This window comes from Primulina eburnea, chromosome 11 (genome assembly GCF_022965805.1).
Source record: "Primulina eburnea isolate SZY01 chromosome 11, ASM2296580v1, whole genome shotgun sequence".
In the NCBI taxonomy this organism is placed as follows: domain Eukaryota; kingdom Viridiplantae; phylum Streptophyta; class Magnoliopsida; order Lamiales; family Gesneriaceae; genus Primulina; species Primulina eburnea.
The window spans coordinates 2106355-2225431 of NC_133111.1; the positions used below are offsets into that span (position 1 = coordinate 2106355).

Here is a 119077-nt window from a genome sequence, read left to right on the forward strand (position 1 = left end):
TTGTGCATCCCAAAATTATATATATGTTTTCTGAATATTGTCGTATGAAGTGCATTTGTGAAGAGATCTGATAAGTTTTCACTTGATTAAATCTAACGAATATCAATATCTTTATTCTTCTCAAGCTCTTGGGCGAATATATTTTGTCGTCGCTTTTTATGTATCTTTCTTTCATTTGAGCAACAAATGCAACATTATCTTCATATAGTGTCACATGTTTCTTGTCGAATGATAATCTACATGAAATTTAGATATGTTGGGTCATTGATTTTAGCCACACACATTCATGACTTGCTTCATGTAGTATAATAATATTGGCGTGATTTGATGAAGTTGTTATGAGTGTTTGTTTCTGTGAACGCCAAGAAATTGCAGTTTCTCCACGAGTAAATACATATCCGGTTTGAGAACGTGCCTCGTGTGAATCAGATAAGTACTCAGCATCAGCATAACCAATTATACTGCGATTGGTATCTTTTGAATAAAAAGTCACAAGTTTGTCGTTCCTCATAGATTACAGAATATATGTTTAATTCCGTTCCAATGTCTCTTTGCTGGATATGAGCTCAATCTTGTCAATAAATTTACAGCAAAAGATATGACATGTCTTGTTGCAAGATACATAAGGACACCAATATCACTTAGATATGGTACTTCTAGGTTAAGAATAACTTTACCATCTTCACATGGACAGAATGGATCTTTTTCTATGTTTAATTATCTAACAACTATTTGAGTATTTAAAAATTTTGATTTATCCATATTAAAACGCTTAATAACCTTTTTATATAATTTGACCGATGAACAAGTATTACACATTTTTTTTGTTCAATTTGCAAATTTAACAATACTTTATTTTTCCAAGGTCCTTCATTTCAAATTTTTCCTTCGAGTACGACATAACTTCTTGAATTTCCTTATTTGTTCCAATGATGTTTAAATCATTAACATATACAACAATAATTACGCAACCGGATGTTGTTTTCTTAATGAAAACGCAATGACATATTGAATTGTTAAAATATCCATTTTTCATTAAATGTTCACTTAGCCGATTATACCACATTCGGCTGAATTGCTTTAACTCATATAATGATTTTTGCAATTCCACAGAATAAAATATCTAAACGTTCCACATGGTTGATGAATTGGCCCACAAATATCACACTGAATACATTCAAGAAACATGAATGATTCAGTTTGGATTTTAGCTGGTGATGGTCTTATAATAATTTTTCCAAGAGAACATGCTTTGTATTGAAACTTATTATTTTGAAAGATCTTCTGGTCTCTCAACGGATTACCATGTGTATTTTCTATAACTCTTCGCATCATTGTTGAACCAGGATGTCTTAATCGATCATGTCAATTAATTAATATTGAAAAATTATCAAATATCATGTTTGATTCAATAAGATTTATATGTGTATAATGCAATCCAGTATTGAGCATTGGTAGTTTTTCAACTACATATTTATTTTCCTGATTTATATGTGGTAAAACATATATATATTTCTCATTTCTTTCATTTATTGTCCGAGTATCATACCCATGAGAATATATGTCATTAAAACTCAACAAATTGTACCATTAAGTAACAAAAAAATGTGCTTTACCACAACATTTAAGCAAGTCTACATGACCTGATATTGTATTTATCATTGTTTTTGTTGGTTTTAGTTCCAAGAAATATCTTTTAACTCGGATAATAGTGTGTGTTGTACCACTATCAGGTATGCACACTTCTATGAGATTAGTGCATTGTTTAGCTTTGTTCATAGTATTTTCCATATTTGAACTCAAAAAAAAAAAAGCAATGAAAAAAATTACGGACAATACATATGTAATCTATTGAAAAATATAACACATATCATAATTATATAATAAAATATTAGCATATGAGCACATGAAAAAATATATATATTTTACATTTCTATTCCACCGATATATTCGAGAAATCATTCAGAAGTTTTGCAACATCAAAATAAGTTGAATCACTCAAACGGTCACTGTATTCAGTGAAGCCGATCTTTTTTTCTTTTCCTTTTATTGATTCTGTATAGAGCTTACAAAGGTGATAGAGGGCTCAACAAATACGAGACCAATGTCGTGGAGTGCAACATCTAAAACAAGAACTTTCAAGTCATTTTGAGTGATTTTCATTAACACTTATGTTCTCGTGATGTCTTTTTAGTAGGTGGTTCGTGACGCTATTTTGAAATGAGTTATAAAAGTAACTGTCTCGGTTGTTTTCAAAACCACGACCGCGACACGATCACGACCACGAACACGACCACTTCCACGTCCGCGTCCACGTCCACGACCACGACCTCGATTTTAACCTCGACCAAAACCTTGTCTTTGACTTTGATTTTGGTTTCTAGGTTTAAATTCATTTTTACTTACAACAAGTAAATGTTGTTGATCCAATGGGTCGGGACTGATGATTTCTCATTAGCAGCTCGTTGTTCTTTTCCGTCACAAGAAGACATGTGATAAGTTCAGAATATTTCGCAAATCCACACGCTCTATATTGTTGTTGTAGAGTTATATTTGATGCGTGAAAAGTAGAAAATGTTTTTTTAAGCATTTTAGATTCCATAACCTCACGTCCACAAAATTTTAATGGCGGGATTATTCGATACATTGTCGAGTTGTAATCACTGACTTTCTTAATTTTTTTGAATCTTAACGTATTATATTCATCATGGGTGGTCGGAAGTATAACTTCCCTTATATGTTCAAATCTTTCCTTTAATCTTTTTAATAAAGCCACAAAATGTTTTTCAATGAGATATTCACATTTTAATCATTCATCAAGATGTAGACGCAAAAATATCATAGTTTTTGCTTTTTCTTGTAATGATGAGATACTATTTTCTTTAATGGTCTCATTTAGATCCAATGACTCAAGATGCATTTCTACATCGAGAGTCCATGTCATATAATTTTTCCCGTAATATCGAGCGAAAAAAATTCGAACTTTGCCAAATTTGACATTGTGGTACTATAAAAATAACAATGTACTCATTAGTTAAGTTCTAAATCTATTAATATAACAATACAAAGTAACAGATAAATTATAAGTACAATGCATTCTTAAAAATAAAGAAAATACAATGCGAATATTCTCCGATAAATATAAGACTGATGAGTATAATTAACAAAATAATTATACAAAATAATCTTGAAAGAACCATCTTCTTCTTTTTCTAAAATTTTGATGAAGAAAATTTTAGGGAGGAATAGTAAGTTTGGAGTGAATGAACGTGTTTGTAAAGTCAAATTTATAGGGTAAAAACTAGCTGTTTATAAGTCTATGACAGTTTATGACCGTTACAAAATCTTATAAAAATAAATGTATGTATATGAAAATTTTATGGTAATAATATGATGTCTATAATGTTAATCATGTTTAAATAATTTGTTTCAAAAAAAAAATCATGTTTAAATAATTATGTACATCATATCACATTATTATAATGAGGTGTCAGATACTCCTTCTATATAATACTGTGATATTATATATAAATATATATATATATGATTACTATATATCACAATAAAAATATATAAACAATGAAATAATCACATCACATTATTCTAATAAGGTGTCAAATACTCTTTTTACATAGTAACATGATATTATTCAAAAATATATATACAATAAAAATATATAAGCAATATAATAATATAATCACATCACGTTATTATAATGAGATGTCATATACTCTTTTTATATAATAACTTGATATTATATATTAAATATATACATAATAAAAATAAATAAACAGTAAATAAATACTATTACTTTTGAACATTGTTATCTTTTTCTTGTGTTTTGGAGTTTTGATAAAATATGGAGATAAAAATAAAAATGTATGGTAAAAAATAAAAATATCAAAATCACAAATATATTAAACTAGTATTTCACCCGTACGTTGCACAAAGTATTATTTTATGCAATTAATAATTAAAATTAATAAGTATTTGCGTTTGAATAATTATTTAAAACTAGTGATATAATATAATGAATATATTTAAAGTTTAAATATTATTATAGAAAGTTATTATATCAAAAAATTTATGTTGAGATAACACTCAAATTAATTTTTGAAAATGTTATAAATATTTATATTAAATTTTTATTATGATACATATATGAAAGTTATATTAAGATACAAAATAATAATAAAAGTTTACAGACAATTAATATACCAAAAATTCATGGTAATGGAATACATTAATAGTTATAAAATTTTATTTTATACCATATTATTTTTTGCGTAAACTTTTCAAATATAATAAAAACTATGTTTATATATAAATAGATATAGATATATGACATTATTTGAGAATGTGATTCACTTTTTCCATGAACGGACGATTGATTATTCCGTATACGTGTTAACCCTATAGAGAAAAAAATATAAATAATATTCGAAAATAAAAAAAATATTATTACTTTTGAACATTGTTATCTTTTTCTTGTGTTTTGGAGTTTTGGTAAAATATGGAGATAAAAATAAAAATGTATGGTAAAAAATAAAAATATCAAAATTACAAATATATTAAACTAGTATTTCACCCGTACGTTGCACAAAGTGTTATTTTATACAATTAATAATTAAAATTAGTAAGTATTTGCGTTTGAATAATTATTTAAAACTTGTGATATAATATAATGAATATATTTAAAGTTTAAATATTATTATAGAAAGTTATTATATCAAAAAATTTATGTTGAGATAACACTCAAATTATTTTTTGAAAATGTTATAAATATTTATATTAAATTTTTATTATGATACATATATGAAAGTTATATTAAGATACAAAATAATAATAAAAGTTTACAGACAATTAATATACCAAAAAAGATATAGATATATGACATTATTTGAGAATGTGATTCACTTTTTCCATGAACGGGCGATTGATTATTCCGTATACGTGTTAACCCTATAGAGAAAAAAATATAAATAATATTCGAAAATAAAAAAAATAACCTCTTGATAAATAAATATGCATTTTAAACTAAAATTTCTGTTGTTTCCATATACAGGTAGATCATATCAGCGAACTAATCAAAATTTAAGAGCCAATATATTTTGAATGATTTATCTCACGAGTAATACTGAACATTGCACACATGTTTTATTTTTATCATGATTGAAAAGTGGTTGTCTAAATGTGATACAAAAAACAGTCTGAATTATTTATATAGTTTATAATAACAAATAAATATATCATAGCAACACAAAATCATATCAAAATTAAATGAATTGGTATAATATATGAAAAAATTTAATGGTAGTTTATGTTTTCAATTTGAAGAAAGAAAAAAAAAATTCATAAATTATATTTGAATAGATATAACTATGAATTAAATTCAAATTTGAATTAATAAAAGAATTGATAAAATCAATGCAAACAATTGAAGTTATCATTTATTTCAGTGCATATATTTCGAGATTCATTATATATATAATATATATATATATATATATATATATATATATATATATATATATATTATACACACTTCATAAATTTTTCTCCACTCAATTATGTTTTTCTTCACAAATTGAGAGACTTATTTACAGAATTTCTTTTGAAATAATTCAAAAATAAATATATTATCATATACTAATTTTTAATAATTACAAATCATATTTTCAACATAACTTGCATTTAATTAACAAATTTGAAGCCAATACTTGATATGAATAAGCATTTTCCAATTTTTGTCATTGAATTACAACTTACCATTTTCACGAGATTTTGATTTGATTGACAACAATTTGTGGAGTATTTTCTCTCATTAACTCGGAGTTTATAATATTCGACAAACCTGAAAATTCACTTCCATTCAAAAACAAAAATAAAAAAGGGTAGTCCCTAAACTAGCCACTGTACATGCTCTTGAGCTTTTCGAGTTTCAATATTTTTAAAAATATAAAATTTATTAGTGATTTTATAAACTCAAATTATAAATGTATATATGGATTAAATTTACTTAGGTTGCGCTTACGTGAAGTGATTAACACGATATATGTTACTAATATTAATTAATATAGTATTTACTTATAAAAATATTAAAGTTATAAAACTCAAAACATGTTAATAATTGGATTTGAACATAATTTTTACTCCTTATCTTCAGTAAAAATAAATAATCTATGGTCGATATAAATAAAAAGGAAAAAAAAAAACTCGAATATACATTTCATTCTCTTCCTTTCTATGCACATAGTCGTTAAAAAGACAATAAAATTTTGTTGAAGCACTATAGTATTTCTAAAATATTAACATTCATCATTGATACTTCATAAGAATCTGGGTCATGGATGACATATGACATTATATGGATAGTCCAAATCAGAGTCAATATGCATGATATTTTCTTCAGCAGTCGAGTAGGTCAACGCACTGGATATTTTGTTCTCGGGCAATCAAGAGCCCCGGCCCTCGTAGAAAGTCCTCGAGAAACTATTCTACCCGGGCCACCTTGGAAACAGTGCCACACTCGAGTGTGTAAGCATGTGATATCTTATCTGTCAGAACTGCTGAGATTTGACGTGTTATATAAGTCATTAGAAAGTATGGACAACCATACTTAGCAGGTGGGCACTGAAAACAAGGAAATGAGATATCTACTTCTATAAATAGCAGATATATTTCTCATTTACAGGATCTGGAATTTTGAATTCTCAAACACTCATATATATTTTCACATATATCGCTTGTGTTCTTCGTCTTCAACCTACAGACTTAATAATCGGAGTGGCCACACCGGACACCGTTCCGACGCTCATGTATGGGTTCTTTCCCTTGTTTGCGGGTTTTAGCTGAAGCCATTGTTCTTACTCATATTTCATAAACACATAATTATCTACACTATCTGATGGATTGTCTACATATCTTATACTCAGTTCACCCAGATAGCATCAATCATGAAATTAAAATAATAATAATAATAATTACAAAATGTCGTGGAGAAAAATAAAGAAAATCGTCGAGATAATTGTTTTTTGTATTAAATTTTGTGACGATATTTGTTAGCAAGTATACTAATTACCAACCAAAAAGTTAAAATGGACTTGAACTACCCATCCAATGGGACGAAAAGATAAATACCTGGCCGGCCGTGTGTTCTTTCGAGTAGTTGCTAATTAGTGGTTTTCTTTGATGTCAGTAATTAGGGAAGTAGATTTTTTGTGAAATCATGTTATGAATCTTTATCTATGAAACAAGTCAATTTTATCGATATTTAAAATAAAAAGTAATACTCTCAGCATAAAAAATAATATTTTTTCATGGATTACCCAAATAAGAGATCCGTCTCACAAAATACGACTCGTGAGACCGTCTCACACAAGTTTTTGCCTAATTTAGTTACCGATGCAGTTAATTTATATATATATATATACACACACACACTGGCCACTATAAAATATTTATGGAAATAAATAGGTAAACTGAAATATAATTTAGAAAACGAGACGTTAATAGTATACGTAATTAAATTGAATCTATGTTCTTCACATACGAACTACTTAAATTTGAGATTCACTTTAACACAATGCAAAAAATAAAAATAAAAAATCAAATAGTGAAACTCGAGTTTTAACTAAACTATAACAACATTTAAAAAAAAAAAACTAAACTATAACAAATATGGAATTTACAAAATATTGATTGAAACATTCATTCACTATTTGTATAACTATTGTAAAAAGTATAATATGTACGAATAACCAAAATAAATTATATCAAAAAAATATAAGAATATATCACAATTTAACTTTTCAAAATATCGAAGCTGAAACTCAACCGATCAAAAATGCAACTAGAATGAACAAAAGCAAAAATGACATTTATTAACTAACTAATCGAATGCAAAATGGATGACGCTGCATTGATAACAAAAAATGTTTTTTATGAGATGATCTTACAGATCTATTTATGTAAGACGAGTAAACCCGATTTATACTTAAAGTAAAAAACGAATCAATCTATATGACAAAATTGATATGTTTTTGTGATTATTTATTAATAACAATTAGTATAATTTTTTTATAAAGTATTTCCAAAATAATTGATTTTTATTTTGCTTTTTTTTTTTTTGATACATCCCACTCCGAGTGTATAAAATAGGGGGTTAATATAGTAAAAAAGTAGAGCAAAATAACGAGGGAATAATCAAGTCTCACAAACAACACTTTACAGTTTCGTGAATTTTCAATTTTGCTCAAGAGCCGCACTTCACCTCTCTTCACTGCTCTGTATAATACATGTATATTTACGCCTCCATCGGCTTCTCAGCTGCGGCGGCCGCCGCCGATACTCGCTCTGCCGCAGTTTAGGGTCAGACAGAGCTGGATTGTCTATTCTTCCCTCTTCCCATGTCCTTACGCCACTCTTTTACAGGCTTCGTCGATTAATCGTCTCCACTTCTCAAATATCCGCCTTTCTGTAGCTATCTCTTTATTTTCATTCCTCCCTCATAATTGGAACCGAAGGTGTCCAAAGTTCTTGGTTTCTCTGATCAATTGGGGCGATTAGGGTTTTTTCATGAGCCGCCCGGCAAAATCAGTTCGACTAGGGCAGGGCTGAAAAAACGTGGGAAATTGGTTGAAATTTTATGGCATTGGGGGATTTGATGGCTGCATCTCGATTTTCTCAATCTTCAGCGGCGGTCTCTAACCACTTGGAGGAGTTCTCCTCAAATGATAACCACGTGGACGAGGATGGCGAGAGAAGTGTTTATAGTAGCATTAGCGTTGATAATAATAGCAATAATGCTGGGGATTTCAGCGAGACAGCCAGTAGTAGCTACGTAGCTATGACCACCACCACCAGCATGGCGTACTTGCCACAGACTTTGGTGTTGTGTGAGTTCAGGCACGATGGCTTCGAGGAGTGCGTGCCTTCGGATAGTGGACTTGTCTCGAAATGGCGGCCCAAGGATCGAGTAAGCTCCCAGATTTTCTCTCTTTGTTTTTGTTTGCTGATTTATGAATATATTGTTCTTTCCTGTTTACACTATTGCACTGATAGTGTGAATCCACGCTGCATGTCTAAATACATGCATTAGATTTTTTTCTTGTGTTTAGATTTTTTTCTTGTGTGGCGGTGCTATAATATGTGCACTCACTGAGTTGAAATGACGACGATAGCTTGTCAAGCTATGGTGGTGTCTGTCTCCGCGCCATGCTTAGTGTGTGTAAGTACTATGTTAACAAGGTGATCGTTAGCCAATAGTGTTGGTTGCTTTGATAATACCCAAAAGTTTAAATATGATACTTTCTGGTGCTCACATGACAAATGATTTTGATTTGCATAGCATAGATAAGTCAATCAATGTGGCATTGATTTATGTTGCTCACGAGGGCAATAGTGCTTCAATTTGTAGCTGTTGATGGGAATGTTCATGTAACACCCTAGATACGTCGATTGTCTCCACTGTATCAAGACGAGTTTTGTTAACGTGTTTATGTTTTCACTTACACGTATCCTAGTAAACTTTCCATGTGTCACCCATCCAGAATTACTTTTAGTTAAGCACGCTTAAGTTTGTAGTTTTTATGTGATGATCCCTTGAAAAGAAGACGCACCTTCTTAGTACCTATCAAATCTTTAGCACTCCTCAACTGCACAGTTCTATACCTGAACAATTTTGGAATCTCTCTTATTCTGGTGTGAGATCGTATCATTCATGTTTTCTTCGCCTAGAAGCCTGCTAGGAAACCTTCATTGTCCTAGCAACCTCTTGGCATCGGTGATCACCCCGCCCTCTTCGGCCCCGTGCGTCACAGTTTCCCCCCCATAATTGCTTTTGTAAATGTAACTATTCTTTCAAGCAACTATACAGAGTTCTTAGAGCTTCTTTTAAGGCTTTAGGAATCAGAGTGTAGGCATTGTTTGTAATTTTGTGGGACAAATATGGAATTAGCTAGCTTAATGGTATTAAGCTATGCTTGGAAGTTTGGTATTCATTTTGTCGTCGAGCCCTTAAAACGTTTCTTCTCATCACCGAGTTTCGGTTTTTTCGATACATGCTGTAATTTACTGTGGAGATGGAATCGACAGGAGTTAAGGGGTTGAATATAACCAGTGTGCATTTTTTTTAAAACGCGGGACATTGACTCTCACTTTAATGTGGGTGTGCCATAGAAGTTGACGGCTCAATATACCTACAAAATGTGACGGTTTTGATGGAATTGAAAATTTTATCCCTCTTTGTTGCCACCTCCTCTTGCATACATCCGTTTATATGGAATATGTATACTTGACCCCTGCCTCTCTTCCAATCCTTTCCATCTTTGGCTTTTCTGAAGCCTTTCTACTATGTTCACCCTAGCTCTGTTTTTTTTATTCCTCTCGGGATCGGCACTGAACTTTAACATTTTCTTTTGTTGGAATCGGATGAAATGAATGTTTTCTGGTGCTAGAATTCGATTGTCGCAGTATCATAAGTGGTATTTCTGTCACCAGCTGATTGACGTGGGTTTGAGGTGTACTGCATGTGTTCAGATTATCTGTGTGTATTTTCTTTGTGTGTAGAATTTCAGATCGCATGTGGTATTTTCGTTGAACGGGTCTGTTGATCCTGGATCTTTTCCAATATAATGTCTTCTTGGAATATCTATATAACTGTATTTCCTTAGTTGATTTGAATATGGTTTAGTTTTCAAAAATCATATCCTGTCTCTAAAATCATCATTGCAGATGAAGACTGGTTGTGTTGCTCTAGTTCTGTGTTTAAACATTAGTGTTGATCCACCCGATGTAATAAAGATATCTCCTTGTGCGCGTATGGAATGCTGGATCGGTACATTCATCTTCCTTAACTAGTTTTGTTATCACTTTACTTTATGAATTTGACATGCTTGACTGTACTATTAATTTATTCCGTCGTGTCTGGAACTGTCTTAACTTTTGTACGAAGTTAGTGGTGGCATGGTAGTTTTTCAGAGAGGTTATTCACAGACTATTCCTTTTCTTCCCGCTCTAGATTTTTAACAGCCTCACCACCTTCCAAGTCATGTGCATGCCTTGGCGCTAGCTTTGTGACTTAGAAATGGTCGATTTAGTGTTTCTTTTATGAACTTCATGGGTGTCCTTGAAGGAAACTGCTTTGCTCTTAAATTTTAAAGCAGGAGTTGCTGTATAGATATATTGCTTTAGGCTATTCTGAAGGGTGTCAATTATTTTGACTTGTGGCCTGTTCCATTTTGGGAAGTTGTAGTTGGGAGGGAAAAACATAAATGATTGTTGGAGTGGGAGGGAAAAGGATGAATGATTAATTAAGGAAACCTAGATCATTTTGTGGTATGATAGTGGAAGTTTTTACGAAGGTGGCATGATTCTTATGGCCATATTTTATTTCCATGTGGAAAGGTTGTTATGCTTTTTTTGGTTAACATGCATTTGATTTAAATCACAATTTGTTCATAAGTTATAACTGATTATATGAGTTAACATCTGTTGTCACCATTTATTTGTAGACCCTTTCACAATGGCCCCTCAGAAAGCACTTGAAACAATAGGCAGAACCTTAAACCAACAATATGAGCGTTGGCAACCGAAGGTATGAAACTATTTCTCTTTTCTTAATTTGGTGATTTATCATTTATTATGCTGTTATTCTGATATAGTATTGTAGTATTATTAGTTTATAAAAATGAACGAAAAGGGAGAGAGAGATCATGTATTTGATACTCATGCTATAGTGATTGAATTTATGTTAATTTGTCGATGCTTGGGCAGGCTCGTTACAAAATTTCATTGGATCCCACTGTTGATGAAATCAAGAAACTATGCACTACATGTCGCAAATATGCAAAATCTGAGAGAGTTCTTTTTCACTATAATGGTCATGGTGTACCGAAGCCTACTCCTAATGGTGAAATTTGGCTGTTTAATAAGGTCCATTTGCTGAGACTACATCTTTTATGCCCTCAGTGCATTAATCCTGTGCTTGGAAAATGTTATGTGAACTGGTCTGACTGTTTTTGCTCGACCATGTAGTGTAAGTTAAGACACATCACCGAAATATATTGGGATTTTTCATCAAAGAGGTGATGTTGCTAATTACATGGTCTAGCAAAAACTGATACACCCAGTTTGACTGAAAAATTTCCTCTCCCCTGTTCTTATTTTCCATTCCTGCAGAGTTATACTCAGTACATCCCTTTGCCAATCAGTGACCTGGATTCCTGGTTGAAGACACCCTCAATTTATGTTTTTGATTGTTCAGCTGCTGGGATGATTGTTAGTTCCTTCATTGAGGTACTCGACAATATATATGACCTAATAAAACAGCGATTTGTGTTTATTTTGCTTTACAACTTATCTTTAAAATTATCTTCTTTTATTACAGCTCCAGGAATGCGGCACTTCAAGTTCAGGACCTTCCACGAGGGATTGTATTTTGCTTGCCGCATGTGAAGCTCATGAGACACTTCCTCAGAGTGTTGAATTTCCTGCTGACATATTTACTGCTTGCCTCACAACCCCAATAAAAATGGCATTAAGATGGTGACTCATGGCTCATTATTGTCTGTCCCATTATTGTTATTTGATTGTTTGAGTGCTGCTATCAACTGCTTGTAATTTGATGGAGGGGATGAATATCAACAAACTTCTTCCTATGATTCTCAGCATCCTTTTCTTAAGTAGTCCATACGTTCAATTCACATCATAGCTGCACCAAAATTTGTTTAACTTTAAATGCTATGTATATTTTTCTTTTCTAAAGTTCAACCCTAAAAAGTGAACACTCCTTGTAAAAGTACAGACTGTTAACTGTCAGTTTTAAATTATTGTGCACATTTATCTGCATGTAGCCAATAACATATTGCTGCTCACAAGCTCTGAGTCTGAATCTCTAGGTGTTTGTCTTGTGTCTTGGATAACTGTCATCATCCTTCTTTAAAATTTCAAGTTTGCTTAGTCTTCTGGTCAACATCGCGGGTTCGCTTCTCAGTTAGCCGCAGAATTTCTGTCTTTCTGCTCATTTGCTATATGATTTCTCCTTATTTTTGGTTGCTTTCAATAAAAGTTTTTCTGAACATGTTTGACTGTTTGGTGCTGATGATTTGGCAACTTTTGCATGTTGACAATTATATGTCGTTTTCTGTTATTTCTTCTTCATGTTTCTTAAATTCATCCCAAGATTTGAACTCTATGCATCATATGTGCTCTGGCAATTTCACTTTATTTTGGTGACGTGACATTTATAATGTGGACTTTTCTTTTTGTTTTTTGTTGGGGGTGGGGGGTTTATTGTTCTTCTCACTCTGGTCTCTTTCTGATTTTATCTATTGTTTAATAATTGTTGATTCTTGATTTCAGGTTTTGCACCCGCTCGTTGCTTCACGAGTCATTTGATTATTCTTTAATTGATAAAATTCCTGGTCGCCAAACTGACCGGAAGACCCTACTTGGTGAGTTGAACTGGATATTCACAGCTGTGACTGACACTATAGCCTGGAATGTACTTCCGCGTGGTAATGATAGATATATAATTTCATGGAGTCTATCTTAACCCTAGTTTGTGTTCTTTAGCACGCATTTGGTAAATACTAAATGAAAGTGGATACTGGATTCTGCAGAATTGTTCCAAAAATTGTTCAGACAGGATCTTTTAGTTGCCAGCATGTTCCGGAATTTTTTACTTGCAGAAAGGATTATGCGCTCTGCTAATTGTTCTCCAATTTCGTACCCAGTTTTGCCACCAACTCATCAACATCATATGTGGTAATTGCAACAGTCTTCATTGTACATTTAGCTACTACTTTCTTGGATCAAGAATCAAGTTCATCTGTTTCTTATTTTTTTTACTTCTGCATGTTTAGGGATGCTTGGGACATGGCTGCTGAAATATGCCTTTCTCAGCTTCCAGCTTTAGTTGAGGACCCTAATGCAGAGTTTCAGGTCTTAACAGTTGATTTGTTTTCTGTATGCATTGTATGTTATGTTTATGCCAGGTGGTAATTGAAAATTTGAGCACGTCTGCTTGGAAGTTTTTGTTTAATGACTAAAGAATATGCCACCCTTACACAATGTTTTGATTGCTGTTCTCTCCAGCCCAGTCCTTTTTTTACAGAGCAGTTGACTGCTTTTGAGGTCTGGCTTGATCATGGATCAGAATATAAAAAGCCACCTGAACAGTTACCAATTGTTCTTCAGGTGGGGATTACTCTATGTTCCTAGTCAATTATTTCTCAACCTCTGATGAATTTCTGGATGTAACTCATGTCAAGAGTTTCATTTATTTTTTTGATGTTAGTCTTAGAGATTGTTGGTACTGGATGAGTTTATGCTGTATTAAACAAGTTCACTGACTAATACATTTGAACAATTTTGATAATATTATTAGTATTGGTGGTGCATTTTAATGGAAGAAGATTAGTCTTCAAGGAAATGGTTGAAAATAACTACTCGTGACATTTGAGGGCCAAGTTGATGAGATAGTCTCTGTGGAATATGCCTTCTGAAGAACCAAAAGTAACCACATTTTGTGGTCTTTCTTGGCTTACAGTTAAACTCCGCTGTTTAATAATTTTTTGCCAACGAAATTCACCGATTCTTTTCTGTTGCTTCTTTCAATCATTGCCATTCTTATTTGATACTTTATTTTGTTAAGTTTTGAAAACCTGTTGACTTTTATTTTATTTGTTTATTTATGATTCCTCAGGTTTTACTTAGCCAATGTCATAGATTTCGGGCATTGGTTCTTCTTGGTAGATTTTTGGACATGGGGCCTTGGGCTGTGGATCTGGTATTTCTTACTGGCTTTGTGGTTGATTATTATGTTAACTAGTAACTGGTATGCCTACCTTGGAACAATTACATCTTTGCCTACCTTGGAATAATTACATCTTTGCCTACCTACCTCTTTCAGGCATTATCTGTGGGGATATTTCCTTATGTGTTAAAGCTTCTGGCGACAACCACCCCGGAACTGCGTCAAATTCTTGTGTTCATTTGGACAAAGATTCTTGCACTCGATAAGGTGCCATATGCCCGTATCTCTTTTCCTTTTTCTTCTATCTCTCTCTCTCTCTCCCTCTCTTTTGAGATATTTGATTCAAAACTTTTGTAAACTATCGGGATTCATCCCTCATACTTACGACAACACTGACAAAAAGTAAATTTAGATGATGAGTCCTTTTGTAATTGCAGACTCCAGCAATGACCATAATAGTTTCAACTGAACTACTTTTGGAATTGGGCTGACAAATCAAACACAATTCTTAGACTTGCCATTTCTATTTGATTTGTCCATGTTTAGTGTAACATTATGTTGAAAGAACACTCACAATACGTAGTTCACTTTTGGATATCCAGGCTTACTATCTTTTTGTTTATGTACTTCACTTTTATTGGAATTCAAGGATGCTGAACTATTGCGGTAACTTCCTGTCTCTATAGTCTTGTCAGGTTGATCTCGTGAAGGATGGTGGGCATACATATTTCATTAAGTTTCTTGACAGCGTGGAAGCTTATCCAGAGCAACGAGCGATGGCTGCATTTGTTTTGGCTGTCATTGTAGATGGTCACAGGCGGGGTCAGGAAGTATGCATTGAAGCTGGTCTCATACATGTCTGTCTAAAAAATCTTCAAAGCTCCTCACCAAATGAGGCACAAACTGAACCTCTATTTCTTCAATGGATATGTTTGTGCCTTGGTAAGTTGTGGGAAGATTTTTTGGAGGCTCAAATAATAGGTTTGCAGGCTGATGCTCTTGCTGTTGTTGAACCTCTACTTTCAGAGCCGCAACCTGAGGTTTGTCACTTTCTTAACTGCATGGTTTATTTGCACGCATGTCATTAAATTTCTGATGCGTCAAGCCATAAAAAAAAAGTGCACTTTCCAATGCCTAGTTTGATGAGCATATTTTAAATGTGAAAGTACATTTATTTAGGTTCGGGCGGCAGCAGTTTTTTCTCTGGGAACTTTACTTGATTTTGGATTTGATGCATCAAGAGATGGTCTTGAAGATGAAAATTGTGATGATGATGAAAAAATTAAGGCCGAAGCCGGTATTGTTAAGAGCCTGTTGAGCGTTGTTTCTGATGGAAGCCCACTGGTGCGAGCTGAAGTTGCTGTGGGTATGTACATTTTTAATGCTTGTGCTAACCTGTGAATTTCCCCATTAAAAATTTCTTCAAATTCCTGGTCATTAAATCCTTTTCAGTAACTTTTATCTAAATCATCAGAAAATTTCATTAGATTATTGTTTTGAACTGCGGTGAATTTTTTTTCCCTGTAAACAGCTCTGGCTCGTTTCTCCTTTGGTCACAACAAACATATTAAGTCAGTTGCTGCTGCTTATTGGAAGCCCCAATCCAACTCTGTGCTCACAACTCTACCTTCTTTCGCAATCAATGGTTCTGGTAGTGGATACACATCTCTGGTTCATTACATGGCACATGGAAGCAGAGTTCCAACGCCAGTTGGTCCTTTATTGCGTGTTGGAAATGATAGTCAGGCGGTTACTCGTGATGGGAGAGTGTCCTCCGGTAGTCCTCTCGCTACCTCTGGAATAATGCATGGATCTCCACTTTCCGATGATTCTTCACAGCATTCTGATTCTGGTGCCTTAAATGACTTTGTTAGCAATGGAGTTGTTAACCATTCAAGGCGAAGGCCACTAGATAATTCATTATATTCTCAATGTGTATTAGCTATGTGTACTCTAGCGAAAGATCCATCACCGCGTGTTGCCAGTCTTGGGAGAAGAGTATTATCCATTATTGGCATTGAACAAGTGGTGACAAAATCGGTTAAAACTACTGGTGGAAGTGCTCATCCCAATGAATTATCTACAACTGCAAGCACTAGTCTTTCTGGACTGGCTCGTTCCTCATCTTGGTTCGAACTGAACGGTGGTAAGATGATTATTCTTGGTGGTTTGTGGCGTGATTGTTGGAATTTGGTTCGTTACATCTTTAAATCTTGCTGTTTAAACCCTAGTATATTGCTGCCTTTATGTGTGCTGGAATTGTCTTTTTTTTTTCTGTTTCCTCTGCAATCGAGCCCTTGTCCTCTCATTGGAGCAATTTATTTTTTTAACTATTTTACTAATTTCGCGTAGGAGGCCGTCTGCCATTGACATTTAGAACCCCTCCAGTTAGTCCTCCCAGACCAAGCTACATGACAGGAATACGGAGAGTCAGCTCCTTGGATTTTAGGCCACATCTAATGAATCCTCCAGACTCAGGACTTGCTGATTCACTATTAGGTTCTTCTGGACTATCTGGAGCTTCTGAACGTAGTTTTCTTCCACAATCGACGATTTATAATTGGAGCTGTGGTCACTTTTCAAAGCCACTTCTTACTCCAGTGGATGATAGCGAAGATATAGTTGCTAGAAGAGAAAAAAACGAGAAGCAAGCGCTAGACCACATTGTGAAATGTCAACACTCTGGTTGGTATATTCAACTGATGGGTGTTGTCCCTTATCTTTTCTCTCATGCTTCTCATTTTGACAAACAACTTCATGATTTGAACCATACCATGTTTTTCAGCTGTGAGTAAACTGCATAATCAAATTGCTGGTTGGGATACCAAATTTATGACTGGCACCAAGACTGCGCTGTTACAGCCCTTCTCACCTGTTGTAATTGCTTCAGATGAAAATGAAAAGATTAGGTGGGTAAAATTGTTGCAAGCTGGCACTATATGTTTCACTAATTGATTGGATGTGTGATTGAATTATGGTCAACGTTTCAGTTTTGTGGTGCAAATGCTTTTGTTGTCTAGAATATGTTTTTGGAAAGGCTGATCATATAGGAATTTTGTAACTGTACTTTTGTAATGGAGGGGTTTTCTTTTGGTAGCTGTTTGTTAGGTTTGGAGTTCATGTATCCTCTTAGCTGACTTTTTAACTGTACATCATTGTTTCATTATTGGGCCGTCTCTTCTAATTAGTGTGAGGTCAACATGGGGTCAAAAGTATTTTATATAAACTATTGTTATTATCTTGGTGAAATAGTGTTGATTAAACATAAAGATGAAGCTAAGTTTGACTTTCTTCATCAGGAAAATACAGCATATTAAGAAGCATGTGCATGAACCTAAGTTGAAGTACAACAGAGGTTTTTTATGTTTTCTTGAGCACTACATTACTTATCAATTTTAGGGGATGTAGATTGAAATGAAGTATGGATGGCAATGTGAGTTATTTGTCGAGATGTTCAAGATAATTTTTTCTTTGCATATGTTGGTTTATGGGCAATGTGATCGTAAAAGTGCTCGTCCTACGAGGAATCACGCAGACTATATCGGTGCTTAACCTGCCTCATGATCAATCAACTTTTGATGGACTTGCCTTCTATCTTTCGTGATTTTTTAACTTAATGTGAACACATCGTACAGATACACAGAGGCAATTCTGGCATGATTCCTTTTTCAGAAATATTTTTGTTCCTTTGTCTCTGGTGATTGGTCAGTTATTGAGTTTGCTCTGTTATGTTGTCAGTGTGATTCATTTGTTTGCTTGACATTTGACACTGCTTTCTTGGTATGTAATCTGCTAGGGTATGGAATTATGAGGAAGCTACTCTACTTAACAGTTTCAATAACCATGATTATCCTGATAAAGGCGTTTCGAAGCTCTGTCTTGTAAATGAGCTTGATGAGAACTTGCTCCTTGTAGCATCAAGTAAATTTGTTTCCCGCGTTTGGTTAACACATTACTTGTATCTGTTAATAACTGTTAAAATTGATCTGTACCCTGCTTAATTGAATTAGATGATGGAAACGTCCGGATTTGGAAAAATTTCACTTCGAAAGGGGAGCAGAAATTAGTTACTGCATTTGCTTCAATTCACGGTCACAAACCTGGTGTACGTGCTGTGAATGCTGTTGTGGATTGGCAACAGCAGTCAGGATATCTTGTAGGTTCTACAGCTTACTTTGGTTTATGCGAGCTTTTGTATGCATTTAATATAATACCCAAGACACACTTGGAAAAATGTGCTACTTGGTGTTTTGATAATTTTTTCTCACACATACCTTATTTTGCTGCCGTACTAGTTCGCGTCAGGTGAAATTTCATCTATCGCAGCGTGGGATCTTGATAAAGAGCAGCTCGTCAGCACTATTCCCTTGACATCTGATTCGAGCATCTCAGCATTGGTGGGTTTTAATTTGAAATTATTCAGATGGGAAAATGGCTAAAATGAGGGATTATATCTTCCAACTTTTTCATCATGTTGCTTTTGAATTTGTCTCCGTTTTTTTAATCTGTCTAAGAAACCCTAATGATTTTCAATGGCCATTGTAGTCTTAATGCATTGTACGATCTCGTATTTGTACTCTATAAGTAAAATTTGTGCTGGTTGGTGGTTTTATCATTATTTTTGTTGGAGTTGAAATCTGATCTGTTAAGATGCAAAGCACACACATAAGCTCACGATGCCAGTTTAGTGTGTAGAGGACTTCTCTTCTTCCTCTTGCACAGACAAGTGTCCTCGTAGCTGATTATTAACTTATCTTAATTTGCTTAATGTGTTTAATAACACTCCTTGCCTTCATGGTTGTTAATTTTGTGTTCTAACCTCTTTTTTCTCTACCTTCTTATCCACCGATTTGTTTGTGCGTCATGTAGGCTGTTTCTCAAGTTCACGGTGGTCAATTTGCTGCTGGTTTTGTGGATGGTTATGTCCGCTTATACGACATCCGTACTCCTGAAATGTAAGAATTTTTTTATTAGTTTACTTTATCGCCCCAAAGGTCATTTTAAGCTCCATGATGCTTTGTTTCCACTTTTATGTACTTTGATGGGCATCTGACTATAGTTTCAGAAAATGTGCCCTTGTATCCTCTCATGATGAGGTGATTCTTGCACGTTTCAGCAAGAAGCTTTTCTGGTCCATGCTTGCAAACCTTTTTAAATGGTGACTGCAACTGCTTAGATTATACTTGGCAGTCTAGCTATGATTGTGCCATAGTCAACTGTCAGCCACTCGTCATAAAGTTGGTTATTATTTAATAAATGGACAGAGTGACTCCTGATCTATGTTTATTATTCTTGTTTTGGCTGTTTATCCTGCGTAAAACTATTCTGTCAGTGTATGTTTAACTATCTGCATTTCTCTGTATTTTTGCATGTTTGATTTAGGCTTGTTAGTGAAACCCGACCTCACACCCAACGTGTTGAAAGAGTTGTAGGGATGGGCTTCCAACCTGGACTTGAACCTGCAAAGGTGACTCTTTTTCTCTAATGTGATGGATGGCTTCATAATGTGCTCTGGTCTTACTGTTGTTTCTGCAATGTTCGTGCCCTAGTAGCAGCTTTGGAACACACCTAATATGAAATGAGGTCGAGTCTATATAGATGTTTACTACAGCTTTGTCACCATCTTTTTTCTTTTCTTAAACAGCTCGTCAGTGCATCCCAGGCTGGTAATATTCAATTTCTTGACATGAGAGCTGCCAAAAAGACATACCTTACCATTGAAGCTCATCGGGGTTCACTTACAGCATTGGCCGTTCATCGGCATGCACCCCTTATTGCTAGTGGCTCTGCCAAGCAATTTATCAAAATATTCAACTTGAGGGGTAATCAGTTAGGTACCATTAGGTATCACCCCACTTTCATGGCACAGAAGATTGGATCTGTTAACTGCCTTACCTTCCATCCGTATCAAGTTCTACTGGCTGCGGGTGCGGCCGATTCTTGTGTTTCAATATATGCCGATGAGATCTCTCCACCAAGATGAGCACACAACTATTATGATATCTGAAAGCCTTTTGGAGAGTGATGGAGGTTGACAGAATATGATCCTGGAATGAAGGATTTGCAAATCAACCCATCCGTACACAGTTCACGTTTTCTAACAAGTAGGTTGCATCAAGTGTGGTGATATGAATCGGTTCGTATTTGAAAGTGAATAATATATTATTTGGCCTCCTCTTTCGGGTTCTCAAAAGTTGGGAAGAATCAACTTGTTCCGTGGAGGCTATGGCAAATAATCTGTTTATAGGTGAAGAAGAAAGCTGTAAATATGTCACTTTTTCTTCGGTTCTTTTTAGTGTGTTTTTTCTTTTGTGCTGCTTTCTTTCATCCTTCCTTTTCTTACTTCTTTGAACAGATACAAACCTTGTCCAATCTGTACAGTTCTATTAGTATTTATTTTACATTATTAACTCTGTTGGCACTAAATTTTTGCAGCAAACTAGTGGACGTTGCTTGCACCACATTGAAGATAAAATGTTGGTTGTCATAAAATGATTTAGAATTATCGCCTGAACGTATAAACAGTACCCCAATTTCTTGCATCCTCCGGCCCTGAAATAAATCACTGTTCTTGGTCGAGAGGGGTTTATGAAAAGAACACCAACTTAAAAGTTTGTCTTTCATAACGACTCACAACTTAGTAACTATATACTATTTATTCGTGACATTAAGGAGACAGATTCCAGTACCTTGTTTCTTCCCAAGTACAGCATAAACTCGATCGGAGACATGTCGATCAATTATTTGTAACAAAGTTGTTCAACTTGGTGATTAATCGGCTTTATCCTCGTTGATTTCATGAAGGATAACCACCAAAGCAGCTATGAAGGCAGAGTCAACATTTGGATACACAATCACACTTAGAGTGTCCTTTCCAATCACAATTCCCCCAAACGCGTGCTGCTTCTGCATCCGCATTTTCATGTTGATAATGATCGTGAAAACTTCTTTAGACAAATGATTCTAAAGGGAAGACGATAGCTCTACCACTCAGCTAATTGTTGACCACAAACGTATTTGATGAATAATACCATACATTATTACCAATGCAATGAGTGTTGAATTGATATCATATATAGCACACGACCTCTCTAACCAGCTACCCACAACTTTAAAATCCCATGAATTTTCTTCGTTGTTGCTGCCTAAGATCACGTCCAGTTCGGTCTTATATTGGACCAGTGAAGATTTCACAACACTAAATAGTTGATTATCAGGTTATGAGCTGTCTCCTTCGAAACTTGCCATCTTCTGTGTGCACTCAACATCTGAAGAATACCATCAATAAACAAATCCTGATTTACAAAATCTTGAAATATCACAACAAAGTAAAACTATCAAAATGCAACTGAAAGTGATGATGATATGTCCTTGAGAATCGACGAGGACATGGCGTCCATGAAGACTCAGCAGCTTCTCTTTCACAGTAAACATATCATTTCCTTTAATCATCAATGACCACAAAATTGCCTCCAGTGACGGCTACAACCTTCCTCACGACCGTGGGATGGATTTCATCTGGAGAACAGAACTGCTGGCCCACTACCGCGCTGAGCCTATCCATTTCCTATCCTATTTGATGGAGTTGACGACAACATGACTGCTGATTTCAATTTATACAATTCAACTCATCATTATGAGATGTTTATTCTGTATTCCAGTTGTATAAATAGAAGGTTCTGCTTTAGCCTCAAGGAGCGTAGCCCTCTCTTTTATGCATCATCTCATGCATCTACTACTTTAATCTCGTCCGTCACCATTCACAATAAAATGAACCACAAGAACTTAGACCAAACATGTAGATAACTTTTCATCCATTCCATACTACTTTCTCAGTAAGGAATTGATTCATTCTTTGTTTTGTAACGTACGGATAGCATGTGTTTCAATTTTACTTTACCAATGTTTCTTACTTGTAAAGAAAAGGAGGATGGTAAGAGCTAGGTGTTTTGTGAGAACAGACGCTTGAGATCATTAATTTTTGTTTTCTTGGGACACCTTTGTTGCGATTGATTTCATGTTAGCGTAAAGGTAATATTCTAATGCAAAATCGAAAGGTTCAAAATTTATTTGGACATGTTTTCATAAAATTATATAAAACCCCACATTAAAATTTGGAGTATTAGATGTAACGTGAGAATGCTTGTGAATTTGGCTGTTTTCAAGTTTTTCATAAAAGAACATCTAGGGAAAATGTTTACTAAAAACGATTTGGAAATTCACCATTAAAAGTTTCATTGTATTTAAGGTTTGTGAGATTACATAAGTTTAGTACATGTGTACGATGAAATTTTGTGTGTAGAATACGAACAACTTATTCACAATCCTTTTTCTTTCGTTTGATAAGATTTCAAATTTATTGTTTTTATTATTTTTCCTCTATGCAATCTATGTCCATTATGCTGCCTATGAAGCTGCAATCATGGGTTTCATTTGTTTATTTCTATATTGAAGGCATTTAGGTTCAATTATTTTAATAAGTTCTCTGCAAGAAATTTCATCGCAAATTGATGGCCGAGTTCTTTTCTTTGATGCTAACCTGTGCAATGTCATTTTTCGCTTTATTCGTCAACTTCTTTAATTCATGCTTATATTATTTGTAATGATAACAGTAATATGTTGTGAGATAATGGAACTATTATCTGCTGCAACATTATTTCACTTCGACGTGTCTCTGTCATTGCATGTTAGTATTTTTTTCGCAAGATTGCTTTGTGAGAATATCATCTATGTTTCGCAGACTAATGACAGTATTCGATGTTTTTCATATATTTGAAATTCAATGCCTTGATGTTGATAATGTTTGTTACAGGCACCTTCCACCGTATTAATTCAACAGGTGATTACTTTACACTCGATGATGTTCTTCATTCAACATGGGAGAGGCCAGGTGATTCACTAGATAAGTGTAAAATTTTTGATAGCAGTGTTGACCAGTTAAGAGTTAATTATCATGTGTACCACATACTCCAGCAATGCCAAACGAAAGATTAGAAATCTTCCTCAATCCCAAAATCTACCTCTACCAAAATAAATTTGCAAAAAAAAAACTCTCACGAAAACCCTCTACACGGTCCATAAAGCTGCAAGTTTCCATACTTTCCTAGCTTTTGAACAATGCCAAAACACATGGGGAAGGGAAGACAATGTGGTCATTTAGTGTACCAGCAATGCCTCTACTCACAAAATTAACTTGCACCGGTAGTGCATTGAACATGGCCCTTCACATATGAATCTTGAGTGTGTTTTTTTCGAGTTTCCACAATCTGCGAAGACCAGGCCAGAATCCACAACACAAGCCATTACTTCCTTCCTTACTTTCAAGAAAGTTGAGAGAGTTTGATAGACATCGTGTCTGTGATCTTATATATCATGATCAGTCTTCTATGCCGGGTTCTTACCATAATAAAGCGTCGACTAAACAACACTCACCAATAACTGTGAACTGCCCAATACAAGAAAACAAAACTAAATCATTGTCTCCCTTAAAATTGCAACTTCTCCTGTTCATAGTCTACAACTGTGATTTAATAGTAATGAGTCTGTATATAATCTCTAGGGAGTAGGTCTCTTGTTAGATGGTTTATGAATCTTTATCTGTGATACATGTCATATCTACCGATATTCACAATAAAAAGCATTATTCTTAGCATGAAAAATAATATTTTCATGGATGATCCAAATAGGAGATTCGTCTAACAAAATACGACTCGCGAGATCGTCTCACACACTTTTTTTGCCATCAGTACGATATTGTTAAATAAAATATTGCTAAAATATATCATGTTTCTGAATATCTAGCGAATTGTGACAAACACGATATTTACGTTCAGTAAAAAAATTAAAGGATGAAACAAAGTTATTGATTTTTAAAATTGAAATGGTACTGGTGGGGGAAAGTAAGATGTAAAGAAAAATCTGATCTAAAGAATTCGTGTCCAAAGGAAAGACAGCTCTGAACTACTCCTCCCTCCATATTTCTCAACCGATTTTCAAAATCCATGGAAACGGTTCCGTCCTCTGCTTTAATCCCACTTCTCCAAACACGCAATCGCAAGTCCTCGCGCACCATCTTCTCTGTAAAATCAACGGAAACCACGGAGCAGAAGAGCGCGAGAAGAAGGGAAAGAACAATACCCATGTCGCCTTTCGAAGCCCGGCTCTCTCTCGTCGCCGCTCTTGCGTCCCAGACTGCGTCTCTCTCCCAGCGTCGTAAGAATGAGTTCTTGTAACTTGTTTGTGTTTTCTTTGTTGCTTCATCGATTCCCACTTGGAACGCCTGATTGGATTCGATGGCCTGTTTAGGTCTTTATTTTCTACCGAAAAGGAAAATTATTGGTTAACGGTTTATGTTTGGAAAATTCTCGGTTTAATTTTTTTTTTTTTAACTTGTTTCTTGATTTATCAGTTTTGACGGATTTGGCTAGTGAGACGGCTAAATATGTGTTTCCGAGTAAAAGGTTCGAAACCCGGAATCTAGAGGAAGCGTTAATGTCAGGTGATTCTTAGGACACTTGTGCGTTTTGCTAGCTCTGTTGTTGCTTAAGAAATTTATTTGTTCCTTAATTGTTGTGTTGCCATTTGGATTCGGTTATGTGTTGAAGTTCCGGATCTAGAGACGGTGGAATTCAAGGTTCTGAACCGGACTGACCAGTATGAGATTAGAGAAGTCGAGGTATTCTTTTGTATCCATTATTTAACCTTACCAATCTGCCCATCAAAACAAAGAGAAGCAAAACACATGATGAAGGTGTAGATGACTTGATCTCGTTGAATTTTAGAAGCTCGTGGGAATTAAGAGCTCAGTTCGCAAGTTGTCTCACAAGTTTTAAGTTTGCAACATTTTTCTTGAACAGTTTTGCGAGCTCCGGTGATGAGCTTGGATTGAGAGCTTGAGCTCAAGTTTAAGAGCCTTAAAAAGCTTGAGCTAGTACAATAACTTCTGAACTCTGTTGAGCTCAAACTGTTCCAGCTTGTGTGCTTGACTCACATGATGCTCTTACGACATCCAAATAAATCTGAATGGAAAATACAAACATGATGTACTCCTAATTTTCAGTTCGAAATTCATGATTAATTTAAGGAGAATATATGAAAAACCAGAGCAAGGATGCTTGATATTTTACTTTATTTTAGTTGCCTTGTGATGGATACCGGATCCATTGCATTGCACAGCTAATTGTAACAATAAAGCCTTTGGTTTGGTCTAGACTTGACTCATTAAGTCTTAATATTCTCATGTATCAGGCAATCCGTTATGATTTTATTACTTTATCTACAAGTATCAAGCATACTACACTTCACCTAACGCAAGCTTTTGTCCCCTAACTTCTTTCTTGAACCCAGTGTTTCTCGTCCCTACAAAAAATCATGCATGTAATTACAAATGTTATTTGTTATGTGAGTAACCCTGCTTTTTTTCTCCATGGGGAAAAACAGTCTTTCTTTATTGCTCAGACTACAATGCCAGGGAAGTTTGGATTTGATTTTGCTGGAGCATCTCAATCTTTTAATGTGCTGGCTGAATACTTGTTTGGTAAGGTAGTTGAAAACTTTTTGGAGATGTAAGCGCAATTTGCATCAAACCTTTTATCATGGCTTATCATTAATGGTAAAGTTTCATTTATTGTCCAAAAAACTAGTGATATTAATGTTTCTTAATTTTGTTGTCCTGTTACTGGATTCAGAATACCGATGGAAAGCAAATGGAAATGACTACACCTGTTTTTACTCGAAGAGTAAAATCTGAAGGAACAAAAATGGAAATGACAACCCCTGTGATAACTAAAAGGGTAACTTTTGGATGCCTTGGATTCTTCATTCATAAATGGATAGTTTATCTCTTTGTTGATAACTTTATTCTAGTAAGGTTTGTGTGATTGGAAGAAGTGAATATGTCGTAGTTTTTGGATACATGTTGTGCACTCATTCTAACATGCATGGTTTGCTGTGATTGAAACAAATAAAAGCAACATTTCAAGCAATATCAACATCTCCGGGAGTTATTATATATTTACTTATTTTTAATTCATGGCTCTTATTTTATTTGTTGGAAATTATGTTTTTGTTAGTGTGTTTGATTCCCCATACATTCGTTAATGTTTGAACTGCTACTTTGAAGTTTGAATCATGCAACCATAATCTGGTAGATATTGAATCCTGAAGATTTCTAGCCGGTTCATATTTACTATTCGAGAATATACAAAAGTGAAATGTCCTTATTAAGTCATAGGTGCTTTTATCTTCTTTTGGCTTGTTTTTTTCGTGAAATATATTTTAGTTATCCTTTGAATATTGCCCTGTATATTTGTAAACTACACTGGCATGTTTGAGTACGTCAAATGGATTCATTGAGGCAAGAAATTAAAACTTGTTCAATCAATTCTTTGTTTGCTTAATCATTGATATGATTAAGTGAAGTTCATTTAGGACGACAATCAAGATAAGTGGACAATGTCCTTTGTCATGCCTTCAAAGTATGGCGCGGACCTTCCATTGCCCAAGGATTCTTCGGTGACCATCAAGGAGGTGCCAAAAAAAATAATTGCAGTTGTTGCATTTTCAGGTTTGTTTCGCAATTAGATCTGATATGAACTTCATAGTAAGTAATGAGCTTCTTTTTGTTACCATGCGATGAAAGGGGTTAAGAGATTCAATGCTCCCTGTAGAATTTGGCCAAAAATCTTAATAAACTCGATTTTTTTTCGACTTTATCGTAGTGGTTGAAATCTGTTCTGAGTTAAGCCATTGGTCTTGAAACTTGGCTTTTCTCATTTTATTTCTACTTGAATAGTTTTCATATTATTGTTTGAACAATGATTTGAGCCAGGCTTTGTCACGGACGAAGAAGTTAAACGCCGGGAATCAACACTCAGGGCCTCTCTGAAAAATGACTCTCGATTTCGCATAAAAGAAGGTGCATCTGTTGAAGTTGCCCAGGTAGATATTTTACCAGAATATGAACAATAATAAGAAACGGAAGTTTTAACTACCTCTCTCGTTTTTATCATGCAGTACAATCCGCCATTTACCTTTCCATTTTCTCGCCGTAACGAAATATCACTTGAAGTTGAAAGAAAACAGCCTTAACTTCAAACTGCTGCCTCTTCTCATTCACAAGTGAATAACTCCGGCAGCAAGTTCATCGCTGATGAGTACTCGCATTCTGCAGTCCGATGTTACATTCAGCATTGTATTTGCAATCCATGGCAATAATATTTACAATATTGATATATTTTTGTTAACATAATAATAGATGTAAGATAATTTATGTATGATATTTTTAGACACACATTTTGTTAAAAAATCAATATATGTTTCTAAAAAAATCAATAAATCTAATTTTGGATGATTATTATATAATTTGAGAACTTAATTAGAGTTGCCTGTTTGGTGGCCCATGTAATTGACTATTTAAGTGTTCTTTCTTAATCCACTACTGTTCTCAAGTACCGTATTATGATTTACATATGTGTATATTTAAATTGTATGATCGAGCGTTTGTCGTTTCACCAAAAATTATAGTTGGTGATAATGGTGCAATTCAAATCTTGTAAATCTCAAGCACCACGGTTCGATCGTTTTTTCAACAAGGATAATTATTGCACCCAACAACGATAAAGTGATCGGTCTTCTCACAATTGAAACATGTCATATCACCGGATGGTGATTCATTCTTGATGTTCTCATTGAGAATTTGATAGGTTCTATGGCTTTTCTTCGTGAATTTGAAAATTTCTTTGACAAATAATAATATAACATCATTGTTGATATGTTCGGAAGTCCCATCAGACACAATTTAAATAGTGGTAGTGCCAGAAGCATTTGTTACGATAGCAGTAACAATGAGAGCTTTAGTTTTTTTTTTTCTTTTTAACGTAATTACTTCCAGTTTGTTCAAGTCTTTTGATTCTATCTTTGTTGATAATGCTACTGAATTTTTCATCAAAATCATTTAAAGGTTATCCAACTTTCATTTTAACATTCTCAAATTTTGCATTGCTATAAAAAATGTATTTTCCTTTGTCTGGTTATTTTCTTCACATATCTGAATTAACTACTCCAAAATTTCTCTTGCAGAACAATACTTGTTGATTTTGCTAAATATGTTATTATCAAATGTTTTATACAAAATATCATTGGCTATATTATCAAGGTTTGCTTTCTTCTTATCTTTGTTGGTCCATTCACTAGTGTGTTTTCCAGCATTTGTTGATTACCTTATGTTTTAGACATTGATAGATTAGTTTTTTTAATCTTAATGGGACCATCAGTAATACTATGCCATATATCATCGTCTTGAATCATCTAAGTATTTTTTTGAGAATACGGGAATTTTGCTAAAGGATGTCATAACTTTTGCAGTAAATAATTCAAAACGGGATAAACCCTCTCCGATACCACTTGTTAAGATCAATGATATGTTTAGAAAATGGAGGTTGAATAAACATTTCCAACTTTCTCTTGCTTTTGAAAATGTGCTTCACACTTTTTGAGTAGCCAGAAGCTGATCACGTTTTTTTTTAGGAAGTGCAGCGGATTACTAAAAGTGCGGAAACAATCCTCAACAATTGATGAAAATAAAAGTGTTAGAAGGTAATGTGACACAAAGCTTGTTTCTGGAAGTTTGAAAGACATAAACTCTTCTACGTCTCTCTTTTTTCTGTTTTCAGAAGGTATCACTAGAAGACTTCGATCAGTACATACTTATAAAAACTCAATTCAGCAGGACTTACTCTTACCTACTGAAACTCCTAGTATTACAACTCAACACTTTATGAAATTTGATTCTGTGAAAGACTCTTCTATCAATCTTTAACGTTCGAATAAGAACAAGTCTTTTAACGTTAAGAGTATCCGAATGTAAGAATAGACTTATTATTTTTATACTCAAAATGATAGCGAGCAATAAATGATATGTACAATTCATTTAATAACATTTAATAAAATTTATTATTGTACAAAATAACATTTTAAATAGAGACATCTTCTAATATACAATACAAACAAAACAAATAACATAAGTCTCTTTCAAAGATTATGCGATTGACAGGTTATCATTAAAGACAAATGTAATGATTATTGTTTCTGGTTTTGAACTTTGAATTCTAAGTGCGCTGAAGTCTGATATTAAATGTCTACCTGTATTTCTTCTTAAGGTGTCTTCCATTTTCCTTTAAGCAACACATAACTAAAACAGCAGCACACCACTAAAATAAGGTTATGATTTTCCTAAGCAGCTCATTACCACAATTAAGATATCTTTAATATATATGTAGCATTCTCTCCCTCCCAAATATAAATGTTATATTTACTTTTTCATATGTGCCAAATGTATAGTTAAATTTCCATATTTAAAATTATTTTCTCAGTTCTTTTACAAACCTATCATTATCATTAAATACATCAGCTAATTTCAAAAATATTTTTTTTATTTTTATTCAAACAATCATTAAATTAGGGTAAAATGAAAAAAATTATCGTAAATTTTAGTTTTCCAATAACTTTCTTAATATGTGTGAAATCACACACAAATCTAAATATATGAGACTGAGAAACTATTGTTTTATCTACTCTTTTATTGATCTATTCTTATTTATTAAAGATATTATTTATTTCCAACATGTTTTTTTATATAATATTAAAGTGTAAGTCTCTTGTGAGATCGTCTCACGAATCTTTATATGTGAGAAGGGTCAATCGGACCGATATTTACAATAAAATGTAATACTCTTAGCATAAAAAGTTATACTTTTTCATGGATAATCCAAATAAGAGACATATCTCACAAAATACGACACGTGAGACCGTCTCACACAAATTTTTGCAAATATTAAAACACTTATTAAATAAGGATAAAACTAAGATTTACTAACTTAATTCAGAGTATAATATATATATATACACACACATAAGCGTATTTTAATTTAGTTAGTATAATATATATAACATAAGCGATTCACATTTATTGTGTTTGCAATCATTTATCATGCTTGACCCATCATATGAATCTCATGAGTTGAGTGGATGGTACAAATTGTTCCATCTTAATTAGCTTATTAAATAACGAATCTAATTATTATTAATATCCAATTAATAGAGAAGATTATGTGCTGCTAATTAATTAATTAATCATTGGAATTAAGATTTCAACCTAGCTATTAAATTTGTTTACTTTTGTCAAATTTAACTTCAATTCTATTTAGCTCCACGAATATGACATTAATTTCAGTACTTAAAATTAATATTAATTAAACTTTCATTTTTTTCTTACTAATAATTACAAGAGATTAATCTAATTCATTCTGGAAAACGTAACACACAATATAATTCCACTCGCACGGTGCTGCCACAGCCACCATCAAATCGCGAGCATAAGCCCCGGCAACGAGCGTTTCGCGAGGTCTCGGGGGTGGCTCTGCCACAACGTGGTGGCACTCAGGCAGGCGAGCGGCCTCCGCAGATCCTTGACAGTCAGCCAAGTGTTGAAGTATTCTCTGAACTGAATGATGACTCCATCTTTCAGAGTCCACACATGCACCCAATACACTTGAGCTCCCTCCCACCCCTCCACGATCACCCGTTCATCAATGGCGTCGATGCTTCGTGGCTCGAACTTGAAGTCCGATGGAGAGGATTTCCCGGTGAGCATTTTCATCATGTGGTGGCAATTTTGTGGGCCATGGAACCACCACTCTAAGTCACTAGCAATGAGCCCGGAAATTTTCTTGGCCGCATCACCGCTGGATAACGCCTTGTAGACGTTTTCGACGGTGGTGGTGATCAAATTTTCCGGTGCCTCAGTGTTTGAATTCACGTTTTTTGACTCCATTTTGTTGATGAGTAACAGAAGGAATAAGAATTGTCACTTTCTTTACAAGTAAAGTGGCTTAATGGTCGAGTTGCATGTTTTGCTGAGGAGGAAGGCTTATTTATAGGGAACTTTATAGAAAAATGGGGGGTCAATTAAATTAAAAATAAATAAAAATGTGTATAGAACTATACTATCAAAAGATTATAAATTCATATATATTTGTAGTACTGTATAATATACTCCATATATATCATATATTTAAGTTTATTTGTGTTCTCATAAAATTAGAAAAATTATTGTAACAGAAAATTTTGCCCAAAAAAATTTCATTTTATCGTTATTTAACGAATGTTTTAATATTATATAAAACTTGTTGGAAATAACCAGTAGGGAGCCAAAAATACGTCTGGGCTAAAAATTTTAACTCTAAAATATTTTAATATTTTAAATTGATCTACCCGGACTAATTTCATATTATTTTAAAATTATACAAAATTTACATAAAATTTTTTTAAAAAAAATTGAATCACCCAAGCTAAAGCTCGGGTACATGAGCATGTGGCTCCGCCCCTGGAAATAACTAATGTAATTAATTAATAAAAGTAAATAGGTAAGATCATAGAAAAAATAATAATATAAAGTAGCTTTTAATTAATTAGTCTGCATCAGAAATTACAATTTAATTTCTTATCAATTAAAGATGAGATATTTGATTTTAAAAGTTTTGTTTGTATTGCATTATATTATTGGGTTATTCTAGCATTCGGCTAAACGTGGTATGATTTTATTGTTTATTTCATTACAATGATTGATTTGAGAAAGATTCCAACTTATTTTTTTTCTTGCTTTGTAAATGGTAACTTTAATTTTAAAATTCGACATTTTTTCCATCTATTCGAAGCATTTTTATTTTAAAAATATTTTTGATTGTCGGTTCGTGGATGATTATATATATATATATTTAAACTTATATATATTTAAAATCTCGCTGGATGTATGATCCTGCATATCATGTTTTTGTTTTGGATCAATTCATATTTATTAATTATTACACACAAACCCAACACACACACACACAAAATCACCCAGCTTCTCCGAATTAATTTTGAAATGAATTCTCCTCAAATAATGAATGAATGGTAGGGCCGAAGCAATTAAGGATTGGAGCTGGATCCAACCAGGTGCCGCTCGTGTACACGATTAAGACATTCCCCAAAATCATCCCCACAACAATCAAATCAATTCAGAGCTGACCGAATTTAATGACTCGAGCCTAATGGATGGGAACTAGGCATCCACCAGGTCGTCGTCATCGGTTGTGGTAGAGCCAAGGATGATCGGTAGGGCCGAGCTAGAGTTGGACTCGAAAATATTGCAAATTCTTATTTCATGTGGCTAACATTCCATGTTTGTGTTATTTACTTTTAAACTATTGGAATAATGTAAGTTGGATCATGTACTTTTTTTAGGATTTTGATTATTTATATTTATCAAATTTCAATCTTAGTCCACTAATTGTGTTTTTTTTATCGTTTTTTGATATGAAGTTTATTTTGTGCCGACGTAGGGTTCATATGTGCAGTTTCATATCAACACTCAAACAAAAAATTACTAAAATTGTCGAAAAAAATTAAGCATACAGTTTTTCCTATTTTCATGTATGATATGTACTAAAAATACTATTTTGTCCCTTTAGTAAATTGGTTGCCCTAAGTTAAGCTTCCACCATAATATAAATTTTTCGAAAGATATAAGATGTTTGATTCTTTGAATATGTAAAATAATAATAATAATTATTATTATTTTATATATATATATATATATATATATATAATTAATTAATTAATTGATATGGTGGAACCCTAGCTAGCTAGCAAGCATACTTTATATATCAGCCAATTTATCTTTCGTTCGTGCATGCATGCATGCATGCATTGCATTTACGATGCTTATCTATCCTCGATTTGTCAAGTCTCTACCATGGAAACACGTTTTCAATTAATAGTTGGGTCATACTCCTGTTCTCTGCAATCGTTTCATATAATGTAGGTTGTGGCGGAGCCAGGAATATGGCTATGTACAGTCTAGAATTTTAAATTCTAGAATCTTTTAATATTTTAAATTGATCTACTCGGATTAATATCATGTTAATCCAAAATTATACAGAATTTACATATAATTTTTTTTAAAAAAAAATTGGGCTACCTGAGCTAAAGCCCGTGTATTTGACAAGTAGGCATAAAAATATATTATCAAATTTCAATTTTAATATTTTTTTTTAATATATTTAGTCATTTTTTTTACTTGATAGCGATATGACACCGATGTGGTGCTTGAATTATGCTGGCGTATGCAGTGTCATATCAATACTCCCAATAAAAAAAGATTATACTTGTCAAAAATATGAAAAATATAGAATCAAAATTGAAATTTAACTATATAGACGAACAAAATAAAAAAAGGTAAATATATAGGGTTAAAAATGCTGTTTTTTTCTATATAAATATATTGTTGGAATAATTAGTTCAATAAATTTTATCTATATTATCTATTAAGGAAAACACTTAACTAACTTTAGGGCCGGAAAAATCCACCAAAAATCCCTATTTCTGCTTCGAAAATATCACAACCCGCCTTTTTCCGACTTGAATTTTCGGGATTTTTCACCCGATGAGATTCACATCCCAATCCGAAATAAAACTATTAAAATTTTATTGGGCAGAAGCAGTTTGGTTGAAGTATGTTATCAAAAACAGTTTGGTTGAAGTATTTTATCAAACACTTTGTCTATAATAGTTTGGTATTGAAATACACATTAAATGCTTCAATAATTACATCTAAAAATAGTAAAAATAATTAAATACAATAAGTAAATAAACACAAATTTGTTTATTGATCTTCGAATATTAACAATCCATATTTCACCTCTTTTTCAACCTAGGAAAATATTATTAAAAAAGTTTTATTTATACAACTCTTTGTACAAATCTATTTCAACTTAAGACTTACTCATTGCCTAATTGAAAATCCTATCACACTCGATTGTTGCGTATTTTCCGCTCGCAAGTTCGCGGTTGTCAATTTTTAATATATGTGAGTAAAGTATCGTTCTCACGAGGAGTGTGTATATAAAAATAGTCACGACTTTATTTATAAGAAGCAATAAAAGGTTTTGTTGACTGTAAATGAATTAATTGCAAATAAATATTAATCTAATCATCGAATCGAGAAAATATCTAGATGAGTGATTTCACTAATTTTCAACGATAATTATTCCCGTTGAGTTTATATTCATGAATTTAAGTTATACAATGGCCAAAAAACACATAATTATTTTATTTTCTCTTTCCCAAGTGATGAATAAATCGTATCATTCAAACTTCGATCCAAACATTCCTAATAAGAATCTAAGTTTAAATGAGAAATGAAGATGATGTTCTTACTTAGACCTCGCTAAATTTATACGGCTTCCGAACGATATAAATATTTAACGATGTGTCTCTAATGATCTATAATCATAGTCCCTCTCCCGAGTTATAGAATTAATCAGATAGCAAACAATTTATGGTCAGTAAATTGAAATCGAATAAAAACAAAAAAACACAATTAAACTAAAAGAAATTCGATCATATAACTAGAATGGAAAATTACTTCATAACGAAATCGAAACAAAAACAAGACATGTTCGAAGGTTTAGACATCACAACACAATAAATAAAAGGGGCGAAATATTAGACGACAAATCAAAAGTGGTGTCTCTGTCCCTAGGGCCGTCGTTCTTCGTCTTCTTGATCAATCTTTGCGCTCCAGATCGTCTCCCACGTGTGCGGCTGCATCTCTCGCAGAATTCTCCTCTCAAAAACGGCTATCCCCTTTCTGAAACCTATTTTTCCTTTTTATGTTGCGTCTGGGCTGTAAACAAAAGCCAAATTCTATTTTCGCCACCATTAGCATCGCGGCATTGCTTGTGCGGAGCTGCACAGGAGCCCGTTTCTCGATGGTGTGGCGTCGCGGCGCTGGTGTTCTAGCACCTTGGCTCTTGATGCTCGGTGGTCTAGCGCTGCGAGGCTGATGGTCAGAACCTAGGCACTTGTCTTTCGGCCATTGCCGCGCTGCTGTATGGCGCCTAGATGCTTGGTCTAATTCTTGAAGCCTTAGAGCTGCAACGCTTGATCCTTGGCGCTGCGGCCCTTGTCAACCAACATTTCACACTCAAAAACACCTCTAGTTGCCATCATTTATCCAATAGTGGTTTATCTCCTGCACGACACAAAAATAACAGGTACCAAATGTAATTCTATCTGAAACTAACATAATTCAAATGAATTCCCATATAAATTAAGTGCTATTCTTGCACTTATCAATTGTATGTCGCAACCTCTATTAATCATCATAATTTTTAATGTCTTTTATGTCAAGAATACAAATATAATATTTAATGTATTTGTGTGAAGATTTTCACTCGTATAAAATGTCAAGCTCATATTTCTTTTGTGTGATTGATTTGTGTGTTTGATAATTTTATCCATTTCAGTGTTTTTATTTATTAAATGTATCTTCACACAAAAGTGAAAGCTCTAAATAAGCTAATATATCTATTAAGACTTTTTTATTCTTGAGTTTGCTCTCATTCTAGTTTATTTTTCTTGTATAATTTTCCCATGCCTTTAATATTCGTCAAATCTTTTTGTTTGATCTTTAAATTATTGTAATAATAGCCTCTAAGAAGGATTTATATATTAGATAAAAAAAGATCGTTTGGAAATGTTATATACGATTCCCGACGTTTAAACAATTGTATTTGAGTTGCTGGCCATTTTATAAGATCTGACTAATTTTACAGTTCATCGATCCGATCTGACTTTGCTGGTTGATCAGCTGATCTAATGGTCTAAGATGATCCAATCTGTTCAGCTTGGCTTGTTCAGTTCAGCTGATTATAATTCTTGATTTTCAGTTTTCGAGCAAATGATGAACATGGAAGTTGTAGGCCTTTCTTTTAACTTTCCATAGAATCAAGAATCACTTAATCCGAGTTTCTATGAGAGATATAAATTTGAAATACCATATTATATATAAGTTGTAACTTGTTATTGATTTAGTGCATAATCAGAAATTTCATCACAGTTTATTACCATCTTAATATACTATCCGGTCTTCGACTTTGAAATATGATTTGTATATCATTGTCTTAAATTCATAACGCGCACTGAATCGTTCCATTTCGATAACTGAGCTAGGAAATGACCTAAATTAATTAACCTTGATGTCATGATTAATTTTTAAATAATACAAAAAATATACCCTTATCGATTAATTAAAAGTTCTCTTTTTTTAATTAAACAATATTATAAAAACCTATTTTAATCAAAAAATTAAATTATATATAACTAACATATAAGATCGAATTTATCAAAGTAATTTTAATTATTAAAAGTATTTATTTATATATCTTTATCTATATTTTTAAATTTTAGATGATTATATATCACTTCTAATTGAAAATTATGGAAAAACTGTTAGTTTCAAAATAACAAAATTATAACATTTAGATAGTTATTCTAATTTCAGCCAATTGTTATATTTATATTATCTCTATTAGTTTATTAAGCAATATCCCCATGATTTCTACAAAAATATACCTATTAATAAATTCAAATATTCCCATATTATCTCTAATATCAACTTTCTTTAATTCAAATAATCGCACATTATTTCCAACAAATTACATATTTAATATACTTGTACCACTATGATCCAAATAACAACTAAATATAACAATCACAAATCCCCAAAAAACAAATCGATTGTATGCACAAAGACATGCACTAGTATATATATAGACACGGAGAGCAAGCAATTTTAGCGATTAGTTCCTGACGACTCATTCAAACCAGAAGTTCATTCCATACGGTTTTGTTCTTATCAAGTGAACTTGAATATTACGTCTTTTAATTAATATATACGAAAAACGAATAAATAAGGCAAATACTTGTTTGAGACGGTCTTATGGGTCGTATTTTGTGAGACAGATATCTTATTTGGGTGATCCATGAATAAATATTACTTTTTATGCTAAGAGTATTACTTTTTATTGTGAATATCGGTATGATTGACCCGTCTCACAGATAAAAATTCGTGACACGGTCTCACAACATACTCACGAAATAAATGAATTATAACTATTTTTCATATTAATCAATAAATTTTAGTTTCTGCATGCGTGGATGGATGGTGATCATGAAATACAAACTATTTTGGTGTTTTGATGTTGTGTTCCAGTCTGCGCTGCACTGAATTTGGTGTAGTTGATGAGCCCTTTGCTTCGTTGAACAATTTGACTCAAAATTTGGCACTCTTTACCTAACATTTATGTCCATATACATGGTCCCCTAATTTTAATATAATATATAGAGACACACACAAGTCATATATATACACACACACACACACTAAGTAATGCATAGATTGATAGAGACTTGACCAAACGCATTAAATTGGTTCTTTAAGCACAAATGTGGTTTTCATTGATAATTAAGACCCACCACGATCCACTGCAAGACCATGCTATGCTTACACTTAATTCAATTTATTTACATACATGCATGACTATATTTGTCTGGATAGATTAAGTGAGTTGTATAGATAATCTATCGAGCAGAGATGGTGTTCTTTCCTTGTGAAGATTTTTCACTGATAGGATCAGTATGACCTGTCCAGACCGGCCTGATGTGACGAGCCTAGCCTGACCTGATGGGATGAGCTCAGATATTCTGGTATGATGGGATGAGCTCGAGTGGTCTAGTCCGAAGAGATGAGCCTGGATAGCCTGACCTGATGGGATAAGCTCGGATAGCCTGATCCGATGGGATGAGCCTGGCTGGACCGACCTTCCCTGGCCTCGTGGAATGAGCCCGGGTGGCCTGGCCTGCCTTGCCAAGATGAGCCCTTGTGGTCACTCCGACGCTTAAGTCGGTACAAAGTTCACTACGTGGAGAGATAATTTATTGAATACAGTAGAATGTATTATATTATTCCAAAATGAGCAAAAATGGGTGTTTATAGGAGAAAAAATGACCTCGATTATAGTGTTTGTACACTATTCCTGATTAGAAATATGCCCAAGCCTGGCTGTCCATGACTTGTCCTTTGGCAACTGCCTATGCCATTTCCTCTCTCAGCAAGCATGGTGGCCCATAAGTTCTGGTCTTGTCATGGACATTGATTGTCATGTTAATTATGCATGGTGACCCATATTGGTCGCGTGTCCTGAACCCTGGTCGGGCTAGATGAATCCTAATTGGGCTAGATGAACCTTGCTAGGCTAGACGGACCTTGACCGGGCGAAAGAACCATGGTCGGGTGAGAAGACCTTGGCCGGGCCAGATGAATCGTGGCCGGGTGAATTGAACACTGGCTAACTGATGATATCCCAACTCTACTCAGTTTCACAAGATCAACCTGGAATCTCGTCCTGCCTTTGGTCATCTCTTCCTGTCCGAGTCCAAGAATGAAACATTTTGGAATACAATGAATGACATGTGTCAATTGTAGTTAGTTATAGAGTACCGAGCATTTTCCATTTTTACAAAAGACATGAGTAGCTAGTAAGAATGATGAAAGTTAAATTTTTATAACATAGAAAGTTTCAAGTTAAATTAGTTCTCCTGTGAGAAGGTCTCACGAATTTTTATATATGAGACATGTCAACCCTACCGATATTCACAATAAAAAGTAATATTCTTAGCATAAAAAATAATATTTTTTCATAGATGACCCAAATAAGATATCTGTCTCACAAAATACGACCCGTGAGACCGTCTCACACAAATTTTTACCTTCAATCTATTGTCATATTTTGAATTGTCTGCAATTAAATATATCATACAACTGCATATATTTTTCTCAATATAATTTTTTTTAAAAAATTCATATCTGATCCTAATTTAGGGTTAGAAATCAATCATGCATGGAATCGAAATAAGGTATCCATCCAATTATTTGTGGGGTCGGAAATTAAATTTGGCTGCAAATGCAAAGAATTCTATGGTTCAAGATTTTCTTTCTACATGTCCACACAAGATGTTTATTATATATGAATTGGCCACCTATCTTTTCTATATATATAAAATAAATAAATATAATTTTTTTCCTACTTTTTTAGAAGCATTGTGAATTCTTGAAATTTTTATTTTATACTTAGAATCAATTTAGTCCCTTTTTAGCTTTACATCGGCCTACATTTAAAATGATTCTTATTAATCATCGATATCAGGAACTACTCTATCAAAAGACTCTTAAGAGATTTTTTTTATATCTACTGTGGAGTGATTAAATCAAAACAATAATAATTTTAGAAAAGTTTGATTCATATACAAATAACAATAATAATTAAAAAAATTATTTGAGCTCGAATTAATTATCTAATGTTGATATTATTAAATATGTTCAGCATTAAAATATGAATGAAGAGAGTTAGGTTGGACAAAATCCAGAGAATTGAGAGAAAAAAATGATTAAAAAAAGAGTGAGTTTCATGTGAGATCGTCTCACGGATCTTGATATGTGAGACGGGTCAACTCTACCGATATTCACAATAAAAAATAATATTTTTAGCATAAAAAATAATATTTTTTCATGGATGACCCAATAAGAGATTCGTACGACCCGTGAGACCGTCTCAAACAAATTTTTGCCTAAAAAAATATTAGAGAATTCTAAGTTGAAAATCTTCCAAATGAAAATGATCTGCTATGTTTGGAAAACTTTTTTTTAAAATGAAAATGGTAAGCTATTATTTAAAGAGCCCGATTTTTTAAATTGGGCAAATGCCTCAAAATCTCACGTTGTATCAAAATGGGCAAGATGGTCACTGAGAAATTATTATAAAACTCGATTTCATAGATGGGCTCGATTTCATAACTGGGCTATCCTTGTAATGTTATGGGCCAGACCTAACATACGGCCCAAAGTGTAAAACCCCGCGTAAAACCTCAAAACCGGAGTTTCTCTCGGCGTGTCCGGGTCAATCGGTTCCCACACATGCCCCGTCTCCCTCCGCGATACCTTTCCCTCTGCATGCAATTTTACTAGATATATGAGTTGAAATTTCGCTTAGTCGAGTGATTTCCGCGTAAAAGTTGTCCAAATATGCCATGTGTTTACCTTTTTACGTTATAATATGGTAATACGATGAAATAATTAAATACGTATAATGTCAGGCAGTATCTGATATCTTAGTAGGATAATACGATTTCATCAATTGAATTCTATAAAGAATATTTAGCTGAAGAATGGGTCTCATGTAACCGTCTCACGGATCTTAATCTGTGAGACGGGTCAACCCTACCCATATTCACAATAAAAAGTAATACCCAAATAATAGACCTGTCTCACAATATGACCCCGTGAAATTGTCTCACACAAGTTTTTGCCTTAGCTGAAAATTACAACGATGACTATTGCAATTTACAAATACTCGCGATCTTTCGGAGTTTAAAAAGTTACAAATTTCTCTCTTTTTTTTTTTGAAATTAAAATTTCTCTCTTAAATCAATTAAATTCATTATTCCATTTAAAATATATTAACGCCAATTAAAAATACAAAACGAATTTGGTTTTACAAAATCGCCCCAACCTCATGGTTTTGTTCACGCTACCGATATGAGTAGTACATTTACTCACTCAACACATGATAAGTGTGTTCAGTAGATAAATCATGGTCACTCATTTAAACATGATATATTGATGACTGACTATAATTCATCGTTCAACACACATGTTATTTATCGAGTGGACGATGACACTATCTGTATAGGTACCATCTACTAAGCCAAGCTCATATTTAAAACACACATTATAAAGTACAATTCAAACAATGTTAGTAAACACAAAAAACGTCCAAATTGTCGGCAGGAACATGACATTAAATGCATGTCGGGGTGGGCTTCCTTTTGCTGAAGAAACGAAATTGCATACGAAATTAATAAATGCACGCGGTTTCACACTCAAAATTTTGATTATAAATAGAGGCACAATTCGATCATTTCATTCATCCCGTTCTGAGTTTCTCTCTCAGTATACACATATTTGAGTGTGTTCTATAATATTTGATAGGTGTTTGTTCTCCTGTATTAAGAGAGTTTGTGTTCTCTTTGGAAACACAGTGAGTGAGTTGTACACCATAAAATATTATAGTGGAAATCTTTTCATCTTGCCCGTGGTTTTTACCCTAATAATTTTTAGGGGTTTTCCACGTAAATCTCGGTGTCCAGTTTATTCTTTATTTTCGGGTTTTACTATCTCAAATTCCGCACGTGGGACCAACAAGTGGTATCAGAGCCTTGGTTTCAAATTTCTTAAAATTCTGAGTATGCTCTGTGGTTGCAGCCTAGACTGATCTTCCACATCAGAAAAGATTTTTTCGAGATTTTTTATTTAAGGCGAGATTATTTTGTCCAGTCTATAAAATTGTTGTAGACATAATGGCGGGAAGGTACGAGATAACAAAGTTCAATGGAAGCAATTTTATGCTGTGGAAAATAAAGATACAAGCAATTTTAAGAAAGGAGAGTTGCTTGGCGGCTATTGGAGATAGACCGGTGGAGATTGCGGATGATGGAAAATGGAATGAGATGAATGACAATGTTGTTGCCAATTTACACTTGGCTATAGCTGACGAAGTTTTGTCAAGTATCTCTGAGATAAAAACAGCCAAAGTTATCTGGGATACTCTGACAAAGATGTACGAGGTCAAGTCGCTACACAATATGATTTTCCTAAAGAGAAGGCTTTATACTCTTCGGATGGCGGAATCCTCATCGATGACCGACCATATCAATACACTAAATACTCTATTTGCCAACTCACTTCCATGGGGCATAAAATAGGGGAAAATGAACGTGCAGAGCTTCTACTTCAAAGTCTACCAGATTCATACGATCAACTTATCATCAACATTACCAACAATATTCTGATGGGCTTTCTAAGATTCGACGATGTCTTAACTGCGGTTCTCGGAGAAGAAAGCCGGCGCAAGAATAAGGAAGATAGGTTGGTATCCTCAAAGCAGGCAGAGGCGTTACCGATGATAAGAGGAAGATTTATGGACCGTGACTCCAGTGGGAGCCAAAGACGAGGTAGATCAAAGTCCAGAAGTAAGAAGAAAAATATTTACTGCTTTAAATATGGCGGTAAAGGGCACTTCAAGAGAGAGTGTACGAGTATCGATAAAAGTTCTCAAGGAAATGTGGCCAGTACTTCAGGCGGTGGTGAAATATTATTCAGCGAAGCGGCAACTGTTGCAGAAGGCAGACACAAATTTTGTGACACATGGATTATGGATTCAGGAGCGACGTGGCACATGACGTCTCGGAGAGAATGGTTTGATCATTATGAACCAGTCTCAGGAGGATCTGTATTCATGGGAAATGATCATGCCTTGGAAATCGCTGGGGTCGGTACTATCAAAATTAAAATGTTTGATGGCACCATTCGCACCATACATGAGGTACGACATGTGAAAGGACTGACGAAAAATCTTTTGTCCTTGGGGCAATTGGATGACATCGGGTGCAAAACTCGGATCGAGAACGGGATCATGAAAATAGTGAAAGGCGCGCTTGTGGTTATGAAGGCGGAAAAGGTTGCTGCCAATCTGTATGTACTTTTGGGAGAAACACACAATGAGGCGGAGCTAGCTGTTGCATCAAATGGTTCAGTAGAAGATTTAACAGTGTTATGGCATAGAAAGCTCGGGCATATGTCAGAACGAGGGTTGAAAATTCTCTCAGAACGGAAGCTGCTGCCGGGACTTACAAAAGTGTCACTACCCTTTTGTGAGCACTGTGTTACCAGTAAACAACACAGATTAAAGTTTGGCACTTCTACTGCCAGGAGCAAAAGCATAATAGAGCTGATTCATTCGGATGTTTTGCAAGCACCGGTTGTATCCCTAGGAGGAGCGAGATACTTTGTCTCGTTCATTGATGATTTCTCTAGGAGATGTTGGGTGTATCCGATCAAGAAGAAATCAGATGTTTTCCAGATCTTCAAAGATTTCAAAGCGCGAGTTGAACTTGATTCTGAAAAGAAAATCAAGTGTCTGAGGACTGACAATGGAGGAGAATATATCAGTGACGAGTTTGATGCATTTTGTCAACATGAGGGCATCAAGAGACAGTTCACGACGGCTTACACACCTCAACAGAACGGAGTGGCGGAGAGGATGAACAGGACCTTGTTGGACAGAACAAGAGCTATGTTGAGGACTGCGGGTCTAGAAAAGTCATTTTGGGCGGAAGCAGTCAAAACCGCTTGTTATATTATCAATCGTTCTCCTTCAGTGGCGATTGATCTGAAGACTCCGATGGAGATGTGGACCGGGAAGCCGACAGATTATTTCCATTTGCATACATTTGGAAGTCCGGTGTACGTTCTGTACAATGAGCAAGAAAGATCAAAGTTGGATTCAAAATCCAGAAAATGTATCTTCTTGGGATATGCTGATGGAGTAAAGGGGTTTCGCTTGTGGGATCCTACTGTTCACAAGCTTGTCATCAGCAGGGATGTTATCTTCGAGGAAGATAAAGTAAAGGGAGACAAAGGCACACATAATTCAGAAACTACTACATTTCAGGTGGAGAATAAGACAGACGAAGGTCAAGTTTCTTGTGAAGCAGTACCAGAGCACGAAGAACAAGAACATGTTGAGTCTGAGGTTTCCAATGTGAGGCAGTCAACTCGAGACAGAAGACCTCCAGGTTGGCTTTCAGATTATGTCACTGAAAGCAACATTGCATATTGTCTATTATCAGAGGATGGTGAGCCATCGAGTTTCCACGAGGCTACTCAAAGCTCGGATGTATCTTTGTGGATGATAGCAATGCAAGAAGAGTTGGAGGCATTAGACAGGAATAAAACTTGGGATCTTGTTACACTACCACGAGGGAGGAAAGCTATCGGCAACAGATGGGTCTATAAGATCAAGCGAGATGGCAATAACCAAGTGGAGCGGTATCGTGCTAGATTGGTGGTAAAAGGGTATGCTCAGAAAGAAGGTATTGACTTCAATGAGATATTTTCTCCTGTGGTTCGGCTTACAACAGTCAGAGTAGTGTTGGCATTGTGTGCGGTGTTTGACCTACATCTAGAACAGCTAGATGTAAAAACGGCGTTTCTTCATGGAGATCTTGAAGAAGAAATCTATATGCTCCAGCCAGAAGGTTTTGCGGAAAAAGGCAAAGAGAACTTGGTTTGCAGGTTGAAGAAATCTCTGTACGGTCTCAAACAGGCGCCGAGGTGTTGGTACAAGAGATTTGATTCCTATATCATGAGCCTTGGATACAACAGACTGAGTGCAGACCCTTGTATGTATTTCAAGAGGTCTGGTGATGATTATATTATTTTGCTGTTGTATGTGGACGACATGTTGGTAGCAGGCCCCAACAAAGATCAGGTCCAAGGATTGAAGGCACAGTTGGCTAGGGAATTTGATATTAAGGACTTGGGACCAGCAAACAAGATTCTAGGGATGCAAGTTCACCGAGACAGAAGTAACAGAAAGATTTGGCTTTCCCAGAAAAATTATTTGAAGAAAGTCTTGCAACGCTTCAACATGCAAGATAGTAAGCCAATCTCGACCCCTCTTCCTGTTAACTTCAAGTTATCCTCCAAGATGTGTCCTAGCAGTGAAGCAGAGAGGATGGAGATGTCTCGAGTACCGTATGCATCAGCAGTGGGAAGTTTGATGTTCGCCATGATCTGTACAAGACCGGACATTGCTCAAGCAGTGGGAGCAGTTAGTCGGTATATAGCGAATCCTGGACGAGAGCATTGGAGCACTGTTAAGAGGACCCTTAGATACATTAAGGGTACCTCGAATGCTGCATTATGTTATGGAGGATCGGATTTTACACTCAGGGGCTATGTCGATTCAGATTATGCAGGTGATCCTGATAAGAGAAAATCAACTACTGGTTATGTGTTTACACTTGCAGGAGGAGCAGTAAGCTGGGTTTCAAAACTGCAAACAGTTGTGGCGTTATCTACAACGGAGGCAGAATATATGGCAGCTACTCAAGCTTGCAAGGAGGCAATATGGATTAAAAGGTTATTGGAGGAGATCGGACACAAACAAGAGAATGTTCCTTTGTTTTGTGACAGTCAGAGTGCCTTGCACATCGCAAGGAATCCAGCCTTTTATTCCAGGACGAAACACATTGGAGTACAATTTCACTTTGTACGAGAAGTAGTAGAAGAAGGAAGCGTGGATATGCAGAAGATCCATACGAAGAAAAACATAGCTGATTTTCTGACCAAGCCAGTAAACACTGATAAGTTTGAGTGGTGTAGATTCTCAAGTGGTCTAGCGGAAACGTAAGCAGCAGGGAATGGCAAGATTGAAAGGATGTGTGAAGATGTGTTGGATTCTCAATCAAATCTCCAAGTGAGAGAAATGTCGGCAAGAACATGACATTAAATGCATGTCGGGGTGGGCTTCCTTTTGCTGAAGAAACGAAATTGCATACGAAATTAATAAATGCACGCGGTTTCACACTCAAAATTTTGATTATAAATAGAGGCACAATTCGATCATTTCATTCATCCCGTTCTGAGTTTCTCTCTCAGTATACACATATTTGAGTGTGTTCTATAATATTTGATAGGTGTTTGTTCTCCTGTATTAAGAGAGTTTGTGTTCTCTTTGGAAACACAGTGAGTGAGTTGTACACCATAAAATATTATAGTGGAAATCTTTTCATCTTGCCCGTGGTTTTTACCCTAATAATTTTTCGGGGTTTTCCACGTAAATCTCGGTGTCCAGTTTATTCTTTATTTTCGGGTTTTACTATCTCAAATTCCGTACGTGGGACCAACACAAATATATGTTGAAGTTTTCATCAAACAAGAACTAAAGAATACGCAGTTTCTATTGTCTTCCATTTTATTTGATAAAGACATTCTATGCTAATCACAATTTGATTTGACCAAAGTTTTAGTGGAAAAGGAGGGAATAAGACAAAAAGAAACCACAAATTATCTCATTCTCTACATGTATATATAAGAATAACATATTTAAATAAAGATTATCATACTCCAATAATGCAAACTATCCCCCTAAAATATAGGAAACCGAAAGGGTGGGAGAATGACTGTAAGGTCAAATGTGCATGGCTAAATTATTAACGTACAAAAAACACCCTCCCATTTTTTTTTTTTTTTAATATTCCCATGTCGAAATTATTTTGAGTTTGATGCGATGTTAATTTAATGATTTTTTTTTGGAATTCATTCTGATAATGTTGCAATCCATGCATATTCACACCGGCCATCCCTCTAAATGATTCTTCTTCTTGCCTAAGAAACTTGCGATAAATCTGTTTAGGATTGATCAACCTCTGGTTTGATCTGGATCGAGGGTCTGTCTTTAACCTTCAAGGATCGGACCTTTTTTTGTGGTTTTTATAGGTTTCTCAGTCGAGACGTTGAGGGCGAAATGGGTGCATGTTGTTCGTGCCAAAGGGGTGGCAATTTCGAAGGTTTTTTTGTCGAAGGTGAAGAGCATGAAAGGGATTTTGAAGACGAAAACATCGTGTTAACTCGGGATGGCGGTGCACGTGTCAGGCTGCAGGGATCGTCTAAATATGTGTCTATGTTCTCTCAGCAAGGGAAGAAAGGGATCAACCAAGACGCCATGACTGTTTGGGAGGTACACGTTTTTCTATTTTCTGAAGAAGAATTTTTCTTCATTAGTGATTGATCCATGCAGAGATTTTTGGCTTTTTCTCTTCTTCTTTTTCACGGACGATTTTCAAATGATTAATACGTGTTGTTCATTGATGTTCATGTTCCCTTTCATTTGCTTTATGATCCGAAGAATTTTGACAGAATAAACTACCAAAAATTATACACGAATTTTGACTATAAATGCCGTGGTTTTCAGAGCTTTTCTGGGGACAAAGATATGTTCTTCTGCGGCGTGTTCGATGGGCATGGCCCTTCTGGCCACAAGGTGGCACGTTACATTCGCGAATCTTTACCAACAAAGATATCATCTTTATACAGACAGCCCAGTGTTGACGGAAATGATTGTGTTCTTGATGAGGAAAATTACGATGGCTGTGAAAATCCCGATTTCAATAATCCATATTTCTTGTCATGGAAGGCCAGATTGATCAAGTGTTTCCACGAAGTAGACGAAGAACTCGAGAATGAAGTCTCGATTGAAAGCTATTGCAGTGGGACAACAACAGTGTCTGTGCTTAAGAAGGTATAAATTCCCATTTGCTTGAAAATTTCATCGTCAAAAAATAACTAATTTTGTGAGTTCTTGTTTCTGCTTCTCGTTTTCAGGGCGAACATCTTATAATTTCAAATTTAGGCGATTCTCGAGCTGTTCTTTGCACGAGAGATGAAAATGATGAGCTTATTGCCGAACAACTCACAGTTGATCTTAAACCAAATCTTCCATGTTTGTGTTTCTTCTTCTTCTTCTGTTAATTGATAACCTTTTAATATAATGCAATATTGCCCTAACAGTTTAAATATATATATCAGCTGAGGCTCAACGAATCAGAAGCTGCCAAGGCCGAGTAATGGCAATGGATGAAGAGCCAAATGTGTACAGAATATGGATGCCTCATGAAGATTGCCCTGGTCTAGCCATGGCTAGAGCTTTCGGAGACTTCTGTTTAAAAGATTTCGGCCTCATTTCCACTCCCAAAGTAACATACAGAAAACTCACTGTAAAGGATGAATTTGTGGTCTTAGCCACTGATGGGGTAAGAAAAAATAAAAGAAACCATAATTCTAACTTAATGGGTTGCTACATTGGCTCCATAAATAGTCGCTTTCTCGACTTCTAAGTTTTCTTAGTTCTGTCATCTAATGCAATTATCATTTTGGGCTTGGATTCTTTTATAACATACTCATGATCTAACATCAAACTCGTTGTCTCGTTAGATATGGGATGTGTTGTCAAACAATGAAGTGGTAAGGATCGTTGCATCATCAAGAAAGCGATCCATGGCGGCTAAATATCTTGTAGACCATGCGGTTAGAGCATGGAGATATAAGTACCCTCGAGCCAAGATTGATGACTGTGCTGTGGTATGCTTGTTTTTCAAACGACAGAGGCCGGTTCTAACAAAATCTGTGTCGGAGATGAGCGAGTTGAGCTTCAACCAAACATACAGTACTTATGGTAAAAGTATGAGAAGTGATGATGGACTTGACACGGTTTTGAATTGGGAAGGTGGTGGAAGCTCCGAAAATGGCGGAAATGGCTCGGGTTTGGGTCCAAATAGGATGAGGAAAAGAAGGCAATGGAAGAAGAAACTTGAGAATGTTGAAGAGTGATGGAGTTTGGATATAATGTGAGTGTTTTGATTAAATATTGTTGAGTGGTTTGTGTGTAAATATTGAGGTGAAAAAAGAACCTAGTGTGGGCTTGAGTGGTTAGTGGGAGGGGAGACTCGAGGATATGTGTGTTGTGTAACTTTGGTTTGTCTCATTTATTTTTTTGAAAATTTTAAAAACAAATTTTAAGGTATATTTTCAAGTGTTCTGAACTAAATTTCAAATTGGTCATATTAGTATATGTTGTATATTTTTGGATTCATCTTATATTATCATAAATAGCATCACATAAGTAGTATTTCGTTGATTAATAGTTTAGCTATAAATATGTTATCTTCTCAATTCTTTATTCATTTCGTTTATCATACGATTTTTTAGCAGAAAATTCGCGGTCGCTGTTTATTTATACGTATTGGATAAATAATCGGGCTAACTACTTTTATTCACAACATTTATGTTGGGTGTGGTTCGAACTCATTAGTTTACATAGTAATTCAATGTTTTTTATTTGAGCTAATTAATTTTTTTTAGAGAGAGCTAATTAATTGATTTGTTGAGTAGATTTAATGATATAAATTCATTAGTAATTTGTACACTTTATCATCAACTTTTCATAAATTTTCTCTATTTAATGACTTCTTTTAATTATATTTCTTTATCTAAATAAATTACCCTATGTGTTTATTGTCTATTTAAATATATAAATACGAATTTTTATTATTAAAAATACATATAAAAGTCAAATTATCACTTGGGAACTGTAGTTAATAAACGCAGTGCCTGCAATACGTTAGTCAGGCAAACTGCATTCGGCAGACCTTATGTGATATGTTTTTTCGAAATAGTATTGACACGAGGAATCAAGCCTATAATAATTTGTCAAACTCTTACCTAATTCACTTTCGAACAGTCCTTGAAAGATATTTATAAATTATTTTACATAAACACCTCGCGTGTAACGACCGTTGGAATATAATAAATTTTTCTCATTTATGGAAATTGTTATCTCTTTTTATATTTTAAAAAAACAACCATAAAAAATCATCTTTTGTAAGAAGTTCTATTTTGACCAGCACAACTAACATACATCGTGGTACTCGTTTATGAAACTATACCGTCCTTTTTCGAGGTGATCTCTCAACATTAGAGCATCGTCAAGGGGCAAGGAAACATGTCTTTTATCCAATTTTTTATCAATTTCAAAAAATTGATTAAAAAAAATCTGATTTTTTTAAGAAAATTTTAGCAATGATCATGTTTTTAAAATTCAAGCGTTTTTATTTAAATAAACTTTTTTTCCTTCACTTCACACAATCCCAAGCTCAAAATCTCATATTTTACGTTGACAATCTCCTATATTTCTCATGACGTACAACAGTTTTTGGTCATCAGATTTTGAAAATCTGCTCTTCAACCCAATGATTGACAAATTTCTCTTCCCGACAAGACATACACCAACTTAGTTTGTGTTCTTCAATCGGGGGAGGCAAGCCGTACACATGGATACCAATAGAAAGAAAAAATTATTCGGAATGGGTAGTTGCACCATAGGCTCCAAAAATTAAAGTGGATAAGTAACTATAAAAAGCTTATAAAATATATTAACCATATCTTATGATGAAAGAAGATTCCCATATGTAATTTCTTACAATATTAGAAGTATCAAAATCAGACACGACTCATCAATCGGACACGGTTTAACTCGAAAAAATCAAACTTGAGTTTAGGGTTTTCGGGTTCGGGTCAGATCGGATTAGACCCGATAGCTAACCCGAAAATGATCGGGTTGGGTTGGATTCAGGCCAAACTGAGTTGACTCGAAAATTTTAAATTTTTTTAAAAAATATAATTAATAAATATTGTTTACATTTTTATATATTATATGTTTGAAAAAATATTTATCGTATATTTATATCATAGATTTTCATAATTTAATATTTATTTTTGAAATTTTTAAACAATTGTTTATTTGATTTAATAAATATATTTTATTTTTCTACAATTAGATTTTCAAATTTAAATCATATATATTAGAGATATTATGTTATTATGTGTTTAGATTAAAATATAATTTTTTTTTGAATTTTATTTATTTTTTTTTTAAAATTTTTAAAAAAATATTCAAAATCGGGTTAATGAGATTGATGGGTTCGAGTTTGAATTGAAAGTTTTGCGGATTGCATCGAGTTCGAATTGAACCATTTTTAAATAATATCATTCATTGCTTAATCCCACCCAACTCAGGCCTGGTTATAATTTTACCATTTCGAAATAAGCAACTGATATCGGACAAACAATTACACCGACTTGCTCACCGTTTTACATTCTCTTGTTCTCTCACGCTCCTTGGTTTTCTTTCTCCGTTCATTCTCTCACGATTTATGCGTGTTTACTGTTTTTTTGTGTCGATTGATTGTCGAGTTTCTCCATTGGGGGCAGGTGCACACTTTGTTTTCTTGTACTTCTCGTTGGATTTCTGGCGATTGTGCTGTTATTATTTTCAATTTTTTTTGGCTGGCAATCATTGTTTTGAGTCAGATGTATGTGTCGGAAATATGAATCTTCCATCTGTGTGTTCTGGGTTTAAAGTAGTTTACCGAACTGGTAATGGATTTGTTCGAAGCGTTTATGTGTTCCACTGGATAATGTACATTTTGTGGCCATTTCTGGGAGACTGTGAAATGAGCGGTTCATTAGAGTTGAGATGATTTTCATGGGGGATCTCGAAAATATTGTTAAAAATATGTTTGAAGTTAAATTTAGTGGTGAATACAGGAAAGGGTTTTAAATTTTAAATTTTTGTCGATGGATACGATTTTGTAATGCTTTCAAATTGATTTGGCAACCCTTTGGGAGGATAATTTGTAAGACTTAGTGATGAATTTGGCCTTGGGGAAATTGCGGTTCGTGGACTCAAAAGGAAAAAAAATGTATGCCCCCTTTCTTTTTTTAGGATATTGGTGTGTATATAGACGATTGAATAATGTTTCACTTGAATGATTCAAGTATCATATGAAGATCATTCTTTTTTTTATTTATGCTTCTTTTCATAGAGACCCTAACACAATCATTTACTTTCCTGGATATCCATTAACATTGCTGATTGCATTTTTTGTGTATAGGTAGCAAAAAAGAAAAAATGACTGCCTACTAAGTTCTGAATCTAACGGTTCTATATTTTATTGAATTTGTTTGTGATTGTGTTCTATCTGTCCCTCTTATTGTACTGTTTTTGGGACTTAAGTTGTGGCTTCAGTTTCTCAACTAATTTTGGTAATTTCTTGATTTCTTTCATCTACTCCCCTATGCAGTATCAGGAGGAGAATTCAGATATTTAGTCTCAGTGGAACTTCTTCTGTGTGGGGATGGCTTCTATTGTGAAATATAGGAATTTGAGTAAAAACCAACTGGGAGGTGTCATATTTGGTTGCACGGATAACACCAAGAGCGAATGTATCACCAAGAAGCTTTTTGGTTAGTTTCAATAATGTTGGTATCATCTCCATAAATTTAGTACATTGTTCTGAATTGTTAGGTTGTTAAATACATTCTCTTATGATAAATTTTGGGTTGCAATTATGTTATTCCAGTGGCATTTACTCCTTTATGTTTCTTAGGACTCCCAGCTCAGCACTTCTCATACGTAAAGAACATCGAACCAGGTTTGCCACTATTCTTATTCAATTACAGCGACAGGAAACTTTATGGCATCTATGAAGCAGTTAGCTCCGGGAAAATGTATATTGATTCATATGGCTGGACCTCAGATGGTTCAGATAGAACAAGGTATCCTGCTCAGGTATTATGTGGAAACTACTTGTTTTTTTTTGGTTTTATCTGAGTTTGATAAGACTGTTGTCAGACTTCAAAGATGGACTGTAGTATCTGATCTTTTTTATTTTTGGCACAAAGGTTCAAATACGTGTACGTTGGGAATGCCAGGCGCTTTCTGAAACTCTATTCAAGCCAATAATTGTTGACAACTACTTCAGTCAAAATCATTTCTTGTTTGAGTTGGATCATGTTCAAGCAAGCAAGTTAACTTCTAAACTCACCTCTCTAGCATTTGCTCCACGCGTCTATACCCCACAAAATTCCCCGAAATTGTTATCAGCAACGCAGATGTTTCCTCTAAGCACCCAAAGAAAGGAAAGCAAAGCTCCAGAGCGACCATATTTTACAGATGATTTTGCCAACTCTGATGATCCTTTTGGAGCACTGGGTAATTCAGATGATTCTTTGTGTTTGAATGGAGACAACCTGTTGATGGAGGCAGCTTTAGCCAACAAAAATGCAGAACCTGAAGAAAAGGACCTTATTGACATGAATTTAAAAGAATTGGCCCGAGATAGTCCGTATTCAGCTGCAGCTATATCTGGAAAATCTGGAGAAGTGACTTACATGGAAGATGTGGTCCTGGAGCAGGAGACTTGTGAAAATGGCATGTCAACTTTGGGAAACAGGAATAATGAAGGGCCTTATCATTCTCTTGATTCTTACGCAACCTTATCACAGGTATTTGTTTTAGTATTCAAAGGTGATTTTGGTTGGGATAGTAAACAAGCAAATTGAATTGGTCTTGGAGGTTTTTGAGCTCAGCTGAAGTTTGATTGACATTTCGGAGTTGCTTGATGGCTTCTACGAGTAACTGAGTAAAGACATGAAGTACATTAATAATTGCCCTTCGTCTTCTTTTCGTTACTCTAGCCATTCTTTAAATCCTCCACCCTATGCTTTTTTACGGTTCAAGCCTCTCTAAAGCAAGTCAATCTCATTCCATATTCTTGTGAACCTATGTAGCGTCAATTTTTAGCTCCAAAATCCCCAAATTTATTTAATAATCCCTGATGTATTTTATAGGTATATTTCTGGAAACCAAGTATTTCGGTCAGAAAATGAAAATAGTTTGAAGCCTTATTCAGGAGACATTTAATGTTTATAATTTTATAGCATCACAAAGTCAGTCAAACACTCAACGCTGAGTCTGTGTATTCCTTTCTAACAGCACTTCCAAGTTATTAGTGCGACACCAGAAGATCAATCATTTATGAGATTTTCAATTTGTTCTCAAGTTTCAGTATTTATAACCTGAACATTTTTTTCATGCATTAATCTTCATGATATTTGGACATAATTTATTGTATTCATATCCCTTGTTTTCAATTTCAATTTGCATTAAATTTAAGTTTGGAGGTGATCCTAGTTTAATTGGCTGATAGTTGAAATTTTGAAATTTAATCCAAGTAATGTTCACATGACAAGGTTAGGTTTTGAATGCGAGTTCTATATTGAGAGGGACAGCTTTTTCATTGTAGCTTTAAATTTATACATTTGTTTATTTATACTATGAATGCAGCTGTATCGGGAAATGATGGAGCTGAAGGCTTTCAAGCAAGAACAAACATGTAAAATCGGAACTTTGGAAAAGAAACTGGTATTCCCTTTTCCTTGCAATATTACATAGGCTTACATGTCTTATCGAGTTGAGCCCCATAGGATTTTTTTGTTACCCAGATGCTCATCTACATGAAATTTCAATAAAATAGGATGGATTACTGGTCTTATTCTGATTCCAGTGATACTGATTTTTCTTTAACTTTTTGTTAGTCAACAGCTCTTGATGTTTAACTTCCACCATTCTTGCTCGAGAATAGCTATCTGATTATGATGTTTAAATGGTTTGGTCTGGTAAAAATCCCTACAACATTCTTATCTGATGCTTTATATCGTTTTAGGCTGAGGCAGAACTGGAAATTCAGAGATTGGGAAAAGTATGCATGAGATTTGAGTCCGTGCCTGAAACTTCAATGCCAGTTGGTGCTGTCACTGGCAATGAAACATCGGTTGAGTCTCCAGATCTCAATGAGTCAATATTTTTAGTAGGTGGATATGATGGTGTATCATGGTCATCGGCTTTACATTCCTTCTCGCCTGTGAATGATGTCTTAAAATCTCTTAAGCCAATGTTTTCTGTTCGGTCATATGCCTCAGTTGCAAAGTTAAATAAGGAACTTTATGTATTCGGTGGCGGAGATGGTACTTTGTTGTATGATACAGGTATAGCATGATTTTCCTTTCCTTGTTTTCTCCCCTTTTTTGCTCAATTTTTTAACATTTATATCTGTTCACGTGAAGTTGAGTCGTACAATCCTGTCAACAACCAGTGGACTTTGCGTCCATCCTTGAACAGAAAAAAAGGCCACCTAGCTAGTGCCGCTATACATGGAAATATTTTTGCTATTGGTGGTGGAAATGGGGCAGAATGCTTCTCAGATGTAGAAATGTTTGATTCAGATGTTGGACGATGGATTTCTACACGCTCAATGCTGCAAAAGGTAACCTGAGCCATTGCTTATAATAGAAGAATATCTATCAAGTGTTGACTTGTTAGAGGTATTATTACTTCACCTTTTCTGCATTTTTGGATGAATTTTTTGTTGAATTTTGATTTCTCTAAAACCACCACACCAAACCTACATTTTATTGAAATATATTAATTACCTGCAAACATAGTCGTTGGTCATTTGAAAGCCTTTCAATTCAAAGAAGGTGCTATTATTACCAATAACCTGTCTGTTGTCAGCAATGTTTTCTGCCTGGTGAATCCCCAGGAAGAGTTATTATATGCATATGCACCGTACAAAGTTGTCACTACGTCTTCTCCAATTTATTTTTCTGGAAATGAAGGAAAATCATTATTTTTCTCGGTTTTTCACATGACTGTTTCTTTACAGCGTTTCGCTCTTGCAGCTGTGGAGCTCAATGGCGCTCTCTATGCTGTTGGAGGATATGATGGAATTGATTATTTGATGTATGTTGTTTAGCCAGTTTGCCATTCTCTTATCCATATTTGCCGCTGAATATTTACTCTGGATTTTCTGCTATCTCAGGTCTGCTGAAAGATTCGACCCCCGAGAACATTCTTGGACCAGAATCAAGAGTATGAACACAAGGAGAGGCTGCCATTCATTGGTAGCTATGAACGAAAAGCTGTAAGTCCATTTTCTGTTTTTTCTTTCAAAAAGTACTGATCACGCTTTGGAATTTGGACGCGTTCGATACTTTTGACGATTATGACCTATCGATTTGCAAGGACTCTATTTGAATGGTGTTTTGCAGATATGCTGTTGGCGGTTTCGATGGAATTGATATGGTACCAAGTGTTGAGATATACGACCCTCGTGTTGGAACCTGGATGATCGGAGAGCCAATGAAGCAGAGCAGGGGATATTCCGCTGCTGCGGTTCTTAAGGAATCCATTTATGTCATTGGAGGCGTTAGAGCTAACGAGGTCGTACTGGACACGGTAAGCTTCTGGTGCTTTCTTGTTTTCTTTTATTCTTGAATTTAGACTAATGGTTATTGCAATGGCAGATTGAACGCTACAAGGAGGGTGAAGGTTGGGAAACAATACAGTCGAGGTCAGTCGGACAAAGGACCTTTGCCTCTGCCATTGTCTTTCACACAGATTGAAATTCGCTCGATTTTTGTAAGCAACTAGGATGTACCCTACACGCATATAAGGTGATCATTGGTCGGTTCGGTTATTATTTTGGTTTTTATTTCGATTTTTGGTTTTGAAAATGTATAATTCGATATCCGAACCGTTTTCTTAAGGTTAGGTTTTCCAATAAAACAGTTTGGATATTTGCTTGTATTTTTTCCATTTTGATAAATATTTAAATTAGTAATTAAAATATAATATATTATTTTTTAGTTAATTTTTTAATAAAAAGTTAAAATATAAAATAATGAACTAAATAAATAACACTGAACTAAAAATAAAAAAATATATTAATTAAATAAATATTATACAATAAAGTATAAAATATAAATAAATTTTTATTTAATAAATTTCGATTTTTTCGATCGGTTCAGTTTTAAAAAATAAAATTTTAAATCAAATCATATAAAATTTTGAGTTTTGACAAATAAAATTTTAAAACGAATCCTATAAAATTTTGAGATTGAATTGATTTGAACTAAAATTTATTCTTTCAAAATTAAAGATAAAAAAATTATAATACTATAAAATAATATTAATCTTTTTAGTTTTTATTCAAAAGAAATAAAAAAAGGTTGAATTTAATTTATCTAGGTTGTAGGACGGAATATTTACTATAACAAAAATTACAACGGATGATAATAGTATAAATCAAATATTTTGATTCTTACAATTGTTCAAGCAATATGATTAATCGTTTTCTTAATAAGACAATCATTGTAGATGAACGTTGATAAAATAGTCTAAATACATAATTTAATGTATCGATATATAATGTAACATCTTTGATTAATTTATGGTTTCGATTTCAGTTCCACAATATTACAATTCTTTTAAAACTAGAAATATGTTCTAATATGGTTATGTGTGATATAATCAATTTGACATCAACTTGAGACGAGATATCGGGTTCCATAGCGCAAATACATCAACTTCTCCCGGTCTAAAAAATAATAATTTTAGATTTGCAGTTCTAAAGCAAATTTGTAACGGAAATAGCTATCCATGTAGATAATTAGATCACTCTACATTAAATGCAACATTAAATTTCCCATTGGTCAAAGTTTCAGAGCACGTGGAGGTCCAAGTTGAAAGTTCCTTGCCTCCCAGCTGACATACCTAGCCGTTTCATAGGATTCCCGCGTTCACCCTCTCCAGAACTAGCCGTTGGGATCAAATTCTGCAACTTAGATTCCCTCGTTCAACGTACTCATAAAAAGGCAACCACATGCCACAAAAAAGCAAAGCTAGAAAACGATAAGCTTGATTCCATATAACCATTTCTCCCTCCATCTTCTTCTATTTACCATTTCATGGATGATCGAATTCATTACTCAGTATGGTTTCCGAAGTGTCGGGTGGAAAGAGAAGCTTATTTGAGGTGGGCTTCAGATAAAAGTAAAGAAAGGAGGTTGGAGCAAGCCCGCTACCTGTTTTGCCTCTTTCTGCTTCTTTTTTCCAATTTCAGGTTTGTTTCAGGCAAGAATGATGGAGGATCAATCGTCAAGCTATCAGATTATCAGGCCCTAATGGCCTTGAAGAGCGAACTTGTTGATTTTAGAGGGGTCTTGAAGAGCTGGAATGACAGTGGTTTTGGGGCTTGTTCTAGGTAGATGGGCTGGGATCCAATGTCTCAATGGGCAGGTTGTCACTATCCAGCTTCCATGGAAGGGAATAGGAGGTCGAATATCCGAAAGAATTGGGCAATTTCACGCCCTTAGACGCCTTAGCCTCCACGACAATGCCCTTGTCGGACCCATTCCCAGGTCTCTTGGGCTCCTTCAAAATCTAAGAGGGGTTTATCTTTTCAATAATCGGCCTTTCAGGAACCATCCCTCCGGGGATTGGTTACTGCCCTGTTCTTCAAACTCTTGATCTCAGCAATAATCGGCTCACAGGCAGTATACCTCCCATTCTTGCAAACTGCACCAGGTTATATAGACTTAATTTGAGCTACAATAATCTCTCTGGTTCTGTTCCTGATTCTTGGAACGGTAACTTCTCTAGTTTGAGTTCCCTTGATTTATCTAGCAATAACATCAATGGAAGCTTTCCAGAATCTATAACCAAGATCTCTTCTTTGGTTATCATAAATCTGGAAAACAACAATCTTGATAGCCAGATCCCATATTCCATCGAAAGACTACATAATCTTTCGGTGCTAATCTTGAGAAACAACAGGTTCAAAGGCCAAATCCCAGGACACAATTGGTAATATTACCAGTGTTGACCTTTCTTGATTTGTCTCAAAACTATTTAACAGGACAAATTCCAATTTCACTGGCCAATCTACCAAATCTTTCTTCCTTCGATGTCTCCTACAATAATCTATCAGGTGCCGTTGCATCCGTTCTTGCGAAGAGATTCAACTCAAGCTCCTTTATTGGTAACATGCAGCTATGTGGATACAGTGGCTCAACCTCATGCCCTTCTCCCCAACCCGATAATCTCTCTTCTCCTTCTAAGGGGTCGGCTATGAATCCCGAGGACGAATGGGGACAAAAGACACTATTCTAATTTCTGTCGGTGCCATTTTACTCGTTTTGTTACTTCTATGTTGTGTGTTTATGTGCTGCTTGATCATAAGAAAAGCTGCTTCCAAGGGCAAAAATAGTAACACCAGGGGCCTGACATCCAGAAGCAGGATTGAAGTTGAATTGGGTGGTGAAGCTGGGGGGAAGTTAGTCCATTTTGATGGCCATTTTGTGTTTACAGCCGATGACTTGTTAAGCGCAACCGCTGAAATAATGGGTAAGAGTTCTTACGGCACCACATACAAGGCTACACTAGGGGATAACAATCAAGTTGCGGTGAAGAGGCTAAGAGAGAAGATCACAAAGGCCAATAAAGAGTTTGAAATCGAGCTAGCGAAGCTCGGAACGATTCGACACCTAAATATATTGGCCCTCAGAGCTTATTATGTGGGACCTAAAGGAGAAAAGCTTCTTGTCTATGATTGTATGCCGAATGGAAGTCTTGCTTCATTTCTCCATGGTAAGCCCGTCTTAACAAAATCCCGAATCTTTCTTACTATACAATGTTATAAATAGCCCGTTGAATGTTTTTAATCTGTCGTGATGCAGCTCGAGGACCTGAAAAGATAGTGTCGTGGAAATTAAGAATGAACATAGCTATCGGTATAACTGAAGGACTGCACCACCTTCACACGGAAGAAAATATAGTGCACGGGAATCTTACATCAAGCATTGTCCTCCTTGATGAGAAGAACAAACCCAAAATTGCTGATGTCGGCCTTTCTCACCTCGTAATAAACGCAGCCAAAATCGACATGATTGCCACCGCGGGCACATTAGGATATCGAGCGCCAGAGCTTTCCAAACTAAAGAATGTGAATACCAAAACAGATATCTATAGCCTTGGGGTGATTATATTGGAGCTATTGACGGGAAAATCACCTAGTGAGGCAACAGATGGCCTCGAGCTGCCTCAATGGGTCGCGTCAATTGTGAAAGAGGAATGGACTAATGAAGTTTTCGACATCGAGTTAATGAAGGATGCGTCGAATATCGGTGATGATTTGCTTAATACATTGAAATTGGCTCTGCATTGTGTGGACCCTTTGGCAGCAGCAAGGCCCGAGGCTCTGCAAGTTCTCCAAAAACTTGAAGAGATTCAAGCAGGCTCCACGGTCGCATCTCCGGCCGCCTCGGTGGGTCAGCAGAAAAGTGAATAAAGAGATCATCTTATGGAGACATGAATATTAAAACGGATACTAACGAAAGCAGCATTGCAAATTTTCTAGGTGATAATATATACGTATACATATTCAAGCACTCAGTAACAAAATTATTCATTCATTTTGTACTTGTTATTATTATATTATTTGGTGAAGATTAGAGAAAATAAAATGGTCTTGATTCATTCATTTTGCGTACTAGTTTTGGTAAAAGGTAAATGAACCATGCTGTGAAAAGGAAAGTTTGTTTTCTCAAGGAAAAAAAGGAAAGTTCTTCCTTTTATAATGACTTTCGATTTCGGGAGTCTGAACCATTAGCCTCTTTCTTATTTCCGCTCGGTCGCTCACAAAATGGATGACCGTCCGATTGACAAAATCAACATCTCAGGCGCAACATTAGCCTCACTTCTCCATCGCTCCGCCGCTTCCCCGGCGGACCTACATGGCTTTCTCATTGGTCACGCCACCCTCTCCACTCCCAATCCCCTGTCCGATGAACCCACCTCCGCCGCCACCCAAATTATCACCGTCACTGTCACCTCCTTCCTCTCCCTCCCTTCCCATCTCCCCCTTCCTCCGCCCTCTCCCACCCCCGCCTCCTCCCTCATCGGGTGGTTCTCCTTTCGCCGCAAAACCCCCCTCCGCCCCTCTTTGAGAGATTCCACCACCACCCTTAATCTATCTTCATCTCCTTCCCTCGCTTTCACCCCCCAGAACTCCACTATTTTCCTCACCCCCTCCGTCTTTCTCCTCCTCACGACACCGTTTCAAGATCAGTTGATCCACACGCACGAGTACAAGGCTTTTCAGTATCGCATTCCGGCCAACTCATTCGAGCCCAAGAGTCTGACTATTATCAACATCGGGCCTTCTTTCCGATCCCAATTCGATTCTTTCATCCCAAATGTTCCATTCCCTTTTATGGATTTCGAACTCAGGAGTTCAGATGCGATGGCAGAAGATGAGAAAGAACAGACTTTGGCGAGTTCGAAGAGGAATTTGGTTAACCAGAAGCAATTGGACATGTGCGCTGAAGAATTTGATATTCGCAGGCTCAATAAATTGATGGGCTCGGAGGCTGCAAACTACACCAGCGAGTTGGAGGATTTGTATGGTACAATGCTGGCTAAGATGGATGGGCTATCAAGATTGGTGGAGCAGACCTCTGCGAAAGTTTTGGAGCAGGTGAGATTTGACAATAAAGATTTTATGCTTGTGAAGATTTGGAAATTGGATTAATGTCGAAACTTTGATCTAGCACAGAGTATTATTCTTTGACCAATAATGGTTTGATTCTTCTCAGGAGAGTCATAACATGACGTTGAGGTACAAAGTTGCTGGCTTGGAATAATTCCGTGGACCGTGATGGTGGCAATTCCTTTTTGTCAGCTTAGGTAGTTTTATTACTCCTTTTTTCTATTCAGCATCCAATCCTTCGTTTGGTAGTTTTATTACTCCTTTTCTATTCAATCCTTCATTTGGTAGTTTTATTGCTCCTTTGCACCAAGACACATGATGAAAGGAGTTGAATATAGTGGTATAACTTAGTTTTTGGTAAGCCCAAGGCAAGAACACAAAAAGTTTTGTGATAAATATGGAATTGATTGATCTGTCTCGATCCGTGAGACGGTCTGACAAGAAAAAATATGCTTATTGAATGTGGATTGAATTGCTAAAGGTTTTCATAGCAATGTGCCTGTAGTGGGTGGTGAGACTTGAGAGGCTTTCTAGATAAGTTAGCTTTGGATTTAAGGAGTTTTTGGGTTGCTGAAAATGGTACATTTAACATGTGAGTGTAAATTGACTTGTTATTTAGGACTTTTTCGAGCTACTTGAATTAACAAAAAATTAGGGGCTTAATTGATCCTTGTCATTTCTCTCACATATATAACGAGAGCAATGCATTTGTTGGCACTTGAGCCAATTGAGCATTCTATGATTGGAATTCAATAGTATTTTTGGAGGTTTTCTGCTGGCAGATAAAAAGATAAAATCTTTTATTAGTTTAAATTATATAGGATTTGACTTTCTCCTATTAGGTGTGCGTTTTCACAATTTTACTGAAAGTCACAACTGGTTGTAATATTGCAACTCTTAGTTTTTAAACCGCACAACAATTTTGGATTATTTTTTATATTCTTTTGGGAATTTCCCTTGATTTTTCAGCTTATTTCTCTCTTCTTCTTTCTTGTTCTACCACAATTATCTTTAGCAAATTTTAGATTTTATTTTAATTAAATATTTCGCCTTTATCCCAAAATTTATGTGTGTAGCGTGTCACAAAGCTATCTGTTTGGAATCATTTGTGCTGGATTCACTTTGCACTTCATTAATTGTGATACGTGGAATATAGTATATCGAAGGGATTTCTTAGGGATCGGATGTTATTTAAAATTAGTTGAAATTGTCCTTACTAGTTTTTATTTTGTTTGATGGTATCTGTGCTCTATAATTTATTCTGCTGTCTCCGTGTTGAACTGAGTGGGGGTTTCTATCCCATGTATGGTATCAAGGAGTTTAAACAAGTTGTATTTGTTCATAATCAACGAAGTATATCTACGCGTCTGCCTTGAAGCATGTCTGTTTGGAGAGTGTTTGAGAGAGTTTTTGCTTATTTTAAAGTGATTTTTCTAAATTTATTTTGAAGCGAGTGAAAAACAAAATTATTAAGTATTTGAAAATAAAAATATAAAGCTAATACAAGCTAAAGTTTGAGTGTGTGGAGAAAAATTGTTTTCAAATTTAATTTTTAATAAAATGCCAACAATATCCTTAACATATAACATTTATCTTTTTTAATTATCTTAATTTTTTTACACGCGTCATCGACAATATATTTATATAATTACTATCACATTTTGAATATTTTGTATCAAAATTAATTTATTTTATAATATGAATGCTTGGAAATTTTTATAAGATTATTTAAAATAAAAAAAACAAATGAAAAAAATTGTATAAATTCAAAAAATATGTAAAAAAATATTTATGGAACTGAAAATTATTAAAAATGCATTATACATTTTTTTAAATTAATTTTTAAATAAAATATGATTGGAATTTTATGGAATGTTTTGGTTTAAGAGTAACAGGATTTGAGGTGCCTTCAAGATTCAACAACTGTGATCAATGAATCAATTGTTTGGATATACCAAAATTTTGAAAAGCTTTTAGAATTTGTATAACAAACTATTATAAGGACATCACGACATTTTTCATTTTTTGGAGATTTTCTTTTGGCGGGAGTTGTCTACAATTAGCCTGAAACGTGGAGATCAATTGAATCATCTTTCTATGAACATTGAAAAAGTATTGGATCTTGCATACTTGTTATTTTATTCGATTGTCTTGAGTTATAATGCCTTTACGGGGATTTCGTCGCTTGAGTAGCTCGTCCCTACTTATTATCTAGATATTCATGACATGATGATGGCATTCGCCTCTGAGCTATTTTGCTTGTCCATTTCTTGCATCCCATTGATCTTTTTCCCGACTCTAATCCGGTTTCTTCTTTGTTAGTCCATATCAAATAGTATCGAAGGAGGAGCCAAATGTTTGGTTAATAAGATGAAAGGTTCTATTCTTGCTGTTCTCTCTGCATTTCTACTTTTAAGATTCTGCAAATTGCTTATGGAAAGAAAATCTTACCTCCAACACATCAGTTCGTATATATTTCTTCTATATCATAAAATTAAAGCATCAAACTGCTTCTCTTGAAAGGCAAAAAAAATCTTTCACCAATTTAAGCCTCAGTTCTTCATATAGACATGATGTTTCTGAATTTCATATTGCATTGATGTCACTCCTTTGATTAGAATCATGGATTGCGATCGTGCACGAACTTAAGAAGCAGCCTCCTCAACACTGTAAATTGAGACAATATTTGACTATTGCATATCGATAGCTTTTGATATGCTTGCTACATAGTCAGTAGATTTTTTTTTTTGAAGCTTTTGCTCCAAATAAATTCAGCTCCCTCTCTCCCAAATTTATAGTTATGCTCTGAACATCTGATCCTTGTCCTGAAAGGTTTACAACATTTAATCGGAATTTATTCCGTCAAGTGTGACAGAGAACTTGTCTTTTCAGGAAAAATGCAAAAACCTTGCCAGAACTTCTCAAGGAGTATGACCTGTCTATAGGAATATTTCCCCGTGATGCCACGAACTACGAGTTCAATGAGGAAACAAAGAAGCTGATTGTTTATGTTCCATCAATCTGTGAGGTTGGTTACAAGGATTCGTCTGTACTACGTTTCGCAAATACTATAACTGGGGATATCTGGAGAAAGGTAAGCTGGCTGATATAGAGGGAATCAAAACTAAAGTGATGATTTGGGTTAAAGTGACTGGCATTACATCCGAACAATCAAAGCTTCGTTTCATCGCTGGGATTAGGAAAACCGGAAACAGGGATGCATTTGAGGTACTCAGAGATGGGATAGGCGTTGGCAAATTCTAATATCTTTCTAATCTTTGGTAATCGGTTTAATCATCTAGAGTTGTAGCATTGTTTCTTGGGATGTTGGACAATTTTTAATATGACTTGTACAATCCATCAATTGACTAGTATTTTTGTGAATGCTATATTCGTAATTTGAGCTGACTTAATAACATTTAAGAACATCGATAACAATCAGAAATAAATAAACTAACATTTGGTTGTATCAGTTCCTATCATGCAATGTTACCCTAGGTTTCTTGAAAAGTATTCTTACTCTCTTGCGTGGACATTGTATCAGGTCTTCACGGATCGGTCCGCGCGGGTCGCGGGCGGGCGGGCGGGCCAGGTTGCCGGGGGGTTTTGGAATTTTTTTTTCAAAAAAAACATTTATACATATAGATTTTTTGTAGTGAACAATTATGAGATTTTTTAAGGATAAACTTCTTATTTTATAGCATTCTAATCCCTATATTTTAACTAAATTTTTTATGTAGGATAATGAAAAATAATAGGCATTGTCCCAAGTCGAAATTTTAATAAGAGACGAGATTGCAAGACTAAAAAATGAGAAAACTAACCCTTAATATTTTGTATAAGTGTGATATCGATTATTTTGAATTTTATTATTATTTATTTTTTATTTTATTATTTTAAAAAATTAGGTGTAAAACTAGGGCTTATCTTGGGTTGGGTTTATAAATTCTCAACACACCAAGAGTCAGACCTGGGTTTTTGTTAAAATTAAAACTTGAATATATTCAATCTCAAAAGCTAGTTCAAGAGGGGAGGATTTTCTAAGATCATATATACAACTCTCAGGTATTTTATACAATCGATGTGGGACAACTAGTATACCCACTCACGCCCAAGAATGAACATCTAGAGCGTGAAATTTACAAATGATCAAATTATGGGCAGAACGGGTGACCCAACTATGGGCAGTCCAACACATAACAGTAGAACCCGGGCTGTGATACCATGTTAAAATTAGAACTTGAACCTAACTCAAACCCAAAAACTAGCTCAATGAAGGATGATTGTCAAAAATTATATATACAACTTTCAAATATTTTATCCAATCAATATGGGACAACTAACCGTTTTTAGCTTAGTCAACCTGTTGGACAGCCCTCCAAAGATGATCGTTTTCCTAGAAGCTGAAATGGAGCACCGTAAGATTTAAAAAATAAAGGATAACCCATAATTTAATTGGTATATTTCCAGCTCCAGGCCATTTGATTTCTCTTCCGACAACCTATGACAACTCAACAAGATAACATCTATCCACAAAAACAGCAGTTTTCGGTGAAAAATTTTACTGATCAAATGGCTTTTCTCTATTTTTCAATTTATAATTATTCATGAACTCCACGTCGTGTGAACAGATTACATGAAGCCAAGATACCTTTTGAATTTTCAGAATGATGGGTTTCGGATATTTCGTTCAGTACCATAAGATTCTGGATTAGACCACGAGCCAACCACACGCCCTTGTCCAGATGGACCCGTTTTTGTACTCTACGTGTCACTTCTTCAATGGCCAAAGGTTCGCAATTGTGACTTTGCCATTTCTATATAATTCAGCCACCAGACTTCCAAGAATTCCACGGCCAGCCCATTCTGAATTGTGTTGATCCAACTCCCAGTTCTTCTTCTTTTTTGTAATCTGTTTGAAAGCCTTTAATCTTTTGGAGAAAAGATGATTCTTGAGGCGATTTCAGCTGTTTCCATGCCGTCATTGCGTGGTTCTTCCAATCTTGGATTCTTACAAGATTTAACCAATCCAAATGCCATTTCAACTCTACCATCTCCTTGCTTGAACCCCTTTACATCTTCGTTTTCTTCCTCAATCTTCAGTCTTTCTTTGGCTGAAAGACGCGATAAAGGTTTCGCGACCAGTGCCACGAATGAGACTGCAAGTTTGCCACTCACCGGGCTTGTGTTTCAGCCATTTGAAGAGGTTAAGAAAGATGAATTTATGGTACCAATGGCTCCTCTTGTTTCACTTGCTCGCCAGAGGTACTCCAAAGAGTGTGAGAATGCCATTAATGAGCAGATCAAGTGAGTTCTGGACAATCTCCTCCTGTTTTTATTGAAACTTTTGGTGTTTAAGTTTTATATTTCCACCTGGGTTTATTTACGTTGATTATTCACCCGGTGGGTAAATATTGTGGTCCTTTTAATCAAAAGGGGATAATTACATTTGAAAAGCTTGGTGAATTCAAGAATCTTGGGGAATCTGGGGTATCATCTTTAATGAATTCCGGGCCTCTTGAGGGATCATATCTACGTTGGTTGTTTCAAAATTTCAAACTACGACCATTGCTACTGCTTGTTTGTTGGAATACCACAAGACTTTAAATGTGGTGCAGCTTATTTAACCTGAGCAAAAACTTGGCTTGCATATGAATGTTTCTACTTGCTGTTAATATAATGTTGGATATGTTCTTATGATTTGAGGTGTATCAGCAAAGAGTTCTTATTTTGAGTCGTCGTAGTTAAACAAACAGCAGAATTTGTGATTATACTTCAAATGCTGAAGTTTATGGATATTTTCTTCTGTTTCAGTGTGGAATACTCTGTGTCCTATGTGTACCACTCCCTTTATGCCTACTTTGACAGGGATAATGTTGCTCTAAAAGGCCTAGCAAAGTAAGTGCAAAAGACACACATGTTTTCTTGCTCTTAACTTTCTCTCTCACTTTACTTTTCTTATGATTTGAATGTTTAATATAATGATTTATGGGCAGGTTCTTTAAGGAGGCCAGTGAAGAAGAAAGAGAACATGCAGAAAAACTTATGAAATATCAGGTATAACATGATATGCAGTTGTCCATTGGCTAATCCAACAGAGATATGATGAGATATTATTTAAATTTCATGTAGATTCATACCCAAAAATATATTCAATCGCCACATCTCATACCAGAAGAAAACGAGAGAATCAAACTATCTTAGTCAGACATTATTTAACTGTGATTGCCACCTTTTCTGGTTCTAACTTTGACAAATTGCAGAATAAGCGAGGAGGGAAAGTTATCCTGCATCATATCAAGCTTCCACCTACCGAGTTTGATCACATCGAGAAGGGTGATGCACTGTATGGTGAGTTTTTCGACCTATTAAATCATGTTTTCTTTAATGTAATTTTTGTCAGGATCCCATTTTTTATGAAATGCATTCTATTACATATTCCGTAAAAATCTTCTTTTGAGTTCTTACTAGAATTCTCTATGATCTCTTGATTCAGCGATGGAACTTGCCTTGTCCTTGGAGAAGTTAACTAATGAGAAACTTCTTAAAGTGCACTGTGTAAGCAGTTTTTAGACATTTTTATGCTGTTAAATTACGTCTGTCGTTTGCTGATCATAGGTTCTTGGATTCCAAACAGGTGGCTGATGAAAATAATGATCCCCAGATGGCAGATTTCATAGAGAGTGAGTTTTTAGGGGAGCAGGTAAGGATTCGACTTGATGGAATTTGTTATACCAATAACCAATCTAATTGCTCTCAAGAAATGTATTAGAAATACATAAAAGCCATCAAATCGAGTTTACGAGTTTGTTTCGCATTTTCCAGGTCGAAGCCATAAAGAAAATTGCAGAATATATAGCTCAATTGAGGAGGGTTGGGAAAGGACACGGTATGATCATATCTGTCTGTTAACCATGATGGAATTCTCAAATCTCAACTTCATAAAAAAGAAAAACCTATATCTAAAACAAAGCAAATATTTGTTTTCAAACATGCAGGTGTATGGCACTTTGATCAGGTGCTGCTTCATGAAGGCGATGGAGTACTTTAAAGAAATCGAGGCCACGCTATATTAGAATCGCTATTCCATCCCGGTTATCAGTTCTGCTATTTGGTTACTTACTGTTGAATGTTTGAAGTATGAGACAAAATCTATCCTACTGTCATTATCGTTTGGTTTTCAATAAGCAATCGTTGTGTACTAGCAGACTGTATTTAGCAGCAAGTCGTGTTATCCTTTAAGAACATGAACAACTAATTCTAAATCACAGGACGTTTGGCTCATGTTTCTGAAAAAATAATGATGCTGATAAAAGATGAAGCAAAGCTAATTCCCAAAAAAAAAATTGAATAAAAATGCCATATTATCATACTGTCTGAAAACATAATTTCCAAAATTTAAAGCCCTTGCTGCTACTTCCCCTCTCTGCATTTGGTGGATATGATGAGTGTATCATCTCCCACATCACCCGTATATCCGTGTATCCGGCACACGCCTCCATATCTTTGTAGAGAGCAATCAACCCTCTACTTTTTTCTGCATAATAAGAAAGTTAAGACTTACAGAGAAACTTAAAAATGGCAGAGAAGAAATGTCTTGGAAGAGGTATGTTTACCTTTCGCTCCATTTCTAAGAAGTGAAGCGGCACTAGCAATGGAGTTGTTGATTAAGGAGATCAGTTTTCTCTTCTCCATCTTTATGAAGGACTCTTGAAAGGCCATTCTTGATTCTTGCCTATTTATATAATTTTTCTCCATCACTTGACCACTGCTAAATAATTGCTTTTATTTTACATGAACTAGCCTACAAATGGTAGCCAACAAATCATTTTGAATTTTTTTAAAAATTAAATTTTGTAATTTTCATAACAAAATTCTTTTGAAGGATTTTTGAATCTGTTCTCTGTTTTTCCGAGGAATGTAATAAGAAGTTGGGTAGATTTATCATTAATTCATTGTTCATTTCAGGAATTTAAATTCGCATTAATCCATTGAAATAAACTAATTTGGAGTATAATTTGTAAAAGAAGAATCTCGATTCGGAGAAAATGTAATATCCATCAGAAACAAACATATGAGCAGGAAAAATAGGTGTGTAGTTGTAGGGCCCTAGGTCAAACGGTTGGTTGTTTTTTCTTTCAGTGCCTTTCTGCTTGTGTACACTCTCTTCCCCAACTAAAACAATAAACTTCATCGATGTTATGATTAAATCTAGGATTAATGCTACCTATACGATCGATTTTATATAATAATTTTTACGTGGCAAAATATCATTATGAAAAATCTCATGATAAATTCAATACAAAATACCAATATGGCTATCTTCTATATGGTTATTTGGAATTTTTTTTTCACTCAGATCTCCGGACAGACGGGGCTTGTGCTCGGCTAATCTTGGGGAAGACGGGTTTCTCCAGTAATAAAATTATTTTTTTCCTTACTTTTTTAGTAGTTGTAATAGTTAAACCCAATATAATATGGCCAACTTCATCCCAAAATTTGGTATAACCTGTTCTTCCTGATTTAACACTACAGTACAGGTAGCAGAAGTGAGTTCCTAGAAAGTATGCATGTGAATTCTAACAAATTCTGGTAATGTAGTGACCTAACTCATTCCACTTTTAAAACAAAGTCAAACTTGCCCTATCGTAAATCTTCCGCTCATGTATTCAATTGATATATACTTCAGTCAACATAAGTCATTAGTTTATAAGAAATATATTCTGATTCATCAGCGTGTAGATGAAATTAAGAAATTTTGAACCAATTTGCAGCGACAAAAGAACCATCAAACTCTAGATATTAGACAACAAAGGTCAGACAGATCAAAGATTATACATTTTTCAACATGAAGAACAAACTTGCATCAGAGTTTCAATAACAAATCATAATCTGAAGACTTTTCCACAAATTACAAGTTAGAGTAAATACAAAGCAGAATTCAGATTCATTGCAACTTCATCATTTTCCAGATACCATTACATGCATCAAAGGCAGAATGCTTGGCTCGATCAAACTCAAAATTGTCAACTACTTTCTTATCTCTCACCACGATATCTGGACTCATTGAGTTAAAGGAGAATCCTTCAACCAGGGCAGAAGATCAGAGAAAAATATAATGTAAAGTAATAAAAAGGATACAGCCTGATATTTTGGATAGATCATCCAAGTTTGGGATTATGTTTGTGACAGACGCATGCATTGAAAGCTTCATCCTACAAGATAAAAGAAAATTGCTTAGCTGCTGTTAGCAAAGAAAATTTGGGATAATGATTCACTCATTTTAAGCCATGAGAACATTGAACCACACGGAAACAGGGATAACTAAAAATTAAAATAGTACCACACAACACCACTTAAAAATACCCAGACTTTTCAAATGGGTCTTACTCAGCTCTCAGTTCATCTTGCTCGGATTTCTTAAGGGTCTGCCTTTGTTCTTCAAGATTGGCCCTTTGAAGCTCTAGATCATCAATTCCATTGACCGTTACTGTGTTTATAATAATAGAGGAAGTAAACCAATTTAATTGGAAACAAAATCAAGAATTTAAAGTTGTTGTTCTAGAATCAGAATATAATCAGCTACATGAACCCAATACTTATCTAAGCTCTTCTCTAAGCATTCGTTCTACTTTTTGTCTCTCTTCCAATTCTTTTTCGAGCAAATCTAGTTCTACATCAGCAACGCTTTCGGATTCTGCAGCTGCTTCTTCCTGCTTGCATGCTTCTATCTTCTTTTTGTAGTCTGGGACAAGTATAATTTAATTGACAGTAAGGAAAAATGATCAATCCATATTTTGAAAGAGCTTCATCTCCCAAACCAAATAAATATGTTCAAGGAGATGGATGCAGTCACATAAAATTACAAATTCCACAGACACATAACTTCGACGATGAAAACAAGTCAAAGCATTAAAGGTCCAGTTATTTATAAGCATCACCTGTAACATATCAGTTGCAGGGATCTTAAGGGATCAAAAGATCTTCTATAAACTTGACAAGAATCGACATCATAATCACGAAGAGACTCGAATGACCTTTAAAAATCTTACTGTAGTCAGTGGACTAGATTTAGTATTTGAACTCTCGTGTCTTGTGCCATAGCAGTTCTAATCGAGTTGATAGTCGAGAGAGTAGCTTTACTATAAAAAAATGCTATACCTGAGCTCGAGAGAGAAAATTCTGCACAACAAACACAGCTCAAATCATAGATCTTGTCTGTCAAACTGGTTGATAACATTTATGTGTCTTAAAAACAGCTCAACAAATCAAAAAAACAGTATGAACTCTAACCATAATTGTACTTCTTGGCTGTCGCCAGACACGAATTGAAGCATTAAAGCAGAAATTCTAGAGGATAACCGGTATGCAAGAATATAACTCTACCAAATATGTCATTGTTCGATACACGTACAGAACTGGGGCAACAAAAAAAATTAGACTAACAACCGGCAGAACTTAAACCAAATCCAATCATTTAATAACCCAGTTGAAAACGCAGTAAACATCACTGATTGGGGCGAAATTAATAACCTTCAATGGATAATTGTACTTCGTTGAGATCTTTATCGCACTGAGACTGAAGAGCTTTGGAATGGCGCAGAAAATGCTGGAGACCAACAATGTCCTTCTCGTCTTTCAAGAAATCTATCAAGTTGTTGCTGTACTTCATCAACTCTTCAATATCCATCTTCCTCGATGACTCGCCCATTCTACCCAGCAAATCTTTCTCTCTCGAATCTAAATTCAGAGTGAAAAAAGAACAAAACATATAGTTGAAGTCAATTTTTAGGGTTTTCCGATTGATGGCGATAATTTGCTAAAAGAAGTATCCTTTGATTTGGTAGTATTTTGGAGATCTGATAAAGTGAATTTTGAAATGTTTGAACGGCGAAAATAGTAATTTTATTTATTTAAGTAATACTTATTTGAATTTTAATATTTTAATTTGAAATTCAAGAATTTGTATTTTTTATTGTTTTTCTATTATTTTTGTCTGAAGCGTTAGATTCATATTACATATGATATTATTTATTTGACAAAAACAATGTTTTTTTTAGGAAGACTAACTTGAACAAAAGATAGTAGTAGTTTATCAAAAAACAAAAGATAGTTTAAGTAAATGATAAAATATTCTATGAAGAATCAGTTAGATTACTTTAGGGGGCGTTTGGTTTGGGTGATAAGGTGGGTTTATTTTTTTTAACCCACTTTATCACTCGTTTGGTACGCGTGATTATTTAATCAAGTCAATTCCTTCTATGCCGCCAGCAACTGCCAACCGCCGTCACTTCCGGCCGATCGCCGCCACTTCCGGCCGACCGCCGCCGCCGCGATTCCGGCCGACCGTCGCCGCCGCCGCCATGATTCCGTCCCCCGTCGCCGGAGCACCGTCGGCCGTCGCCGGAGTAAAGAAAAACAAAATAAAGAAAAGGGCAATTGCGTCATTTCATCAAAAAATTCAAAATTATCTCATACTTAAAAATCATACCAAACATACTACTATTTTATATCATATATTACATTTCTATCACAATCATTTTTTTTTATCATTTACATACTAATCATTAGTTTATCCTATCCTTCTAACCAAACGTAGCCTTAAAGTTATAAAGTTAAATTATTGGATAAAGTCTTTCGTACCAACCGGTCTGAAACTACCTACGATGTTGAAATTGTCAGAAAAGAAAAGCGACGTAAAAATATAGGGGAATAACATGTGTCATATTTGGGATATATATAATATTTGATTTTATTGATCATTGGATCAAATTTTATAAATAGAGGAACTTTTAAATCAGTTTGGCTATCTGAAATCAACACATAAGTTCAAATATTCAAGTTTTCAATAGACCAACTGTCTTCAATATTTCTTAGCACACAATTAATATTATATCATATAATTGATTATCAGTTTGTGCTTAATATTTTCATTTCGAAATATTTGAAAAATGACATTTATGCATTGTTCAGTGTTGTTTAAGTAAGTAAGATAAAATAAGAGTTTCAGTTAAGGAGTGATAAAGCCCTGCTGAATCGGATTATTACAAAATTATAATCTTCAAAGCCTTCTAGTGAACATTCATCCCACAAGGATGAATACTTGACATATGAGTTATTCAAATCTCATAACATTCAGAAACTTTTCGTGCTATTTAAATTTCAGTCAGCTTACCTTGACAACTTAATTGTTTTTCTTATTTAGCCATTATTTTAATGCTCAATATGTCAGTTTAGCTTTCTTCCTAACATAATTTATTTGATTAGCCAACTGATATTGACCTGAGTATAATTACTAAATCCAAATGTGTTAACCCAACCGAATTTCTGGAAAAACCGGTGTGATTGTTTATTCCACCCCTTTATAACCAATCAACTGATCCAAACATTGTAATTTGCTTATTTGGTTATTGGACTGATTTTTACTCAATATGATTATAATTATGTCTTGAATGCGTCAATATTTAAATTATAATTTATGTTTTTTTTTTACAAAAATCAATTACATTATTTTGATAATTCATATTCTGTTTGTATCATACATAAATTAATCTATGACTCGTGAAATTAGGTTTAAGGAGTTAATTCACCGAGTTCATTTTTAGTTTATAAATGTTAATTTTTATAATTCAATTAATTTACTTAACATATTAATTATTAGTGTTAATTTTTTTTGAAACTCATATTAGTGTTAATTATGTACAATTAATCATCAGCTTGTATATAATATTTGTATATTTAATAATAAAAAACTATATATAATATTCCTTGAAAATTAGCCAAATGCCTCCAATTTTCTGGAAACGGCCTTGATTGGATCATCAGTTGAAAAAAGAGCATGCATAGCTTGGACCGTAGCTTTAGCATCTGATTCAACAACCCGGTTCGAAACTTAAAAGTTGAAACCGAGTCATTAGAAAAGTGACCTTCATCGCAAATATTTCAACCCTTATTTATTGTAGTTTATTGATCCTTCTCGTTTAAATGGATGTATATAATGACAAAATTTAAAATTTGTCAATCTTTAAGTTAATAATAACAGGTTTAAGAGTATGTCTCTTCTAAGACGATCTCGCGAATCTTTATCTGTGAGACGGGTCAACTCTACCGATATTCACAATAAAAAGTAATACTCTTGACATAAAAAGTAATATTTTTTCATTGATGACACAAATAAAAATATGTCTCACAAAATACAACCCGTGAGACCATCTCACACAAGTTTTTACCTAGGTTTAAACTAATTTATCACCTAATATTGAATTCTAATTTATATATTGATGGCTTTCAAAGTTTCTAATTTGATTCGCCCTAACTTTATTATTCTGATTCTTGAATTTTTGTCTATTTTCACATTTTGCGTGTTTTTTTTTTTTAAACAAATAACTGAATTACAACAACTGAGTCTCAAACATAATACTTCATTTAAAAATTGTGACTTTATAGACCATAAGTCATCAACCACATTGTGAAAATTCAATGAAAAAGAAAGTTGGACAGTATGATAAAAGGGGCATGCCATCATCTCGTAATCACCATAAATTATAACTGTCTATTTGCTCTCATAAACTGATGTAATGATAATATTAATAATTAAATTATATAAAATTGCAGAGATGTATAAAGTAGTCGATATGTCCGAGTGGTTAAGGAGACAGACTCGAAATCTGTTGGGCTTTGCCTGCGCAGGTTCGAATCCTGCTGTCGACGTTTTTTTAACCCCTGAAAATGGGCCAGTGTATGTCCACGTATTACGAAAACCCATTTTGTCAAGTGGGCCGGTCCAGCACAGCCCACCTTTGCAGAACCCGAGCCCACTAACGTCATCACCCACCCCCTACTCCAAACCGAAATTCCAGACTCCACAGCTTCTTCAGCAGTGCCTCAAGCTCTTCCAACCCATCTCATTTACCGGACTCATTTCCCTTCTATACCCCCCAAACCCTAACCCATCGTTTCACTCCACGCAAACTCGCCCTTCCCTTTTGGTAAGCTCTCTCTCTCTCTTTTTATTCTTTCCTCGCAGGAACATATTTCTCCCATCTCATGCGCTCCTTTGTCCAAGAAACGTTCGCTGCAATTTCGTTTTTGTTTTCGTTTGAGCTCTCGATTGATTTGATTTCTTGATCGAAATATGGTGAATTCCAACAGTTCACTGGACTTTATGCTTCCGGTGAAGAGAACCACAACTGCAGCGGCGCTAGGAGTTGATTCCGAGTCCTCTTCCCTGAAGAAGCACCGCGGTCTGGCATCAGCTACGTCTGGAACGGCCGTTACATATACTATCAACATGGCTGGAGGAAGTTCCAATGGGAGTAACAGCGCAACCAACGACAAGTCACCGATGAGCGATGGTAAGCCGCTGGAGATCGACGAGGATCTGCATAGTCGTCAACTCGCTGTCTACGGACGCGAGACCATGCGCCGATTGTTTGCGTCGAACATTCTGATTTCCGGATTGCAAGGCCTGGGCGCCGAAATAGGTAGGAGCGATCTCTAATTATGTTGATGGTCGCGAATCTGTGTATAATATGTCAGTTTGTTGCATATGCGTATATTTATGAGATACGTGTATGTTTGTGCCGTTTGATTCTTTGCGCGTATATTCTTGTAATACAGAGTGACTACAGCAAACCTCCTAAGCCGTATTTACTGGAATCCGTGCCTGATCGGTATTGAACTGTCAGTTTCCTAAAATTTTACATGTCAAGTTTTCTTGCATATACGACGGTTTTAAATAAATGTCAAACACAATGACTGTTCCGCAACATTGTGGTTTTTTAATCTCTAATTGTATTTTCATTTTGCGAGCTGATGTAACTTTGAAACGTGTGTTTTGAGTTCTGATTCATGTCATTTTGTAGAAGATTTCTAATCTTTTGTTTGTTTGCAGCAAAGAACCTTATCCTTGCTGGTGTTAAATCGGTTACTCTACATGATGAGGGTTCTGTGGAGTTGTGGGATTTGTCTAGCAGTTTTATCTTCTCAGAAGAAGATTTGGGGAAGAACAGGGCTCTTGCTTCTGTCCCCAAACTACAGGAACTCAACAATTCTGTCGTCATTTCTACACTAATTACCGAGTTAACCAAAGATGATCTTTCTGACTTTCAGGTGCATTAGTAAAATTTTCCTTGTCTGGCAAGATCTTATTTGGATGTTTATTATATGCTTAATGTTTGTTTAACATTTTTTATCAGTTGATTTCTTTATTATCACTAAATTCATGAAGTAGCTTTGCTTTTTTGTCTTTGAATAGTTCATTAGTCTTGTATAGCTGTATTAATTCACATGGTTATCTGCTCGATCCTTCAGCATCTGATTGTTTTTGCAGAATCTTAAGTGATCAATTCTGCTATGAGCTTACTTTGTTTCTCTCTGTGTCCCTCCTCAGCTACCCTCTTGGAGGTGTCTATCAATCCCCCACACAGGGAGAAATTCTGATAATTTGTGTAATTCCCCCAAAATTAGAAGTAAATTTTTGGTATATCACATTTTCACCTTACAGCCCAGTCGACTGAGTTCTATACTATTGAAGGTTTTACGTGTAACATCTGGTTATGGTTTGTACAACAACATGATAATCTTATGTTTACTGCTTAGGCTATTATTGAAGATCTCAAACATGACTTGTACTTTATAGATCTGCTTGGTGATCTTACTATTCTATATATGCCGTCCAGGCTGTCGTGTTTACAAATATAAGCTTAGAGAAGGCTATTGAATTTGATGATTATTGCCACAAGCATCAGCCTCCAATTGCTTTCATCAAATCTGAAGTTCGAGGTCTCTTTGGAAGTGTATTTTGTGACTTCGGTCCTGAATTTACGGTTTTTGATGTCGATGGTGAGGACCCGCACACAGGCATTATTGCCTCCATTAGCAATGACAATCCTGCCCTCGTGGCTTGTGTCGATGATGAGAGGCTTGAATTTCAGGATGGAGATTTAGTTGTATTTTCTGAAGTGCGAGGGATGGCAGAATTGAATGATGGAAAACCAAGAAAAATTAGAAGTGCTAGGCCTTATTCTTTCACCATTGAAGAGGATACTACTAATTATTCTGCTTATCACAGAGGTGGAATTGTCACACAAGTAAAGGAACCTAAAGTGTTAAATTTCAAGCCATTGCGACAGGCACTCAAGGATCCTGGTGATTACCTTCTGAGTGACTTTTCCAAATTTGACCGGCCACCTCTTCTTCACTTGGCTTTTCAAGCTCTGGACAAGTTCATAGCTGAGTTTCGGCGTTTCCCTTTTGCTGGATCTGAGCAAGATGCCGAGAAATTAATAGCTTTAGTTACTGATATTAATAATGGTCAATCTGATGGTAGATTAGAAGAGATTGACCACAAGCTGCTAAAGAACTTTGCTTTTGGTGCCAAGGCTGTGTTAAACCCTATGGCTGCCATGTTTGGTGGTATTGTTGGTCAGGAAGTTGTGAAGGCTTGCTCGGGGAAGTTCCATCCACTTTTTCAGGTCTGTCACTAGCTGGCTTGTGAACTTGAAATACACATGCTACCTAAAGTTCTTTAAACGAGGATCATGCATAATGCATGCTACATATTTGAAGAGGAAGATAACTGATTACTTTTTTTTAGCATTTAGGGTTACTATGCATTTCAAGTAAAAATCTTGACCCTCTCTTGAATATTGATTCATCCTAATTTTTTTGGTCAACAGTTCTTCTATTTCGACTCTGTTGAATCTCTTCCATCAGAACCCTTGGATCCAGATGATTTAAAACCCTTGAATTGTCGTTACGATGCTCAAATCTCTGTATTTGGGTCTAAGCTACAGAAGAAACTGGAGGATGCCAAAGTTTTCATAGTGGGGTCTGGTGCACTGGGCTGTGAATTTTTGAAAAATGTAGCTTTGATGGGAGTCTGTTGCGGTGATGAAGGAAAATTAACTATTACTGATGATGATGTTATAGAGAAGAGCAACCTTAGCAGGCAGTTTCTTTTCCGCGATTGGAACATTGGCCAGGCAAAGTCAACAGTTGCTGCCTCAGCCGCCTCTCTGATCAACCCTCGTCTTCATGTTGAAGCTCTACAAAATCGTGCTAGCCCTGAGACTGAAAACGTATTCGATGACACATTCTGGGAGAACTTGAGTGTTGTCATCAATGCTTTAGATAATGTAAATGCCAGGCTTTACATTGATCAGAGGTGTTTGTACTTCCAGAAACCTCTTCTTGAGTCAGGAACCTTGGGTGCCAAGTGCAACACTCAGATGGTAATTCCACACCTTACTGAAAACTATGGTGCATCAAGGGACCCACCAGAAAAACAGGCGCCTATGTGCACTGTGCATTCATTTCCGCACAACATTGATCACTGTTTAACATGGGCTAGGTCAGAATTTGAGGGCTTGCTTGAGAAGACGCCAACTGAGGTTAATGCATATCTAAGTAATCCAAATGAGTATACATCCACTATGAAAAATGCTGGTGATGCTCAGGCTCGAGACACTTTGGAACGAGTTCTTGAATGCCTTGACAAGGACAGATGTGACACATTCCAGGACTGCATTACTTGGGCTCGTTTCAAGTATAACTTCTTGTTTTTTTGTTGTTTTCGCTGATAAGATTATTCCAGAAGCTCCTAATTTTATGCTGATGGTGTAATCAGGTTTGAGGATTACTTTGCAAACCGGGTGAAGCAGCTGACATATACATTCCCTGAAGATGCTGCTACTAGTAGTGGAGCTCCATTCTGGTCTGCACCAAAACGATTTCCACGAGCACTCCAGTTTTCCAAGTACGACTTGAGCCATCTTCAGTTTGTCCTGGCAGGAGCCATATTAAGAGCAGAAGTTTTTGGCATACCAATTCCGGACTTCGTGAAGTCGCCTGAGAAGTTGGGTGATGCTGTTGACAAAGTGATTGTCCCTGACTTCTTACCGAGGAAAGATGTGAAAATTGTGACAGATGAGAAAGCTACCAGTCTTTCGACGGCATCTGTGGATGATGCTGTTATCATTGATGAGTTGGTCCTGAAGCTTGAAACGTGCAGGGAAAAATTGGCCCCGGGATATAAAATGAATCCTATTCAGTTTGAAAAGGTGAGTTCTTTTGTTTTTTGTTCTTTTTGCATATGCAACTGCCCCGTAGCATGAAGGGGAGGGGTCATATTTGGTGGAATTATTTGGAAATTCACTACCTTTGTCTGAAACAATCATCTTAAATGTTTAAGAATGTCCATAATATGTTTCACTTATTGTCAATTTTGAATTAAGGCAGTCAAAACCCTCTAATATCAAAATTGTTGAGAAGTCAGTCTGTTAGAAAGTGGATGATACGTATCCTTCTCTGGATTGATATATATTGTCTTGAACATTAATCAAAACTAAACCTGCCTAAATTTACTTCTGGTCTAAATTTTTGTCTCGAGCAAGTATGCTTAATCTCATCATTGTTAGACTTCCTGGTTTACCGTGGTATTTCAACTGCTTAACGGTTGTAGTTGCAAAGCCTGGAGGTTTTCTTTTCTTAGCATCAGGAAAGCTGTTAGCTTATCCAATCTTGTATGCCTCGTTGAATTCTTCTAATCTGCAGGACGATGACACCAACTATCATATGGACCTGATAGCTGGGCTTGCCAACATGAGGGCAAGAAACTACAGCATTCCTGAAGTCGATAAACTGAAAGCCAAATTTATTGCTGGCAGAATTATTCCTGCGATTGCAACCTCCACAGCAATGGCCACAGGCCTTGTTTGCCTGGAGTTGTATAAGGTTCTTGATGGGCATCATAAACTGGAAGACTACCGCAACACATTTGCAAATCTTGCGCTTCCTTTATTTTCCATGGCTGAGCCAGTCCCTCCCAAAGTCCTTAAACATCAAGACATGAGCTGGACCGTTTGGGACAGATGGATCGTGAAAGACAACCCTACTCTGAGAGAGCTACTTCAGTGGCTCAAGAATAAAGACCTAAATGCATACAGTATATCCTTCGGAAGCTGCTTGCTCTTCAATAGTATGTTTCCAAGGCACAAGGAGCGGATGGATCGGAAGATGGTGGATCTGGTGAAGGATGTGGCCAAAGCTGAGGTGCCTTCATATCGACGTCATTTCGATGTTGTTGTAGCTTGTGAGGATGACGAAGACAATGATGTTGACATCCCTCAACTTTCGATATACTTCAAGTAGGTTTGAGTTCACTATTTGTTCTTCAGATTACAGTGGATGTGTGCCCACTATAAAACTTCATCTGGGATTTGGTCAATTTCCATGACAACAATTGATAGTGTTTGATAAACCCACATCAATTCGAAAATGCAAGCTGCATCTTGTCCATGTGTTTGGGAGTGTTTCATGCTGAATGTAAAATAGCTATATGTCAGATTTATGATATACTTGGGCCTTTGTTGACGCTCTATCTCACTAGGATTTGTGTAACGAGTCTATCGGAATTCAGAGATTCATGATGATCACATTTTTCGAGCGGAACTATGTGTGTGAAGTTAGAAAGGGCTAACCAAGGTTTCCTATAATCACACTGTTTTCTCTAATCTACGGTGACATAAATTACTCCTGCGGAAGGCTATTTCCTTCTAGTTTTCATTATGCGGCTATGTTTCTCCGAATTTCTCCAAGGCGTTGATTGATACCTCTTCTAAATTTTATCCTGAACATGAACAAAACAAGAATAAGGTATTTGTTCAGAAAGATCATAATAGTGATCGTCATTCTCTATTGCAAGTTTTTATGTTATACTGCATATACATCATCCATTAATATACAAGGGGGAAATAAAAGGAACATAACTTGTTATACAGAACGACACCTACAGCTAGACATTGATACACCACTGCCGGTTTCTTGTGTCTTCACATCCAAGTGGAAACTCTTACTAATGGCGTATCCTTCCATTCCAAAACCATCTCATGTTCTCTATAACCTTCAACTTTGACCTTAAATGCCCCCTCTCTTTCATTAACCATTTCCTCGGCTTCCGCCAAGCTTTCTTTGCTCAACTCCCGGCCTGCCAACCCAATTCCTTCTTGAACATTGTAGCTCTTCATCATCTCTTCCCAGTCTTGAAACCAATCAAGAGGGCTCATAAAAGGTGCAAGAAAAAGACTTTCTATGGTGGTTCTTGCCGCAGCCATGTAACTTGGGAGATTCTTCTCCAATGATTCAAAAAGCGCTTGATAATGCCTCAAAAGTTTGTCAAAGAATGACTGATAGCTTGAACAAGTATTCAAGCCATACCCTTCTTCACCATCACCGAGTGTCAATATTCCTGCAAATTTTGATAATAATTCCTTGGCTACTTTGAGGAATTCCAAGACTTGAGATCTTTGCCGCCTCCTTGCCATGTGGGGCAATCCCACCATGCAATTGAACACCAACCATTCTCTCCCTTCTCCTCTTTTGTTCATTCTTGTTATTTCATTCACTACATCCTCCGTACTTTTTTCTTCAATTTGAAGTTTACAGTTACATTGTTTAGCGTGACCTTGAAGCATTTTCTTTGTTTCCTCAATGTCCCAAAAAGAAGAGGCGCATTCGCCCTCTAATTTCACCGATGTGAGCTTCAGGGACTTGTTCTTCCAGCTCAAAGCTTCCATTAACGGTGCCCATTGAATCCCTTCTCCAATATCGAAGTCTATTACATGCACTTCTGCTGCATCACTCGGCATAGCTTCGATGATAGCCGAATTCGCCGTTAGATGAGCAAACCTCCCAATTGGAAGCCCTTGATAGAACACCATGAAAGCTTCAATCGAGTTCTTGATTGACTCGAGTCTCAAGTATTCAGTTCGCTTTTCCTTGAACTGGAACAAACTGAATGCGACGCGCTCCATGGTGCTCCCCATGGCACTGCTTTTCTCATCCATGGATTTGACAAGAACTTCTGCTAGATCCTTTTCTCCATTCTCTGTAGCCTCTGCGTGCGCCCTTAGCAAGTGATGCAGGCGTAATTCATCGTCCAATTCCATCTCCGTCCCAGCCAAACTCATTGACATGCCAAACACCAAGTTCTCACCAGGTTCAAAGGAAACAAAACAACTCAATTCTTGATCCCCGGATGGAGGGCGAGAATTCCCATCGTCAGTCTCGTTTATCCACTCGCCAATTTCCATGAATTCTGCACTTGAAATAGTCTCCAATCCCTCTACCGATGAGATGATCTGATACTCATCACAAAGATTTTGAAGATCAAGAAACTCATCTTGGAACATGGTTTGATCATACGAGTTCGAAGAAATGACAGAGGATTCCTCATGAGTAGCAAATGAAGAGGAGAAATCAGGGTCATCAATATCAAAAAAGTCCATTTCTTGATTGTAAGTCATGTATTGGTTTGAGCATGTTAGATTAAAGATTGGCCCAGATGGCATAAGTATTTCTGGCTGCATCATCTTTCTTGGTTTTGTTTTGCAGAGCAGAAGCTGAAGGATGAAGTACTGAGTGTGTGTGTTTTTTTTTCTTTTTTTGGAGGAATGAAGTATCGAGAGTCGACAATGGGGAACAAACATATATAAACACATGGACCTATACATTCTGTAAATATGTAATTAAATAATACAAAAAAAAACTATAATATAAAATATGAAAGGAACCTAAGAGTTCATATATGGGTTTGGACAATCCTCTTTCCTTGAGCTAGCTTTTGGGTTAAGTTAGGTCCAAGTTCCAATCTTAACATTCTATCAGAACTCAAGTTCTATCGTTAATGTTGGACTGCCCATAGTTGGGTCACTCATTCTGTCTATAATTGGATCATTTGTAGACTTAACGTTTCAGATGTTCATTTATGGGCGTGAGGGAGTGTGTTAGTTGTCCCACATTGGTTGATAAATAACCTGAGAGTTGCATATATAGGCTTGGATAATCCTCCCTCATTGAACTAGTTTTTGGGTTGAGTTAGATCCAAGTTTCAATATTAACAAAAGACCTGTAAAAAATTTGTTTGAATAATAAAATTTTATTTATTCTCAAACTAACAAATTTCGGCCTGTCAATTTGAGTTAAATTTCCGGTGGAAGTTATCTTTCTTTCTTGAAGACTTTCTGGGACAATTCCAATATGAATATTTTAACCTCATAGGAATAAAGAAATTTAATGTTTATTTATGTGTGTCATGTTAGGAAACAGATTGCGTGCCATAATGGGTTTGTTGATAGGGAAACATAATACATATAATATAATAATGCATTTTCATGAATAAGTACAAATTAGCAGTAATTTTTTGAATAAATATATAAAATTTACTGGCAATTGACAGATTTCAAAGTGCTCGTTTGATTCTTATGAATACCGGAATAATTTCTTAATTATTGTTGTTGCTTTCCAATTATTTTTTAATATATGCATTAGATTAGTTCATTTGTAGGTAAATTAGGCTTTAATTTTAGATATACTAAAAGTTTAAATAATGATAATACGGTTGAAGATGGCAAATAGAATAAATAAACTTTCAATTAATTTATATATTATTTTAGATGTAAAAAATCATAATTAACCTATCTTTTGAAATATTAAAATATAATATATAATATATTATATTATCATAGAACTATAATGAAATATACGATCGACCAACTTTTATCGAATCTGAAAAAGAATAAAAAGAAATAGTTCATGATACGTGTGTGATGATGCTAGTATTAATTAGTCATATGATCCGTGATATAAAAAAGTTACTAAAAAACATCACATATTTAAAATAGCTAAAATTATCGTATTTAAATCATTATTTTAATTTATTCTTATAAAAACTTATAAAAGAATAGATTCTGATTTTTTAAAATTCTAATATTATCTTTAGATTTTTCACAATAAATTACTTAATAATATATAAAAGTATTTTTGTATAGCACACATCAGATACGAAACAGCATTAGTTAATTATTAAACATAAGATCTTTAGAAGTTTCACCAGTATTATTTTATTTATAAGCATATGCTTACAAACAACAAAATCCCATGGCCCCTAAAAAAAAGAGCAACAACCGTTTTAAAAACACAAAAAATTAAATATAATAGTTAAAAAATAGACAGAAAAATAATTCAATTAAATCAAATTAAACAAAAAAATAAGTGTAAAAAGATACTTATTTTACATAAATCTTTATTAAATTAAAAAATATGTATTCTAAATATAAGCAAATTAAAGTATGTCTTAATTATATATAATAGTCGTAGGATTGAACGTTTGTCGCTTTATTAAAAACTAAAGTCGGTGGTAATATTGTAACTCAAATATTTTAAACTGTACAACAACTCATGCATCACGTTTCAATACAACTCGATTCTTTTAAATCATATAACAACCCGAGTACCACGTTTCGATTGCTCTAACCAACAGATACAATTATTAAACCCAACAATCTCTCTTCAATAATTACACTCCTTGTAATTCATGAGACTCGAACATTTCACCTTGTCACTGATATCAATTATAAAACCGATTGCTTGTCGTTTTACAAAAAAACTATAGTTGGTGGTAACGACGTAAAACCAAATATTTTTAATTGTATAGTAGTTCAAAGCCAACATTTTAAAATTGTTTTTTACCAACCGAGACCATTATTAATCATTTATGTTGATTACATCAAAAATCAAAATAATAATAATAATATAATAATAAAGAAGATATTTATGCGTTATTATCAAAAGAATTTTAATATTCTCATTTAATTATCATAAACAATAATGTCAGCCAGTTGTATATCATTATTTAATAGGTTCGTTCGTATCGATCGGCCAAATTATCCATCCTACTTCCATTAATTGTTGGCAACTCTTATAAAGGACAGAGCTGAAGTTAGTTGTCCTGTCCCTCTTAAAATAAATTTTAATTTATTTTTTTTAATAATTTTGTAAACAGAAGCTATAGGAAATAGCAAAAAAATATTTACAATTGCATTGGTTTTTTATTTTATGAATTTTTTATTTTTTTTAAAAAAATTCTTCATTGAGAATCATAAATTAATACTTAAATCATGCAGCATTAAACGAGATAAATAAGAAAATATAAATAAATAAATAAATATATATATATTTATAAACGTTTTAAATTGGGTCAGAAGGGAAAATAAAGAAGTCAATAATAAGAAAAAACAAAAACAAAAATATATTATTTAATCAATAATATATAGAGAGACGACATTTAAATGATCTATGAGTTGGTCTCTTGTGATACGGTCTCATGAATATTTATCTGTAATACAGGTCAACCCTACTGATATTCACAATAAAAAGTAATATTTTTAGCATAAAAATAATATTTTTTCATGGATGATCTAAATAAGAGATATGTCTCACAAATATGATCTGTGAAAATGTCTCACACAAGTTTTTATCATAATGTATTATTTTAATTTCTAAATATAATGTGGTAAAATCCTTTCGTGAAGGCCAGAAATAAGTATCTCCTAACCTTAAGGAATTGAATTTAACTGCAACATCTTTCATCTTTATCCATTTTGATGTACGCCATTGTTTTATTTGCCAACTTTTTTCCCTCTGTCTTTAGTACTTACTTAATTCTATATTTTTTGGTTCCAATTCTATGTTTTTTTTTCTAACATCTGTTGGAAAGTGCATTGATATTATTATAATTTATAATGGTTAATTTTCGAATTAATGGTAATTTTATTTTTTTACAGCTATATATCCTTTGAAGCAAATTGCAGAAAAGCCAAGAGAGGATTGAGGAGTTAACCACTCAACATGTTGGATAAATAACTTGTTAGATTAATTTGAGTGTGTAGACTCTCAAAACTATCTAAAAACTATCTAAAAACTCTTAGTTAAACATGTAGAATATAGATAAAAGCATAAGAAAATTTGAAAATTAATCAAAGAAAACATTTGGGATCTTATTATTCACGTCTAGGATTACGTCCCAGATCATTAGATAGGTTTCCAAAGGTAAAGAGAGAAACAAAAAATATCACTACGGTATAAACGAATAATTTCGGAGTAAGCATTACACAATCTCCAAATGATTTTTTCGGGCTTTTATAAAATTTTATTCGGTGCTTTAATTTTTTTATTTTTTTTGCTACTCACTTGGCGAATTAAAGTTTTTAAATTCGATTTTTATTCTATATGTACATATATTATGTTTTGTCATTCATAATTCTATGGCAAAAACTTGTGTGAGACGGTCTCACATATCATATTTTGTGAGACGAAACTCTTATTTGGGTCATCCATGAAAAATATTATTTTTTACGCAAAGAGTATTACTTTTTATTGGGAATATCGGTAGGGTTGATCCGTCTCACAGATAAAAATTCGTGAAACCGTCTCACAAGAGACTTACTCTAGTTCTAATATTTTTGAATTATTATTAATTACTGTGTGAGTGCGTGTCGGGCAATTGATGGGAAATTCTTAGTCTTGGTCATATTTTAAGTGGAATAAATGGCCATATGAAGCAGTCAATACATAAAACAAACCAAAATTCCAAAAAACTGGCTCTTCAATAGATGCGTAGGACCTTTCAAAATGACCAACAAAAGACAATTTAACATTCTAATCTCTCAATATATATATATATATATATATATATATATATATATATATATATATATATATATATATATAAAAGTTAATTTGGGTCGTTTCCATAATCTTTTGCCCTATTTGGATAAAGTCTGGAATGATCGTCAAATAATTAATTGAAGCAAAACAATTCCTCTAATTATTTTACATGAATTAAGTTTTTGTTGACGTATAAATAAATTTAGACATAAAAAGGTGTAAATTAACTCCAAATTTAGAAGGTTTACATATGATAAGAAGAAAATAATCATAGAATCTCAGACGCGACAAATGTTGTGGGAACAATAGGTACTTAAATCGCACCAGAACTGACTCGAACTCGCAAGGTCTCGACAAGAACCGATGTTTTTGCATTTGGGATTCTGCTCCTAGATCTAGTTGGCATGCGGGAGCAAGGGGGCTTGTAATTTCTGAGATGGACCGCGACGTCACATTGGTGGACTGGGTGGTGGAGTGTATGCAAATAGGCCGCATATTTGATGCAGTTGATGTTAATTTGAAGTTAAATTATATAGTTGAAGAGATGGAACACCTACTACCCAAAGGAAAAAAAAAAAAAAAGGCCTAATGAAGTATGTCAATGGAGATGAATTGCTGCCATTGTTGGATAAATTAAGCTCTCAGTTGGTTCGAGGGGAAGTGTTGAAATCACATCAAGATTCTTGGCTTTCGGGTCGAGTGATGGTATCATCACCAATGCATCACGACTCATTTTCTGTAGGGGAAATGTCTTCTATTTCATACCGGCTGATGAAGATTAACAGCCGTTTGTAACATAAAAGTTTCGGATTTAACAAGTCTTCATTCCATCAACTTTAAATTGTAACATAATTGGTATACAAACAAATATTGAAGTGCTTATAACACATTTTAGACGACCAAACTGCTAGCATGTTCTTGAGTGACCTGGTATGTCACACGAAATGCGAATTCGGATTCTCATCGTGAACGTTCAACGTAACATTATTGGTCAAGAAAACATATACGAGCGCAGGAACATGCGTGCGAAACCTTGATTCATGCGATATCTAAAACGTACGTGATAGAAGGAAAAGTTTACATGTTCTGAAAAATTGCTACTAAAATTCAATTTTTTTTTGGTTTGTTAGTTGAATGCGAAGTGCTGCCACTCTTGTTAGCTCCGGGCACGGTCCGGCCCTTGGACTTCACTATTGAGTGGTATAGACTACGAAAGCCACAGCCTTTTACGTCGCTAACACCAACTGGTCGAGAAAAACTAGCATTAGAACTCGGAGGAGGAGAAAACAGCAGTTTCTTTTGTGCTAGAGATGCAGCAGCTAGAGCTTGAGCATCTGGAAGAAACCTTTGTATCATGAAATCTGGAGACTGGTTGGCGTCGCCAGGCTCCTCGGTAGAACATGTTTTGCAGTTTTCCGCAAAGCCTTCCGTTGTTTCGGCTAATGAAAATAAGTCAATTGCTTCATTACCTCCAAAGCCATCAACACGGTTACGGAGTTGATCGGCAATTTGGATATCTTCGTGAGCTCCTAGCCCTTCTTCAACCGCTGACGGCTGCCACCGGCTGGAAGGCGGAGGAGTTGGTGGGGTCTGATAGATGTTTCCTGTATTGGCAGGGATTCGATCCCAAGAAAAGGGTGCCGCTGTGTTGATGGCGGGGGAGTTGAAATTTTCTTGCAATAGATTGACAGCGAAAGGGCAGTTCAGTTTTCTGGTCCGCTGCCTTTTCAGAATATGTTTCTTCTTGTCTTCCTCCATCTGTCGTTACTAAACATTATCGAGTTAACCAGTTCGATGATTTAAGGGTAAAGCTAGGCTGAAGTAGTTGAATGACAGTTGGAATATGGGGTTTCTCGTGTAGCCCTCTAAAAGTTTGGCTTTTAGGCTAAAAGTAAAGGCCTAATGTGGATGGATACATACGATATAGTTTTGGTCTCAATTTTTTTTAAACGGAAAAATTTTAATTTACTAATGTCAATTGTCTTTTCTCTCATTCGATGTTGTCCGCTACAAATAATATGAGAAAAATTCCATGTAAACTGTTGCTGCGTATGATCTGTTTCAACAAGCACACGCAAACCGGATGAATGTATCAAAAAGCGTGGAAGTATAAAGGGCTACGTTGCTGTTTCTGATATTCACGACTTCTCCTAAATCGTTCTCATGGAATTCCAAAGATTTTACATCACTGTTTATCGCAAACTGATGGAATTTCTCCAACGACATTTATTTGCTAGAGACAGGAAAATAGTAGGGGGTGCGAAAACGCCCATGTTCACTGGAATGGCCTTTCAATAGTTATCGTTCGAGAAATCCATATAGCAAGCTGAAGCTAGAATAATTCAATGGGTAACTCATCCACTGGCAGGTTCCACTTTTGGGTGCAAGTCTAGCGCACCGAAATTTGTAGACATTTTGAGGATTTGGTAGAAATGCAAGGCCATAATGAGAAATGTTTTATAGGCCAAAGAACACTCCTTCAAATCCAATCTCCCCATAGTTATTTGAGAATACACTAAAACACTAAGATGCCTCGGGGCCAGAGGCGCTGTCCTAAGACACGTGGCGAAACGCGCGTTATATCGAAATAAAACACATATTTATGTTACGTTATTGTATAAATTAATATATTTCACAAATATATTAAACTATATAAATAAAAAATTCATGAATAAATAATATTGCATAAATAACTAAACAAAACTTCAATCATCTCAAATTCATTAAAGTTTCGCAAGTGCATAATATTAATATACAAGGGGATTAAACTTTAAACAGGGTCCACAGCCCGCCTGATTGGAATCGGTAGAAATCGATAAATCAAACTTGCTTTTTGGCACTTAATATTTCAGATTTTTAGTGGTTGTGTAACATTATGATTAGAGTCTGAAATTTGAAAGAAACTGGAGATGATCAAGAGTCTAGATGCCAATAATTGTACGCAAATTTTCCAGTCATTAAATAGTTAAGAGCTTTACAGTGTGTTTGACAACCAGGATTTGAGAGGATTTTGTGGGATTGGAATTGTTTGGAATGGATTGGAGTATTGAAATCCTTTGTTTGTTATAAATGGTATTAAAAACATTTTCGTTTGGAGAAAAAGGATTCGAATTGCATTTTAAAATTACAAATACCCTTAAAACTTTGGTGGAAAATGATGGTTGGATAAAAAAATCCAAATCCCACCAAATCTTATCAATTTGATGGGATTTGGATTACGTGTTGAAACCCATGAAATCCTGAAATCCGAAGTCTTTTTTTTTTAACATTTGCCAAACAGTAAAATAGGATTGAAATCCAATCGAATACGCCCAATCGGATGCCAACACACTTATAGTGACGGGCATAATGGGTTTCAAATTAAGCTTGGCTTTATTGATTGTACCGGGCCTATCATAAGCGCGCTTTTCTGCACCTCACACAGCAGGCCTCGCGCCTAGGCTAATAAGACTCGCTTATCTTAAACCATGCACCTGGAAGGTTACCCAGGCACATGAGGTGTGCCTTGCTACGCCTAGGCACGTCCAGGAGCTCGCTCTTAACAACTATAATCTACAAAATCCAAAAGGGAATCTCTCCCTTAATCTGGTTGTTGGACATGTCCAAAAATTTTGATTGGTTTTTCCCGGATCAGTATAATAGTTCAGATTTCAAGAAGCTAGAGCTAAAACTTCGAGGATGGGAAATTGGGAAATTTTGAACCATTACCGATTGCATCGATGGTCAAACTGTTGAAATTGAGTAATGTTCCCATGTTCATCAATCTTTTTCCTTGGCTAGTGAGTGCCTCTGAAGTCATTAGAAAGCAGAACATAAAATTCCTTGGAAGTTGGAAGAAACATTCCAGAATTGCGAATAGGAGGCAGGCCCTTATCAGCTAGTAATGCTTAAATCTAGATCATGCAGGTTAAAGGAACAGGGGAGAATCCCTACACTTAAATTGTTCATCACTCATCCAAAATTTTTGGATGACAAAGGCCAAATAGAGCCCCGGGAACGGCGGTAGTAGGGTTTAGGGACTTCAAAACGGTTTAGGGACTTCAAGTGTATAGATCCCAAATAATTGAACACAGGATTGTTAAGGACTTCAAAACGGTTGGAAGATGGTAGGTCTGTCTATATATGCGGGCATCTGAAACCGTGGAACCGAACATGGAAAAAGGTATACAAGAAATCCAAGTAAACTACTCTGTTTTCTTGGTTGTGCTGGATGAAAGTGGCCCGGGGAACTTGATTATAAACCTTGTTTCAAATGGAACAAACCAAATTCTAGAAATCATAATCAAACTCTATAGCGTATCAAAACAGAACAAAAAAGGAAATCATGAACCTTAATCAGAAGACACTAGTCAAGCAAAATTGAGCATAACCAAAGACAAATCTTAAGCGAAGAAGTAAAAACGTTCTAGTACAGATTAAATCCCAAGAATTCGAAAATAATATCGAGAGAAAGAAATAACACAAGGGAACTACTTAGATCTCTGTCTCATCTTTCGGCGCTTCCTCTTCAACCTCCTCATACGCTTCTTCTTCCACTGTTACAAATCACCACACAACACATGAAAGAAAAAAAATTGAAAAACAGATTTTAAAAAAGTAAGTAAAATTTATGCCTGTAATCACTGAAAACGATGACTTTAGAACAATTTACCTTGGCTCTCATGGCGAAAGAGAATTGGTGGCGAAATCAGAAAGCCTCCTCCCTATGGCAATCCTAGCGATGACAATGCGCAATTCCAAAACCCTAGAGTTAAAGCGAGTATTTATATCTGGTGTCCTTTTCATGGGGCAAAAGGCCCAATTATGTTGGGCTTTTAGCAGCCCAATTCAAGTTCCTGCTCAACACAATTTTTATTATTTTTAATATGTAATATAAACGAATTTTCGAATTTCTCGTCTTTGGTATTCGGTATTCTCGCATGTTGATTTGAGTATATATTTTTATTTAGAATATACTTATTTTTATTTTTAGAAAATTAACAGCGGCGAAATGCGATTCTATCACATAATTTTTTTTATGGGGGATTTGTTTTGTATAATAAGATATACAAGATTTGTTTCAAATGATCACAATCTAAAAATTTGCATTATTCAAACAAAAAATCCACGAGTAAGTCATCACAAATCACAATCTCCCTACTTTTTAAAAGGAAAATTGTTTTAAAATCGATTTAAATTGTGATCGAATAGAAAACAATCCAATCAATTTTGCATGGACAAAAATTTATGTGAGACCGTCTCACGAATCGTATTTTGTGAGACGAATCTTTTATTTGAAACATCCATGAAAAAGCATTATTTTTTATGCTAAAAATATTACTTTTTATGCTAAAAGTATTACTTTTTATGGTGAATATCGATATGATTGATCCTTCTCATGGACAAAAATTCATAAGACCGTCTCACAAAAAACCTACTCTTTTACATGTTCTTTTGGTTTGGATAAGCTTCCGCTCAGTACCGAACCTTTTTCATAGAAATTTTTTGTAAATTGGAAATGTTTGGCAGGGAAAGGAGAAATGGAAAATAGGGATAAAGACATGTTGAAAGTTGACAAAATTGTATGAATAAAACTACAATTAGAGTGCAGGTAATTACTATATATCCTTCACAGATTCTGTGTCAAAAGAAAAAAACACAGAACAATCTCTATGATTGCAAGAAAATTGCTATTTGCATTTACTCTCAAAATCTTCAAACTCCATCTTTCTACATTGTCCCTCTTTCACCTCCCTCCTTATATACACTTAACACGGCCCGCATAAGCACGGAAAGATAGAAGGGGCGGCAACTTACATTTCTTGGCACATTCGCATGTGGAATGCGGCTGACAGAATTTACTAGCCATGTATGTGATTAGGATTTTGATTTTCATTTCAGAATAGGCTTTTGTTTTGTCTTGGTAAACCGTACATCAGCGTTTAGTATCGAAATTATAAAATTCTCTACTGCTTCTTCAGTTATGTCACCTTGAAACGTAGCAAATGTTCCTCTCTTTGGTTTGTAGGCCACCAAGAATTTGTGTGATGACTTGAAACCTGATTTCTCGAAAGCATTTAAGAATGATTGGTGCTTGGTAGCATCGAGGAGAGAGTAGGAAATTGAGGTACTCGGACCAGAGGCTGCAGTCTGTTTTCTGGAGAATGATTTTTGAGACACCTAAAAAGACCAAGCAATGAAATAAACAGTGAGATTGCTGCTTCAATCACATCGTCACAGAACATAAGTATGTTCTTTATAACATCTTCATAAGTCGATACACCCATTAGTAAAAAATTCCTACTTACAGATTGTAAAATTGTTTGAAGGTTGTCCCTTGCTTGGGATGACCTGAACGCGCCAATTAAGCAGACGGGAGATCCATCTCCACATATATCATGAACGTTTGATCCTGTGAGAAAGCGTATGCGATTTTCTCCTGATTCAGGATGGTTTGTTTTGGATGAAGCAACCTTCTTGTTTTTCTTCTCAAAATTTTCAAGTAAACCGCTGAGGTCTTGAACAGCAGATTTTAAATCTTTCACGACTACCCCAGATTTGAGAATCACTTTCTCCCCATTTGATAGCCAGCCGACGATAGCAGGAAGTGAATCGACCCCTAGCGCCCTCACAGAAGGATCAGAAACGTCGTGAACCTAAAAATAATCGAGTTGATCATTAGTTCATTTTATAAAGCAAACATCAAATATAAATCCAGGTTCGGTATATCACGACAGGAGAGAACTAATCACCCCAGAAACACACAAATACTATTTATCGTAACGTAGGAGAGGGACATGTAAAACTACCACTGCATTGTAGAATGCAAAGCGATTGTGGTACAAGCCACTAAGTGCCCGCCAGATGACAGGAGTATTTTTCTTCGTAGACAAAAGCATCACTTTGGGCAATGTTACGGCTTCAGCAGCAACTTTGAACTGACTCAAGTTGACGCCCATTGAAATTTTGGGTAAATTGTCTTGACAAAAACTTTTTAGGCCTTTCACATCTAAATCACCATTGTACTCGACCAAAGAGCCACTTTCACCTTTTGAGTACGAATAAACATAAACCTTTGGAGCTCTGCCTAAATGTACACCTAGCTCCTTGCAAAATGAGGTTTCAGATTCACAGTTTATGCTTCCAACCTGTGTGTGTCAACATTTCCATACTCCATGAGTTGATGTTATCTAAATAAGTAGTATGTGAATAGAAAATGAACTTGTACCTTCAATGCTCCCATCAGCGGAGCGGCTACCTCCTCTATAACAGATTCATAATATTGTTTTCCTTGGAGATTGGGAGAGTAAAATAACAAGAGCCAACTCATCCCTCTGTCATTTATTTCTTTCTTATAGAATTTTGAATTTACAGATAAAATGCTCTTATCAGAACCCCGACCTCCGTATTGAGACCTACTTGAACTACCAAAACCACCAAACTGACTCCCTCCTCCCTTGCCGCCTCCGAAAAGATTGGAAAATATATCATTTAAACCAAAACCAAATGAGCTTTGCCCACCATAACCAGGATCACCGCCAAAAGAAAACGAGAATGACTTTGAACCTCCCTGTCCACCAGGCCCAAAATTAAACCCACTCTCTCCGGGCCTGCCACCTAGTGAAATAGGTATATCCACCATGATCTCCAGAAGTTTCAGTATCAAATCCATGGTTTCCTTTTTCATCCCCAAAAAGATCATAGTTTTTCCTCTTCTGTTCGTCAGATAATATGTCATATGCTGAAAAACAATTATTATAAACAAAGATCAAGAGATTTTACCAAGAGAAGAATGTACCAGACCATGACCCCCAAGAGAACACGTATCAGCGAAACAAGGAAATGAAAACGAAAGGCACAACCACCAACAACTCATTAGACATTATGTGAGAATAAAGTAGGGCAGAAATGTTTACATTCTGAATAATATCAAACACGCACAAAAAAAAAACAGAATCATGCTTGGTTATAAGTACGCTCATGTTATTTACCATTGCATTCTTTAAACAAGTTTGGCCTAACACTTTAATTTTAACACCAGCTCGAATCCTTTCCAACCCCACCAAAGCACACCGACCGATTCTAATAAATACAGTATTTCTTTTTCCATATTGAACAGTGCAGCTGAATTTTTCGAATTGGCGGAGGAACTCAAAATAGATGAGAATATTGTACCGTTATTAATCTCAGCAAACTTCTCTTGGGCACCCTTATTCTTATTTTTGTCTGGATGATATTGGAGTGATAGTCTAACAAAAGACACCAACATGCAAAAAATCAGTCCAAGAATAAAACTTCCATGTGACCACAAGATTCAACCAAGAAGACCAACGAAACACAACAAAGAGCTCAAAATTGCAAAGCGGGCATGTACTTGTGAAAAGCTTTCTGAATTTCGCGTTGACTCGCACTGCGATCAACCCCAAGTACCTGATAGAACATATTAAACGTATCAAGTTAAAAAAAAATTGTAAAAAAAAGTTCTCCCTCAAATGATAAAAAGGTAAAGAAATTCTCAATGAAAGAAGTATAATGCTAAACTTTATGTCCTGTTTCAAAATCGTAATATGTACTTCAGGTTATAAGAACCTCAGATTTTTTCATTTTATTTTATAATTGATAAAGCGAGTGTCTCTTATTCCAAACGGGAAGTAGATTTAACGGCATGTCATAGAACTTCATAATCGGCAAATCTAACTATAATTTTTTCCTGCATATGCAAACTGGTACTGCTGATATTAAAAAAAATCTTCAAAGGGTGTTAAATGTCCCACATCCACATCGGTTAGATAAATAACCTTTGAGTGGCATATATTGGCTTGGACAATCCTCACCCCTTGAGCTAGCTTTTGGGGTTGAGTTAGGTCCAAGTTCCAATCTTAACATGATATCAGTTTATCAGAGCTCGGGTTTCACCGTTATGTGTTGGACTGACTGTAATTAGGCCCCCCGTTCTGTCCATAATTGGGTCATTTGTAAACTCCACGCTCCAGATGTACATTCCTGGGCGTGAGAAGAGTGTGTTAAATGTCCCACATCGGTTATATAAATAATCTTTGAGTGACATATATTGGTTTGGACTTTTTATGTAGCATAAGCATTAGACTCTTTCTAAAAGGCTAGAGTCCCACACGTAAACAAAGAAATACGGGTACGGCACCATTAATCAACGGGACACCGGCACACAGGTGTCTAACCCTTCATCAATAAATAATCATACAAAATTTGAAGAATGCAACCAAATTCTTTGAAGAACTTGTTGCATTGTCCTGATTGTGCAAAGAGCCTCAATCGCAAGGAACGACAACCAACACGGATAATTTTTCAGCACTCCACAACAAAAACAAAGATCCTAACTCCATCTTCTCCCAATCAAAAACAAAACACGCAATAAAGGATAAGATAATTCCGACAACAACAAAAAACTTGTATTAAAACCACGTGTAAGATTACCTTGTAAGGATCAAGCTTTTTTGATTCACAAGATATAATTAGCAGCAATCCAGCGGCAATAATCAGCAGTCCCAAACAAGCCTTCATGATTGAATCCTAAACAATCAACGCTGACATCTAATTTCTCACAAAAATTCCCTCGATGAAGCTTGTTTGATAAGCAACACGAAAAAGATAATGGGAGAGGCCATTTATAGATTTGGAGGGAATCGGGCCGAGGACAAATGTAGAGCAATAATGTGGGTACACGTGGCACTTTCAAAATTGTGCACGAGTTTGGCCCAATAGGATTTCAGCGTTCCCGTCAGCTTTGTACTTATCACACAGGGACTGTCGTTTCATTTCTTTTCTTCGTAGAGAAGAAATCAAATTTAAGTGATTACTAAAAATATTATTTTTAATATTAAAATAATTATTAATTATTTTATGTCTGAATCAGATAAAAATATCTAAAAAATATATAGATTCCTGAGCAGGAAGGTAGTTATAATTTTTAGTTTGGTGGGTGAAATTTTGTTTCAATTTTTGTTGTTATGCCAATATATTTTGTAAAAATTTCCCTAGATATGATAAATAATTCACACAAATTAATTGCTCAATTTGACTATAAAATACACAAATAGAAACCACTGAATTAAATAACTCCGATTTCTTTTGTGAAACTAGCAGAAAACAATGCAAATAGAGCAACTAAAAAAATCAGTAATCAAAATAAATGACATGTACGATTTTTTTAATGTGAAAATACTCTCCCGTGTAAGGAGACAAAAGTTACAACCATATCCAAATTCAAAAAATAAATAAATAAATAAATAAATAAATATATAATAAATTAGACGACCATCTAAACGGTTTTAAAAATCGTGACGCTAGACGATCGACCCACGCTTAAGCGGCTTTAGGCGATACAATTGCGATTTCAAGTGATTACACGCATAGGTAACTCTCTCATGAAACATTACTTCGGTGAACATTTATCAATACATATCGTCACTAACTAGTTTTTCATACATATCATAAAAAATAGTAACCAAATTGCTAAAAATGTACTCGGAGAACTTATAATCGTTTTCAAGAGGTATACACCTTGCTGTGTTTAGAGGAAAAGTAATCAATCCAAGCATGAATGTTAACGCAAAATTTGGTGTAAGCCCTTCGATTTTTCTCTTCAAGTTTTCATGTTGAAATCTTTATTTTTCCCATCATCTCAATGGCTGGTTGCCAAAGCTGTGACCAACAGACCAAGAACAAGAAAAGGCTGGGCACTAGCCTGCAATGAATGCGCAAAAAGATCGAATTCATTAGTAAATGCTCTCAAATGAAAGATGGCATGATTAAAGACCTCATCTGATCCCATATCTTCGTGAAAAAAAATAAAAAAAAATCAAGTTTCATGCATCCTATTAATCACATCTTATTTTCCCGGCTTGTCCCTACTTTAACTCGTGGATCCGCTCTAATACTTTCGTCGATGGTTACCAGATGGAGGATAGAATAGTACCTGATATTTGACATCATATTTAACCGGGTCTCTGAGGAAGTATTTGAACTGCAGTACACAACCAAAGATTTAAATCAACGTATTATACCAAGGTTGGAAATTTGATGTTCATTTCTTTGTTTGTTTCTTCTGCGTTGCATCGACAACATTCGGAATGCTGATCAATAATAATAATGGCAAAAAGATGTGATTTTTCTTTACCTGGAAAAAGACTTGTGGGGCAATCAATCCAAGAAGTGCTAAAGCATGATAAGGTTTACCAGCACCTAGTAGATAGCCTGCAAAAGGCACACCACATAACAAGAGTTTCAGTGTATTCCCAAAATTATTATTATGATTCATACTTGGAGAGCCTTTAGTGGTAGTTTATATATTCAGGAAAAAAAATCATCTGAATCAATAACTATAAAGTATATTATCACCAGTCACAAATATCTGAGTAATGTCAATGGCACCAACACAGATCCATTTCGCAGAGTCAGAACCGAAAGCTACTGGAAATGACTGTAAAGCACATCACCGTGCGAGTGATTATAAATAAGAATAAGGCATATTAATTAAACCCCAGATTGAAGAGGCACCTGCAGTCCCATTTTTCTGTCTCCTTCAACACTCTTGAAGTCATTCACAATTGCGATACCAAACTAAAACATGAATGAGAATAAGAATTAGAAATAGTCTCAATCGGCTAAAGGGATCAGAATACTTTGAGAGATATTTCATACACCAGCAATGCTGTACAGAAGCGTTAGAACGACAATGTCAAGCGTAATGGTCCCGAACAAAGCTTGACCTGCCCACCTATTATTCATATAACAAGGCTTTTAAACAAAATTACACCAAAGTGTAGAAATACTTAATCTCCCACAGCTTACAAAAGACACTGGATATATAATTCTCATTTACCAAGGTAAACTTATATAGCTTGCTCCCAAGGCGAAATTTCCAATCCACCAATTTCGTTTAAGCTGCGGTAAATAAGAATTTCAATCAGAGTTCAGCTGATCTTTTTTTTCAAAGTCGAGATAAATGTCCATATTGAGGAAATGCAGGAGGTCTTGAATACCTTTAAAGGTGGAGCTGAGTAGATGTAAGACACCAAGGATCCACCAAGAGCAAGGTAAAAAATCACTGGAATACTGTGTCCTGCCTAACAATTTACTAGGGAGAGATTTAGATGACTTAAGAGTAGAAATGACATTGTTTTAGATTGCGTGCCTACCCACACATCTAGTAGACCAGCCAAGCCAACACCCGCTAGAAGTAGCACCCATATTTGTGTAATCACCTGAAAATATTGACAAATGTAATCAGGAAAATGCTTGCAGCATGTAATTCCAGACAGCAATCAGAGTACCACATACCTCATTCTCAGATATTGTGCCAGACGGCATTGGACGATAAGGCTCGTTGATAGCATCGATGTCTCTATCATACCAATCATTTAATGTCTATAAATTGAGTTGTGAAATATCATTATTGGTATTCTCAAATATATACTAGAATTATAATGTTAAGTAACTTGTCATGATGTAAGAATTACCTGAGTGTAGCCAGTTAGACATGGACCAGACATGATCATACAAACAACTGATTTAGCTACATCTTCGAAAGTCCAGCTGAAGTTTCCTGAGTGGGAATACCCTTTGTCAATATAGAATCGTGATCATAGACTTTAACATCACTACCAATACGAGAATTCAAAACGTCGAGATTTTACTTCATGGTTTCACGATTTCTTCTAACTATGTTTCTACTACGAGCACACAAAATGGTTACACTCACTTCAATGTAGGAACACAAATGAACCAAAAAATGTGGAATCCTACAGATCCAAACTAATTTTATATTGTCATAATACTGATATCACGCTGAGGAAAAGTACTTGAGAGCCGGGAGATAAAAGAACCAAACACAATTTGGATGGCAAGAAAAGTCAACCGATAACGTTTTTGAGCTTGAAAAGAGTCGGATGCTTGCATTAGTGAGTAATATCACAAAAGTGTAAGAAATTACCAGATGCAGCGGCTCCACATGCTACGCCCCAGATGAGAGGTGGCCAAGTTACAGGCTTAGTTAGCTGAAGTCGAATTTTCCATTTATCCTGTTGAATTGCACACATTATTTGAAAACTTCATCTCTTATTCATTGTTTCCAATAACACATATATGATTTCCTCGATCATTGTCTTAGATGCGATCTTGAAGGCGAGTACTTGTATCAACCAGATACTTAAACCATTCTTTTTATGATCTGCATTTACTAATTATGGTTGCAACTGAAAGCACCGATGCGAAAGGGCTTTGCAAAATCACAATCATCAAAGTTGGTTAATGTCCTTGTACCTGATTTCTAAAAGAAATATCAACTTCAAACTTAGGAGCTAATAAAGTGCACAAAAAATCTTGAAAGGGTGCCAAAAACAATTATTACGTGCAAAGTCCAATTCCTGATCACATTCTAAATATTCCTACAGTCATATTCCATTTCATCTAGAAGATCAAAATACGTTTTGGCTATTTTTAGAAACTGTGTCATGCGGTGAACATAATGCTAATGTTTGCTTGATCGAGATGATACTTTTGACCGATATATCTGACTGGAAAATCTAAAAAACCAAGTTAGCAAATTCCTGATCATTAGTAAGCTTTTCGAGATCCACTTTCAATGTTCATAAATATGTTAGTATATGATCACGGAATCATCCGAATCAACGAAGTTTTGAACTTTATATCTAGCTTTCAGTTTCAGCACATTCGTTCGTGTAACTGTAAACTGGAAGGCAAATAAATTCTGATATTAACAAACAAATCAAACACTCACGGTTTCTTGCTTGGCTCCTTTTATGCCAAGAATCTGATTGATACTTGAACCACTCTCAGCAGGTGCCCTGTCTGGTGCACATACTAAAACAAATCAAATCTCATCGAAACCGAGTATCACTAACAGCCCAATTCCTCAGTTAATCTAAAGCTGCATTTGACAGATGAATTTGAGATTCGGAAGTCAAATCTACTATTTACATTAGGCAAATAATTTTATCAGGCAGTTCAAATTACACATTTTTCTTCGATGTATCTTTTGTGTGTATTTTGAAAGAACTTGAAATAATTACCTGCTTCGTAGCATTTTAATACAAAATGGTAGTTCGAGATACACGAACAACAGCCAATATTCAGATCATGGATTTGAAATCATTTCATTCAATATTCTAGTCCAAACGCAAATTGAAATACTCACCATGCCAATCTACTTCAAGACCCGCAAATCTAATCCAATATATATACCAAATATGATAAAATAAAAATAAAAAAAGAAGCTTAACAAAAAGATAAAAAGAAAAGAAATCGCAGCAGACCTTCATTTTCATCGGTTTCAGTGGCTCTCACCACACGCCTCCGTCCTAGTGCAATCCAGTGGAAATAAATGAGCAAACTTTCAATAAAATAATGTTGAAAATTTCGAAAGAATAAGCTTACTATTAAGAGAAAGAGAGATTGATCTTGATGGGAGATGTGGAGTTCTAATTATAGCACTCAAGTGGGAAGGAAATCGTTTGGAGTAGACAGTGTTGACTGAAGAAGCCATAGCAGAGGCAGGAGGGGGACACTTGACTGAGTTTAAGGAAGATCTTCAATGAAAGCTCTCTGCTTAGTTAGCGCCCACACTGGAGCAACTCTGTCTTTTGCCAAAATAGGATACTACATAATATATTCTTCGAAATGGGGCCATGAGGATCGGTGGGTGGCAAATGGGACGTCAGATGTTTTAAAATTTTTGATTGATAGTTAGAGAATATATATATATATATATATATATATATATATATATATAATATGATTAGCATCTCTCTTTAGACTCACGTTTCTCGAGAACACTTAACGTGACATTTCATAAAATATTCACGTGAACATATATCAAACATTTAATACTGTTGAAAAATATATTTAAAATATGTGTATTGAATATTTGAATGTTGAAAATAAGAGTTGTAAATATTGAAAATTAGTGTGTGATGATGTAGGTAATGATGTATTTTATTTTTGAATTATTTGTAAAGATTTCATATAAACAGATCTCTCATTTGTGAAGAAAATCACAATTGAGTAGAGAAAAAAATATTATAAAGTGTGTAGTTTGGTAAATTTTGAGAGTTTGAGATTTTTACTTTTTACCATAAATTTTTACTTTTTCACAACACGTTATCAGCACGAAGCTCTAAAAGTCCTACATACTTTTCCAAGCTCCAAACAGAAGAAAAAGGTAACAAAAGTAATAATATTTATTTTACTGTTATTTATTTATTTTGTATTTATTTAATATACAATATAATATTATTATTAGAAATAATAAAAATAAATTTTTCATAAACTTGTTATAAATCCTGGGAGGATGTTAAGACGACATCCCACACTCCCGGTAAGGGATACGACAAGTATAAAAGCCTATAAGGTTTTTAAACAAAATAAATTATGACACTCATTATAATATTATGATATGATATACATAATTATTTAAACATTTCTAATATTATATACACCATATTATTACCATAAAATTATACAAATACATACATTTATTTATTTGTACACCAACGGTCATAAACGGTAACAAAACGGCTAGTTTTTGCCCTATAAATATGATCTCACAAACTCTTTCAATCACTCCAACTTTCTCTTCTTCTCTAAAAATTATTCGTCATAAAAACTTTCGAAGAGAAAAGAAGATGGCTTTCTCAAGGATATTTTTAATTATTTTGGTTATCATACTCACGAGTCTTGTATTTATCGGAGAATATCCTCCTCGTGTGTTTTTATTTTTACAAATGCTTGTAGTTGTTGTTTATCCATTACTTTGTATTGCAATATTCATTAACTAATAAATTATATCGTAATTTTTTTAGTACCACCATGTCAAATTTAACAAAGCTCGAATTTGTTGCGCTCGACATGACGGGAAAGAATTATATGCCATGGACTCTAGATGTAGAAATGCATCTTGAGTCATTGGGTCTAAGTGAGACAATAAAAGAAAATGGCATATCGACATCACAAGAAAAGGAAAAAGCCATTATATTTTTGCGTCGACATCTCGACGAGGGATTGAAATGTGAATATCTCATCGAAAAAGATCTCATGGCTCTGTGGAAAGGATTGAAAGAAAGATTTGAACATATAAGGGAAGTTATACTTCCGACCGCCCGTGATGAATGGAATATGTTAAGATTCCAAGATCTTAAGAAAGTCAGTGATTATAATTCAGCAATATATCTAATAATCTCGCAGCTAAAATTTTGTGGACATGAGGTCACAGAATCTGAGATGCTTGAAAAAATATTTTCCATGTTTCATGCATCAAATATTACTCTACAGCAACAATATAGAGTACGTGGATTTGCGAGATATTCTGAGCTCATCGCCTGTCTTCTTGTGGCGGAAAAAAACAACGAGCTATTAATGAGAAATCATCAGTCCCGACCCACTGGATCAACAGCATTTCCAGAAGTAAATGCTGTAAGTAAAAATGAATTTAAACCTCGAAACCAAAATCAAATTCAAAGACAAGATTTTGGTCGAGGTCGAGGTCGTGGACTTGGACGTGGACGTGGACGTGGAATTGGCCGTGGTCGTGGTCGTGGTCGAGACCGTGGTTTTGAAAATAATAGAGATAGTTATTTTTATAACTCATCTCCAAACCATCCACTGAAAAGATATCATGAGAATACAAGTGTTAATGAGAATCACTGAAAAAGATATGAAAGTTCTTGTTACAGATGTGGTACTCCACGACATTGGTCCAAATTTTGTCGAGCCCCTGAGCACCTTTGTAAACTTTATAAAGAATCATTAAAGGGAAAAAAAAGGAGACCAACTTCACTGAACGCAGTGACCGTTTGAGTGATTCAACTCATTTTGATGCTGGTGATTTTATGAATGATTTCTCTGGAAATGATCAACATGTTGGTGGGATAGAAATGAACAATTTTGATGCTGCAGATTTTCTCAATGATTTTTCTGAAAATGAATAATATAGTGGTAGAATATAAATGTACAATAATTTGTTTTTCATGTATTCATATAATAATATTTTATTGTACAATTATGATATGTGTTATATTTATATATGTATTGTCAGTAATTTTATTTCATTGCATATTTTTTTGAAGTTCAAATATGGAAAATGCTATGAGCAAAGCTGAAGTTTGCATACCCGATAGTGGTACAACGCACTATCCTCCGAGATAAAAGATATTTCTTGGAACTAAAACCAACAATAACACGGTGAATACAATTATCAGGTCCTGCAGACTTGATTAAAGGATGTGGTAAAGCACAATTTTTGTTACCTAATGGTACAAAATTTTTTATCAATGATGCTTTATATTCACCACAATCGAAAAGAAATTTGTTGAGTTTTAATGATATATATTCTCATGGGTATGATACTCAAACAATGAATGAAGGGAATGAGAAATATATGTGTCTTATCACATATAAATCAGGAAAGAAATATGTGATTGAAAAACTACCAATACTCCCTACTGGATTGCATTATACACACATAAGTCTCATTGAATCAAACATGGTAGTTGATAATTCTTCGATATTAACCAATTGGCATGATCGATTGGACATCCTGGTTCAACAATGATGCGAAGAATTATAGAAAATACACATGGTCATCCACTGAAAGACCAGAAGATCTTTCAGAATAATAAGTTTCAATGTAAAGCATGTTTTCTTGGAAAACTTATTATAAGACCATCACCAGTCAAAATCCAAACGGAATCACCAATGTTTCTTGAACGTATTCAGGGTGATATTTGTGGACCAATCCATCCACCATGTGGACCATTCAGATACTTTATGGTATTGATTGATGCCTCCAGCAGATGGTCACATGTATGTTTATTGTCAACTCGAAATGTTTCATTTGCAAGATTACTTGCTCAAATAATAAAATTGAGGAATCAGTTTCCCGGTTATACAATCAAGAAAATTAGACTTGATAATGCTGGTGAATTTACTTCCCAGACTTTCAATGATTATTGTATGTCTATGGGAATCATTGTTGAGCATCATGTTGCTCATGTACATACACAGAATGGATTGGCTGAATCATTGATTAAAAGTCTGCAAATGATTGCTAGACCAATGATTATGAAAACAAAGCTCCCTATATCTATATGGGGACATGCAATTTTACATGATGCTTCATTAATTCGCATCAGACCAAGTGCATATCATAAATACTCCCCATTACAGCTTGCATTTGGTAAAGAACCAGACATTTCTCATCTGAGAATTTTTGGATGTATGGTGTATGTGCCTATTGCACCACCACAACGAAAGAAAATGTGACCTCAAAGAAAGGTTGGAATTTATATCGGTTATGATAGTCCATCAATCATTCGATATCTTGAACCTCAGATAGGCGATGTGTTCACAGCACGTTTTGCTGATTGTCATTTTAATGAGGAAATCTTCCCAATGTTAGGGGGAGAACAGAAACATACCGAAAAGGAAATTACATGGTATGCATCATCATTGTTACATCTGGATCCAAGAACAAAACAATGTGAAAAAGATGTACAACAAATTGTACACTTGCAAAGAATAGCAAATCAATTACCAGATGCATTTGCAAACACAAAAAGGGTAACTAAATCATATATACATGCTGCAAATGCCCCTGCTCGAATTGAAATTCCAAAGAAACAAATGGAAGATCCTCATGATGTCATTAAACGCCTGAAGCGTGGAAGGCCAGTCGGTTCCAAGGATAAAAATCCTCGAAAAAGAAAATTCATAGAGAAACACGATGATCACAAAATAAAGAATGATGTTTCTGAAGAAACACATGATGATCACAAAATAGAGAATGGTGTTCCTGAAGAAACACATGATGATGAAAATGTTCTGTCAGAACCACAAACTGACGAGAATCATGAAATCTCTATCAATTACATTAATACTGGAAAAATATGGAACCGAAAAGATATAGATGAAACTGATGATATATTTTCTTATAATGTGGCAATCGACATCATAAATGATAACGAAGATCATGAACCAAAATCTTTTGGTGAATGTAAAAATCGGCAAGATTGGATAAAATGGAAAGATGCCATCCAGGTTGAATTAGATTCGCTAAATAAACGTAATGTTTTTGGACCTATAATCCTTACACCTGAAGGTGTAAAACCTGTTGGATACAAATGGGTTTTTATTCGAAAACGAAATGAGAAAAATGAAATAGTAAGATATAAAGCTCGACTTGTTGCACAAGGTTTTTCTCAAAGGCCTGGAATTGATTATGAAGAAACGTATTCTCCTGTGATGGATGCAATTACGTTTCGGTATTTGATTAGCTTGGCGGTATCTGAAAATTTAAAAATGCGTCTTATGGATGTTGTTACGGCTTACTTATATGGATCACTTGATAGTAATATATATATATATATATATATATATATATATATATATATATATATATATATATATATATATATATATATATATATATATATATATATGAAAATCCCTGAAGGATTTAAGATGCCTGAAGCACAAAGTTCAAAACCCAGGGAATGTTATTCTGTGAAATTACAAAGATCATTATATGGGTTAAAGCAATCAGGTCGAATGTGGTATAATCGACTAAGTGATCACTTGATGAGAAAGGGATATGTAAATAATTCAATATGCCCTTGTGTTTTCATTAAGAAAACAACATCCGGATGCGTAATTATTGTTGTATATGTTGATGATTTAAACATCATTGGAACGAAAAAGGAAATTCAAGAAGTTGTGTCATACTTGAAGGAAGAATTTGAAATGAAGGATCTTGGAAAAACCAAGTATTGTCTGGGTTTACAAATTGAACAAAAAGAATGCGGAATGTTTGTTCACCAGACAAATTATACAGAAAAGATCCTTAAACGTTTTAATATGGATAAAGCAAATCCTTTAAGTACTCCAATGGTTGTTAGATCATTAAACATAGAAAAGGATCCATTCCGTCCATGTGAAGATGATGAAGATATTCTTGGTCCAGAAGTACCATATCTAAGTGCTATCGGTGCCCTTATGTACCTTACAAATTGTACAAGGCCTGATATATCTTTTGCCGTGAATCTGTTGGCAAGATTTAGCACATATCCAACAAAGAGACACTGGAACGGAATTAAACATATATTCCGTTATCTACGAGGAACGACAGACTTGGGACTTTTGTATTCAAAATATGCTAATCCAAGTATAATTGGTTATGCTGATGCTGGATACTTATCTGATCCACACAAGGTACGTTTCTAAACTGGATATGTATTTACTCGTGGAGGCACTGCAATTTCTTGGCGTTCACAGAAACAAACGCTCGTAACAACTTCATCAAATCATGCCGAGATTATTGCACTACATGAAGCAAGTCGTGAATGTGTGTGGTTAAAATCAATGACCCAACATATCCAAATCTCATGCGGATTATCATTCGACGAGAAGCCTGTGATACTATACGAAGATAATGCTGCATGTGTTGCTCAAATGAAAGAAGGATACATAAAAAGCGACAGAACTAAGCATATTCCTCCTAAGTTCTTCGCATTCACCAAGGAGCTAGAGAAGAATAAATGTATTGATGTTCGTCACATTCAATCAAGTGAAAACTCATCAGATCTCTTCACAAAGGCACTTCCTACGACAATATTCAGAAAACACATATATAATATTGGGATGCGCAATCTACGAAATTTGTGAAGAATTGTTCATGTCAACATCAGGGGGAGTTTACGTGACTGCACTCTTTTTCCCTTACTATAGTTTTTATCCCAATGGGTTTTTCCTAGTAAGGTTTTTAACGAGGCAGTATAAAAACACGTAATGAAGACAATCATTATGATCATCATCACAAGGGGGAATGTTGAAAAATATATTTAAAATATGTGTATTGAATATTTGAATGTTGAATATTTGAATGTTGAAAATAAGAGTTGTAAATATTGAAAATTAGTGTGTGATGATGTAGGTAATGATGTATTTTATTTTTGGATTATTTGTAAAGATTTCCTATAAATAGATCTCTCATTTGTGAAGAAAATCACAATTGAGTAGAGAGAAAAATATTATAAAGTGTGTAGTTTGGTAAATTTTGAGAGTATGAAATTTTTACTTTTTACCATAAATTTTTACTTTTTCACAACAAATAAAACATGCTTTTGTTACTTAAATAGTTTTTTATGAGAAAATTGTTGGACATTGAATGTATTGAGCTTTTTCTATCTTGAATGGAAATTTAATAACTACATTATGAGTTTGACAAGTAGATGATTGAGTGGAATGAGAGTGTCACACATAGGAAATAATTTTATTAAGAGCGAGCTTATATTGAGTTAAATTTTGTGAATAATATAAGAATAATTGGTCAAGAGACTCTCTTTTACGCTTGTTTGCGCGGGGGAGTGTAAATCAAATGTCCGATTTGCACTGTGTAAAGGTACGAGCACGACTTAGATGCATCGAATGTTAGACTGATCAAGACAAAACTGCCCATCTGGCTTTTGCTATTTTCCTAAAATTTTATTTTCGAAAATTCACTCCAAACATTTATGGATGTGACCTTCCACTTGCCTTACTTGGTGTTTCATATGGCTGATTGGTGATGCTCTAGCTGAGTAACATTTGGCATTTCGGATGATCAATCTATAACTATGCATATGGAACTCAGGTGCCTATATACAAGCACAAAAGAACTCTATAAAAAGACAAGCCTCAAGTTCTCGTCGGGATGTGGATGATAGATGGACGAAACCTCCTGATACATATGTGAAGTGCAATGTCGATGCGGCATTGTTTCACGAACATCAAGCTGTTGGCTTCGGTGCTGTGGTGCGAGACTCGGCAGGAGAATTCATGGTGAGCAAAACAAGTGTGAACTACGGTCAGTTTGAAGTTAAGGAGGCCGAAGCACTTGCCCTCCTTGACGCTATCGCATGGACAATCTCTGTTGAACTCCATGACATTATATTTGAAATCGACTCAAAGACGGTGGTAAATGCGATCACCTCAAAGAATGTTAACCACATAGAGTTTGTCTCAATTATCTCCAGCTGCGGTAAATTTCTCGACGCATATCATTCATTCAAAATACAACATGTTAGAAGACAAGCAAATATGGTAGCTCATTCTCTTGCTCGAGCGGCCATATCTTATGCAAATCCTTTTATTATGATTCACTCTCCAGATATCTTATGTAATTTCATTTCTCACGATTGTGAGGACAGCATTTGATAAATGACATTCAAATTAAAAAAAAAAATTGGAGTGGGACCATGAAAAATATAAAGGTGTATCTGGATTCCACAATAACAAATTTATTGATTTTTTTAAATATAATTTTACTTATATCATAGTTTATCATTATTCTAAATTTTGTCCTTCAAATTTTGTACGTGAGAATTATATCTATCCAATTTTAGATCGTATCTCGATTTCGTTTTAGCAATTAGTTCATCGTTAATAGTTGATTGCCGACGCACATGAGGACCACATGATTTTATTTTTTACCCCCAAATTGATTAATCAACATCCATAAACCTAATTTCACTCATAAATTGAACCCTTAAATTGTGACTTAAGGATGCATAGCGAGATGAACTCAAATTGAGGGAAAATAATGAAGTCACGTGGTCTCCACGTGTGCTGCTTGTCAAGTCTTAATGCTAAACTAATGATTGGGATAAAATGGAGACACAATCTAAACTCGATAGATATAATTAACACACACAAAACTTAAGGGACGAAATTGGAAATAAGGGTAAACGCTAAGGACATAATTATTAATTATCTATGTTTCTTGAATTAATTCATTTGACAAAGAATTTAAAATTTAAAATAATTGTTTTTTAACTAATTTTGATTAATTTCATATGTAATCATTTCAAATATTTCATTCAAAACAATCCCTCGAATCAAACAAAACTTAAACTCGTGAATCAAGTAAATTACCTTTTGAACATCAAAACTCAAGCTCAAGCACAATCTCATCAAAACTCAAGCTCGATTGAATCGCACACACCCCAGTCGCACTCGGCAAAATAGTAAATTAACAAGTTCACCATATGAACCTCGACATTAAATTTGGGATAACCCAAACAAGTGTGGGTCTCACGTGAGACCGTCTCACGGATCATAATCTGTGAGACGAGTCAACCCTACCCATATTCATAATAAAAAGTAATACTCTTAGTATAAAAAGTAATACTTTTCATGGGTGACTCAAATAAGAGATCCGTCTCACAAATATGACCCGTGAAACTGTCTCATACAAGTTTTTGTCCCCAAACAAAGCTCAACGCGTAGTCCGAACAAAAACATAAAAACAAAAAAAAAAAAAACCGTATGAGACAGGAAAGAAAGAAAGAAAAGCCCAATACTCGGCCTAAATCCTAACCCCCCTTCCGCAGATTCCGTGTCGATATACATTCATAAAAAGTTTGTAGTGTTTTTAACCCAAACAAGTCATCGTCAAATGGTTTAATGGTGGACCGATGGGTGAGACCGGGCTTGTAGCCTAGTGGTTTCACTCAGTCAGATTAACTGGTTCTTCTTCTCGGGTTCGATCCTCTCTTCACGCGTGTGTTGTAATAAAAAAAAATGGTTGAATGAGTGGAAAGCAAACTCACCACATGGATTCTCGAGTTTTAATATATGCATATACACACGCATATATGTTTTTTATACGTTTTAATCACATCATTTCCCCCTTCATTATGTATAGCATGATAACATCATATCATAACAAGTTTGGTTTTATTTCTACACTCGATATAACTCGAACCGATGCTAACCGAACTAGGAACCGAAATCCCCAGAAAGTAGGCTTAGTTGATGCGAATGCCCAACCGTGTCTCTCAAATGCTTCACGTTATGCTCTTGATGCTTCAGATTCTTGTGCCCAAATCAACACAGAATTGGATTCCCATCATGCTCAATCAAATTGGCATTCCTATGAAGTTGCCAACATGTTCCAGTACCAGTTAATTCTTATTCGAACCCATGAATTATAGTTCCAAGGGCATTCAGGAACTAAATGTTTTTATTGATGTAATAATGCAATATATCTTACTTGATGAATATTATAATATTTACTAATAAATAAATCAGTGTTGGATTGTGCTTAAGATATCCTCTAATTCCACCTAGTCTTATCCATTATTCTCCACGGAACTACGATATTTATAAGATGCGCGCCTATTTTTTATATATATATATATATATATATATATATATATATATATATATATATATATATATATATATATATATATATATATATATATATATTTGATATCTTGCACATCTACCGTGCACACTTATGTGAGCACCGATGATGTGTCACTCACCTATTAGATGTGATGAAATATAAAAAAATTGTGCATCCAATAGGTGAGTGACACCTCATCGGTGTTCACAAAAGTGTGCACTGTAGTGTGCAGGATATCAAAACTGTATATATATACACAGTATAAAAATAATTAAATATGCAAGACGTCTTGTAGAGATGTGTGAGTTAGTGGAGTAGGTAGGGGTTTGAATAATCACGAGTTTGATTCTCCTACCAACAGCTTTTCGAACGAGTATGTTGGATAAGACTTATATAATATGATTTATTTGACTAATATGATTTTTAAATTATTGAATTATCTCGTGATTTTATCCCATGTGCAACGAAAAGTATCGATCTTAGTTAAAAATTAAATATGCAAGATTTGACTTTTACAGTGTCTGACATAAAGTATGTACTAATATAATAAATATCGGCTTTCAATTTAAAATTTTGAGTCAAATTAACCCTGGTAGATTACCAGTGATTTAATTAATTAATGATTTTATAACCTTGATTTAAAGGTAAAGGCACTTTGCGCGTAATACTAACATATGCACCCAAATAACACTTCGTCTAATTTCACGTCTTCGAAAATTTTTTTATGCATAAAATATCTTATGTACTTGTGCCGATAATGTATGGTGCAAATAAAGGAAATGTGAAAAATGAGTTCGATAGTCTCAATCTAATAATGTGAATAGTTATATAGGAAAAAAAAATAGTGGGTTTTGTTTGATTGTGTTTTTTTTCGGACTTAGGGGTGTAAACGAATTGAATTGAGTGGAATATGTTTAAAAATTTAATTTCGAATTATGTTCGAAATAGATATATTTGAGCTTGACTCGAAGCTCGAAAAATTTAAATTATTTTGTTCGAGTTTGGTTCGAATCGAAGCTCGAGTTCGAATTCGGTTCGAAATATTCGAAAATATTCGCGAACTATTTGAATTATTACTCGAAAATAAATACTCGAAATCTAATTATTTTATATTATATTATTAAAAAAATCAAGGCTAGCAAGAAGTTTGTGAACTATCAAACAATATAATTTAAGTTCGAGTTCGACTTGAAAAAAATTCAACCATGTTTGAGTTTGACTTAAATCCTATAAATTTGAATATAAATCTAATATTTTTCGAGTCAGATCGAAAAATTTGTGAACCAGAAAAACAAACTTTATTGTACCTTTCAAATTATTTAAGTTTATCTTGTCTTGATTCTTTGATATTATATAAAGTATTTATAAATTTCTAATATATACAATATACAATGTGCAATATAATATTTAGAAGCTTTTTGGGATGATTTAGGTGGCATGAAATTCTTTTTTAAAATTGATCTAATGTTTCTTTTTCCTGAATACGAACAAACAAATCGAATAATTTCTCTCATTTTTAATATCAGCGGGTATTTTGAATTAATTAATTATTTTTTAACACGTCAGCACGTGCACACACACACTGCTAGGTTTTGGAATACTAATAATCGTGATTTTGATTATAATGAAACTTTTATTATCTTACCAACATATTTACCCATGTGTAGTTGCTTGTTTCAAGTTGGAAGTACTCAAATATGTAGTTGCTTGTTCAAATTGAAAGTTTTGAATGCTGAATCCGCAATCAACAAAATTGAAAATCTGGTTAGCATAAGCGTTTTAATGATATCTCATAACTCCATCATTCAAATTACCAGTCACCAAATCTAATTACCAGAAAACTATATTTGTTAAAAGTCATACTTCTGGTCTGTTTGACTAAATCGGATGTTATAAAAGCAAGTTGATGGTTGCAAGATCATCTACAAATCATATTCACAAGTCAAAGTCTAAATAAAAGTTTGAGATGATGATAAACTACAATGAAATTGCTAGTTCAGCACGGGAAGAAATCAGCAATGCTCAATTCAGTGGACCTTAAACCAGCAACGCAAAATCCAACACCGCAGATTCAACAGACAGATCCAACACAACAGAAATCAACAGACTGAATTTAGCATACCGATTCAGCACCGCAAAATAAGTAGCGGCATAAATTCAGTAGCAGTAAAATTCAGCAAGTAACCATCAACGCAAATATGACTGTTTCAATATCAGAAACAATATATAAACTTTTTCAATAGTCGTATTCTTATGTAAATCGTTTATATCATTGTTGGAGGCTATAAATATAACTTGAAGAACAAATATAATATTTGAAAAGGGATTCGAAGCATGAGCAACATACATAAAGATATTAACTAAAATAAGAGAAAGTTCAAGTGTGATTATACATTTGAGATGTTCTAAATTGGTTCATAATTAATAAATCAAGTGGCAACATGACGTGGGTGTATATGTGTGCCAAATCGGCTGCAATTTCTTTTTCCCTCACGAAATCGAACGTTTGGTAGCATACTTTCGATCACGTTTTGAATTTAAGGAAAAGGACCTTGTAATAATTCCACCCCACTCGTAAAGACCACATATTCATGCACTAAAAATCTTCCCCAATCCCATCTCATTCCGACCACAATCGGGTCACTCCAATAATCAATGTTCCCAATCCAACTGTTGATTCATCGCACAAATAATCAACTCTCAGTTAAAACAGATTTTTTTTTATTTGTCTCGTAAATTAGATAATTTAATGTTAAAACAAAACGATTTAAAATATTTGATTTTATGCTATATTAATTCATGAGTTTTGACCCAATTACTCGAGCATGTTATTTCGTGAGACCGTCTTATTATTTATATATGTGAGACAAATAGACCTGATCCATATTTATAATACAAAATAATATTTTGAGATTAAAGTAATACATTTTTATGGATCATGTTGGATAAGATAGTTGTCTCATAAAATCGATCGATGTGTTATAAAAAATTTTGTGCTATAATATAACATGCCATCATGCTATGGTGTTATAAAAACAAAGATATTGAATTTAAATAAAATTTAAAAAAAATAGGTTGGTTGTTTGGTAGCTGTGTGTGGCACATTTTATTTAATTTATTAATCAATTTTAAAATTGGCTGCAGGGTTTCTCCCAAGGGTGGCGGAATTTTGTCGGCCCCATGAATCGGTCCTCGCGAATAACATTGTTGTATTATTTGGACTAATTACGAGGCTAATATAAATTAACTTTTGAGCTCTTACGTATAATCGTTAATCAGACAAATCGCATAATTTATCTAACAACAAAAGCGCGCGCGCGTGTTGTACCTCGCTAATAGAGCGATTTTCATTTTTTGGATTGATATATGATTGGGAGAGTTGGCAATCAAGGCAAAAACTTGTGTGAGACGGTCTCACGGGTCATATTTGTGAGACGGATCTTTTATTTGGGTCATCCATGAAAAAGTATTACTTTTTATGCTAAGAGTATTACTTTTTATTGTGAATATGGGTAGGGTTGACCCGTCTCACGGATTAAGATCCGTGAGACGGTCTCACATAAGACTAACTCGGCAATCAATCCCTGTTTGACCAATTTCTTTATTCTCACTCCCTTATATATATCCATTGCCAAAATTACCCATCACCCTTAAATTAAAATAATTGATTTTTCTTTTAATAAATAATGGCCCATCATGCTTCCGTAAAATAAACTAAATCTTTTACCTTTTTGACCGGAGTATCACCGGGTTATATCCACCGTATTTTACAGACTGCTCCTCACAGTCCAACCACGCGATCGCAACCGATGGTTACTGACGTAGATTCCTTCAGCAATACTTGGCACAACTCTAATTCGTTTCCTACCTTAGAGTGTACAATAAAAGATAAAATTTTGAAAATAATACATGAGAGGGGCTAAGAGCAAAGATCTCTTTTATTCAAACACAAATATTTATATATTACATAGTAACCTCCTGTAGAGGAGGAGAAACTTGTTTAGCTACTTATAGTAGCTGGACTTTCTACACACATAAAACTTGAAAGAAAATATTACAACCTTATATGAAAGAAATGAGGAAAATGTTCGATGATCTTCACTTCCTTCTTCCTGCCTTATTTATAGAAGGCTCCTTCGGATTTGAACTTCGGATTTCAAATCTTCATAAGCCTTTACAGCTTGCATTGGGGACCATTTGGTGGTTGAGGGGTCCCTGTCTAGATTATTAATCTTGACATCAACTTTTCATCCTCCTTTATCTCTCTTAGATACCATTGACGATGAGTTTCCAGGATATCGGCAGTAATTTCATCTTTTTTATACTCTTTGAAATGATTTACTAACCATTTCAGTGCTTCTGCCTCTTTCCTCTTGTATGTTATTCTTCTTTTCAAAACTTTCAAATATACACGATACATTTTTAAGTTTTGATTCTGGTATGTTAACTGGTTTCCTTTCTGTCCTTATTTATGGATGAATTTTCGGGACCAGTTAATTTACTTTTATTCATTGGATTCCTTTTAGATTGGTATCCAATGCTTGCTGAGTCATCCACCATTTGTTATTGGTGGTCTATTTGTCCTTTACCACTAATTAGTGGTTGTCTTGTTTCTACCACTCACATGGTAGTGGTCCTGCTTTTGTAATGGAGGGTCACATGTCCCTTTTAATTTTGTCGAGGAATCTTCGGCTTTCGGCTTCCTCGAGGAAATCGTGAATGTGGTCCATCCCCACTTGTACTGGTATCGGTAAAGTGTTTCCGATCAGATCTCGGCTTGAATCCTTTACCAAATTCCGGTTCCTTCTGGTTTTGGCATTCTGGACAGATGTTTTCAGACCATCTTCCTACATGTGCCATATTACAGAATTTCCGACGAGTTTCTTTACTTGCCGGCAGCTTGCTATTCCACAAAAGATTTCTTTTCTTTTCAAATAGATCTTCTGCAAAACTTGTTGTTTTTCCTGTCATGGTATTTAACAGGAATGATCCGTTCACTGAATGATTGTAGAATTTGAACGGAAACTTGACTTTGTCCATCTCAGTGAGATGGACCCAAATACCCCAAGCTCTTCTGGTAGAAATGTCATCTTCAGTTATTGAAGACACCAGGGGTGTTTCTTCTGTCGGAGGGTCCTTGATAAATTTCTGGACATTCAAATCTGGCCTCCTTAGCTTGATGAAATGGAAGGCTTCGTGAGCACCTTTTCCTGCTGGTTCTGGTGCTGTACTAAAGAAGTATAGCTCTAGAACATCTCCCCTGGACAAATAATCATTGTTTGCCCAAGTCTCGTGAACAGCTTCCTGGATCCATTTTGGTAGACCTGAAATTTCTGGAAAGCTGGGTGATGTAGTATAAACTGAGGCAAGAGCCCCAAATTCATACCATGCTTTTACTTCCTTTGGATATGAATTTTGTTTCATCCATACCCTTGGATATTTTCCTGAAACGTCAACCTGCTTGTAGCTGGGTTAATGCCAATTTGTGTTTTTAATTTCTCCCAATTCTGCTGATAAACCTGAAATGGAGAAATTATACTTTCATTAGTATCAACCTTAGTTTTGCCTTTTTCAATACGAGGCCTAAGGTTAATCTCTCCCTCTTCAATCCCCGAGGTGAAGGGTTGACTTGAAGACTCAAGATAAGGATCAGGAGTCTCAATTTTTGTTTTGGCCGACTCATCTGATGATGATCCCGACTTAACACTTGTGCAAGGGGTATTTGAATCCCCCGCTACAGGTATAGAGTCCTGTACTCGAAAACTCTCCATTTGGGAAACCAATGGCTTCTCAATGTCCTGGAGGATAGGCCTTTGCATTACAGACCATAACTGAGTATATGCCTGTAAACATCCTGTAATTCGATCAGAGACAATTCTCTTATCAGCTTGTTGTAGCCTTCCCGCAACTTCTGCGTTAACAGCTAACTTGTTGAACTCGGTTTGAAGCATTTCAAGGTGTTCCCTCAAATGCCTCTGCATCTTGATAATAGCATCAATGTCAATGCTGTCCATCTCTTGTTAAAAAATCTGCAAGAATATTTTCATGAGATTTTATTAACATAATATCAAAAATATAATTTTGACATAAAGCTTGCCATCATAATAATCTAGCCTTCTCAGGTTTAGACTCAATTCTATTCCTCAAAAAAGCTTTAACTTGAGTGTTATCAACTTTCAAAGTGAATTTCTTTGCAAGTAAAAATAACGGCCATTTTTCAAAAGCCCTCTTTACTGCATAAAATTCCTTTTCGTTGATATGCCATCTTATGGCTTCTGCATCTGAGAATAGCCCACTACAATATCTGCATGATTGTTCTCCATCTGGTGTGAGCTTTGTTAATACTGCAGCCCACCAATGATCACTGGCATCGGTATACAATACCAGATCATCCTCGCCTTGAGGAATAGCCATTTTTGGAAGATTTTTGCAAACCTTCTTTAAATGGATAAGTCCTTTTGTGTGTTCGTCTGTCCATATAAATCTAGCATCTTTTTTCAACAATGGACTGAACACCTTCCTGTGTTTTGCTAGGTTTTTAATAAACATCCCAGCAAAATTAACAACCCCTAAAAAACTTTGAAGTTGCTTCTTGTCTTTGAGATTCTCTGGGAAATTCTGCACTTTTTTCACTATGTGTTCTTGCAGAATTATTCCTGACTCATCGATTTCAATTCCGAGGAATTCAATCTTTCTTGTAGCAATGACTGCTTTCTTTTCAGATAAAACCAGTCCTTCTTTCTTGCAAACATTAGAGAAAATTTCCAAATGTTTAACATGTTCATTCATATCTTTGGATGCTATTAAAACATCGTCGATGTAAACAAACATAAACTTAAAATAATCTTTGAAAAGATTATCCATTTTTCTTTGAAATATCTGTGGTGAATTAGCCAATCCCATTGGTAATACCTCCCAGATATAATGTCCTTGCGGGGTGGAAAAAGCTGTGAATTTCTTGCTTTCTTCCTGCATCCGAATCTGATCGAATCCGGATTTGCAATCAAACTTAGAGAATATCTTGGCGTTGCGTATGCAACTAATCAAGTGTTCTCTACTAGGTATAAAATACCCATCAAACTCCAGAATTTTATTAATTTCTTGATAATTAATAACCAATCTGGGTTTTCCTCGTTTTATCTCACCATGGTTTCTTACTAGAAAACCTGGACTGCTATATGGTGATATACCTGCTTTGATCAAACCAAGGTCCAAATGTTCCTTGATTATAATCTGCATATCCCTTTGATCAATGATGTTCATTGGGATGGGTTTACAACGGACAAATTCATACTCTTTGCCTTCCTTGATCTTAAGGCAAGCCCTGAGTTGATTTCTGCCCCACCATGCCAAGGGATCTTCATTGTAATTTTCTTTGATCCTCTTCTTGACATCTTCCAATGATACCTTAGACTCGAACTCTACTTCATTTGTTTGTAGAGTTATCTTAAGGCATTCTATATCTTCTGTTTGGAGTTCTTTATCTGCTCTCAACTGGAGCATTGTTTCTCCAAACCGTCTTGAATCCTTCATTTTTGGGTTCAGAAGTTTTCCTGAATCACCACGCTTGTTGCGAAACTGGATTGGCAATTTTCTGTAAAATGCCTCTCGAAGTCTCTGGACTATGATTTTGTGAGCACATGGTGTTGTGAACACTAATCTTCTAATCTCATTTTCTTGTGTATAGGACTTGAACATTTGTAGGAAGTTATTTCCTAACAATATGTCAGCTCCTGTATCATGAAAATAAATTGGTGGTGTCTTTACCTTGTACCAAGGTGTTTGTCCAGCACCTCCAATCATAATTTCAGTCATCTTAATCCCTTTACATAAGATTAAGATTCTTCTGGAAAAATCTCTTCCAGCAATCTTGGGCAATTCTTCTTCCAAATTATTTGGAAAAACTCCTCGTTTTGCTGTACATATTCCAGCACCTGAATCAATATATGCAGCAAAGTATTCTGCCTTATATTGTTCATACAACATTCCTACTGGAATGTATATGGAGAATGGACTTGTGGTCATTGGACTTTCCACATCTTATTTTC

The 119077-nt window shown here is 35.0% G+C and overlaps 12 protein-coding genes, 1 long non-coding RNA gene, 1 other non-coding gene and 2 pseudogenes across 30 annotated transcripts; 9 read left to right on the plus strand and 7 right to left on the minus strand.

Annotated features, from left to right (window-relative positions):
• Window positions 1-8193: 8193 nt before the first annotated feature.
• LOC140804790 (regulatory-associated protein of TOR 1-like) lies at window positions 8194-21173 on the plus strand. Of its 2 annotated transcripts, none has more exons than XM_073160922.1 (23): window positions 8194-8977; window positions 10735-10837; window positions 11514-11596; window positions 11776-11934; window positions 12181-12297; window positions 12389-12546; window positions 13363-13517; window positions 13623-13767; window positions 13866-13944; window positions 14098-14199; window positions 14708-14791; window positions 14915-15025; window positions 15445-15798; window positions 15938-16124; window positions 16290-16904; window positions 17111-17443; window positions 17544-17667; window positions 18555-18679; window positions 18769-18914; window positions 19054-19155; window positions 19628-19713; window positions 20141-20225; window positions 20403-21173. In XM_073160922.1, exons 1-23 carry the CDS (start codon window positions 8648-8650, stop codon window positions 20739-20741), a joined length of 4122 nt encoding a protein of 1373 aa, XP_073017023.1. In that variant the 5' UTR covers window positions 8194-8647; the 3' UTR covers window positions 20742-21173. The 2 variants fall into 2 exon arrangements, with proteins under 2 accessions (XP_073017023.1, XP_073017024.1); XM_073160923.1 differs by having other exon boundaries at window positions 17114-17443.
• Window positions 21174-21329: 156 nt separating this feature from the next.
• On the minus strand, window positions 21330-22733 carry LOC140804791 (protein LURP-one-related 15-like; annotated as a pseudogene).
• Window positions 22734-24631: 1898 nt separating this feature from the next.
• LOC140805152 (heme-binding-like protein At3g10130, chloroplastic) lies at window positions 24632-28060 on the plus strand. Of its 2 annotated transcripts, XM_073161357.1 has the most exons (8): window positions 24632-24970; window positions 25167-25256; window positions 25363-25433; window positions 26198-26299; window positions 26446-26550; window positions 27188-27323; window positions 27588-27697; window positions 27773-28057. In XM_073161357.1, exons 1-8 carry the CDS (start codon window positions 24760-24762, stop codon window positions 27845-27847), a joined length of 900 nt encoding a protein of 299 aa, XP_073017458.1. In that variant the 5' UTR covers window positions 24632-24759; the 3' UTR covers window positions 27848-28057. The 2 variants fall into 2 exon arrangements, with proteins under 2 accessions (XP_073017458.1, XP_073017459.1); XM_073161358.1 differs by lacking the exon at window positions 26198-26299 and having other exon boundaries at window positions 27773-28060.
• Window positions 28061-30977: 2917 nt separating this feature from the next.
• LOC140804922 (wound-induced protein 1) lies at window positions 30978-31648 on the minus strand. The gene has a single exon (XM_073161080.1). The coding sequence runs from the start codon at window positions 31587-31589 to the stop codon at window positions 31119-31121; it is 471 nt and encodes a 156-aa protein (XP_073017181.1). The 5' UTR covers window positions 31590-31648; the 3' UTR covers window positions 30978-31118.
• Window positions 31649-46798: 15150 nt separating this feature from the next.
• Window positions 46799-49116, plus strand: LOC140804772 (probable protein phosphatase 2C 65). Its single transcript, XM_073160897.1, has 5 exons — window positions 46799-47280; window positions 47515-47841; window positions 47925-48042; window positions 48129-48352; window positions 48534-49116. The coding sequence occupies exons 1-5, from the start codon at window positions 47068-47070 to the stop codon at window positions 48927-48929; spliced, it is 1278 nt and encodes a 425-aa protein (XP_073016998.1). The 5' UTR covers window positions 46799-47067; the 3' UTR covers window positions 48930-49116.
• A 2055-nt stretch (window positions 49117-51171) lies between these two features.
• LOC140804434 (uncharacterized) lies at window positions 51172-56645 on the plus strand. Of its 6 annotated transcripts, none has more exons than XM_073160466.1 (11): window positions 51201-51364; window positions 52241-52403; window positions 52547-52728; window positions 52842-53444; window positions 54286-54363; window positions 54665-54986; window positions 55065-55264; window positions 55664-55740; window positions 55820-55921; window positions 56049-56235; window positions 56304-56645. In XM_073160466.1, exons 2-11 carry the CDS (start codon window positions 52295-52297, stop codon window positions 56400-56402), a joined length of 1959 nt encoding a protein of 652 aa, XP_073016567.1. In that variant the 5' UTR covers window positions 51201-51364; window positions 52241-52294; the 3' UTR covers window positions 56403-56645. The 6 variants fall into 6 exon arrangements, with proteins under 6 accessions (XP_073016568.1, XP_073016567.1, XP_073016564.1 ...); XM_073160463.1 differs by having other exon boundaries at window positions 51202-51368; XM_073160465.1 differs by having other exon boundaries at window positions 51205-51368; window positions 52247-52403.
• Window positions 56646-57635: 990 nt separating this feature from the next.
• LOC140805200 (probably inactive leucine-rich repeat receptor-like protein kinase IMK2) lies at window positions 57636-60345 on the plus strand (annotated as a pseudogene).
• Window positions 60346-60402: 57 nt separating this feature from the next.
• LOC140804577 (uncharacterized) lies at window positions 60403-64761 on the plus strand. Of its 8 annotated transcripts, none has more exons than XR_012112182.1 (4): window positions 60403-61315; window positions 61434-61524; window positions 63650-63704; window positions 64273-64761. XR_012112182.1 is itself a non-coding variant. In XM_073160630.1 (3 exons), exons 1-2 carry the CDS (start codon window positions 60482-60484, stop codon window positions 61479-61481), a joined length of 882 nt encoding a protein of 293 aa, XP_073016731.1. In that variant the 5' UTR covers window positions 60403-60481; the 3' UTR covers window positions 61482-61524; window positions 64160-64760. The 8 variants fall into 8 exon arrangements, 6 of the variants coding, with proteins under 6 accessions (XP_073016731.1, XP_073016733.1, XP_073016732.1 ...); XR_012112181.1 differs by having other exon boundaries at window positions 64220-64760; XM_073160630.1 differs by lacking the exon at window positions 63650-63704 and having other exon boundaries at window positions 64160-64760.
• Window positions 64762-66161: 1400 nt separating this feature from the next.
• Window positions 66162-68611, plus strand: LOC140804252 (ferritin, chloroplastic-like). The gene is made up of 8 exons (XM_073160142.1): window positions 66162-66634; window positions 67142-67225; window positions 67324-67384; window positions 67591-67678; window positions 67824-67885; window positions 67965-68030; window positions 68153-68216; window positions 68326-68611. The coding sequence occupies exons 1-8, from the start codon at window positions 66273-66275 to the stop codon at window positions 68376-68378; spliced, it is 840 nt and encodes a 279-aa protein (XP_073016243.1). The 5' UTR covers window positions 66162-66272; the 3' UTR covers window positions 68379-68611.
• Window positions 68612-70105: 1494 nt separating this feature from the next.
• On the minus strand, window positions 70106-72217 carry LOC140804253 (kinetochore protein SPC24 homolog). 2 transcript variants are annotated; one of them, XM_073160144.1, is made up of 7 exons: window positions 71861-72217; window positions 71621-71745; window positions 71489-71553; window positions 70930-71072; window positions 70718-70818; window positions 70469-70542; window positions 70106-70384 (listed from the first exon to the last, which is right to left on the minus strand). In XM_073160144.1, the coding sequence occupies exons 2-7, from the start codon at window positions 71662-71664 to the stop codon at window positions 70275-70277; spliced, it is 537 nt and encodes a 178-aa protein (XP_073016245.1). In that variant the 5' UTR covers window positions 71665-71745; window positions 71861-72217; the 3' UTR covers window positions 70106-70274. The 2 variants fall into 2 exon arrangements, with proteins under 2 accessions (XP_073016245.1, XP_073016244.1); XM_073160143.1 differs by lacking the exons at window positions 71489-71553; window positions 71621-71745 and having other exon boundaries at window positions 71861-72214.
• A 2738-nt stretch (window positions 72218-74955) lies between these two features.
• On the plus strand, window positions 74956-75037 carry TRNAS-CGA (transfer RNA serine (anticodon CGA)). The gene has a single exon. It is a non-coding gene; the product is annotated as a tRNA-Ser (tRNA).
• A 145-nt stretch (window positions 75038-75182) lies between these two features.
• On the plus strand, window positions 75183-80779 carry LOC140804726 (ubiquitin-activating enzyme E1 1-like). Of its 2 annotated transcripts, XM_073160827.1 has the most exons (7): window positions 75183-75315; window positions 75479-75810; window positions 76221-76438; window positions 77008-77802; window positions 78007-78875; window positions 78957-79389; window positions 79883-80779. In XM_073160827.1, exons 2-7 carry the CDS (start codon window positions 75492-75494, stop codon window positions 80477-80479), a joined length of 3231 nt encoding a protein of 1076 aa, XP_073016928.1. In that variant the 5' UTR covers window positions 75183-75315; window positions 75479-75491; the 3' UTR covers window positions 80480-80779. The 2 variants fall into 2 exon arrangements, with proteins under 2 accessions (XP_073016928.1, XP_073016927.1); XM_073160826.1 differs by lacking the exon at window positions 75183-75315 and having other exon boundaries at window positions 75447-75810.
• A 380-nt stretch (window positions 80780-81159) lies between these two features.
• On the minus strand, window positions 81160-82698 carry LOC140804491 (protein NODULATION SIGNALING PATHWAY 2-like). Its single transcript, XM_073160530.1, has one exon. It carries the CDS (start codon window positions 82696-82698, stop codon window positions 81160-81162), a length of 1539 nt encoding a protein of 512 aa, XP_073016631.1.
• An 8486-nt stretch (window positions 82699-91184) lies between these two features.
• LOC140804890 (uncharacterized) lies at window positions 91185-91623 on the minus strand. The gene is made up of 2 exons (XR_012112230.1): window positions 91485-91623; window positions 91185-91368 (listed from the first exon to the last, which is right to left on the minus strand). It is a non-coding gene; the product is annotated as an uncharacterized lncRNA (long non-coding RNA).
• Window positions 91624-92397: 774 nt separating this feature from the next.
• LOC140805177 (dnaJ protein ERDJ3A-like) lies at window positions 92398-96475 on the minus strand. The gene is given in 8 exon segments (XM_073161406.1): window positions 92398-92992; window positions 93121-93468; window positions 93622-93960; window positions 94041-94437; window positions 94439-94553; window positions 94988-95061; window positions 95187-95242; window positions 96266-96475. Coding segments are annotated over 8 exon segments (1704 nt in total). The 5' UTR covers window positions 96353-96475; the 3' UTR covers window positions 92398-92704.
• Window positions 96476-97194: 719 nt separating this feature from the next.
• Window positions 97195-101489, minus strand: LOC140804693 (chlorophyll synthase, chloroplastic-like). Its single transcript, XM_073160787.1, has 15 exons — window positions 101246-101489; window positions 101125-101169; window positions 100590-100660; window positions 99783-99870; window positions 99310-99395; window positions 99131-99217; window positions 98989-99054; window positions 98833-98916; window positions 98673-98734; window positions 98492-98567; window positions 98348-98410; window positions 98189-98270; window positions 97968-98044; window positions 97767-97814; window positions 97195-97535 (listed from the first exon to the last, which is right to left on the minus strand). Exons 1-15 carry the CDS (start codon window positions 101352-101354, stop codon window positions 97473-97475), a joined length of 1107 nt encoding a protein of 368 aa, XP_073016888.1. The 5' UTR covers window positions 101355-101489; the 3' UTR covers window positions 97195-97472.
• Between the last annotated feature and the right edge of the window lie 17588 nt (window positions 101490-119077).

Bases quoted from the DNA above. Each gene is read 5' to 3' on its own strand.
- LOC140804790 (XM_073160922.1), top strand. From the start codon at position 8,648: ATGGCATTGGGGGATTTGATGGCTGCATCTCGATTTTCTCAATCTTCA. The intron at 13,518-13,622 runs GTAATGATAGAT...TGGATTCTGCAG, and splicing joins CTGGAATGTACTTCCGCGTG to AATTGTTCCAAAAATTGTTC. The intron at 15,799-15,937 runs GTTTGTCACTTT...ACATTTATTTAG, and splicing joins TTTCAGAGCCGCAACCTGAG to GTTCGGGCGGCAGCAGTTTT.
- LOC140805152 (XM_073161357.1), top strand. From the start codon at position 24,760: ATGGAAACGGTTCCGTCCTCTGCTTTAATCCCACTTCTCCAAACACGC. The intron at 24,971-25,166 runs GTAAGAATGAGT...TTGATTTATCAG, and splicing joins TGCGTCTCTCTCCCAGCGTC to TTTTGACGGATTTGGCTAGT. The intron at 25,434-26,197 runs GTATTCTTTTGT...GGGGAAAAACAG, and splicing joins ATGAGATTAGAGAAGTCGAG to TCTTTCTTTATTGCTCAGAC.
- LOC140804922 (XM_073161080.1), bottom strand. From the start codon at position 31,589: ATGGAGTCAAAAAACGTGAATTCAAACACTGAGGCACCGGAAAATTTG.
- LOC140804772 (XM_073160897.1), top strand. From the start codon at position 47,068: ATGGGTGCATGTTGTTCGTGCCAAAGGGGTGGCAATTTCGAAGGTTTT. The intron at 47,281-47,514 runs GTACACGTTTTT...CGTGGTTTTCAG, and splicing joins ACGCCATGACTGTTTGGGAG to AGCTTTTCTGGGGACAAAGA. The intron at 48,353-48,533 runs GTAAGAAAAAAT...TTGTCTCGTTAG, and splicing joins TGGTCTTAGCCACTGATGGG to ATATGGGATGTGTTGTCAAA.
- LOC140804434 (XM_073160466.1), top strand. From the start codon at position 52,295: ATGGCTTCTATTGTGAAATATAGGAATTTGAGTAAAAACCAACTGGGA. The intron at 54,364-54,664 runs GTATTCCCTTTT...ATATCGTTTTAG, and splicing joins GAACTTTGGAAAAGAAACTG to GCTGAGGCAGAACTGGAAAT. The intron at 56,236-56,303 runs GTAAGCTTCTGG...TTGCAATGGCAG, and splicing joins ACGAGGTCGTACTGGACACG to ATTGAACGCTACAAGGAGGG.
- LOC140804577 (XM_073160630.1), top strand. From the start codon at position 60,482: ATGGATGACCGTCCGATTGACAAAATCAACATCTCAGGCGCAACATTA. The intron at 61,316-61,433 runs GTGAGATTTGAC...GATTCTTCTCAG, and splicing joins CTGCGAAAGTTTTGGAGCAG to GAGAGTCATAACATGACGTT.
- LOC140804252 (XM_073160142.1), top strand. From the start codon at position 66,273: ATGATTCTTGAGGCGATTTCAGCTGTTTCCATGCCGTCATTGCGTGGT. The intron at 67,226-67,323 runs GTAAGTGCAAAA...ATTTATGGGCAG, and splicing joins GCTCTAAAAGGCCTAGCAAA to GTTCTTTAAGGAGGCCAGTG. The intron at 68,217-68,325 runs GTATGATCATAT...TCAAACATGCAG, and splicing joins GAGGGTTGGGAAAGGACACG to GTGTATGGCACTTTGATCAG.
- LOC140804253 (XM_073160143.1), bottom strand. From the start codon at position 72,098: ATGTTTTGTTCTTTTTTCACTCTGAATTTAGATTCGAGAGAGAAAGAT. The intron at 71,073-71,860 runs GTTATTAATTTC...TACTTGTCCCAG, and splicing joins AGTACAATTATCCATTGAAG to ACTACAAAAAGAAGATAGAA. The intron at 70,385-70,468 runs GTATCCTTTTTA...CAATGAGTCCAG, and splicing joins TCTATCCAAAATATCAGGCT to ATATCGTGGTGAGAGATAAG.
- LOC140804726 (XM_073160826.1), top strand. From the start codon at position 75,462: ATGGTGAATTCCAACAGTTCACTGGACTTTATGCTTCCGGTGAAGAGA. The intron at 75,811-76,220 runs GTAGGAGCGATC...GTTTGTTTGCAG, and splicing joins AGGCCTGGGCGCCGAAATAG to CAAAGAACCTTATCCTTGCT. The intron at 76,439-77,007 runs GTGCATTAGTAA...TATGCCGTCCAG, and splicing joins ATGATCTTTCTGACTTTCAG to GCTGTCGTGTTTACAAATAT.
- LOC140804491 (XM_073160530.1), bottom strand. From the start codon at position 82,698: ATGATGCAGCCAGAAATACTTATGCCATCTGGGCCAATCTTTAATCTA.
- LOC140804693 (XM_073160787.1), bottom strand. From the start codon at position 101,354: ATGGCTTCTTCAGTCAACACTGTCTACTCCAAACGATTTCCTTCCCAC. The intron at 98,045-98,188 runs GTGATAATATAC...TGCCTTTTGCAG, and splicing joins TACTCAGATATTTGTGACTG to GCTATCTACTAGGTGCTGGT. The intron at 97,815-97,967 runs GTAAAGAAAAAT...TGTGTACTGCAG, and splicing joins CCCCACAAGTCTTTTTCCAG to TTCAAATACTTCCTCAGAGA.